At 42.2% G+C, this 144,179-nt stretch overlaps 1 protein-coding gene across 1 annotated transcript; it reads right to left on the bottom strand.

Annotated features, from left to right (window-relative positions):
- Positions 1 to 33,876: 33,876 nt before the first annotated feature.
- Positions 33,877 to 126,679, bottom strand: LOC126235082 (juvenile hormone esterase-like). The gene is made up of 10 exons (XM_049943815.1): positions 126,389 to 126,679; positions 98,435 to 98,572; positions 93,518 to 93,665; positions 88,212 to 88,397; positions 83,102 to 83,301; positions 81,698 to 81,866; positions 73,544 to 73,719; positions 60,031 to 60,178; positions 42,284 to 42,416; positions 33,877 to 34,254 (listed from the first exon to the last, which is right to left on the bottom strand). The coding sequence occupies exons 1-10, from the start codon at positions 126,677 to 126,679 to the stop codon at positions 34,086 to 34,088; spliced, it is 1,758 nt and encodes a 585-aa protein (XP_049799772.1). The 3' UTR covers positions 33,877 to 34,085.
- Between the last annotated feature and the right edge of the window lie 17,500 nt (positions 126,680 to 144,179).

Below are 144,179 nucleotides of genomic sequence, written 5' to 3'. Positions count from 1 at the left end.
TCTTGAACTTCAACTAATACCGGAATTACCGCCATAGAACATTCCATCTGTTCTTGTGCTTGAACTATCTGTGGGATTGACTCAACCTGCTCTTTAATAGTGTCAAGCTTAATAGCAACATACTCGGTTAGCTCTAGGCGTAACTTCTTCGCATTTTCATTACACTGTTGAGTGACTTGCTCCATTTGAGTAGCTAATTTTAATTCTGTCTTTTCATTCTGAATGTTCAATTCTTCCGCAGTTTTATTTAATTTATCATCAAGTTTCTGAAAACTCTCTACTAATTTATTATTTAGTTCCGCTTGATTAGCTTCTAATTGCTCATTCTACTCTGTTTGATTAGTTAGTAATTGCTCCTGGACTTTCACTTGATTGGCTGCTAATTGTTCATTCATTTCCCTTTTAGTCTCTATTTGCGCTTTAGTTAAGTCTGTTACATTTTTGGCCATTTCCCTTTTAGTCTCTATTTTCGCTGTAGTTAAGTCTGTTACATTTTTGGCTAACAGTGTTAACTGCTGCATGATTACGGCCAATGGGTTTATTTCGTCCTGCTCAGAAGACATCGAAATACTTAAGCTTTGTGATGGGGCCTGATTAATGCTGCCGCTAGGCACTACTTCAGTTAAGCTAGCGTCTAATGTTTCACTAACCTCAGAAACAGCTGAGGGCTATTATGATTCGCTCTGCTGTTACATTGCCATTTTATAAGCCGCCCTAGTAAAAACCATTAACACACAGAACAATAAATATATAAAGTTACTCACATCTGAGTTAATAATGTCACTGACCTAAATTTGCATAATATTCACTTATAATAAACACTTCCTATCTAATGTTCAACCTAACAGTCACTCAATCAGTCTGATTCAAAAAATATTCAAAGTCCTCCGATAGACATTTAAATAGTTATTCTAACTATACATATCAAATTTATATTGAGAATGTCTGTCACTACTCAAGTATTAAAATTTCTATCTACAAAAATTTAATTGTGTATTGTCTGGCCTGAACGACGTTCTCGCAGGTTGTGGCGAAATTGTGACTTCTGGAACAGGCCTCGTCTTCTTTTCTCTCGTGCACATGCAACATAAAATTCACACAATATTTAAGTAATGCTCAAAAATGTGTCCTGTCACAGTGAAGCCAAATTTAATATTTTTTGTGGGATCTGAAATTTAAAAACCTCTCTCACACCGACCTGATTTAGCTTCACTGATCAATACAGTAAAAAAAAAAAAATGCGTATATTAAGGGAATTTTCATTCACAAAGCAGCCTTATCTCATTCACACAGTTCAATACTGTTCTATCCTGGTTAAATTGAGCTTAACTTAAATTCCATACGGCAGTGAAGCAATTTCGAAGTCTCGGTGCGACGAAAATTGTCAGTCGATCTCCTGAAAACATTTGTAATAATTATTAACTTTCGGTGATCACATGGGGAAGACCGGAGATCTGCTGGTAAGACCGTGTTAGCCCATTTATTGAAAGTAATAAACTGGATATCTTGAGCGTAAAAAACGGCAGGTTCGTCCAGTGTAAATCAGACGTTCCCCACTGATCCCGTGCAACACAGCGTAGTAAGCAGACACTGTCAATAATAATCAGTTAAATAATACGCGAACACACTTACTTTAGTTTAGTTCATGTATTAAATTCCTTCTCATACAGAATCCATCAAGAATGCGACTACCTCAACAATACATACATATACATCTTCGTTCTTTCACGGCTAATCGGCAAGATCTGAATCATTCCTTTCATAAGAGAAAACATAGATAGCAGAGAAGCTATTCAATGGAGTAAATGCACGCTCCAAGGAATAATAGGGCTTGAAACTACTTTGCATTGATAATCATCGTATATTAAAGTTTAGGAATCGGTAAGATAAGAAGAGATATTTCGATATATAAATTATAAAATTTCTGAAAATATCGCGGAGAGACCGCTGCAAAAGAGACGTTACAACCTGGATTCTCTTGGGATGCAGTGCTCAAGAAAATGAAGTGCAGCATTGGATTATTGACTGGTGCCGACATACTTCTTTTCTTTGAGCGAGGAATCTGTGGGGGACTTTGCCAATGTGTTCGTAGGCAGCCATTCAAGTTACATAATGTACTTGGATGTAAATAACTTTTACAGGCACGCCATGCAACTATCACTGCCGATTAGTGAGTTTCGATGGGTGCTGCAGGTCCAGAGGTTGATGCAGGTCTTGAAAAGATAGCAGCAGGGCTTGCGTCAGGTCCAGATGTGGCAGAGGTCTACGTGCTGGTGCTCACTCCTATGGGCCTCGACACGTCGAAGGCTACTGCTGAACAAGAACGAGGGAATGTCACATACAGACCAAGACACAAAACAACCAATAATAATGCTAACTAGAGGCAAAGATGAATATAGGATACTTAATTTTCCGCTTCTTCCTGTTCTGTTGGACTGAGCTGGATCTCGACTGCTGCTGTTAATGTTTCGTGGATATTCTTCTACTGTTGCTGTCTGACTGAGTAAGATGGAGGCTGCAGAGCTGCTGAGCCTGTCTTATATCTACTCCATTTGTATCACCAGATACTGCCATGCTACTGGCTGAAGCCTATCATGTGATCATATTCAGCATTCCTATTGGTTCCTACACTTTTTTTCTGGACCGCCATCTTGGATTACATCACAGGAGGGGAGGGAGAGGGGATGGAAGAGGGAAGTGGGGAAGGGCCATTAGCATCCTCTGGTGATGGTGTTGTCAACTAAGCCAGTTGGTATCTGAACCCAAAGATGAACACCTAAAGTTCATTTCGGAACAGGGCGAAAATGACGTGGAGTGTTAGGAAATTTCAAAAAAGGTAGGCAGTTCCAAAATCTATCTGCATGAGCTCTGAAAGGCATCTTCACCCCATCCCACTGCATTGCTATTATTTATTGAAAAGTATTGAACCCACATTCATGTATTATGCTTTTGTTCCACTCATTGGGAAGGAGGCTATGGATACAGTCCTTAGCTATGTTCTTGCACGTAGAACACTTGTTATATTCGACCCTGCTCATCACCAGCATTTCTTCAATTGTACACATGGATTCTTGCACCAGAGTGAGTGAATGCCTTGCCTTTGTGCTTTGGAAGACTGATTCGACTTTTATCGAATGATCTGCTATTCCAGCACACACATTTATCAGCATGAATTGCAAAGTGTAACGTAGCCCTATCCTGCTACACCTTCATTATTTAATGTAGAATATTCGTCTTCTTCATACAGTCATCAAATATCATCGCATTCCAAGTATTGTGCAGGAGGCAATGGACACAAACCTTAGCTGCATGATCACAGCTAATATACCTGTTAATGTGCAGCACAAACATCTGATCTATTGAATACATAGTACATAGTAAACAATTATGTACATACTCCCAGGAAGCTCGACACAGACTGAGTTCTTATCCCACCAATTTCCCAATTTCCAGATAGGGGGGGGGAAGGGAGAAGGAAGTGGGGGATTGCCAAGAGCGCCCTCTGATAGTGGTGTTGTGAACTAGTTCAGTTGGCCTTTGGACCTGATGGTGAGCACACAAAATTAGATATTCCTGCCAAATAAATTTGAATTTACCGCCATTTTTTAGTTTCCCATCATTTCTAGGGGTGGGAGTGGTTGGATTTAGGTTAGGGGAGGTAGCCAAATTGACCTATTCTCCCACCACAATTCGAATTTCCCACCATGACGTCAGTGCGAAGTTGCCACATCTATGGCCGCCATCTTGGATCTGTCATCTTGAAAAAAATTGGCAGCAATGCAGAGCCGAGTGATAACCCCATTACCCCACTACTATCAGTGATGCAAATGTCCATAACAGGACAAGGTGGTGTCGAGGGCATAAAACCTGGATTAAGGTGCACAGGACAGAAGTCATTTGATCGGATGAATCTCGTTCCATACAGTTTCTAACCTCTAGCCCGATTTACATTCCAAGATTGAAACATTGTGGCAGTTTGGTTATTTGGGCAGCCTTACCTTGGTATTCAAATGGTTCAAATGGCTCTGAGCACTATGGGACTCAACTGCTGTGGTCATCAGTCCCCTAGAACTTAGAACTACTTAAACCTTAACTAACCTAAGGACATCACACACAGCCATGCCCGAGGCAGGATTCGAACCTGCGACCGTAGCAGTCGTACGGTTCCGGACTGCGCGCCTAGAACCGCGAGACCACCGCGGCCGGCCACCTTGGTATTCCATGGGGTCCAAGGTTACTCTGCGAGTTCGCATTACTGCCAAGGATTATACGACCATTTTTATTGATCAGATCCATCTGTTGGTACAGTGTTTGTTCGCTAATGATGATGCTGTGTTCCAAGATGACATGGCCCCTGTTCACACAGCTCGTATCATCGAGGCCTGGTTTTGTGACCAAGAGAATGAATTGTGGCATTTCCCCTGGCCAACACTGTCACCATATCTCAATGTTAGTGAGTCTTTGTGGTCTACTTTGCAGCGATGGGTGCGTAATCTCTATCCCCCTCCATTATCTTTCCGTGAACTTATAATAGCCCTTTACACTTCAAGTTAATTAAAATTTAAATGAACCGTGTACCTTAAGTTCCCTGTTGTGCGAGGGAGACATATAGTCGGAAGAATAAATGAAATCTCCGAAATGTAAGAATTGCTATAACCGGATCGCCAATGCTCTGTGGGTTTAGCAATGACGATAAGAAAATGAATTTCTGTTAAAGTAAACTGAAAATAAAGAATGAAATGGAATCACAGTAATTGCCAAAACTTGGAAAAGCTGTTATGAATTTAGTTAATGAGCAAAGAAAATTAACGGTCGCCAACTCACTAAGGGAGTAAAATTGTTGTTTCTGTAATTGATGATTTGTATTACTGATAAACTCACGTAAGAATACTTGGTCTGTTAGGCTAAAATAGTACGTAATTGTTAAATATTACGTTAGCACAGTTTCAAATGGATATGCCACATTGGCCAAATACTTTTCTGTTAAACAGCTAACCATGGAAATAATTTACTAATGAACGGAAAACAACAAAATTGCATCAACTACGAATGGCTAGCTAAAATGCAAAAATCGTGACGTCACTCTCTGTAATGATTACTGTCGTTAGATTTGCGGAAAAAGCATTTAAACTTATTCATGTTCAATAATCACTGTCACACAATTCACAGTTAAGTAATCTGCAGAGATAATTTCCAATTTGAAAAGTATTTCAAAATTCTAGAAGTGATCCTACTGACTTGCTGATCACTACACTCGATGCTGCGGCAACGTTTGTGCACACATGAGCAGTCACTCCGACAACGCTTATGATTTCGTTTGCTGCTACTTTTGGTCCGCCCTGAACCCGAAGCGCAATGTTTCAACATTGTTGATTGTGCCCCCTGTTTTTTATGTATACTTGACTTGAGTATACTTGTTTTGAGCTACGTCGTTATTGTCGTGGCGGCAATAGTACCATTGATGTTGGCGGGACCTCGTGAAGCTATCCGCAGTAGTACACCCCTTTACTGTTGCGGATAACCGTTTTCTATTCTATCATTGTCGGAGGTCGACAGTTATGACCCCACTTCCGCGACCAATACCTCGTCCGCCTCTTATCCCTCTATCTACTTGCGCGGATCTCAGGTTGCAATTGTTATCAAAATTAATATTTGATGGTGGTCGCCATTATAATTGTTTTATTTTAGCTACAGCGCGTGTTTCCGTAAGAGGCGGCCGTGGTGGCCGAGCGGCTCTAGGCGCTTCAGTCCGGAACCGCGCGACTGCTACGGTCGCAGGTTCGAATCCTGCCTCGGGCATGGATGTGTGTGATGTCCTTCGGTTAGTTAGGTTTAAGTAGTTCTAAGTCTATGGGACTGATGACCTCAGATGTTAAGTCCCATCGTGCTCAGAGCCATTTGAACCATTTTTTTCTTTCCGTAAGAGCGTGCAATAATGTAACAGGACACAGGGAATGCTCCAGTGAACCAGTGAACAGTCTGAGGTGGGGTACCTGGGGTCGGAGAAGGCAACCTAAGGAGATAGGGAAGTAAGCTTGTCTACCGCTTTGTCCAGCTTTACTATTTTCCAGCTTATTTACAACTAGCATGCGTACAAGTTTACATGTACTGTGCTGTTTATTTACATGGACATTCTTTACTTCCTGCAAGGAAACAAGGAAGATGAGCCTGATTACTAGGAAGTCTTGACGAAGGGTTTCGTTTACTTCACTTGTCCATAGGGTGGCTGTGTTGTATCGCATTTACATTGTCGCATGACAGAACATGCTATGAATCAATGACAGACCCAGTCATTATTCAGTGCTATTCAGAGACGTACAGTAGAATACGATGGAGCAGTACCGGTACACTTTCGCAGAACTCACTGACATGCACCTTGTGTACGGGGAAGTATGTTGCAGTGCTCGCACTGCAGAAAGACTGTACAGGGAATGAATTCCTGACAGGCATCATCCGTCACGACCAGAGTTTGTCTCGATCGACGAACGCGGCAGACTAGTTCATTGGAAAGAAGACACGAAGGACCTGCCAACATGAGGACCACCCGCACACTCGATTTTGAAGAGGACCTGACCTGAATCCCCGTGATTATTTCCTATAGGGATATTTAAAGCCACTTGTGTATGAGACCCCCATTGGATACGGAGATGGAATTAGTTGCCGGAATTGTAGCTGCCTGTGATGTCATTCGAGACACACAAGGGATATTTGTCTTGGTGGATCAGAATCTTGTTCGCCGATGTAATGTTTGCATTGAGGTTGATGGCCGTCAGTTTCAGCACATTTTGTAATATTCAGTACAAATGGCACGTTGATTGTGTGGTATTTGCAGTTACCAGTAACTAATGTAAATAAAAAAGTACACAGTGATGTGATTTTATTCCTGTTATCTACTTAAGCTAGCTTCTCCGAACCCAGGTTGCATACCTCAAATTGTTCAGCGGGGAATCCTCTACGTCCTGTTAAATTTTTGCACGCTGTTACGGAAACACCCTTTAGTTTCCATCGTTAATGTTATGTATTACTGTAATATTCCTAATTCGGCTACTGTTATTGTGGTTGCAGTAACGATTGTCATCGTCACAGTACAATATGTCTAGTGGGCGACTGCACTAACGTCGATAAAAAGTATAATAACCGAAGTTCCTGTGATGACGGCTAAAAAATAATCGCGATTAAGCTGTCTCTGTGCTGCACCAACGTTAAACGCTGGTTATCAAAACGCGTTTAACTAACTGGGAATTTTACCACGGTTAATTAAGTATGCTAAAAGGGAAAGCGTTCATTATACATGCGAAGATAATGATAATCGCTGTTTATCTGTGGTAAGGAGGCTAAAATATTGTAACCTCGTTGGTCTTTTTTATTACCGCGCGCTCTTCAGGTTGTTTACGTGAATCGTGTATTGTGACTGTGTTGTGGGGACCCAAAAAGAGGCGCCCAATTTTCCTAAATTTGAACTTGGCATCCTTCTGGAGCTTACTGGCTGAAATGCAGCAACATTAGAGTGTAAAAGGTATGCCCGGACAAATATAACGACACAATTTAATTCCACTCGAGGTAAGATTAAATTTGATTACATTTGTAAATTGATAAATTTTTGTTACTAACGTAAATGAAAACAGTATTTCCTCACAGTGCTTAGATTAATATTGCAATAACAGTTCAAGATAAACAGAACACAAACATAGATTAAAACAGTGGTCGTCAAACTCTTTTGTTCAAGAGCCAATACTGATACTGCGGCAGGGCATCTCGGGTCGAATGTATACCGATCTCTTTATTAACTGGTAACCTACGTGAATCAGTGCGCTATTAGCGCCCAATAGTTTAGCTGCAGTAAGAGCGCTATGAGTTGGTCACCTGGGCGCCTGGTATTGATTGTAAAAGTCGGCTCCACTCAAAACACTTCGTGTTGACTGTTCTCTGTTTGAGATTGTTGTCACCTTCAACAAACCCAAAGTTGTGATACTGTAATTATTAATTGATTAATAACACTAATTTTATCTGTAGCTAAATGAATTATATAACATGACACACGATCAGAAATGTTTACTACACATTTTGAATGTCATTTTTCTTCTAGTTATCATATTGTATTACAACTGCCGTAATATAATATCATATTTCCAGAATGAGATTTTCACTCTGCAGCGGAGTGTGCGCTGATATGAAACTTCCTGGCAGATTAAAACTGTGTGCCCGACCGAGACTCGAACTCGGGACCTTTGCCTTTCGCGGGTAAGTGCTCTACCAACTGAGCTACCTTTGCCTTTCGCGGGCAAGTGCTCTACCAACTGAGCTACTGGAAGGTAGGAGACGAGATACTGGCAGAAGTAAAGCTGTGAGTACCGGGCGTGAGTCGTGCTTCGGTAGCTCAGTTGGTAGAGCACTTGCCCGCGAAAAGCAAAGGTCCCGAGTTCGAGTCTCGGTCGGGCACACAGTTTTAATCTGCCAGGAAGTTTCATATCAGCGCACACTCCGCTGCAGAGTGAAAATCTCATTCTGGAAACATCCCCCAGGCTGTGGCTAAGCCATGTCTCCGCTATATCCTTTCTTTCAGGAGTGCTAGTTCTGCATGGTTCGCAGGAGAGCTTCTGTAAAGTTTGGAAGGTAGGAGACGAGATACTGGCAGAAGTAAAGCTGTGAGTACCGGCCGTGAGTCGTGCTTCGTTAGCTCAGTTGGTAGAGCACTTGCCCGCGAAAGGCAAAGGTCCCGAGTTCGAGTCTCGGTCGGGCACACAGTTTTAATCTGCCAGGAAGTTTAATATCATATTCCTTGCTACAAATAAGTGCCGCACTTGAAGAGGACTATGTCTGTAAGGCGCGTTCACAAATCATGTTACTTACGTGACAAAATTTATACCATAACGGCTGATCCGTGCAAGTCACACACATCCATGAGCTTTCGGTACTGGGAGAGACACAACAAAATATTTCCCCCTCTCCCATTCTTTAACTTCATAGTGGTTGCGCTACTTACCCCTCTGCTGCTAAGGTAAGCGACCAACTTCACTTCACGACTGAATTCACCAACGTCAATTAAAATTAGGTATATCTCAAAATATTAATATCTAAGAATTTTTGTTTGTTATTGAGCAAGATAAGTACACACTTAAGAAGCTCTTAATCTTAGTTGACGTTTTTGGATTCGGCTGTTAGTTGCTAGATGCAAATTATTATGTAATGCGGATGAGAACGGCTGGCACCACGAATACTTCATTCGTGGTGCACGCAGAACGCGAGCCGCAGTTTGACGGCCACTGGGTTAAAGTGTACTTGCGGTGTGGGCGATATTTTCGTGTGTACTCATGTTGGCAAATTCCCCTTAATATATGTGGCTGTGTTTCACAAAGAATATCGACGTTAGCTCCCAGCAATCGACGGTCGTTGTCACACCACACCACGCAACTGCCGTAAACACCGTAAGTAAACTTCTTCTTAAAAATGATACTACTAACCACAAAATGTATTCATTTCATATAACGCCGGAACGCCTGAAAGTCTAAAAACATGCTATGAAAACATAAAAAGAAGGTTGAGGAAGGACTTAGGACAGAAGAGAAGTGTGTAAGACAGGAGTGGGGAAGGCACTAAGAAAAACAAAACAAACAAACAAACAAAAAGCTAAAAAAACCGAACAAGGTAAAACTGCTTGAGATAGTTGGGTCATCACTGCAACCCCTTGACAACCTATTCGATTCGGACTCACAGTACAATGTTATAATGAATGTGAATGTGAATATGGCTAGAGAATCAGCAGTTGACGATGCCGGCAGTACCTCCATTCACGGTACTGTAAATAATCCTCAAGGACCGGAAAACGTAATTGCACTTGAGATTATCATGTACACTCCTGAAGAACCCCTCCCCCAAGTTTCAACAAGTGCAGCAACAATGTCTACCTCAAGTCGGCGGAGAACGCCTCCTAAATCCAAGGCAACGTCCTTATCTTCAGTGGGCGTTGCGGAAAGTGAAGGACCTTAAGAAAATGAGATTAAAAGATTTAATAATATTGGCACTGAAAGAGAGAATAAAATACTGGAAGAGAAAAAGTGCAAACGGAAAGTGGCGTCAGCTAAAAATGACTTGCAATTTCGGCGGCCGAACACCCCGCATGGGGTCTCCCGGCCAACAATGCCGTACGATCATTTTTTCATTTCATTATTTTTTGTTACTTCACTATCATTTTCATTTTTAATTTAATAATTCAGTTATAAATCCTGTCATTATAAATACATTAACTGATTCTGAAAATTATACGTTTGCATTCAGCGGCTACTTCTATATTTTGTTACTTGTGAATGATAATAATTTAACATAAAAATATTTACGTATATTATACATGTTAAGTAATACTTCAAAAAAATGGTTCAAATGGCTCTGAGCACTATGGGACTCAACTGCTGTGGTCATAAGTCCCCTAGAACTTAGAACTACTTAAACCTAACTAACCTAAGGACAGCACACAACACCCAGCCATCACGAGGCAGAGAAAATCCCTGACCCCGCCGGGAATCGAACCCGGGAACCCGGGCGTGGGAAGCGAGAACGCTACCGCACGACCACGAGATGCGGGCTAAGTAATACTTCCCGCAGTGAAAATGTTATATTGTGCGACGAACTGCTCACCCTGGAAAGATGTTATCACGGTACATTTCTTGACAGATAGGTATTGGCTCGTTGTCGTCGATGTCGGGACCTCTATAATACGTAACAGCCTCAGCAGCCGCGCGGTTTCCAAATCTTTTCGTGCCTCTTCCTCGGTCGTACTACTTGCAGGATTATGGAAGACAGCCCTGCTCACTATAACTGCCATTGTCTTTTGTGCATTACACATCATTCGCAGGGATAAAATGGGGTATCTCCTCTTCCACAAACCATACTGACTCTGCACAGCGTGCCTTGTTCTAACATGAGACCTTTTGTATTGATGTTCTGCTTCACTACGTGCACTTGAAAGTGGTGTCAATAGGTATGATCTATATAAGTGGCCACTATCTCCTAGTAAGTGACGTGTTAGTATTTCATTATTTTCAAAATGGACTCTGCGGGTGCAGTTACAAAATATTGTGCTGTCGTGCACAGATCCAGGCCATCGAGGCACAATATCCTGTATTATTATATTGTGGTCACTGATGGTTTGGCAATTAAATGAAAAATATGATTTTCTATTGCTGAAAAGTTCTACATTATGTCACTCAAGAGACTGAATCTTTGTATGAGTACAATCTACAGCACTAGTAACATCAGGAAATCCAGCCATTATGCTGAAACCATCCATCACGGAGTGTAATTCTGCTCGAGAAGGAAACTTTATTTATTGAGGAGTCATCACTGATATTTCTCTGCGATGTGTTGCTATGTACATTAGCACTGTCACCAATTATATTAAATGCACCAGTTGCATAGACCATTAATGTCATTAGAAGCCTGAACGTGGGCGAGGCAGTGTTATTTCGATAAATAGTAAATTACAACCTGTCGTAGATTTGGCCTGATAACCACCAGAATGTTTCTTTTGAAAGAAGAAATCTCTCGCCATGCATTATGTCAGCTGCTTGCTTCAGTGAATGCAGACATATACATGTACCTGTAGAATTTTGATTTCGAACATGGTCAGAAAGAGTTGATTTCGGCCCAGCAGCAGTGGTGTAGATGTGCTTAAAAGTGGTGTAGTATACGAGTAATACTACTGGAGAATATAGATATTGAGACTAACCTTAAAACCTCTAATAATGTGCTTATTTCTATGACATATATTATAATATCAATTAAGTATTACTTAGACAAGCTACAAATGAACATTGTGAGCCGATTACTTCCTTATTAAACTACTGAAATATTTTCTTGTCATTACGATTTTTCCTTGCAAATAATAAGAAAATTGTTGTTCTTGCGAATGATGTATCGATACTATGATTGTTTAAACAAATGAGCTTGCTATAAGTTTATTAAGTATAATGGTACGAAATTGATGGTGATATTAAAATGTGAGGGAATCTACGTAAAACTATATTTATTATGTATGTTTTCTATCCTGTTACGAGAAAAACGAAATGGGAGGAGAGAGAGGAAAAAGACTGGCTCTAGGATGGCAGATTGAGAAATACCAAGCCTCACGGATGTTCCTTTGGAGCTATACCATAACTAAATCAAAGCGAGTCGTCTGACAGTACCAGCAACTAGTAATATGCAGAGATCACAGGTAACTCATGAGCAGTGTGAATATATTTGTAGGGAATTTCCTAACGGTGAAGAAGAACACGTGCACGACTCAGGAATGTGACGCGTAGCTAGGCTGTCGTCTAAACGTTATTTATGCCAAGCGATCCCAAATTTAGTGAATGGATGTCCACATGATATAACCTGGTGAGCAGTGACATTCACTACATCAGTTAGTGACACCACTATTCTTGATCTTCAAGAATCATTCACTCATTACCATGCTTTCTTCATTTCATCCACAGTGACTAACCTGATGTGATATCCAAAGTAGTCAACTCCACCATATTTGAAGAAATAATTTGTGAAGTGCCATTGTTAGTGGATCCAAAAAGATTTGCCTTTGCCTTTCTTGCCTACTAATTAATTTGAAGCACTGTCCGTAAGATCTCTACAATGATATATCCCTCTTGAAAAATAATTCAATATTCTCACTATTACAGCACTTAGCGTATAAAATATTTTGTTCACGACTAACTATCCTATGCAAGGATATAACAAAACGCTATTTACTCTTTCTGATAACAATTTAAATTCTGTATGCACTCGAACGTGATGTTCTTCTTAACAGATGATTAGGGTTGATCTTTGTTTACAGTCGTCTATTTTGTAAAGTATCTTACTGTTTTCCTCTGACCTCTGTTTGGAGGAAAGTTTATGAGCACTTTCTTATCAATATTGAGATTTAAAAATTTTAAGTGCCATTTTTAAGCATGTTAACTTATTAATAACAATTTAAAGTTTATAGTTTCGTGCTCTACTAAAGTTTTATTGTTAATATGTTTGTTTGCATGGCCAAATTCCGTAGCAGCTGTTGAAATCAATTATAATTAGTCTTTTTGTCTTAAGATGGATGAACCAATAATAACTGATTGTATTATTAATACTAGCAAACCCGACAGTGCACCACAATTGTTAAACACGTATGGGAATTGAATATACGTCCTAATCTCCTCCTTCTGCATCTCCCTGTCCCTCACCCACTGTCAATCTCCTCCTCCTCCCTATATCTTTCAACCTCCACCTCCTCACGCTCTCTGTCCATTTCCTCCCTTTCCCTCTCCATGTCCATTTCCTCCCTTTCCCTCTCCATGTCCATTTCCTCCGTCCCCCCACCGGTCCATCTTCTCTTTCATGCTATCTCTGATGCTGAGCCTTGTTTATTGTTATTGCCAACGAAACATTGACTGGGATGTGTAGTCACTTAAAATGAATGTGTGAACCGGTTGCGATCAATGGTGTAAAGAATATGACGGACCTCTCCTATTGCTGGATCTGTCAGCTGAGCGAGGTGGCTTAGTGGTTAGCACGATGTACTCGCATTCGGTAAAACGACAGTTCAGAATACTGTACAGCCATCCTGATTTAGGTTTTCCATGATTTACCTAAATCACTCCAGGCAAATGCCTGGTTAGTTCCTTTGAAATAGCACGGCCTATTTTCTTCCCCACCCTTGAAACATTCCGAGCTTGTGCTTCGTCCCTAATGACCTCAATGTCGACAGTACGTCAAACCCTACTCTTGCTTACTTGATCCGTGAGGATAGAATCGTCAATGAAAGTAATTTGCATAGTTTTAATCTGCAAACGGGTGGGATTACTAAGTTTCAGACGATTCAGATTCCGTGATAGTATTCCAATCGTAAACCGATAAGCCATAAATACAACTTTCTCTTTTTTTGTTGAAACTGACTGTGAGTAAGGAAACGAAACATTCATAATTGTGTATACTGTTCTTGTTTAAAATATATACAAGGAGAAATACTATATATAGGAGAAAAAATTGTCTAATGAAGGGAACGACGTGACCCACCAAACCACTCTGAAGGATCTATGCCGAATCGCCGTTGAAGAGTGGGCCAATCTGGACCAACAGCGCCTTGATGTACTTGTGGATAGTACGCCACGACGAATACAGGCATGCATCAATGCAAAAGGGCATGCTACTGGGTATTAGAGGTACCGGTGTGTACAGCAATCTGGATTACCACCCTTGAAGGTCTCGCTGTATGGTGGTACAACATGCAATGCGTGGTTTTCATAAGCAATAAAAAGGGCGGAAATGATGTTTATGTTGATATGTACTCCAGTTTTCTGTACAGATTCCGGAACTCCTGGAACTGAGGTGATGAAAAACTTTTTTTTGAATTGTGTACATAAATTTATACACTATACATAGTAAAAAAAAATGAAATGAAATGATCGTATGGGACTGATGGCCGGGAGTCTCCACTGAGTTGCATTTCATTTTAATTGACCCCACATTGGCTGACTTGCTTGTCGACAATGATAAACAGATGGTGAGGACAACACAACACTCAGTCCAGAGCGCATAGAATCTCCGACCTGGTCGAGAGTCGAAGCTGGGATAAGGATGGTTAAAATCCACACCGGTATTTTAGCTATGAATAACCGATATTTTTAGTTATTTATTTGGTCTCGCTTATAATAGATGTTTTTTTTTTTTTAAATTTTTGGCTGAGAACCGGGTAAAACAACCAAAATATCAGTTAACCATAGGAGCAGTGCTAAAATTTTTGATTTTTAAATAAACATTTTTTAAAAACGAATAATTTTTTTTCGTAAAATTTCCATTTCTTTGAAATATTGTGTTACTAAAGAAAACAGGAAAACGATCAGTGCTTCTGTAATAACATTTCCGACAGAAACGAGCAAGAAACTCATAGCATCAGAATAAGTACGGCATTGCTGAGACAGTAATGTACCTATTACCAGCGTGACCTCAACGGTGGTACAAGTGTACATGCAGTCTGCGAGACTATCCCCATACTGATCTATGTGGTAGTTTCTCACTATCGTCATCGGACATTACTTGCATTACCATCCCTGGTTTGGAAGAATTTTACAAAGTGCGATATCAGTGAAGTACAGTCCTCCATTTGCTGTAAAAGAATAAGAACGTGAGGGGCCACAACGAACTTGCGATATCATATAAGGAGAAAACTTCAAACTTAACGCTTCATCCGTAGTTTACAACAAAACTAGAAAGTATATGATGTGTTGCGTGTATTTACGTAATATGCTTTATCTGTTTGTAGCTGTTGAAACCAGACAAATTAATATGAAAACCAGAGTTTTTCAACCTCAGTTTTCACCCCTTAGCTCTGACTATATGTAACGCCCAAATAGTGTTATGATGTTCTATTAAAACATAATTTTTGAGGAGAGTATCAAAAAATTAGAATTAGTAGAAGAACGGTAATGATTCAATGTAGTATTCAACCAATTACCATTTTTCGATAAAGAGGCGAACAGAGCACGGTCAAGTTTTCTTTTATTTGCCGCTAGAATTTAATATTTTGATTCCAAGTATCTTCGAAACCGCCGGAGTAAACATTTTTCAATCTTTGTTCGAAGTGTACATTTATTACAGGAAATAATAGGAATAAAAAACAGAAAATCGATTATGTCAGAAAACGGTTATTTTGAGCAGTTTTAACACTCAGGTTAAACTGGCGGTGGGGGAAAAAAAACGCCATCTATAACCCGGGCCCGCTGCACAGCAGTCAAATGCGCTGACCACTCAGCTAAGGGTCTCTCCGTCCGAACATTTATTAGTCATGTAGAATGTTGTAGTAAATCGGTGGACAAGTTTCGAGAGTTTTTCTAAAAAAAATTCGCCTTTATATATCAAATATATTTTTATATACCACATGTATTTTTGTTGCGGAATCCATTTGTTACCCGAAAAGTGAGAAAAGGTTGTAGCTGCCACGGCAGACGACTTCTGTTGAATTGCCTGTTAAAATAATTCTGTTCAAATAAACATATCTTTCCTGTCCAAAAAACAGCGAGAATTACTGCAAGTACCCGATAGTTCGTTTTCTTCAAATTGCTTATTTCTTAACTGTATACGTCCTTAAGGGTTTCATTTACTTTCTCTACCAGAAGTTTTATATCTTTGGCTTTGATTACAGCGTTACTGTTCCAGCAGGGGAAAATCTTCCCCATATCTAGCAGTGTATGGGAAGAAGTAACCTGAAAATAACAAAGATCCTAAGATGTCCGAACGGATATCCGTATACATGTATTTTGTACCCGCTGAATGTTCCACAAAAATATTTCCTGGAGATGTGTTCTATCTTTACCCTACTGTCCCTGTATTCCAGATGTGATCGAAACTAGAAGCTTGCTACTCTCTTATTCCTAATCGTTATTGCTTCTTTTTGTTCAGTAGTGTCAAAAAAGTTGGATATTCCTAAAAATATGGCGATGGTAATCATTCCTAGTGCATGAAGCAGTATTTACTCTGGCTGCTTTCATATTTCTGCAAATAAAACGGTGCTTTTCTGAACAACTTATATGTAAAGGTAATTCTTTGGTCTGTCTTTCATAATTAAGTCTATTAACTTCTTTCTTTAGTAGAGAGACGATTCTGGCTTGTTATAGATACATTGGAAATTTATTTATGCTGAACTATGAATTGTTTCAGAACAGACTGCCACGCCATCTGTAACTGATGACTTCATTTTATTTTCTTTGTTTTTGCTGATTTCCTTATTTCATTACCTGTATCGAATTTTAATTTATACATATCATCCTATTGTGCCAATTAAAAACTGGAGTTACACATAAAGTTCCTGTGCCATGTTTTTGTTGACTGCACGTTTTGATCAACAATTACTAAGCTGTATTTATTCCAATGGAACTGATCGCAGCGACTTTCTCCTTCTGATATCGACTAAGCATACTTTTTGGTGTACTGAAATCTATCTTTTGTGGCCTTATTATAGAAATTTCTATACCGATGGAAACATTGTACAGACGGGGGTAATTGTTGTCTGGGTTCACCATAAAAAAAGTCAAGGTTTTCTCACTCATAACAAGTTTCTGATCATTATGTATGCAGTATCTTGTTTTCACTCGTCTGTTACAATCTTTATTTTTAATTAATTTTGATTAAAAATCATCAGCAACCCCGGTCAAAGACTTCCGGCATAAGTCACCCTAATTCAGCCAACGGCTTTGTCAAAGTAGGGCGGAGGAGCGGTCACAGGTTCAGGGAACTCTCTTGCCCTTGGGATGGGAAACTGCCCCTAAAGGCAGAAGAATCAGCAATGACCAACGGCTTGAGGAGGCAAAGTAAATCACTGCATTAAAGACACATGACGTATATCCACAGTACATGTGGCCTGTAATTGCAAAAGTGTCATGATGATCTCTCCACTGGCAAAAGATTCCGGAATTCTCCCCCATTCGGATCACCGGGCGGGGTCTGCCAAGAGGGAGGTGACCGTGAGAAAAATATTGAATAATCAACGAAAGGACAACGTTCTACGAGTAGAGTCGTTGAACTTCAGAAGTCTGAATGTAATAGGGAAGATAGACAATCTGAAAAGAGAAATGCAAAGGCTCAGTCCTGATATTATGAGCGTCAGTGTAGTGGAATGGAAAGAAGACAAGGATTTCTGGCCAGATGAGTGTAGGGTAACAACAACTGCAGCAGAAATGCTACAACGGGAGTAGGATTCGTTGTGAATAGAAAAGTAGGGCCAGAGAGTGATTTACTACGAGTAGTTCAGTGATACGGTTTTCAGAATCGACAGCAAACCAACACAGACAACGATAGTTCATGTATACATGCCGACGTCACAAGCGCAAGATGAAGAGATAGAGAAAGTATATGAGGATATTGAACGGCTAATTTAGTACTTAAAGGGAGATGAAAATCTAATAATCATAGGGGATTGGAATGCGCTTGTATGGAAAGGAGTAGAAGAAAAGGCTACTGGACAGTATTGATTTGGTACTAGAAATGAGAGAGGAGAAAGATTAATTGAGTTCTGCAGCAAATTTCAGCTAGTAACAGCGAATACTCTCTTCAAGAATCACAAGAGGAAGAGGCATACCTGTAAAAACCCTGGCGATACGGGAAGATTTCTGTTACATTACACCAAGGTCGGCTAAAAATGCCGAAATCAGATGCTGGATTGTAAGACGTACCCAGGAGCAGATATAGATTCAGATCACAATTTAGTAATGATGAAGAGCAGGCTGAAATTGAGGCAAATCAGGAAGAATCAAAGTGCGAAGAAGTGAGATACGAAAGTACTAAGGAATTAAGAGATACACTTGAAGTTCTCTGAGGCTATAGATACAGCAATAAGAAGTAGCTCAGTAGGCAGTTCAGTTGAAGAGGAACAGGCATCTCTAAAAAGGACAGATTCAGAAGTTGGAAAGAAAAACATAGAAAAATAAGTTCACTGTGAAGAAACCATAGGTAATAAAAGAAATACTTTAGTTGATCTATGAAAGAAGGGTTCACAAAAATGTTTGAGGAAATTTAGGAATACAGAAATACAAATCATTTAGGAATGAAATAAATAGGAAGTCTATGGAAGCTAAGGCACCGACGACTCATGCTGGTGTGTAGAATGTGTGAGTCTGGCGACATACCACCTGAATTTCGGAAAAACATTATAAACACAATTCTGATGATTGCAAGAACCGACAAGTGCGAGAATTTTCCCACAATCAGCTTAACAGGTCTTGCATCCCAGCTGCTGACAAGTACAATATACAGAAGAATGGAACAGAAAACTGAGGATGTGTTAGACGACCATCAGTTTAGGAAAGATAAGGGCACAAGAGAGGCAATTCTGACTTTTCGGTTGATAATGGAAGCAAGATTTAAGAGAAATCATGGCACGTTCATAGTATTTGTTGACCTGGAAAGAGCATTCGACATTGTAAAATGGTGCAAGATATTCGAAATTTAGAAAAAGGGGTAAGCTATACTGAGAGACGGATAATATACAATATGTACAAGAGCCAAGAGGGAATGATAAGAGTGGTCGACCAGGAACGATGTGCTTGGATTAAAAACAATGTAAGACAGGAATGTAGTCTTTCGCCTCTACTGTTGAATCTGTACACTGGAGAAGCAATGAGGGAAATAAAACAAAGGTACAAGAGTGGAATTAAAATTCAAGGTGAAAGGATATTAATGAAAAGATTGGCTGATGACATCCTCAGTGAATGTGAAGAATTATAGCATCTGCTGAATGGAATGAACAGGTTAATGAGTACAGAATATGGGTTGAGAGTAAATTGAAGAAAGACGAAAGTAATGAGAAGTAACAGAAATGAGAACAGCGAGACGCTTAACATCAGGATTGGTGGTCAAGAAGTAGATGAAGTTAAGAAATTCTATTACCTAGACAGAAAAATAACCCATGACGGACGGAGTAAAGAGGACATAAAGAGCAGACTAGTACTGGCAAAAATTGCATTCATGGCAAAGAGAAGTCCACTAGCATCAAACACAGGCCTTAGTTTCGGAAGAAATTACTGAGAATGTACGCTTGGAGCACAGCATGGACAGCGGTAAAATCGGAAAAGAAGAGAATCGAAGCATCTGAAATGTTGTGCTACAGAGGAATGTTGAAAGTTAGGTGGACTGATAAGATAAGGAATGATGAGGTCCTCTGGAGAATCGGCGAGGAAAGGAATATGTGGATAACGCTAAAAAAAGATGGGACAGAGTGGTAGAATATCTGTTAAGACAACACGTAATGAGTTCCTTGGCACCAGGGGGAGTTGTACAGGATAAAAACTGTAGAGGAAGACAGATGCTGGAGCACATCGAGCAAATAATTGAGGACACAGATTGCAATGCAAGTGCTACTCTGAGATGAAGAGGCTGGCACGGGAGAGGAATGTGTGGCGGGCTGCATCCAACCAAAAGATCTGTGACCTGTGACTAAAAAAAAAAAAAAAAAAAAATTCTTTAATATCTCTTTTTGTTTGTTTATTTACAACCTTCTCCATTACGCATTATTTGCCTTACGAAATGTATGTATTTGAAAAAAAAATGGTTCAAGTGGCTCTGAGCACTATGGGACTTAACATCTGAGGTCATCGTCCCCTAGAACTTAGAACTACTTAAACCTAACTAAGGACATCACACACATCCATGCCCGAGGCAGGATTCGAACCTGCGACCGTAGCGGTCGCGCGGTTCCAGACTGAAGCGCCTAGAACAGCTCTGCCACTACGGGCGGCTGTATTGATCTGAGTGTGTGTGTGTGTGTGTGTGTGTGTGTGTGTGCGTGTGCGTGCGTGTGTAGTGTAATGTTTGTGTTTGATAATGATGTGAGAAGGGAGAGAGTGAAACCCGGTATCGGTACATAGCCTATTCATCGCGAATAGGATCAAGGGCGCCGCCAAGCTTAACGTCCCCATCCGACGGACGGATCACCATTCACAGTGTCACATGCCCTTAATTCATGAGACATTGCAGAGAGGATCAGTATTTAAACCAGGACATTGGCACAAAGTCTGGTGATAAGTAACTTTAAGCCACCACCTCTCCTCGACATGCTGGCCAAACATTTGCAGTGAAAATTTTTTCCATCCCCTGGTTCCAGCGCCACGACACAAGCGTGCGTTAGCGACCTCGGTTACGGAGGCGGGTTTTGAATTCCAACTATTTTAGAGGTATTTAATTAATTTTCAATTTCACTTTACGTTACATTTTATAGAAACAATAACTTATATTAAAACAAGAAGTTTATGAAACAGAGTTGTGTAATTTTAATTATTATGACACACAAATGTTTGGAATTATTTGGTATTATTACCAGATACCTACTCCTTCTTCCACATCAAAATTATATAGGACCAACTGACATCGATCAACAAGATGAACTTCAGCGTATTTTCATATCATATTTTCATATCTTGACATACAGTTTAAGTAAAATCGTCCCTCGGACAATCTGACTTTTTTACGTTGAACAGTCATATTCTCGTAGCAGTCAAGCATTTCATGAAGTGTTTCACGAATATAAGTCTACTGTCATGTGGTTTATCTGCGCACATAAACAAAACTTTTGCATCGCCCCTTTATTTCAAAAGTCATGACACAGAAGACAAAAATTGACAATGAGGTATGCTTATATATTCATTTCCAATCTGTCCAAATCACCAAATAAAAAAAAAAGAAATTGTAACGATAAAATCGTCTGTTTCCCACGGGGGTTTTCCATAGAACCTCTGAGCGACGTCAATACGTGTTGAAGGTCCCCTTGCTCGGATGCAGGCTTGAATACGTCGTGGGATATCATCGATGAGATCATCGACCCAGCCTTTGTCGAAACTGTACCGCTCTTCAGTAGCGATTCTGCGTAAGACGCGCAGCGTACCTGATCGTCGTCGTTTCAATCGATCCCTGACATGTGCGATTGGGTTCATGTTTGAGGAATAGACGGATACTCCGTTCTGGCTGGTGATCCCAGAATTCTAAAGAAACGTGTTCACGAGAACAGAACGGTGAGCACGCCAGTTTTCATTCATCAAGATGAAATTCTCACCAAAATTTTGACGGTACAGTCCCACTGTTGGTTGCAGAATCTCTTCTCTGTACCGTAGAACCTTGAGACTACCCTCAGCAGCTTGTTACACATATGGGACACAGTTCTGGATGCGTCTGATATTACAGCATAGACTCCAATCACGTTCAGGACGAAGGATCTATGGTAACTCTTCGCTCTGATGCTGGACACCGCTCTAAATGTAACGTGTATCCAAACAACAGTAAACAATCAATGTTAATACAACCAAAGAGTTTTCTGGCCTAAACATTCATATACCGTATATGTACTGTGAAATTTTCCATCTCGAAGTAGCAGCGTGATGTTTAATGTGCCTTTGATCAGTAAGTAGCGCTTCACATGTATTACTAAAATTAGAACGGAATCGTAGATGGAGAACTGTTTTCTACTGAGCATCACATTGCTCATTATGTTCGCTTTAAAACAGCTGACTGGATGTAGTGCAAGTTCTGTTGGTAATTTGTCAGCATCGGTTGTGGCTGTCTTTTCCCCGTATTGCCACAATGTATCAACATGGACTACATGAACAGAAAATTAAGAACTTTCATCCTGTACATGCTTGCTTAGTTAGTCTGTGTTCCAAGGGTCACCATCGTGCTGTGTTGTAACAATGGGAAACAAGTCAATTTGAAGGCTATTAGAGGAATTCGTGTTCAATTTTGATTGCATGCAGATAGTTCACACAACACGAAAAGTTGTTCAATTTAGTAAATATGTCTTCTTTATTACTAAATAAGGAGAAACTCCTTAATAAAAAGGGTGCTGTGGAACGGAACAGAGGTCCAGAAGCAACACCAGTACCTTACTTTTAAATTTAGATTTGACATCTGTTATATATTTTATGCCATTGAGCAACTGTTCAAAAATGTTTGAGGTGGCATTGTTCTTAATTAAAGACAATTGAAATTAATTTAATGGATATTATTTTCTCTTATAATATTGTAGCCTAATAACTAACCTCTACATTTTTAAAAAGTTAACAACCTTTTATATATAAAACTTCTTGGGGGATTATAAGCTCTGAAACATTGCGACCGAAATACTTAACTGCTGAAACAGTTCTTTACGGAATGACTATAGGCGAACGCTATGTATTATTGTTATTATTATTCTGACTTCTGTGAAATGAGACCAGTTTGTCTTAAATACACTTTTCCGAAAATGCAATTCCATAGCACGTTGTTAAATACGAACTAAATATCTGAATGCTGATTTGTTCTTCTCCAGGGTTTACGATGATATGATTTTCAAACAAGACTGAAATGATTCGTTTTTAAGGCCCTTAAATTGTTGCTTCTCTTAGATCAAATTCTCAACACTATACAACATAAAAATATTTAAGTTTCGTCTTTTTATAAACTAGTCCTCATGGTTTAATTTTATAATAAGTGTTGTAACTCTTCATTTGCAGAACTGAATATATTATAAGGTACTTGACATCCAAACTGGGAGAGAGTGAGTGCAATGCTGCCTCAGAAAGATTCTTACTTTTTTAATCGCATTTTATTCATTTAAACCCATTCGTTTCCATTAATTTTCGAATGTAGGATGATAATCTCATCGTTTAGCGCCCCTAAACTACAAACACACACAATTTATTTATTTCTATTTGTCTGTTGGAATTAATAGTAATATTTCTTATGCACCAAAGGAACTAGTTCTGCTTGCTGTGTATTAAATGGAATGTTCCTCACCTTTATGTAACTAACTACAGGACGTTATATTCTCAAACATTTTAGAAAAATATTCCAGTAATTCAACAAGTAAGTAATTATGAGGGCTATTCGGAAAGTAAGTTCCGATCGGTAATGAAAATCGCTGTGAAAACCAAAAATGTTTTATTTGCAATAGATAGCTCAGTCTTACAGTTACTTGTTTACATAGTCGCTAGACATTTGTCATAGTGTTGTATCAACTTTCCAATACCCTCGTCATAGAAGGCAGCCGCCTGTGCTTTCCGCCAGTTGTATACGCTTTTCTACAGCCTATTGTCTGTGTTAAAAAGATGTCTTCATAGCCAGTGGCTCATGTGAGCAAAGATGAAACTCCGGACGAGCCAGTTACAGGCTGTGTTGTAAGTGATCAAACACTTCCGATCGAAAATGTTGCAGGAGTATCTTCATTGCCCCTGCAGAATGCGGTAGGGAATTGTCCTGAAGAACGAAACGCGTGACAGTTATGTTATGTGGGCTGCAAGACATCAGGCGAAATCCCTCACCAGGTCATCATAATTGGCGGGAGACACTATTTTCTAGGCATCTTTAAGCTCCCACTGTGCGCTCAGAATTGGAAAAAAAAGCCACGTGCCGCTATCGACGACCATGCTAGACACACTCCACAACGCACCTGTGCAAAACTTCATCGGATTTTCACAGTGGTTTCCATTCCGCGACCGATCGGAATTTACTTTCCGAATAGCCCTCGTATTAACTCCTACGCTATAGTTCTTATAATACAGTTTAACTTTAATAGTAGTATATTTTTAACTATTTATAACTTTTTTTCGAAACTACCCTGAATTAGTGATGCACTACATATTTCAGAAAGGACTTATGAGAGAATAGCTCTTTAGTATTTTACTGGAAAACCCATTAACTCCTTATGAGCTATTATTTTAAGAGAATTTATAATTTTCTTACAATGAGAAGGGGAAGTGGATCAGAATTTCAGATTACTTAATTTTATACAAGTTTTTTCCCTCCATGTTTTTTTGTTGAACTACTTGATTCTGTTGGCCCTACTACATTTAAGAAAAGTTTTAATGGGTACTGTTTGTAAGTTCCATTTAAGCCCTTCGTGCTGGTAGTATAAGAGATCGTTATACTGATGATCAGAGTTTGTGGCAACACAAGCAAAAGCTACGGGAAATTATTCGCTCACACAATGGCCATTTGGATCTGAAAATGCATTTAAACTGTATTTTATTTTAATAGTCACACTTCTTTAGTCTTCTATTTGGCTTCCTATGAAAACGAGAGAATGAAAGTGAGATGTTTTGGGTTGCAGAAAAGATAGGACTAACCAGAAATGAGTAAAGGGTGGTGGTTTTGCGAAGGGAAATCTGTGAGCAAGTTTGAGCAGAGAGGTATGGAGAGGTTTTCACAATGCATCGATAGTTCAGAGGGCGTCAGGAAGCAAAGCCAATGGAGGACTTCTTCCCCTCTGTGCTTCAAACTGTAAGACGCTGGCCCTGGGGTGCGCCATTTTTAGTCACTGAGTAACTGGAGGACCGAGAGTGCGGATGACTCTGCGTCGGGTGTACTGTTATGGTAAGATAAGTAGGTGAAAATATGATATATTACCTTGGATCACGTTCGAAACGTATTATTTAAGTCAACATGGATAGGGAAATGCTCGATGACGTGTTAATTTTTGTGTTACGACAGTTTAGACGATTGTAATACTGTAGCCACGGCGGTGTGGTTCTAGCTCTCAGCGTGGTGATTTTGTGTTTGGAAATCAGTAGTTAAAAAATTTTCAGTTAAGGGAGTCTGTAAAGTGATTCATTCCTAGGTAAGGTTTTAAAAATTTTGCTAGGTTTTGATGATCTCTTCCTTGTGCGATAGTGCTGAGTGCACTTCGGGCTGAACACATAAACGAGCATTAAGCTACAAATTTTCAGTGTCACAGGTTATTATCGACTGCTAATAACTGTATACGTTCGACAGTTAATTCTAATAGTTTAACGGCATCAATTTTAAAATTTAGGGGGTTTTCTTTGTGACTCTGTGATGAATAGTGGTTTGCACCCCTGGTGGTAACGGAGGTTAACTTGAGAAACCGCTGAACTTATGTAAGGGCATTTTTTGGAACGGATATAGACTTGAGACATTTTTGCGGTATTATTTTGCGAATTTAGGATCGTTTCTTTGTACTTAGTTTGCAACCATGTGTTTCGCGACAAGTTTGGGAGCCAGTAATCACTAGTGTGTGTTGTTTATTAATGTTCAGTCATTGCTGAAGAAAACAGTAGCCCAGTGAATGTAATTTTATTGATAGTTGATGATTATTTTTCATATTTTCCTTGTGATAGGTGATGGTATCACATGGTCTGCCCCGTGTATCTACGTACGCTCTGTGAACTGCACAGAGGTTCAGCATGCAATATTAGTTCAGTGAATATCAGAATCGTTATGCTTTGGCTAGCAGTCATTATTATGTGGTGAATTTTGCTTGGATTCCGAGTGCTTGAATTTCAGTTTAATTTCAAAATCGTGGAGGTAGTTCACATAAGACAGATTTTTGTAATGCTTGTGTCAATGAAATTCGGTAGATCACCACAGTAAATTTTCTAAGAACAGAGTACATTAAGCGCCATTCTGACGGATTAAATTAGCTATTTTTAACATGACTCACTAGAGTGATCGTACAGCCAATTCATGTTTGAAGACTTTCTCTCAAGTAATTACTAAACTTAAATTCCATTCAGTTCCTTACTTATTCAGTCAAGAATAGCTTTCCATTGACTTTAATCATTCAAGTAGCACGATAGAAATTTAAGTGCAGTTACGTTGTAATGAGATCTGACAGTCAGAGCCGTACTCTCAGATACTCCGTTTCCCCACTTCCAGTGACATTCAGATCGCAGTAGTTAATAGAGAGAGTATCTTGGATGACAGGGTTAACTGTGTGTTGTGAGACGAGATTATTTCTGTTATACGAAACCTTCCCGCTACCTAGTAGTGTGACAATCTTATAGTAGCCCTAGGACTCCAAGATTAATCCAACTGAGTTTGCAGAAGTAAGAGTTCAACTTTGAAGGGGGTAAAATTATTGACAATTTGAGAAATAAATTCTATGTTGCTCTTGATGAAGGAAGCCTTTATTCATTACGATTCAAAGTAAATTACAGTAATTGATTGTATCTGATTCAGAAAGGTAATTAAATAACTAAGAAAATTAAGGTCAGAATAATAAAGAATCACAACAGTTTATGGACAAAGGCAAATCTCTACTCCCCCCCGCCCTCTATATTGATTGTGCTGGCTGATGACAGTGTCAGAGAGCGTTATCCGTTGTGTATTATTTCAATTAATCTGACTGATTGAAGTTAAAAATGGTTCAAATGGCTCTGAGCACTATGCGACTTAACTTCTGAGGTCATCAGTGGCCTAGAACTTAGAACTAATTAAACCTAGCTAACCTAAGGACATCAAACACATCCATGCCCGAGGCAGGATTCGAACCTGCGACCGTAGCGGTCGCTCGGCTCCAAACTGCAGCGCCTAAAACCGCAAGGCCACTCCGGCCGGCGATTGAAGTTAATTAGTACTATTCATTTAATTAATCAGGCCATAATTGGAAAGATACGTCCTGTGGTCACTAGCTGTAGCATGCAGTGAGAGGCACTTCAAGCTATAACCATCAAAAACTATTAACAAATGAGACAGACAAGCGCCCGTAGTAAATATGCGTCAAACACAGACTCAGTAGTAACAGATAATAAAATCAAATAAGAAAGTAGCAGTGAGTTTCCAAAATTATTAAAAATATCTGCGCTCCCTTAATGATCCCTTACGATTCTTTCAGTTCAAATAAAAACACTTTTAACATGTTTCTGGTATACTCTGTTTACACTTAACTCTATCATCTGAATTATTAATTCCTGATACAACATGCACATGTCTAGAATTTTTGTAACACATCTAAATATATTCAAGTAAGTTTTGCCAGATCCTTTAAATGTTCACATGTTATAAACTTCTCTTTCCGATTTGAAAGACGCTCTGATTCTACTAATTACTGGCATTTTGTTACCCTCAAATTTCCTCACACTGCGTCTCTTATGGACAGAAGCCATTTTCTTCCAGAGTTATTAATGATGTCTTTATACCGTGCACCAATAAGTTGTGCGTACTAACCCTTCTTTACCTGCTACAGCTAAGTCAATGATATTGTTCGCTGTTTCAACGAACGATTCTGTGTTAGCTTACCCATGTACTGAATACATTCAGATAGTTTCATATTGATCCATAATAATTTGTTATTGAGCAAGGTGAAGCACTAAAGAAGGCGGTGGACTCTTATTAGGCCGTGCTGGTGCTGGTAGACGGTAGACAAGCGTCTAACTCGTCACCTGAAAAATGACTAGTCATAAGATAAAATGCCAAAACGTTGAGACTGTAGGGATCAGTTTCCATCAGTGAAGATGTTACGTGTTGTAGGTGAAACACAACACACTTACCAAAACAGGCGTATTCTTACGTTGTCCTGATATACAGGGTGTTCGGAAATTCCCGTTACAGACTTCTAGGATTTGTAGAGGGCTGTGAGTACATAATATTTTGGATAGAAACCCATGACCGGAAACGTACAGTTTCAATTTAGGTGTTTAACTCATCCACTTCTGCTTGAGGAATTGAATTAGGCACGACGGAGTACAATTATCAGGCAATTCGAAACGAAATTTAAGGAAACATCTATTTATCACGTGAGAACACTTTTTTTATTAACTCTTAAATGTTACATGTCTGCAAAAGAAAAAAAAATGGCTCTGAGCACTATGGAACTTAACTTCTGGGGTCATCAGTCCCCTAGAACTTAGAACTACTTAAACCCAACTAACCTAAGGACATCACACACATCCATGCCCGAGGCAGGATTCGAACCTGCAACCGTAGCAGTCGCGCGGTTCCGGACTGAAGCGCCTAGAACCGCTTGGCCACAACGGCCGGCTTACATGTTTGAATTATTATAAAACAAAAAATAACCCACCATACTGTACGTACAGTACAGTACTAATACATTACAACAACAGCTTGATGTGGCGACCACCAATGGTGTTACAGACATTGTACCTGGTACAGCCTCTCCATCCCACCTGGTGTCTCTTCAGTTTATAGTGTAGTGGCCAGAACTCGCGCCACCAGATCTTCCTCTGTCTCTACAGGAGTCTCGTAAACTAAACTTTGCATACGACCCCTCAAGAAGTAGTCCATAAGAATTAAACCCGGCGATCGCGGCTGATCCATCTTTCGCCACATCGTCGGCTATGTCTCCGAACCGCACGTGAGAAGTGAGGCAGTGCACCATCATGCTGAAACCACATTTCCTGAGTGTCACAGCTTTCAGGAAGGGGTCCAATACGTTTTGCAGCAAGAACAAGTATGCAGGATCAATTAGCTTGAGTGTAAGGAGGTATGGTCCTGTCACAAGACCGACCAGTAGCAAGGCAGATGTTAAATGACATCAGGTGATGATCTGACGTACTACGCATCATCCTGTCTACCCTATTGCACACCAGGACAGGCAACTCCGAGACTTTCCTCTTTCCCTCAGCAGACGTGGATGCGTTACACATCTGAAGTGAAACCGTCGCAGAACGGTAACAGTACGTTTACGGAAATGGGTTCCTATTCAAAATATTATGTACTCATTCGCCCCTGTTTCCAAACACCCTGTAGAACAACCCTTGTCGTTACACGCGCGTCTGTTAAAACACAGGCGCCACGCCATTGGTTCGGCAGCTATGTGCACATGAGTTTTTCTATTGGAAAGGCCTGAATGTAATAAATGTCGTTACTTTAGCTAACATGAGCCAGACACAGATCGAATCCACGTGGCAATATAACGACCGTCCTTCTGGTACAACGGCCAGTCTGAGAGGAGTTTTTAGACTTTTTCGACGGACGTTAAGGCAAATACTGGTCTGGTCTATGATCTCTGCCTCAGAAAAGACGATACACAAACAGTGAAAAGGTGATAAGACACCGATCAAAATTTATACGATTGACAGACTGATGGCACAGACCACTTCCTTTCCTTACGTTACGTTGACCACTGTGGCCTGAGAAAGAGTATCCGGCCACAGTGTTGAGATAAAAGTCCCAGATCAGGAAACCAGCGCATCCCGCACGATGGGTTGAACTCTAGGAGAGGAAGAGCCAATATCTATGCGGCTAACATCGTACACAATGCACAGTCCCTCTTGCGGGCTGCCTACGTAACGGCATTCAGGGGCAACAAAAATTGGTTTTTCTATATTTCGTATATTATTGAACGAATTTAAAAATTTAAAATGCTCCCATAATCAACTCGTTAACGGGTACAATCCTATGTTAAAATTGTAATATATTAAGGCAAGTATTGCAGTTAGTGACTATGTATATATCTTGAGGGAGAGTAACTCACAGCGCGCAAATTACCCAGGTTATATTAATGCAGTGCCTGAGAATGAGAGCACGTAGTATCTTCGAACAAACTTTATACATCATTTCAAACATTTACGAAACCTTTCCTCGTTGGCGTTCCCCTCAAAATGATGAAAGAAAAATAGTTTCTTGCTTACTACATTTTCACTGTTCATGCAGCAAAACTTCAGCATCATTACATCTTTACCCCTAACTCTATTCGCAACACATTTTCTAGACTGTATCCACTTGTAAAACTGAATTTACCTGCAAAATTATATCGATGTACAATACATAGTTCAGGAGATATGACAAAATAAAGACTGAGAAACGTGAAACACTACTTTTGCTTAAAAAGGAGCAAAAGTTATCCAGGCTATATTGATCCAGTGTTTGATAATGACTGCACTTAGCGACCTCCAGCAAACTTTAAAATTAATTTGAAACATTTCCTGAATTTTTTTTCCTTAACTATTTAACGTCAGATATGTAAGACATTACTAGTTTGTAAAGTAATCAGAAGTTTGAAACTTTTTCACAGAAGGGAGTGGGGTTATGCTGGTATAGTACTAATACATAAAATTGACACAGCAGCACACTGCCGTAGTGGCGTGCCTTGAACGTAAACATCAGGTTACCCAAACTAGGATTTAACAACTGTTGAACATCCGCGGCGAGTCACAGTTTCTGTAGCAGTGGGGGGAAGGGAGATCGGGGCTCAACGTTGCAATATACGCAGGGCTGGGCCCCTGCTACGCCTGTTGTGGCAAAACGTGTGCGCCCTGCGGATTGCCGCTCGTCACTCCGCAGGCGCTCCTCCTTCGCAGACCAACAGTTATGCCTCTCACCAATATTTCCTGTGTTTGTTTTCGGTGCTTATTGTAAATATTCTGTTCATAGGCCCAATGCTAACAAGCACCACCAGGGAACGCTACCATTGCACAGTCAGCGCTTGTAGCAACAACGAGGGCGCTGCTATCACGAACTATTTTACGACCGTGGACCACGCGAGCATCGCAGAACTCGGGAGTATTCCTCCGCTACGGTGTACTTAAGCCGCAGCCCACATTCCAGTGGCCTTTGTATGCGACACTCATTTTCCGTTATCTGTATTTACATTTTAATTAATCACCGAGTTAATCTTTTAAATTTTAACTTATGCTAATGACGATCTGTCTTTTCATTGCATAAAACGTTTCTTTTGTCATCCACCATGTCCAACTTTATATTTTTAAGATTTTCCTCTCATGTGGATGAAGAGCGGAAAATTGTGTCCTCTGACATCCCACCCCCAGCCCATATGGAGGGGAAGAGGGCGATGACGATATAACAATAAATAACTCCAGCGACCAGTTGCAGTCGCAGCTTCGCTCCAGGCTACTCGCGCCGGTCGCTTACGGTGTCACATCTGTTGGAGTACAGTCGACTCTGCACCTCACCGCACCACTACGCTGCGTCGCCCAGAAGCCATCAATACTCTTCACGGGCCCCAGTGCTACGATGTAGTTGTGCAGCAGGGATTACGTCACAATCTACGTCGCGACTCAGACCACGGAAAGCTTTTGGTATTGCTACGTTCACGCTGATTAAGGACGATCATTTCTGTTATTCTCTTATGTGAAACTTTACTTTTCGGTGGTGAGACTGCAATAAACATTGTCAAACTAACCCTGGAATCATCAGCCATCGCGTGCAACACAGACTGACATAATGCAGCAGGGCATACAGACGTGCATAACAAACATCCCATGGACACATGGACGACAGATCATTAGAGATAGAGTTGGGATTTGAAGCAGGATGGGAAAGGACACTAGATGTCTCAACAACCATTCCTGCATTTGCTTTAAGCATTTCAGGGAAATCACGGAAAACCATCCATTAGAAAGGCCTAATGAGGAATTGAAACCTAGTTCTCCTGCATGTCAGTGCAGAGTTTTGCACTACGCCACGTCAGGCGGTACTTATAGTCTGCGATAAACATCTATCAAATATTTAACCATACAGTTCATACCAGAAGAAAATGTAGTAAGATAGGAACGATCTCTCCAATTCTGTGGCGCTTAAGAGCTTATGTTATCACTGCTAGCATCATAACTGTAGCTACGTGGGTGTGCGGAGTTTAGTCCACAGTAGGTCTTAAGATATATTCTGTCATTTAGTGCCTTATTCACATTTGGCTACATTTAATATATGTATAAGACGCCAACTTGCAACGTAGTTTGGAGGGCACAAATTGTAAGTCCCCCTACAACTGAAGAGCTAAGGGGATTGAAAAATCGGAAGAAGACAATAGCATACCATCTCCAGTATTAAAGCACTGTGATGTTCAGACCCACCACCAGGTTGGAGACATTTTTACATTTTACAATTTTGTATTTTATGATAAAAAACTGGCTGTTCTACCAAATGTTACATTGGACAGTAGCAATTTATGATGCCTTTGTCTCTCATGCCTTCAGCAAATTGTAGTCTCAGAGATACTGACCATTTTGCATCTATGCTTTCAGTAAGTAGCTACTTTCATAAAGTTGAAATTACTACACATATCATTGAAACATTGTGACATTGTTCCAGAAACACTGCCATTCTACTTAATGATTTATTTCCACTTAATCTTTTTGATCTGTGTCTTATCAGATTAAATGCTATAGTTTCAATACAACCCTTTTAAATAGCAGCAGGATAGCTTAGCGAGGAAGTCCCAGTCATTTTACCTTATAAAAATAATTTACGCTGCTCTCAACGTACCCTTTTGAAACCACACATGAAGTCATTTACTCAAAGTATCAAATGGCAGTTGCTCACATGAATCGTTTCACACATGCAGGATTTCTCTCGCCGTAGCAAATCATATTTCTTACAACCGAGAGAAGCCTTATGAAAATAAGTAACGTCGGCCAATAGGAAGGCTGCACAAGAACTTTCAACCCTGCTGCAAGTAAATATCCAGCTTAAATGTTTCAATGATATACTGCTGTGTTGTATCTGTGGAAGGCCATACCTCCATTAGTCTCCGGCTTTGACAGATCATTTTATGTAACTGTACATGTCATTTCAAGCTTAGTGCAGCAACGTTTCGCAGGCTAATTCCTGAGGAAAATCAAGAGTTCATAGGAAATGAGGAAGAAGCTCAGTGAGAGATGGGTTTGGGGAGAGAGAGAGGAGAAACCTGTCATCTTTAAGGAACCACTCCAGTACTCGCCTGAAGTAACTTCGCATTTTACTATTGTATTTACAAAGAGGAAAACAAAATTTTCTAATTTTTAAACGTTTCTTTGTGTCACTGAAGATAAGCTTCATTTGGTGTAGCATCCACAAAGAAGAAAAAGCTCTCCCATAGTAATGTAGTCTTGCAACATTTAGTGTATTGGAGGTGCAGACAAGCTCAACAAATACCTCTGCCTAATAATGTCGCACATATCAGTTTTCTTCCCTTAGTTCGCATTATGCAATAACATTTCGCCTATCATCATTTGAGTACAGCAGGTAAAATGCTTTACTTTTTTCTGAAACGAGATTTTGGTTGCCGAATCCTTCTACCTCACTGACAAATTTCTTATGAGAAACAATTTATGTATCAATATTAAAAATAACTCAAAATGTGCGTACCACGAAATACCCAACCGTTTCGTATCTTAAGATAACACGAGCGTACATTCAATTTTGTTTTGAGGATGCTCCCCTACAATGAAGAAGGAATTGTCGCATGGTGTACCGCATGTATATACATTTTTGTGTTAGGTTTTGCATTAATTTCAAAATGAAAATAAGTCTATATTTTTGACGTATTTCACATCCTTGATGATCATTTCACTAGAAAACCGTGGAAAGAACATCAGCATATTACATCACACAAGCGACGTTTCGACCCCTCTACTGGCATCTTCTTTGGCATCTTGTGCTGTCCTGAGCTCAATCTACAGTGGACATCACAAGATACTGAAGAAGATGCCAGCACAGGGGCCGAAGCGTCGATTGTTACCCGAACGCTCCCTTATACCATAGAAAGTTCCTCATAGTAGACAACAAAGCGAATTAACTAATCCTTCTGATATAATAAGGTGGTTCATTGGTCATGAAATGAGTTTTACGTACAATTAAGTATGGCCAGCAACAGCTGGATGCAGTCTTTAATTCCAACAAATGACAATCAGGTACAGAAAACCGTATCATGCGTTGAAAAAATTACTACTAGTTAATTAATGAAATAACAGCAAAATGTTGTTCTTGCACGTGAAATCGTGGTTCGTTTAGGTCACTGACGTTGTTTTCTCTTATTAAAAACTATCGGCAGACCAAAACCCACAGCATCACAGGGAATGCGGCTGTGCACGCACATTAACAGCGCCGGTAGTTATTTTCGGCGGCAGCGCCTACTTGCTGAGGCGCTCGTACAGCCTGTCCCAGAAGGCCATGCGCTCGCCGAAGAGCTCCTTGGCCACGCTGAGGCCGCTGTTGTCGATGCGCAGGTAGGACGGCGCGCGCTCGCTGAAAGCCGGCCACGTCACGCCCAGCTCGCCTCCTTTGTCTGGCGTTGGGTTTCTGTAAAAAGATTAGCACGCTACCTATTACAGAATCCACAAGCTCCTCCAGTGTTCTTGACAGCAAGAACATTTTGATGCAAAAGAAAGCATCTGAAAGTCAGGATTTATTTAGCGTGACACAACGGGGGATGCAAGGGGGAGCGAGGGGGGCGTCACAATGCCAATGGCCCAACCTTCTAATCCCCACCCCTATCCCCAAAAATCAAATATTTTTCATAATCAATTGCAAATTTCACAGCTGACTTTCGTCAAGTAAAGTAACCTAAAAACTAAGTTTCGAAAAACGCAAGAAATTCTAGAAATTACGAGATACGTTTAACATAATATAGTTTTCAGTTGCTTGGGCATGATCAATGCATAGGCTTGTGGCCTGACTGACTGCAGACAACATACCAGACACCTAAAGATGCACATTCACAATCTGGCCATACGTGGTGTCAAAACAAAATCCTACATAATTTGTGAATCCACAGGTAGAACTACAGCCCTACCACTTCTCCACCAGCCTTCTAATCAATCCATGGATCCGTGCCTGTCGTGAGAGCAGGTCGTAAGTAAGGTCAACCAGAGCAAGTCGCAATCAATACCTTCCCTGCGCGATAACAATGTGCATGTTACTGACGACAGCGCCGCTAAAGAAGTGTTACTAGACACGGTTTTCCGGAATTCCTTCACAAAATAAGTCAAAGTAAATATTCCAGAATTCCAATAAAGAACGACTGCCAATATGAATAACTTAGAAACAGATATCTTCGGTGTAGAGAAACTCCTTAAAACACTTAAAAAGGCGAGGTGCCTGCTGCCATATTACTAACGTCAACTTGTAGTAGGATTTTGGAAAATATACTGTGCTCCAATATTATGAATCATCTCGAAGAAACGCTTTATTGACAAATAGCCAACACCGATACAGAATATATCGTTCTTGTGAAACACAACTAGTTCTTTATTCTCACTAAATAATGAGTGCTATCGACAGGGGACGTCAAATTGTTTCCGTAGTTTTAGATTTCCAGAAGCCTTTTTGTCAAAAGTCATAAACGACTTCTAATCAAACTGCGTGCCTATTGAGTATCGTCTCAGTTGTGTGACTGGATTCGTGATTTCCTGTAAGAAAGGTGACTATTCGTAATAAATGACGGAAAGTCATCGAGTACAACAGAAGTAATATCTGGCGTTCCCCACATAAATGTTATAGGCCCTCAGCTCTAATTGATCAACACTTAGGAGACAATCTGAGTAGTCCTCTCAGACTGTTTGCAAATGATGCAGCCATCTATCGTCTTCTAAAATCATCAGATGATCAAATCGAATTGGAAAATGATTTAGACAAGCTGTCTATGAGATGCAAAAAGTGGCAGTTTACTCTAAATATAGAAAAGTGTGAAGTCATTCACTTGAATACTAAAATGAATCCGCTAAATTTCGGTTACACGATAAACCACACAAATCAAAACGCTGTAAGATAAAATAATTACTTAGCGATTACAATTACGTATAACTTAAATTAGAACGATGCCATAGATACTGTTGTGGAGAATGCAAACCAAAGACTGCGATTTATTGGTAGAACATTTAGACAATATAACAAGTCTACCAAAGAGAATTGGTGTGACAGTCATTAAAGCAAAGGCATTTTTCGCTGCGCCAAGAACTCCTTATAAAATTTCAGTTACAAACTTTCTCCTCAGAGTGTGAAAATATTTTCTTGGCGCACACCTACACACGGGAAAATTATCATCATAACAAATTAAGAGAAATCAGAACTCGCAAGGAAAGATTTAAGTCTTCGTTATCCAGGGCGTTGTTGAGAGTGGTGGTGGTTAGTGTTTAACGTCCCGTCGACAACGAGGTCATTAGAGACGGAGCGCAAGCTCGGGTTAGGGAAGGAGTGGGAAGGAAATCGGCCGTGCCCTTTCAAAGGAGCCATCCTGGCATTTGCCTGAAACGATTTAGGGAAATCACGGAAAAGCTAAATCAGGAGGGCTGGAGACGGGGTTGAACCGTCGTCCTCCCGAATGTGAGTCCAGTGTGCTAACCACTGCGCCACCTCGCTCGGTGGCGTTGTTGAGAGTGGAATGGTAGAGAAGTAGCTTGAAAGTGGTTAGGTAAACCCTCTGCCAGGTACTTAATCGTGAACTACGCAGTAATCATATAGATGCAGACGTAGATTAAGGTAACATGCATTCATTTACTCTCAATTACAGTACTACTCACTAAGTGAATCCCTCCGTAGGAACTTCACTGTACTTTCGCGAACAGTACATTTCTACCATGTTTTGAGCAAAATTGTGTACCCTGTTTACACAATTCATGTGTTTGGTCACCCATTACACCATTAGGTACAGGACAGAAATAGGATCTGGTCGCTAGCATCGACGACTGCTCAGGTTCAAAATGGTTGAAATGGCTCTGAGCACTATGGGACTCAACTTCTGAGGTCATTAGTCCCCTAGAACTTGGAACCAGTTAAACCTAACTAACCTAAGGACATCACACACATCCATGCCCGAGGCAGGATTCGAACCTGCGACCGTAGCGGTCTCGTGGTTCCAGACTGCAGCGCCTAGAACCGCACGGCCACTTCGGCCGGCGACTGCTCAAGAAAATTGTGGATGTAAGCGTAGAAAAAATGCAAAAGCATCGTTGACTGGCTACGGATAAAAATGTGTCTGCAAGTGAAAAAGACGGAGCTTATTGTGATAACATAGTTTTCAAAATTACCCAAATTCTGAACTTTGTAAATTCATGCTTGATAGGCAAAGTACAGCAACTCAGAAGTGTCGTCTGAACTTGCAGAATAGTGCGATTTACATATGAGTACATTTGTTCCAGATTGAAAATAGCTTTGGCATGATGAAGAGTGAACAGTGAGTAAAAGAAGGTGTAACGGGGCACCCTCTAACACTACCTTTTTTTATGGAAGTAACCGATACCAGGATTAATCCCGAATCTGGTATAGGTGAACATTGTCGGCTGTTTCCCTGCAAGAATTTCGTTTTATTTTGTACATGATGTGTTATACTTCAGGCTAAAACGTATAAAAAGAAATTAATTTGTTATTAATCTGTACGTACAGCTAAAATTACTTTTCATTTAGAAACATTTGAAATTACGAAATTTGTGGCATACTTAAAATTCATATTATTAATTGCACAATCTCATGTTAATTATTACATTTATTTCTGGTTTCATTAACAAAATAATGATGTGACCTAGTAAAGATTCTTCTTATGTCAAGAAAGTATGTAAACTCTTTTGCTTTGTAAACTCTTTGGAATATTGTGAGTACCGCAGAATGTTGGGAGCATTGGGCATGCCTCTGATGGAAACGCACGTATCATTTGTTCACAACAATGTAATTGATGGTTTTATGAAAGTGGAGATTGTAAAGTCAGTGTGATATGTAATAATGGGATGAAACAAAAGAAAATCATAGCAACAGGTAGATCTTCATCAGTTATTTAGTCATCAGGAACACACAACATAAAGTCAAAATTTCAGCTTAAGAATGTACCCCTAGACGCAAGAAGTGGAACCAACAACAAGAAGAGAAAATGAAGATAAGTTGAAAGTTTCTCTTGTGTGCATCTTACCCCTCTCAAAGTATTTGAAACTAATGAAGACACAAAGAAAAATTTAATATTTATGTGTGGGAGAATAAGATTAAAAAGGGCATTCAAGATAGAATGAGGCATGTAGGAGAAAATGTTACGGTATAGATATGCATGGGTGCTCATTCTGTCTGTGCTACAGGGTATAGTTATATGTATCGTTTCCAACAAACGAAAATAGTTCTGTATAACATCCACAAAAGCGTCGAGCATTCGGGAACTGTGGAAGGTTTCCCTATTATGGAGGACAACGACTACGGCGAACGCTATAAATTATCCATCTACAGCTCCTGTACCAAACTCAGTAAATTACAAACACTTCTACAGTCCTTAGGCGCCGAAATTTTAAGCATGAGCTAGACAGGCGTTTGCGGGAAGGATCGCATAACTAGGAAGGGGAAATACAGAGAAATATTTTTTCAAGGATGGAATGATATTGGTCATAATGTGACACAGTGCGTTTACCGTGTTGGAGAAATAAAAAGAAATAGTATAGAGTTCATAAAAAAGTCATTGTTTCTTTTAAGAATATTTATGAATTTGTAGGGATATTTCCACTCAAGTAAAAAGTATCAATTTATTACAGCCCTTCTGTTTTTTACATTATAGTTCATGGAGAATTTTATTTCTGCCTGAATATATTTTACGTATCAAATTCTGTGCTTAATATGTCATAAAATACTGAATGCAGACATTCTTGTTACTTGTGAAGGCCAAATACTTTGGAATAGAGACATAGCAATAACAAGGAATGAAATACGGGACTCCATTGAAAGATGGGTTGGATCTACTCAGCTATAATATGTACACTGCCCTTTATTCACAAAATTTATTTCCCATCAGAAGCTGTCTTCTTGGTAATCGTGTAGGGTGACAATTATTGAACCATATGAAATAAAATTATTATAACTTCTCAACGGTTTGCCTTAGGACGTTCAAACGACATGGTTGGCCATGGGGCATGATGGGAATTAGTACGCGCATGCGCACGCGCCTTGTCGTTCTCATTTGAATGGGTTCGTCAACAAGTAAAACTGGCGCATTTGGGAGACTGATAATCCGCATTTCGCGATCGAGAAATCTCTTGACCCTCAACGGGTGACTATGTGGCGTGCAATTTCCCGTCACGGAATAATCGATGCGATATTCCTTGATGGCACGATGACTACAGAACGGTACGTGAAGGTTTTGGAAGATGATTTCATCCCCATTATCCAAAGTGACCCTGATTTCGACAAGATGTAGTTCACGTAAGACGGAGCTCGACCCCATCGAAGCAGGAGAGTGTTTGATGTCCTGGAGGAGCACTTTGGGGACCGCATTCTGGCTTTGGGGTATCCAGAGGCCACTGGCATAGGTCTCGATTGGTCACCATAGTCTCCGGGTCTGAACAAGTGCAACTCCTTTTTGTGGGGCTATATTAAAGACAAGGTGTACAGTAATAACCCAAAAACCATTGATGAGCTGAAAAAAGCCATTCAGGAGGTCATCGACGGCATAGTTGGTCCCAAACTTCTGCGGGTCATGCAGAATTTCGCTATGAGTCTGCGGCACATCATTGCCAACGATGGCAGGCATATCCAACGTGTCATAACCTAAATCCGGATATCTGTAGTGACTTTTACATGCTGAATAAAGTGTTTGCACTCTGTAGTTTGTAACTATTTTACTTTTTCTTCATATAGTTCAATAATTGTTACCCTGTGTATTATTATATGACCCATTTCGGAATTTCTAGACTCTATCAATAGGCCTGTCAGCAGATGTTTTCATTGTGTCTGCAATACAAAAGGTTTTCCTGTGCAAGCTATCAACTGATTACGTACTGCTTGCCGGTAGCATACGTTCAGAAAGCTCCAGGAAAGTGACTTCCGGGAACGTATTTCCATGTTTAGACACGCCATCCGCTTATCACGTACTTTTAAATATGAGCCGGAGGTTTTGTACAAAATGTGTCCCTTAAGGTAACTTTTCAACTATGACCCAGTTTTTAATGGTTATTAATATTATAGCACCCACGGTTAAGAGCTCCGTTCACTGCTTTTTATTTGTGAAAGATTTTTACATTTTCCGCTATTTTTCCAGCATCTCTGGAACTATTAATTAAGACCAGAAAATGTATTATTTTACTAACTGTTCAAATCATATTTTTAATTTTCCATGACGTTAATGAAATGAACCTGCATTAAATCATGTGATGCTGAAGAAATTAGATTAGGAAATATGACACTAAAAGTAGTAGATGAGTTTCTTTATTTGGACATCGAAATAACTGATGATGATCGAAGCAGAGAGAACTTAAATTTCAGACTGGCTACAGTAAGAAAAGCATTACTGGAAAAGAGGAATTTGTTAACATATAATATAAATTTAAGCGTTATGAAGTCTTTTCTAAATGTCCTTGTTTGGAAAGTAGGCTGGTATGGCAGTGAAACGTGGACGATAAGTGGTTCAGATAAGATGAGAGTAGAAGTTTTTGAAATGTGGTGCTACAGAAGATTGCTAAAAATTAGATGGATAGATCGAATGAATAATGAGGAGGTACTGAATCGAATTGGGGAAAAATAGAAATCTATAGCATAAGCTGACTGAAAGAAGAGGTCAGTTGATAAGGTATGTCCTGAGGCTAGAAAGAATCACAATGAAGGGAATTGTGGGGGTAAATTTGTACAGGGAGACCAAGAGATGAATGCGGTAATCGGTTCAAACGCATGTAGAGTGCAGTAGTTACCCAGAGATGAAGAGGTTTCACACAATAGAGCTTAGAATTCAAGACACGAGTTACAATGTCAAGGAGTCGCTGAGATTTCTAGGCCACACATGAGACGATAAATGTATTTGGATGTCACACGTGAGGTATATGAAGACACTAACGTTTTAAAGTACGTTAGCCACAAGAGATGAGTAGAAAGTTGAACATGCCTATTGTCGTTTTATCGAACCTTTGTACGATCCAAGTCTCTGTGTACTCGGTCATCCTGTCTGAAGATCCTTGGTGAAATCCAATGCGAGGAATCAGGTCAACCATGGGAGCTTTGAGGACAAGACCTATACTCAGCCTCTGTGCTTAGGCTAGGGAGCCACCACTTTTCCTCGGACAGCACATACCCTTGGTAAGACAAGTATACAAACTTTTTCCTTTCTCTCTCTCTCTCTCTCTCTCTCTCTCTCTCTCTCCCTCCCTCCCTCTAACACACACACACACACACACACACACATAGTGATTTTGGCCGGAGATATTTGTTACAAAGTGTCTGCCAGTAATAGAAACTCAACAATAAACTGTTTAGACTGCACATAAACACGGGGATACATAGTGCAAATGTCACTTATTAAAAATGTGAATACTTGTGCCGGCCGCGGTGGTCTCGCGGTTCTAGGCGCTCAGTCCGGAGCCGCGCGACTGCTACGGTCGCAGGTTCGAATCCTGCCTCGGGCATGGATGTGTGTGATGTCCTTAGGTTAGTTAGGTTTAAGTAGTTCTACGTTCTAGGGGACTGATGACCACAGCTGTTAAGTCCCATAGTGCTCAGAGCCATTTGAACCATTTTTTTTGAATACTTGTACGAAATTTATACCGTGTGAATAAAATCTTAGCACAGAAACAATGTAGGTTGCGCTATGTTCTGCCGAAACGTCGGGTACTACCAATTTTTTTTTCTCCCCAATCAGATATCTGTCTCCTCTATGGAATACAATTGGCCAACAAGAAAAATTTATATGGGTAAAGCGCCACATAGGAATGATGTTCAGTTAACATTTGACAGACCAGCAGAAGCAATGACCTTTCCACAAAAACGTGTTTTCAAACTATCACGAACTGAAATTAACAACATCTTTAAAAAACGAGATTTTTTAGATATGGAGAGCAGGTGGAATCAAACTAAGATTGTAGGAGGTAAAAGTTACTCAAAAGTACAAGCAGATATTCCCCGAAAACCTTGATTTACTTCGTTTAAAGGAAGAAGAAGACAAATACCATCGCTAAAAAGGATAAAATTCAACCATAGTTCAGCTTCTAGCCATATATGAATCAAGTTTATTTGGTCCCAATATTGTGAGGGTTCTTGGATATCAATCGGAATTTTAAGCTATTCGCTTTTCCTGCACGCTGTATGACAACTACAAACAAATCTATTGCTCATTATAGTAACACCTGATAATTAACTACAAACTGCTGTCCACTATTAGCTATTCACTAACATTATGAGTGTACATAAAATATTATCCAAATTTTTGTGTTAATTTGATATATTTGTTCAAACAAAACTGTAGTATAAGCATGAAATTAAAACGTAATTTGTGTTAAGAACTCTTGTAATATGTAGATGGATATATGGTCAATATGACCAAATACCAAAATAAATAAATAATGAGATAAATAGATACTTGTATCAAGAGCAACATAGGTACCCTGTTTTGGCGAAGTTGGTCCACAGCTTTGTCAGGTTGGCAATGGTTTTGCTTTCTGCTGATGTGGGCTCAGCGGCGACGTCGAACACAGAGGAGCGGAACAGGTAGAACACGTCGTCCCCGTGGCACGCACCTGCACCACAGTCACCAAGTTGTATACATCCGATTGTTTCAAGGAAGTAAACAAAAATATTCCATACCTTTGCAATATGTACCCGTAAAAGATTACACAAATAAGACACAGTACAAATTGCTAAAGAATCAAATATTATTTCTGCAATATTACTGGTGAACTGTTGAGAAAGAAGCCGAAGATATTGGCGAAGAAATTAAAAGTAACAAATTTATACATGATAGTTTTTGTGGAAGGCAATTTAAAAATCAAAACGTCATTTTAGTCAACACAGGAAGCTATTAAACAGGACTCTGAGGCGGTCGAGAATGTGGAAGCAGTACTTCATAGTACCAGATTGCTCATCAAGATATCTGTAGTCGTTTCGTCAAATAATATGAATTAGAAATTGTCGGTTGTTTGTTATACACACTTTCCCTCATGCATTGTGACAATTCTGCAGATTTTCTTCTCAAGTTCAACGACTTGTGGACATTCACATTTGTTAATTTTATTGTCCAGCATCTTCGACATAATAGACATGAAGACATAAAGCTGCAGCGAATTCGCCTTGAGGCTTAGCGCCGTTGTAATGGTACTTTGACTACCGCGCCTCCGCCAATACAAAGATATAATTCACGATCGCGCACGCAGAAGAGCGCTGCGCCAGCGACCGATTTTTATAAATAATTTTGTTCTTTTTTTTTACTTTTGCGTGGGTTTTGTTTTTAACTGCTAATTGATTACTCTCTCTCTCTTGTCTTCATAAGAAAGACGTGTATTTTTCGGCGCTGTGTTGAATGTGGTTTTGGGTGGAAATTAAAATTATATTACAAAGCGAGGTTGTTTCAATAGTGATTCGAGGTGGTTATCGCCAAATTTGTGAATTGATCATGACAGTGACAACTTGAAGTTTTCAACAGACGGAGAAAAGTGAAAGACGGGTCGTCCTACAAGGGAATGAGGACGACAGCCATGAAGACTATATTGTAATTTGTACTGCGTTTCTGACAAGATTGTAAGGTAAATTTCCACTAGTTTCTGATGCTATTTCCGTACAGTCGCTTTTTGTAGTGTTGCCGACCCGGTCTGCCATGCACGGTCAAATTACAGCACTATCTCAATCAATAATATGAAGTCCGCCTTATCCGTAACTGAAACCACCAAAATTCAAAACCCAATCAGATTTTCTATTTTATATTTTCACGGCAGAACCCAGAGTAAAGGAAACACTACAATTGGCGTCCTGGTGACAGGACTTACAATCTCCGGATTTGAAACACGTGCAATTATTATAAATTTTGGACATTTTATCTAATTTTAATCACTTAATAGCATCAGAAAATGAATTTGGACTAAGTCTCATTCACTTAAATTGTAACGTTACGTGCATGAAATTTACAACAATATTGTTTTCCCTGTTATTAATTCGTGTTAATTTTCATTTTCATGCTGAGGAAATTAATTTGTTAAAAAAAAAAGGAAAAGGATAACGTTCCATAAAATAATTTGCACGGACGCGAAAGAAAAATTTTGGATTCAAAACTGTATATCTGACGCTACATTTGCAACATAAGACTGAAGAACAAAAAAAATTGGTGAGTACAGAAATTTACTTTTTTTCCAGTTTCAAACAGCCATCTGTACTTCCTTTATTCCGATTCATTTATTTCGACATTATTTTTCCTAATTGTAGTTAAAATTGATTTACTATTATTGCAAATGATAAGTGAAGAGCATATTCACATTCATTTATTTGTGAGAGGAAAATTTCAGTACCAGTTTAATAATTCAATTTCTAATTAAAAATCATATAGAAATATCCATTTCCATAAGAGAAATTTCAGATTTCAACATATCATATTTTAAATTTTTATTTTGCCATTGGAAAATTTTATTTGCAATTAATTACGAAAATCGCAAGATCGACTCTAGACGCTTAGAAATTGTTTCCGCGGACGAGCTTAGTGAAAGTGACACATTGCAAAACATGTCCGACAATCAAATGAATATTGAACTTAATAGTGAGGATGTTCAAGACATAATTTTACCGGATCGATTAAGACAACAACCCCTATATTTAAACAGATATACAGGCGAATGGAGAGTGAGTACTACGCGACAAAACGCGACATTGACAACGTCAACTTCAGAACCAGACATCAATCAGACACAAAAAAATGACGATACTAAGACACAGGACTCTGACATGATCAACCAGATTCTGAAGTTACTTTGTGACCAAAACAGAAAATTTGACGCTTTAGGCGACAATTTAAAAGGTGACATTGGGAAATTTGACACTAAATTCGATGAACTGACACGGGACATAAAACAAAATTTTGAAAAACAATCGAGACGAATTGCCGACTTGGCAGAAACCACCAGTAGTCTTGGAAGGAAATTTATTGACTTATCAGACAAGATTACGAGACAAGAAAATGTATTTATGGAATTCAGTGACGAGACAAAAACTGACTTACAACGATGTAATGAGAAATTGTTAACAGTAGTTTTTGAACAACAGAAAACCAGTACCCAAGTTGACGAATTACGACGGTCACACAATTCCGTAAAAACAAACCAAGAACACTTAGACCTGACGATTACAGACCTTTCAGACAGATTAAATGATGTCATATTGGAGCAGAAATCCTTACAGGAGAAGTTAGAAAAACTGGAAAACAGAGCAGATGTAGCATCTTTAAAGAATGACACAACTGTAGCAGAGAAACTTGTACATGAATGCAAATTATGTGATGATTATTTAGATGAGAAGTTTGAGACAATGACACAGATCATTTTAGATAAGACAAAGGAACAAGTAAAGGGAGAAACAGATAATATTCAGAAAGAGGTACGTAAATTTAAATAAAATGTAATACCAAGTTTGTCAGTGATACCAAAGCCCATAACAGGCAACCAAAACACAAATGAGAATCCGAATAATGCTAGACCCAGCACACAGCCGAAAATAGGATTACCAATGAGTGATACAAATCCCAATGAACCATTTTCAATGCTACCAGAAGATCAAAATTACTATCAGACATCACCACATACTATGCACAGTTTGACACAAAATGCAGGATCCATAATACCATCGGGAGTAGCTGATGGAACATTAGTACGACATGGATACTTTCAGACATTTTCATGTGATGAGAAAGACAAAGTGCATCCGACTGTTTTCATCCGCTCTTTTGACGGTATTTTCCCGAGACATTGGTTAGAAGCTGATAAAATTCGATATGTTACAAATTTGTTACGTGGAAGAGCAGCTAAGTGGGGAGCAGCAATGAAAAGACGATGTTTAACATTTGAACAGTTTGAACAAGCATTTCTTGAGGAATTCTGGTCGATCACAGAACAGCAAAGTTTAAAACGAGAAGTATACAATTCTGAAATTTACAACCCGAAGAAATAGACTTTACGTCAATACTTTTAACGTTACCTAGACAAATCATTATATTGGACAAAACCAGCAGATTTACCAGGTGTAATTAGAACACTTAAAAGCCACCTACCATTTCCTTACCGTGATAAATTAATAGGAGTGTCCGAGGACAACATAAAGAATTTTTTCAGATAGGTTGATGAGATAGATGTTGTTTACAGAGATGAGATCAGGAATTTCAATCAATTGTATCCGATCCATCCAAGAAATTCGCGTAAGCACAACAACAGAAATGACAGAGGCTATTGGTTCAAAATGGTTCAAATGGCTCTGAGCACTATGGGACTCAACTGCTGAGGTCATTAGTCCCCTAGAACTTAGAACTAGTTAAACCTAACTAACCTAAGGACATCACAAACAACCATGCCCGAGGCAGGATTCGAACCTGCGACCGTAGCGGTCTTGCGGTTCCAGAGGCTATTGGAATCCGCCTCCGATACCACAACAAAACACTCAAATAAACAATTCGCACTACACTGGGAAAAATCCATTCAATATTAGGAGAAACAACTCGCAGTATTGGCAGGGAAACGGTAATTGTTACAATAATGGTTATCCGAACAGTAATTACAATCAGAACAATAACAGTTATATTCAAAATAACAACAACAGATGAAGGAACCGAAATCATAGAGATCAAAGAAGAGAGGATAACAGGTACAATCCAGGATATTTTCAGAGAAACAACATCCAAACATGTATTGCAGGAATAACAGTAATGACAATACCAGTTACAGTCATGGGCGAAATAATGTATGGGGAAATCACAATGAACCACCGCCACGACACATGCAATACAGCAACCCTCAATTCCTACCTAACGGAACTCCCAATGCGACGCGAGTTAATGTCAACAACCAAACAGCTGATACTTGGGTGACACACGACAGAAATGTAAATATTATTGAGTTGGGCAATGACCCCAACCCGCAGCAACAACCGAATTTGCCGGAAAACGAACGACGACCGAGCTAAGCGCTCGAGTTACGGTCGATAGGGAGCAGAGCGCAACGGAACCGACGATTTGTTTTCTCCGTTATGATGACAGTAAGAAAACAGAAAAATAATTATATCAGGATGTAGATTTTAATAGTACCAGTAAAATAAAGAAGATTATTCAGGCTATAACACGAGTTATGAAGTGGAAGTAATGTTAGATACAGGAGCAGCAGCAAGTGTCATTTAAATGTCTTTATATAATGAACTCAAACAAATAATGAACATGCAAACATTGCCAGTACAGAATTGTCACATTATAAGTGCCACCGGTAACAAATCAAAGAACGTGAACTTTCAAGCTCTCATTAACTTCACAGTTTCAAATATACCACTCAATTACAGTTTCCTGGTAGTAGATAAATTAGTTATGATCAAAATATCCACGGGTGTGCTGCCGGTCTATAGTGTCCAACGGACACTATAGACCGGCAGCACACCCGTGGATATTTTGATTATCAAATACGCCGGGAGAAACTCAAGAATCACAAATTAGTTATGCATTGCATATTAGGAATTGACTTTTTGAATGAATATCAAGCAATCATAGATTCAGGAAAAGGGAAATGTCATTTAACCGTAAACCTACAACAACTGACAATAAAGTTAACACAGGGTAAAAACTTAAATAGTAAACAAGGTAAGTTTGAACAGTTACATTTTGTGTATCCACCAGCAACAAACATATGTGATTTAACTTTTAATGAAGCTGTATCTCAGGGAATTAAACCTAATGATTTATATGAGAAATGCACAGAATCTGAATATCTGACGAAAGAACAACAACTTGAATTACTTGAAGTTTTGCAGCACGTTGCTGAGGTATTTATGGAGAAACGTGGAATTATTAGAGGCTATACTTATGAGATGGATGTTAAACCACACAAAACATATTGTAGAACATATTATAATATTTCTTGGTCAAAGAAACCCGCAGTTTTGAAAGAGATTGAAAGAATGCAAGCTGGGGGTATCATTGAAAGGTCACATTCACCATATTGCAGTCCGATCCTAGCAGTTAATAAAGAAGATGGTAGTGTAAGGTTAGTGCTGGACGCACGAGAAATTAACAAAGTCATAATTCCAATCAACACACGACTTATAAATTTGGAAGAACAACTTTTAAAATTTCATAATGTACAGTATTTCACCAATATCGACCTCCGCTCATCGTTTTGGCAGGTGAACCTCCATAAAAACAGTCGTAAATACACTGCATTTCTATGTGAGGGACGTAGTTATCAATTTTGTGTTCTACCCTTTGGTGTATGAGAGAGTTCTGGAGTATTTATTGAAGCCTTAGACGCTGCTCTTGGACCACAATTGCTATTGCAAATCACAGTTTATGTTGATGACATTGTCATTTCCACCACTACTTAGGAAGAACATGTTAATCTTTTGAAGCAACTTCTGACTAAATTTTCTGACGCAGGTGTCACTATCAATTTATCAAAGACGAAATTATGGAGGAGAGAAATCAAATTCCTTGGTCACATCATATCAACTGAAGGTATTTATCCAGACTCAAGAAAAATTGATGCAATTAAGAATTTTCCATCCCCACAGAATCGTAAACAACTCAAAGCCTTTCTTGGTCTAGCTTCATTCTTCAGGAAATTTGTACCCTACCATCTTCTTAACAGTCCACATCTTCTATCTTTACTCAAAAGAAATAATATTTGGAAATGGACACAGAGTTCTGTCAGACAGATTTTGAAGCGATTAAGAATGCTTTAGTAAATGCACCGTTGTTATGTCATCCTGACATGACGTCAGACTTTTGCCTAGTAACAGATGCAAGTTCCTATGGGCTATTTATTCCAAATTCATGTAGAAAATGAACAAACAGTCATCAAACTTATCAGTTTTGCTAGCCGCACGCTCACTGAATGCGAAAAGTCATATTCAGTGACCGAGCGCGAAACACTTGCCATAGTATGGGCATTTCACAATTTTCGCTACTTTCTATGGGGAAAACGTACTAAGCTTTATACTGATCATCAAGCTCTTTCTTTCCTTCTATCATGCAAGTTATTACATTCACGTCTTGCACGCTGGTGTGCATCACTACAAGAATAAGGTTTTGATATTATATACATAGAAGGAGAATCCAACATTATAGCCGATGCTCTATCTCGTTTGCCACAAGGCCTACAAGAATTTTCAGATGTGACAGAACAAACATCAGATTTCAAAATTTCACTCATGTATGATGGTACATTTGCACCTTACTACAAAAACATATGCAGGAAGTTAGACATATTGCAGGACAATGATCCCAGGTGGATCCAGATAAAGAATAAATTACGTGCAGGAACAGACCCACATCTTGAAAAATATTACACATTACACAAAGAAGTACTATTTCACCGACGAAACCCTGAATCACAGCTTTGGTGTGTTTGCTTACCAGAAGCTCATGTTGATGATTTTATTTTATTTACACACAGAACTTGGGGACACTATGGCGTAACCAAATCTACAGATAAGATTATACAATATTGCTACTTTCCAAATTTAAGGCGAAGAGTATTGAGGAATATTAGGAAATGCATCATATGTCAGAAAGCCAAATATTCTAATCGCACAAGCACGAATGAATTGCATCCAGTCATACCTAAGAGGCCATTACAGCTAATTTCTTTAGATATTGCAGGACCCTGTCCACAAGCACGTGGAGGGATGAAATACATCCTTGCTGTGTTAGATGTTTTCACAAAGTATTTAGAATTATATGCTTTACGTTCAGTTTCTACCACTGCTATTACCAGACGTCTATTAACAGATTATTTTGTAAGAATAGGAAAACCTGAAGTTATAATCACGGATAATGCAGCATATTTTACCAGTTTAAAATGGAAGACTTTTATTGAAGAACAGAATGTTAAACATATTTTAATTTCAAGATTTCACGCGGCAGGAAACCCGGTAGAAGGAACATTTCGAGAATTTGGACAGTTTATGAGAACACACACACCAGAGAAGCACACAAAATGGGTAGAATACCTGGCACCATTTGAACAAATAGTGAACAATTTAACTCACATTTCTACTGGATACACACCAACCGAATTAATTATGGATGAAACAGAAAGAAATGAATGGACAGACCCTCTACCTAAATTTACAGCATCAACAAATCCTGTTAGTTTAGACAAAAAGGTAAGACAAGCTTACACAACATTATGTGACAATGCTAAGGAAAGAAAGCAGAAATATGACAGAGGTGTCAGGAAAGCACAAACATTTCAAGTTGATGAGTTAGTTTTACTAAGAACACATCCTAAACCCACAAAACTGAAACATTTCAACAGGAAATGGCGGGTCTTATACTCTGGACCATACCAAATTGCAAATATTCCACACCCTGGCTGTAATTCATTAGAGTATCCATTAACACATAAACCCAGAGGTCTACACCCACACAGACATTTGACAAAATACATACAGTAAAATGTTAGCTAACGAGAAGAAGATAATTAATATGATATACAGTTATGATGAGCCTTCATTGAAGTTATACAGATACTTACAATCTAATGAATGCAGGTAAGTCTAAAAAGCGATGTGTACCATCCAATAGCTAATAAGATATTTGGTTATAAGAGGAGTTGCTATTGAGGCATATACACATTAGAGGAGGTATATACACATTAGAGGAGGCAGAGAACTGAACAGAATTATTTTCTTTAGTAGGCATGTGATAATAGTAATGTTGATATGAGTGATGTGAGTGGCTGAATGAGATGAGTGAATGTAATTTTAGTTTAATAAGAGGATAAATAGTAATACGGAGAGAGGTAAATGGAATATAAGATGAGAAAAGGGTATTATTATTATTATTGTTGAATTAAAAAGTAAGTGGTGATGAATAAGAGGAAAATATATATATAATGCTGAGGAATAAGTATATGTTATTTTGTGAAGAATTAATACTGGATAGGTGAGAATGTTATGAGTAATTGAGAATATGTTGAGAGGAAAGAAACTAGATTTGAACGCTATATCACATGTACTCATGGAATACAGAATGAAAGTAGTGAAAGAATATTATTTATTGAAAGACTGGTATGGCTGAGATAATAACTTATGTGATGTCTTATATATTCTTATAACTAAAGGTGAAAGTATAGATTTATGTGGAAAGAATTATTTACAGCAGCCACCGTTGAAAATATACCAGAAGATTTAAATCTATAACACTTTAACACTATTCTAATGGGAACTTGTAATGAAATTTTTGGAGTTATGTAGGCTTGACACTTCAGATTGGAAGAATTATTTAAGATGTAGATGTAGATGTAGATGTAGAATTATTTAAGAGGACATATTTAGCAGTCATCTAATGGCATAATTAAAGCTCATCTACTGTACTGAACTAATGCACCATTAAACAGAAAGGAGAATAAGGAGAAAACAAAACATCAGTCCTCTGTTGCGGCTCATACTCTCATCCCTCCCTTAGAAAAATTTATACATGTTGATGAAATATTAGACATTATATCATTTGTGATTATCTGACAGTATGGAGAGACATACACACATATTTATTTATGAATAGAATTTTACAGGTTGTTGTTGTTGTGGTCTTCAGTCCTGAGACTGGTTTGATGCAGCTCTCCATGCTACTCTATCCTGTGCAAGCTTCTTCATCTCCCAGTACCTACTGCAACCTACATCCTTCTGAACCTGCTTAGTATATTCATCTCTTGGTCTCCCTCTACGATTTTTACCCTCCACACTGCCCTCCAGTACTAAATTTGTGATCCCTTGATGCCTCAAAACATGTCCTACCAACCGATCCCTTCTTCTAGTCAAGTTGTGCCACAAACTTCTCTTCTCCCCAATCCTATTCAATACCTCCTCATTAGTTACGTGATCTACCCACCTTATCTTCAGCATTCTTCTGTAGCACCACATTTCGAAAGCTTCTATTCTCTTCTTGTCCAAACTAGTTATCGTCCATGTTTCACTTCCATACATGGCTACACTCCATACAAATACTTTCAGAAACGACTTCCTGACACTTAAATCTATACTCGATGTTAACAAATTTCTCTTCTTCAGAAACGCTTTCCTTGCCATTGCCAGTCTACATTTTATATCCTCTCTACTTCGACCATCATCAGTTATTTTACTCCCCAAATACCAAAACTCCTTTACTACTTTAAGTGTCTCATTTCCTAATCTAATTCCCTCAGCATCACCCAACTTAATTTGACTACATTCCATTATCCTCGTTTTCCTTTGTTGATGTTCATCTTATATCCTCCTTTCAAGACACTGTCCATTCCGTTCAACTGCTCTTCCAAGTCCTTTGCTGTCTCTGACAGAATTACAATGTCATCGGCGAACCTCAACGTTTTTATTTCTTCTCCATGAATTTTAATACCTACTCCGAATTTTTCTTTTGTTTCCTTTACTGCTTGCTCAATATACAGATTGAATAACATCAGGGAGAGGCTACAACCCTGTCTCACTCCTTTCCCAACCACTGCTTCCCTTTCATGCCCCTCGACTCTTATAACTGCCATCTGGAGTCTGTACAAATTGTAAATAGCCTTTCGCTCCCTGTATTTTACCCCTGCCTCCTTCAGAATTTGAAAGAGAGTATTCCAGTTAACATTGTCAAAAGCTTTCTCTAAGTCTACAAATGCTAGAAACGAAGGTTTGCCTTTTCTTAATCTTTCTTCTAAGATAAGTCGTAAGGTTAGTATTGCCTCATGTGTTCCAACATTTCTACGGAATCCAAACTGATCTTCTCCGAGGTCCGCTTCTACCAGTTTTTCCATTCGTCTGTAAAGAATTCGCGTTAGTATTTTGCAGCTGTGACTTATTAAACTGATAGTTCGGTAATTTTCACATCTGTCAACACTTTAAGTGTTGGGATTGGAATTATTATATTGTTCTTGAAGTCTGAGGGTATTTCGCCTGTCACATACATCGTGCTCACCAGATGGTAGAGTTTTGTCATGACTGGCTCTCCCGAGGCCATCAGTAGTTCTAATGGAATGTTGTCTACTACCGGGGCCTTGTTTCGACTCAGGTCTTTCAGTGCTCTGTCAAACTCTTCACGCAGTATCTTATCTCCCATTTCGTCTTCATCTACATCCTCTTCCATTTCCATAATATTGTCCTCAAGTACATCCCCTTGTATAAACCCTCTATATACTCCTTCCACTTTTCTGCCTTCCCTTCTTTGCTTAGAACTGGGTTGCCATCTGAGCTCTTGATATTCATAAAAGTGGTTCTCTTCTCTCCAAAGGTCTCTTTAATTTTCCTGTAGGCAGTATCTATCTTACCCCTAGTGAGACAAGCCTCTACCTCCTTACATTTGTCCTCTAGCCATCCCTGCTTAGCCATTTTGCACTTCCTGTCGATCTCATTTTTGAGACGTTTGTATTCCTTTTTGCCTACTTCATTTACTGCATTTTTATATTTTCTCCTTTCATCAATTAAATTCAATATTTCTTCTGTTACCCAAGGATTTCTATTAGCCCTCGTCTTTTTACCTACTTGATCGTCTGCTGCCTTCACTACTTCATCCCTCAGAGCTACCCATTCTTCTTCTACTGTATTTCTTTCCCCCATTCCTGTCAATTGTTCCCTTATGCTCTCCCTGAAACTCTCTACAACCTCTGGTTCTTTGGTCCCATCTCCTTAAATTCCCACCTTTTTGCAGTTTATTCAGTTTCAATCAGCAGTTCATAACCAATAGATTGTGGTCAGAATCCACATCTGCCCCAGGAAATGTCTTACAATTTAAAACCTGGTTCCTAAATCTCTGTCTTACCATTATATAATCTATCTGATACCTTTTAGTATCTCCAGGATTCTTCCAGGTATACAACCTTCTTTTATTATTCTTGAACCAAGTGTTAGCTATGATTAAGTTATGCTCTGTGCAAAATTCTACAAGGCGGCTTCCTCTTTCATTCCTTCCCCCCAATCCATATTCACCTACTATGTTTCCTTCTCTCCCTTTTCCTACTGACGAATTCCAGTCACCCATGACTATTAAATTTTCGTCTCACTTCACTACCTGAATAATTTCTTTTATCTCGTCATACATTTCATCTATTTCTTCATCATCTGCAGAGCTAGTTGGCATATAAACTTGTACTACTGTAGTAGGCATGGGCTTTGTGTCTATCTTGGCCACAATAATGCGTTCACTATGCTGTTTGTAGTAGCTAACCCGCACTCCTATTTTTTTATTCATTATTAAACCTACTCCTGCATTACCCCTATTTGATTTTGTATTTATAACCCTGTAATACTGATGAAAAGGCAAACCTACGTTTCTAGCATTTGTAGACTTAGAAAAAGCTTTTGACAATGTTGACTGGAATACTCTCTTTCACATTCTAAAGGTGGCACGGGTAAAATACAGGGAGCGAAAGGCTATTTACGAGGGCAGTTCAATAAGTAATGCAACACATTTTTTTTCTCGGCCAATTTTGGTTGAAAAAACCGGAAATTTCTTGTGGAATATTTTCAAACATTCCCGCTTCGTCTCGTATAGTTTCATTGACTTCCGACAGGTGGCAGCGCTGTACGGAGCTGTTAAAATGGCGTCTGTAACGGATGTGCGTTGCAAACAACGGGCAGTGATCGAGTTTCTTTTGGCGGAAAACCAGGGCATCTCAGATATTCATAGGCGCTTGCAGAATGTCTACGGTGATCTGGCAGTGGACAAAAGCACGGTGAGTCGTTGGGCAAAGCGTGTGTCATCATCGCCGCAAGGTCAAGCAAGACTGTCTGATCTCCCGCGTGCAGGCTGGCCGTGCACAGCTGTGACTCCTGCAATGGCGGAGCGTGCGAACACACTCGTTCGAGATGATCGACGGATCACCATCAAACAACTCAGTGCTCAACTTGACATCTCTGTTGGTAGTGCTGTCACAATTGTTCACCAGTTGGGATATTCAAAGGTTTGTTCCCGCTGGGTCCTTCGTTGTCTAACCGAACACCATAAAGAGCAAAGGAGAACCATCTGTGCGGAATTGCTTGCTCGTCATGTGGCTGAGGGTGACAATTTCTAGTCAAAGATTGTTACAGGCGATGAAACATGGGTTCATCACTTCGAACCTGAAACAAAACGGCAATCAATGGAGTGGCGCCACACCCACTCCCCTACCAAGAAAAAGATTAAAGCCATACCCTCAGCCGGTAAAGTCATGGTTACAGTCTTCTGGGACGCTGAAGGGGTTATTCTGTTCGATGTCCTTCCCCATGGTCAAACGATCAACTCTGAAGTGTATTGTGCTACTCCTCAGAAATTGAAGAAACGACTTCAGCGTGTTCGTAGGCACAAAAATCAGAACGAACTTCTCCTTCTTCATGACAACGCAAGACCTCACACAAGCCTTCGCACCCGAGAGGAGCTCACAAAACTTCAGTGGACTGTTCTTCCTCATGCACCCTACAGCACCGTCGGATTTCCATATGTTTGGCCCAATGAAGGACGCAATCCGTGGGAGGCACTACGCGTATGATGAAGAAGTTATTGATGCAGTACGACGTTGGCTCCGACATCGACCAGTGGAATGGTACCGTGCAGGCATACAGGCCCTCATTTGAAGGTGGCGTAAGGCCGTAGCATTGAATGGAGATTACGTTGAAAAATAGTGTTGTGTAGCTAAAAGATTGGGGAATAACCTGGTGTATTTCAATGCTGAATAAAACAACCCCTGTTTCAGAAAAAAAATGTGTTGCATTACTTATTGAACTGCCCTCGTACAATTTGTACAGAAAGCAGATGGCAGTTATAAGAGTCGAGGGACATGAAAGGGAAGCAGTGGTTGGGAAAGGAGTGAGACAGGGTTGTAGCCTCTCCCCGATGTTATTCAATCTGTATATTGAGCAAGCAGTAAAGGAAACAAAAGAAAAATTCGGAGTAGGTATTAAAATCCATGGAGAAGAAATAAAAACGTTGAGGTTCGCCGATGACATTGTAATTCTGTCAGAGACAGCAAAGGACTTGGAAGAGCAGTTGAACGGAATGGACAGTGTCTTGAAAGGAGGATATAAGATGAACATCAACAAAAGCAAAACGAGGATAATGGAATGTAGTCAAATTAAATCGGGTGATGCTGAGGGGATTAGATTAGGAAATGTGACACTTAAAGTAGTAAAGGAGTTTTGCTATTTAGGGAGCAGAATAACTGATGATGGTCGAAGTAGAAAGGATATAAAATGTAGACTGGCAATGGCAAGGAAAGCGTTTCTGAAGAAGGGAAATTTGTTAACATCGAGTATAGATTTAAGTGTCAGGAAGTCGTTTCTGAAGTATTTGTATGGAGTGTAGCCATGTATGGAAGTGAAACATGGACGATAACTAGTGTGGACAAGAAGAGAATAGAAGCTTTCGAAATGTGGTGCTACAGAAGAATGCTGAAGATAAGGTGGGTAGATCACGTAACTAATGAGGAGGTATTGAATAGGATTGGGGAGAAGAGAAGTTTGTGGTACAACTTGACTAGAAGAAGGGATCGGTTGGTAGGACATGTTTTGAGGCATCAAGGGATCACAAATTTAGCATTGGAAGGCAGCGTGGAGGGTAAAAATCGTAGAGGGAGACCAAGAGATCAATACACTAAGCAGATTCAGAAAGATGTAGGTTGCAGTAGGTACTGGGAGATGAAGAAGCTTGCACAGGATAGAGTAGCATGGAGAGCTGCATCAAACCAGTCTCAGGACTGAAGACCACAACAACAACATATGTCAGTGACACAGTTATGCCCCGCAATCCCATCTCCACAAATCCAAACTAACTGCGAATTTAGTTCCGTTGCTTTAGACAGTTACTTGTTTACACTGAGGTACGATTTATTATTTTATTAACCAGTATAGCGGTCTGCGGTGGCTAATTGCAAAGCACAGTACAACTAAAACCTACAGTATTGAGCCGCAAGTAAATAAGTATAAGCTTCAGAATTGCATCACTAGCAGTAAATAACCTACGTGTACTTTACTAAATAATGTCTATAAACAAATAAGAAGGGACACAAGAACGGAAACACAAAATTTGAACAGCTATTGCTTGGTTACAGCGAGGTAAATATTTTTCTAACTTCTTTGCATTTCTTCGCCCCCTGAATACTTCGTCGACTAATCCGAAAGGATAGGAGCGCTACTTCAGTTGAACTGGCAAAAGCATGCAGGTGGTAACCAGCTCATCAGTTGTTAGGAAAAGACACTGTGCAATGGGTATGAAGGCTAAAGCTGTCAATAAGCCATTTTTATTTGCTTCAGAGAGGAAAAGGAGACAGGCATAGGCCAGACTTCACATGAACTGAACATAAGAACAGTGGAGAATTGTGATATTTTCAGATGATAGCCGATTTTTCATGATGAGTGACAGACCACAGCCCGTCAGGAGTGAAGCCAGTGACAGGATGGATCCTGACTGCGTTGTGCGAACCATGAAGGATGCTCCATCTGTAATGGTGTGAGGAGCAATGACATACCAAGACGTTGGAACGTTGTACTTTGTTCAAAGAACATCAAACAGTGATCAATACGAAATTGTGATTCGGCGCCCTCTGATGTTCACTGCACACGACGCTTTCCCGGATGCGCAGTGGATTTTCCAACAGAATCTGGCTCCATGCCACACATCAAAAAAGGTAAGTACTGCTTATTTTATCTGTGTAATACAATTTCCAAGGTTACCACTTTTTCAAGGCCGGGAAGTTCGCCAAACCTTATTCCAATTAAGAATTTGTGGCGACAGACTGGGAAAGGGATTCAGTATAAAAAGCCTGCAACAAAACAGGAGCTGTTGGAGATGATTGTGAAAGCTTGGCAGCACGAAATTGACCATCAGAAAATTGATAGGCTCTTTGCCTGACAGAGTGAAGGCTGTTGTAAGGGGCAAGGGGGTCCAATAAAATACTGAGATCTTCTGAAGTATGAGTGCTAAATAATGCACTTGTGATAGACAGTATTTTATTATGTGACCAAATTAAATGGAAATTTCATTAAAATATTTAATATTAGTTTTAACTTCTATATCATCAGTGACATGAAATGTCATTGTACAGATATGTACGTACTGTTAGATATTTCCTTGAATTAAAAAATTAGAACCAATCATGTCCTTCATTATGATGTCCTTCTCGCTTGTAGACTATCAATGTTTCATAAATATTTGAAATTTCAAAGACGAATGGGTTTTTAGATCTGTACCAAAATTCTTAAAATTCTATAGGGACGTGCAGTTCTTTAGAACGGTAGTGTAACAGCAAAACTAAAAATAAGAATATATTTATCTAACAGAAATGAGTAAAATGTGTAAGAAAATGCGCAATGCCACGAATAAGTTTTGTTATTTAAAATAAAACAATATCAACTTCTAAATTACATTGTAACCTACTATATTACGTTAATATGCACTTAAACATACCAGAAATTATTCTGAAGCACAGTGAACAATCATGAACTTTTCCAAATTCTCTGCAGTCATAGAATGTTGCAGATCACGAAGAACGTTTTTGTAGGTGGAAAATGATGTCTCCCCATTACAGAATGCTGACAGTGCAAATTTTGAGACAGTAAATATTCCTGGTCTGGAGAGCTATCTGCTGGAGCGTCTTCTTCTTCTCCCCCCCCCCCCCCCACACACACACACACACCACCCCCACCCCTCCCCCCATCCACTGAAGATACTATAGATAGTAGTACAAGTCAAGTAACCTGAATTTCTTGCCAAAACAGCGTCTAACTTACTAACTACCCTCCGCCCAATACTATTTCTAATTTCAGTCAGCTTGCATTTGAGATTCTTAACAATTCCTAACGATTTCTGCAAAGACAACGCGAGATATTCTAATTGTTTAATGCTGTTGGAAAGGAAGCCGAAACTGTTATGGATGTACGCCAGAGAATTTTCGAATTCAGGACCAGTGAAAGCGTTTTGTGCCTCTCGCACTGATATCAGAGTTTGTCTCGGAAATGAATCAGTCGCAAATTTCATGGTTGGAAAGTGTTGAGCATACAAACCAACAGCTTCATTGTATCCACCTAAATGACACGTAGGCTTAGGAGGCAACGTTAGGTTTGACATAAGCGACACACGATGCGCGGCTTTGAAAGAAACCTGAGCATCCGAATACAAAACAATACTATTTCTTCTTTATTTCCTCAGACCACAGCACTTTTAAGACATCATTCACGAAACAAGTTACTTTTGAATTATTTGAGCGTGTCGATACTTGGCAGGGTAAGTCGAGTTTGGCGTCAGTGGGATTACCAAGGACACAGCCGCATACGTCTGTTGTTTCACCGACGGATGTCCATATGTGATGGTTCCTTATACAGCGCTGCTCAGAGCCTCCTGGCAACAAAAATCTAAACACTTGTTCGTTTGTGTCAATTCATCAGGAATTTGTTGTCTACAGTATTTTTGCAGAAAATACACTTCCACTGACCATTAAACTCCATAGACATAAACATTATTGAGCATGTCTGGGATGCTTTGCAACGTGCTGTTCATAAGAGATCTCCACCCCCTCGTAGTCTTAAGGATTTATGGACAGTCCTGCAGGATTCATGGTGTCAGTTCCCTCCAGCACTTCAGACTTAGTGGAGTCCGTGCCACGTCGTACTGCGGCACTTCTGCGTGCTCGCTGGGGCCCTACACAATATCAGGCAGCTGTGCCAGTTTCTTTGGCTCTTCAGTGTATAATCGGCCAGGCTCTAATTATAAGTGTTCCTGCTTACTTCGCTGAAGTGCGAGTGTGGTGGAAAGTAGAAAGACGTTCTGCACCATTAAAGCTTTGAGTCGTGCTGTATGGTGTACACGCTAGGTCAGTCAGAGAGAGTTAAGGATTCAGATTCTTTTCCCAGTCCGCCATACAATTTGACTTTTTCTCAAAGTTTTGGTTCAAAAATGGCTCTGAGCACTATGTGACTTAACTTCTGAGGTCATCAGTCCCCTAGAGCTTAGAACTACTTAAACCTAACTAACCTAAGGACATCACACACATCCATGCCGGAGGCAGGATTCGAACCTGCGACCGTAGCGGTCGCGCGGCTCCAGACTGTAGCGCCTAGGACCGCTCGGCCACTCCGGCCGGCCACAAAGTTTTATTTAGTTTCTATATTCCTCACACACTACGGGAAAAGTGACAGCATAGACACTGTAATTCCCGAAATGCGACACAAAGATTGGATTACCTGCTAACTTTTCTGCCTTTGCTATCCTCTTCATGTGGTTCAGCTCTCCGTCAGCGGAGAAGAGATAAAGGTACACGTTTTGCGTCTGCTTCGAGTGAATCCTGGCCGTCTTTATGACGGGATAGTTGAAAGCCAAATCGCCACGGATCTGAAAATAAAATATGTCGTGAGAAAAAGTTAACCATCTTGCCAACAGAAATTCCAATGTATCTTATATCGAAATTAATGAAACATACCACTGATGCTTACTGATCTGGCATAAACCTCCGTGAGTTAATGTTATGCACTCATTAACAGCCACTGGTGGTTTACTAATTTAATCAGAATCGTCACAACCCGGAGGTGCACCGCATTCCTGTCCTAACTCCAGGGTAAGGGCTGGCCCCACTATCCGTCACTAAGCTACTTAGCAGTTTGTAACCAAAGCAGTTGTAAATTACTAATTTTATTTCACGTATAAAAATGAGCAATAGACCGGTCTTATACGAGCGACAAACTTCTAAACACTTGTGACTCACGTATTGAGTTCGACCCTCCATTAAGATGAATTGAAATGAGTGACTTTGTCCATGGCTTTGTCAGCACTGAAACTCAGTAGATTTTTCTGGAAATAATTTTGATGTTTTAAAACACATCGACTAGTAATGGGAAATGCTGTTTCGAGCACAGACAATAGGGTTCCGTCTACGTTAATGTCACAAGCGTCAAGGTCAAGTGTTGCTCCAGATCACACTCCCTCTGCCACTCCTCATTCCCACCTAACCCTCTCTTGCTGTACGTGATAGTAAAGTTCCCTCAGCTATGTCAGTGTTCCAGCAGCGAGGGTTTATAATTTTTACGTTATGACAGCTAGTATATTCGATCTGTTTATTGCTCACCTAGCATTCCCAATAATTTCTAAGTGATATGACATCTCACGTTTACGTTTTCTGAGAAGCTTCTCTAGGGCATACAGTAATTATGAATTTATGTAGCTTCTTCCTTAATGATCGAAGATTGCAAAGATTGCACATTCTTCATGCACTGTGGGGTGAAAATTGTCTTATGCTTGCAAAAGTTAAGTGGTATTTGTGGACGGTCTTATTCTACACGGGACTCAAATTCAGTGCTGTGATTGTACCATATCAGTTTTTGCACAGTAAAGAGAAACTTTTAAGAGTTCTACTAAGTTGCACCATAGCTTCCGTTATAAAATTCTTGGGGTATGGCTCTGAGCACTATGGGACTTAACTTCTGAGGTCATCAGTCCCCTAGAACTTAGAACTACTTAAACCTAACTAACCTAAGGACATCACATACTGTAAGTAGGCTGTTTAGGTTTTTATATTGGTAACGCCACGTTGCGCTCTGTATGAAAATCACTGGCTGTGCTGTGAGCAGTCTGTGGCTGGTTTGCATTGTTGTTGGCCATTGTAGTGTTGGGCAGTTGGCTGTTAACAGCGCGTAGCGTTGCGCAGTTGGAGGTGAGCCGCCAGCAGTGGTGGATGTGGGGAGAGAAATGGCGGAGTTTTGAAATTTGTAAGACTGGATGTCATGAACTGCTATATATATTATGACTTTTGAACACTATTAAGGTAAATACAGTGTTTGTTCTCTATCAAAATCTTTCATTTGGTAACTATGCCTATCAGTAGTTAGTGCTTTCAGTAGTTTGAATCTTTTATTTAGACGGAAGTAGTGGCGCTCGCTGTATTGCAGTAGTTCGAGTAACGAAGATTTTTGATGAGGTAAGTGATTTGTGAAAGGTATAGGTTAATGTTAGTCAGGGCCATTCTTTTGTAGGTATTTTTGAAAGTCAGATTGCGTTACGCTAAAAATATTGTGTGTCAGTTTAGTGTTGATCAGAATAGGTAAAGAGGGAAATGTCTGAGTGCGTTCAGTTCTGCTCAGCAGTTTGAAAATCAAATAATGTAAGAGGTTTATCAGCACAGTAATTAATTAATTTTTCTAAGAGGACGTTTCATAGTACATCCATGCCCGAGGCAGGATTCGAACCTGCGACCGTAGCGGTTGCGCGGTTCCAGAGTGTAGCGCCTAGAACCGCTCGGCCACCGCCGCTGGTCTTGGGTCTTGGGGTATCAGATTACTTTTTTTCTACCTCAATACCAGCAAGGAACAGTCCACACCTACACTCTCAGACAATAAAGGAAAGGGTCAGCACGAAGGAATTACCCGAAAGGCACGGAAATCGGCTGCAAAATTTGATGATTTATTCAAGAGAATAAACTGAAGAATTCAATAACGCTTTGGTAGACATATGGTCCTTATGCAAGCAGTTATTCGGCTTGCCATATCGTGCCAAATACTGTCCAGTTGGTGCGTTAGATCGTCAAAATCCCGAGATGGTTGGACGGCGTTGCCCATAGTGCTCCAAACATTCTCAACTCGGCAGAGATCTGGCGACCTTAATGGATAAGGTAGGGTTCAGCAAGAACGTGGACGGTCATTTTCTTGATGAAATGTAAGCCCAAGATGGCTTGCCAGGAAGGGCAACAAAACGGGGCGTAGCATATCGTACGTACCACGGTGCTTGCTGTAAGGATTCTGTGGGTCACAATCTGAGGGTCATGCTATGCAAAGAAATAGCGTCCCAGACCATCGTTCCTGATCATCGGGCCGTAGGCGGGTGACAGTCATACTGGTATCCCACCTCAATCCAGGGGGTCTTCAGACACGCCTTCGGACTGGAATATCATTGGATGGACTAGAACTGTCTTCCGTGATGAGCCCCGCTTCGAACGGAGCGCTAATGACTAACATTTGGGGCATTACGGGCAGGGTCCTGCAACCATCTTTGAATTTTGACGGTCTAATGCGCCAGTTGAATGATTTTCCACGATCTTTCTGGGGAGAACATCGACCACCTCTATCGATCAATGGCAAGCCGAATAACTGCTGGCATAAGGATCATAAGTGGACCAACGCGTTTCTGACTTCCTCATTTTATGAATCGCTTGCTCTAGAACAAATTATCCAATTTTTCTTAAATTGTAATCATTTGTTTGTTTGTGCATGTACATCACATCTACCGATTTCCGTACCCATCGAATAATTCCATGTTGGTGCGTATTTCTTTTTTTTTTTTTTTTTTGTCTTAGAGTGTGATCGAAATACGTTAAGTGAAGAAGGCTTTTATGATAACTACTCGCATCAGCTACAGTCAGTTATTTAGTTATTCAGTTTATATGCTGTTTACGATGACTGGTGGTTTCATCAAAACTTACCAAACGATATTATTTTGCCATTTCTTGTGAAGAACTATTGTATCATGTCATGAAGGTCTTATTTACAGACACTATGCAACTGTGTAGTAGTTGCCCTTTCAATACTGGGAATTCTCGTGTGGTTTACTATTACATGGTGGACAAACGTGTATCATTTCATAAATTGTGTTCTGCTAGGAGACTGCTCTATTCTCGGCTGTCGTCTATTGCCTAGCCACCAACCACCGCAAGTCTCAGCCCTTTCAGTACGCTAGTTCAAAAATGTGTGTGAAATCTTATGGGACTTAACTGTTAAGGTCATCAGTCCCTAAGCTTACACACTACTTAACCTAAAGTATCCAAAGGACAAACACACACACCCATGCCCGAGGGAGGACTCGAACCTCCGCCAGGACCAGCCGCACAGTCCATGACTGTCCAGTACGCTAAGAACTTAACGGCAGGAGATCACAACCCAAGCAACCGCCACAGTACAAGGCGGCGCTACGTTCGCCGTATGCAGGGCTATCGTCAACACTAGCTCACCTCGGCTAGTCACGTGCCACCAGCAAGCTTTCCTGGCTTTCTCTTTAGGTAGTTGACGACGGAAGTTCACAGTTCACGGCTCTCTGAACTTAACGCCAATCGCAAAAACAGTCTTTCAATCAGAGTTCTATTTTCTGAGCGTACAATACACTCCGGCCTTCACACTGGCCACACTCACGACCCACCATTGCCAATGAAAACGCTCACCGCGTCCAAACTGCCAAGTCACCGCAAGCATATCAAACATGGACTACGTCCATATAGGAATATTTCCTGGCTACGTCATTGATACCGTGTTTGGACAGACCAGTACACCTTGTATCTTGTGAGAAACTGTTACGGTTGTTGAGTCACTCTCATATCAGATCTGGACGATGTTTTAGTTGTTACTACATTTCTGAAGCTGCTATATGTTGAACTTACTTGAGGTATTGTGTTAATGAAGTTCCATTTTTCTGTGGATACCTGAGTACATCTATTTCTTTCATTTTGTTGCGAGTGTTAAGGGGGTTTTGAAAAGTTAGGTGCTTGTACTGTTAAGTGAGAATTGATCTGATGCATTTCGCTTGTCATTGATTGAGGAATATTTGATGTGAATGAAGACCTGACGCTATTTTTTTCATTTTTTGCACTTTGTGGAGTGAATAAATGTGGATTCACGCATACTCATGGCTAATCCGATGCCAGAACTGCCATTAACTCAGCTTTTACAGTTGCAATGGCAACATATACAACAGTTGCTCCGGGGCATTTCCCAACTGATTTAGCTACACTGTATCGTGGCAGCACCACTGCAAGCATCAGGTGTGTTGGCACAGCTCCTGCCACAAGTACAGCTCTTTCGGCGCAATTCCGATCTCCTTCGATGGCAGCTCGCCTGTCCCGATGCTGCCTCGTCCATCCACGGACGACGCAGCATCTGTCTTCTTAGGAGTGCAACGATGCCTGAGATTTGTAGCCTGTAACATTTCCTCAAGGCCTTTGCATTCGACATGGTTGTATCCTGCCCTACGCGGTCTTTGTGTCTCTGGAACCTCAGTACTTACTCGCCTCCAGCACCGCTTCAGGCCTTTGCACCACTACCGACCCCGCTGATAACCCGCCTTCAGTGGACCTTTCCCTTCATTTCCTGTACACCGGCACTCGTCCGGTCAGTGAACTCTCCAGTCCGGCCAATGGTGGCATCGCTTTTCTCTCTTTTGACTCCTCTAACGGCGACTTGGCCCTGGCTCTTAGGGCACCCTTGGCTGCACCTGCCTTTCCACACGTCGCCCTAGCTCAGCTCACATCCTTGATGCCTCATTCCTCTGCTGGGCCTCTTCCTTTCCAAATGTGGGTTCCGATCACCGCATTCTCTTGTTTTCTTCTCTGATAGGTGACTTCACAGCGCATTGTGCGCTTTTTACAGATCCGCGCTCTGTGTCGGTCCAGCCTGTATACTGTTCCTGGACGGTTCTGGTCGTCATTGTATCCTGCAGTCTCTCGGGCCTTCTATTTTGTGCAGAGTGCTTGCTATTTATCGTCTGGTCACCTTTCACAGGACACCAGCAGGTCTCCACGTCTCTTCTCCTGCTTGGCCACGTCAGGACATACCGCCTTTGGTGATATCTGGTCGCCCTTTTCTCGGTTACGACTTTGCACATTTCTCATTTTCCAGGTTCGCTCCTCCCTGTTCTCATCTGAGTGGACCTCTCTCTCTTCAAGGCTACCTCTGTGCAGTGGGCATCTAGCACCAATTCTGGATCCAGGTCTCTGCCGCCACCACGGCCAATTCTTGGATCTGCCGTCCCACTCCAGGAGACCTCCTCACTTGACGAGATGCTCTTCTCCACGATGGCCCCGACACCTCTCCACTGGGGAAGAATGAATGCGTAATCCTCAGCTGTCGTTTACGTTACACAAGTTGGCTCCAGCATCTCCTCCGCAGGAAAGAGGAATGCTGTCGCTTACAGCCTAATACTAACGACACAGTGGTGCAGCCTTTCGAATCCTTCCAGTATGCCAGTAACCCAACTACAGGAGATCACACCTCAGCAGCCGTCTGGTACCAGGTTGTGTAACGTTTGCCATATGCAACATTGCTACCATTGGCACTAGTTTGCCTCCGTGAGTCATGTTCCACCACTAAGCTTTCCCGGTATTCCTCTGCCGGACAGCTTAGTAGGACCCTGCCTGGCTGTTCTCCAGGCAGTCAACATTGGAAATTCATAAAGAACGGTTATCTGGACTTAGTGACGACCGTACAAGTGGTCCCTCAACCAGAGTTCCACTCTGGACTTTACGCCAGTCATATCCATGACCAACAGTCGGAATCTACTACCTCACGTATCATGTCCAAATCACCGAGTCATTGCGAGTGTATCAGACAGGCACTATGTCAGTGATCCCCTGTTCGGACAGGCAAGTATACTGAACACAGTGGCCGTAGTTAGCATAAACAATGTAACCCATACCTTCTAAGAAACTGGTATGATTTATTGTGTTATTCTCGTATTAGATTTGGACGATCGTTTAGGTGCGTTATTTCTTTAACTTCTTCATGTTGAACTTGCTTGATGTATTGTGTTAATAAGGTTTCAGTGTTCTGTGGCTACCTGAGCTGATTCATTCATTAGCAGTGTGCAACAGAAACAATGGAATTTAATAGAGACTATCACAGTTTTGCTATTTGAAGAGTTGTGAAGTGGGATTTTGTGAACCTTGAAAGCTTAAAAATAATATAGGTTCATGTATACGTGACGTTGAGGTGGACTTGTAGCCTAATTCCTCTTCAAGTTACAGAAATATCTAGATATGATTCACCACAGTTGCGACATGTCTGCATATCGAACGAAGGTTATTTCGTTCTAGTGCTGTGTTCCAAAACGTCATTATGCTCAGCTCTCATTTGGCACATGGTTCAGTGCCTTGGTAGTGACATCACTGACTGTTTTGACACAACCCAAGCGATCAGCTTGTGTCACTAAGCACAGAATTTTCTAACTTATACAATGACGTAAAATCAAACATCTTTTTCCTGTTATCCTTACGCTGTGATTGGTGACCCTGTGGAATGCTCTTACAAAAAATTAGGAAAAGTTGTTTTCGTAGTGTTGGGAGCTTCAGTCCTAGAAACCAACATGAAAAACATTCTGCAATACACGTTTTAAATGTGCCTTCGAGTAGGTGACAATCTCTTTCGCAAGCATAATTAAAAAAAAAACACAGAATATAGTATATAGCTAAGTCTGTCATCGGATCTATTTTTAAAATGAAAATAACTATTAATTCAATATTAACTTAGTGAGACTGTAACTAACTTCAAAAAACACAAAGAAACAAGAGGCTCAAAACTTCGCATAGTGTGTCGTAGCCGCAAGTGTGTTGTGTCATAGCTTGTGGTGGCCATCTGTCAATACCCGATATGTACTCTCTAAGACAAAAAAATAAAATAAAAAATAAACGACGCACCACGAAGGGATTATCCGAATGGGAGGGAAATCGGTAGATGTGATGTACATGACAGTCAAACAAATGATGACAGTTTCAGAAAAAGTAGATCTTCACGGTAAATGATAACAGCCAAACAGGATAAAGATTTATTAAAATCCTTGACCACGGTTTCGGTATATCTAAATATACCTTCATCAGAAGCAAAATACATTAAAATCACATCCTGCAGCGGAGATACATAAAAAAATCGTGCCAAAGGTGTCGTCAGTAGTTAAAACATCATCTCCATTTATACAACATAATTATGAAGATAAGGTCGATGCGAACACGGCGTAGCATCAGTACCTCGCCAAGAGTGGCAGGATGTTTATAGTGCCGATAACACAGATGAATAATGTAATGCTTTATATTGGAACAAATAAGCCCTCGGTCACAAATATTAAGTCAAAATTGACCTGGTTTCGACGCTACTATGCGCGTCGTCTTCAGAATTAGCCCAACTGTTCTAAAACATATTAGGTACATAGTACATTAATAAAATTAAAGTTTGTACTGACTGAAAAAGATGCAGTACTTACAAGTCACATATTAAAAAAGATCTAAGCCGGAAAGGCGACGTCATGAACAGTTGTGAGATGGCGAGCCGCTAAGGGCTGCTCGTACTGTGAACAAGGGTTGCAACAAGTCTCTGACACGGTCACTGAACCTTAGCATCTATGTTGAATGTAATGCTTTCCTTAACACATTTCTCATACTCTTTGAAAGTGCCTTCCCGTTAGAAAGTTCAAAACAGGGTACTAGCAGTAAAAGGCAGCCTGGATGGCTGACTACTGGGATCAGGATATCATGTACAACAATGTGGAAATTATATAAAAATCTTAGACGTAATCACAATCGACCTACAGCAGCCCATTACAAACAGTAAGGTGCTTAAAAAAGTTATTAGGAAGGCAAAATGTATGTGGTATGCAAATAGAATAACTAATTCACAGGATAAAGTTAAAACCATATGGTCAGTCATGAAGGAAATGTCTGGTCAGCAGCACAAGATCGATGATATAAAGTCAGAACTCAGTAAAAATATTTCTGTTACTGTTAAGTCAGAAATATTTACAGTATTTAACAATCACTTTCTGAAAATTGCTGATTAATTTAATAAAAACTTAGTTTCTATAGCTCTCTTGGAAAATGACTTTCCGAGACTGAAGTCTGAAATACTCCTCTGTGATACTGACAAGGGGGATATTGAGTCAATAATTAAATCACTGAAGACTATTGACTCTCATGGATATGATGGAGTACCTAGCAGAATATTAAAGTACTGCACTGCACAAGTTATTCCTGTACTTAACCATATTTGCATTTTTTCCTTTAAGAATCGTCACTTTCCTGAACGACTACAGTACTCCGCAGTAAAGCCGCTTCATAAAAAGGGAGAAAGGAATAATGTGGACAATTTGAGACCTATTTTTATGCCGGCAGTGTTGCTAAAGTTATTGAAAAGGCTTTGTATGTAAAGATAATTGATCAGTTTATTTCACATAATTTGCTATCAAATGTACAGTCAGGTTTTAGAAATGGTTTAACAACTGAAAATGCTATCTTCTCTTTTCTCTCTGAGGTACTGGGTGGATTAAACAAAAGGTCTGTAACGCTAGGCGTCTTTTTTTATTTAATTAAGGCATTTCATTGTGTTAACTACAAAATATTGTAAAGTTGGACCATTATGGAATACAGGGAGTAGCTCACAACTGGTTCACCTCTTACTATAACAACTGACAGCAGAATGTCATTATCCACAGTGCTGAGAATGGCTATGATTTTGGGTCTGAGTGAGGTACAGTCAAGTGGGGAGTTCCCCCGGGGTTCAGTGTTGGGGCCACTCCTTAGCAGCTTTCACTCAGTTAATACTGGGCAGAAATCCTACCTGCATTTGGATCGCACTTCCTTGACGCTCTTGCAGGAAGGTGTGCAGTATGCTGTTGCATCCATTTTCAATAAGTTACCATAAGAATTAAAAAAATCTTGTCAGCAGTCCATGCGCTTTCAAATCGAAGCTGAAGAGTTTCTTCATGGATCACTCCTTCTATTCTGTCGAGGAGTTCCTTGAAAAATTAAGCTGATTCCTGTGTTACATTGTTGATTGCTTTTACATAAAATTATGGTTCGTCTTTTTTGGGGTTCATTAACATATTATTTTATTTGTTATTAGGTTTATGTCGTAATTTCATGTACTGACACGTTCCATGATCTTGGAGATTTGCTCCTCAATTTGGTGCTACGGATCTAGAAGTGCAAAATAAAAATAAATTAAAAAATCCCGAGCTGGTTGAAGGGTCCTGTCCATAATGCTCCAAACGTTCTCAATTGAGGGCGATCTGACGACATTACTGGCCAAAGTACGTTCGGCAAGCACGAAGACAAGCATTAGAAACACTCGCCGTGTACAGGTGGCGTAAACTTCCTGAGATGCAAGTGCAGAAGGCTTGCCGTGAAAGAGAACAAAACTGGGCGTAGAGTACCGTCGACATACTGATATGTTGTAAGGATGCTGTCGATGAAAACCACATGTGTCCTGCTGCGAAATGAAATGGTTTCCCAAACCTCAGTGCTGGATGTCGGGTCTCATGACGGGTGACATTCACGTTGGTATCCCACAGCTATCTGGTGCGCCTCCAGACATGTCGTCGCTGGTCACTGGAGCTCAGTCTAAACGGACTCATCACTGAAGACAATTCTATTCCAATTACATTCCAGGCCGAAGACATGTCTGCAGACGCCCTGGACAGAGGTAGGATACCAACCTGACTGTCACCCAATATACACTACTGGCCATTAAAATTGCTACATCAAGAAGAAATGCAGATGATAAACGGGTATTCATTGGACAAATATATTATACTAGAACTGACATGTGATTACATTTTTTACGCAATTTAGGTGCATAGATCCTGAGAAATCAGTACCCAGAACAACCACCTCTAGCCATAACGGCCTTGATACGCCTGGACATTAAGTCAAACAGAGATTGGATGGCGTGTACAGGTACAGCTGCCCATGCAGCTTCAACACGATACCACAGTTCATCAAGAGTAGTGACTGGCGTATTGTGACGAACCAGTTGCTCGGCCACCATTGACCAGACGTTTTCAGTTGGTGAGAGATATGGAGAATGTGGTGGCCAGGGCAGCAGTCGAACATTTTCTGTATCCAGAAAGTCCTGTTCAGGACCTGCAACATGCGGTCGTGCATTATCCTGCTGAAATGGAGGGTTTCGCAGGGATCGAATGAAGAGTAGAGCCACGGGTCGTAACAATCTGAAATGTAACTTCCACTGTTCAAAGTGCCAAAAATGCGAACAAGAGGTGACGGAGACGTGTAACCAATGGTACCCCATACCATCACATCGGGTGATACGCCAGTATGGCGATGACGAATACACGCTTCCAATGTGCGTTCACCGCGATGTCGCCAAACACGGATGCAACCATCACGATGCTGTAAACAGAACCTGGATTCATCCGAAAAAATGACGTTTTGCCATTCGTGCACCCAGGTTCGTCGTTGAGTACACCATTGCCGGCACTCCTGTCTGTGATGCAGCGTCAAGGGTAACCGCAGCCATGGTCTCCGAGCTGATAGTCCGTGCTGCTCCAAACGTCGTCGAACTGTTCGTGCAGATCCCTGTTGACTCAGGGATCGAGACGTGGCTGCACGATCCGTTACAGCCATGCGGATAAGATGCCTGTCATCTCGACTGCTAGTGATACGAGGCCGTTGGGATCGAGCACGGCGTTCCGTAACACCCTCGTGAACCCATCGATTCCATATTCTGCTAACAGTCATTGGATCTCGACCAACGGGAGCAGCAATGTCGCGATACGATAAACCGCAGTCGCGATAGGCTACAATCCGACCTTTATCAAAGTCGAAAACCTAATGTTACGCATTTCTCCTCCTTACACGAGGCATCACAACAACGTTTCACCAGGCAACGCCGGCCAACTGCTGTTTGTGTATGAGAAATCGGTTGGAAACTTCCCTCATGTCAGCATATTGTAGGTATCGCCACCGGCGCCAACCTTGTGTGAATGCTCTGAAAAGCTAATCATTTGCATATCACAGTATCTTCTTCCTGTCGGTTAAATTTCGCGTCTGTAGCACGCCATCTTCGTGTTGTAGAAATTTTAATGGCCAGTAGTGTACGTTCCTACCAACAGGAGTGATGGACTAAAGTGCCATTTCATTTCGTAGCGGTACCCCTTTGGTTTGTCACCCGTGGAACGTTTATAGCACAACGGTCCGTCGACGATATTCTTTCAGGGAGATAATGCTCGCCTGCACACGGCGAGAGTTCCTACTGCTCGTCTTCGTGCTTACCAAACCCTACCGTGGCCAGCTAAGTCGCTGGGCCTCTCCCCAACAGAGAACATTTGTAACATTATAGGCGGGCCCTCCGACCACCTCACGATTTTGACGATCTAACGCACAAATTGGACAGAATTTGGCACGATATCCCTCGGTAGGATATCCAAAAACTCTCTCAATCGATCGCAAGCCGAATAACTGCTTGTATAAGATCCAGAGGTGGACCAATGGGTTATTGACTTGCTGAGTTTGTGAAACTCTTTCCTTTGAATAAATCATACAGTTATTCTAAAATTGTAATCATCATTTTTTAGATGTACATGTACATCAAATCTGCCGATTTTCGTTCCATTCGGATAACTTCTTCGTGGTATATCGCTTTTTTGGCATAGAGAAGGGAATCGGTAGACATGAACACATGCCAGCATGTATGTTAACCGGGGACCTAGAAACGACGGAGAGGCTCCGTCCCCGCCGCAGCCGCAGTGGTCCACAACCCCACGACGACAACCGCAGTCCACTTCACCCCTCCGCCGCCCCACACCGAACCGAGGGTTATTGTGCGGTTCGGCCCCCTGTGGACCCCTCAGGGAACGTCTCACACCAGACGAGTGTAGCCCCTATGTTTGCGCGGTAGAGTAATGGTGGTGTACGCGTACGTGGAGAACTTGTTTGCGCAGCAATCGCTGACATAGTGTAACTGAGGCGGAATAAGGGGAACCAGCCCGCATTCTCCGAGGCAGATGGAAAACCGCCTAAAAACCATCCACAGACTGGCCGGCTCACCGGACCTCGACATAAATCCGCCAGGCGGATTCGTGCCAGGGACCAGGCGCTCCTTCCCACTCCGGAAAGCCGTGCATTCGACCGCACGGCCAACCGGGCGGGCCACAGGTGATTAGAATAGGTGCATTTCTTATTTCGGCATTTGTGCGCGTTCTCAGCCGTCGGGACAGAAGGAGGGAGTTAACATACAGAGAAGATCACTAAACCGTGTAAGATCTGCTCATGCCGTCTCTTTGTTCCCCAAACAAGAAAAATAAAATGGAGACAGAGTAGGAAGAAGGTAATCAGAGGACGCTCAGCAGTTAGTATTACTCCTCATAGTTTCTATTTCTGAATGAAATTACTCTCTTCTCACAGCTTCTGTTTCTAAATGAAATGGACTATTTCATTAGTCTGAACTGTACCTATCAGCCATTTTGTAATTTTTTACGATTCGATCCTTTATCAAAGGACGAATTCCACAAAATATGATTACGAAATCAAATATAAATCACATAATACACATGAATAACTTTTGTTGGACGAGAGCATGTATATATTCAAGATTATGGTTTTAGAAGGTATTAATCCAGCTGAATTCGCAACTCCAGCATTGGATACACGATAATCCCGTCCCTTTTGCGGAGATTAAGCACGGCCATTGCCGCTCTAAAGATAGGAGTGTTTGTGGGAACTTAAGGCGGAAGATGTGTGTTCAAGTAAGTTTGTACACACAACAGGTGGTCTCCACTGTAAGTACCGGAGACACGGTAGCATTTTCAGGAGGAGGAGGCCAGAATCGTGGAAGGTGAAGATGCGCAATGAAGGAGGGACATTTTGAGTGAGTGACGAACTAATTTCAGAAAATTAAGACAGATTACTTGAAACCGAACGTGGTGATGCAGTGGAAAACACCAAAGCGTTTGTTAGGAGGAGCCGAATTCAAATCTCAGTAATATCACGTAGACTAAAATGTTGCTCTTGTATAGCTTCACGTGAAAGTTGCTTAGTTCCTTCAATCTAATCTCTTCCAGTTCCTTCCCATTCCATCCTACATTTTAAAAATGTTGTGTTTAATCTAGCTACCAGTAGGTTTTGAAATACTAGTAATAAAAGACGGTTCAACAGATGAGGCCAGTTTTATTTAAATAAAAAGAAGAAATACTGAATCAGCATGTTTTTAGCGAAACGATACTCACGTTAACATAGGGCCCCAAATTATCAGAAGATACGGGCTCGTCACCGTAGTAGAAATTCTTCATCTCACGACAGAGGGCAATGCGGTCCTCCTTGCGGCCATTGAAGTCTTGGGGCACCAGCCGCTGGAAGCTCATGTCGAGGTTCGCCGTAGCGTTGATGACATTACGGACGTTCTCTGTGAATGAAGTGTTCCTATAATTATTTCCATTGATTTAGAAAGATTGCATTTAATGTAGTACGTAGTACACGACTGATGCAAAATGAGTGACGGAGGTAATGTCCATCAGTCCATAGGTCACCTGATTCGTGCTTCAGCAGCGAAAACGATACAGAGCTGATAGGACAATACATGCATTGCCTCTCCGACTAGAAGTGGCTATATCAAGATAACTGCCATCTTCTTCCCAGCCCACCTGCAAGAAAATGTCACCTCTACCCTGAAATCGAATCGAAATATTTCAAACTATTTTGAAGCCATTTTGACGATTTTTCGACCCCGACTGCCTCAAAAAATATGTAAAGGTTTAACTACCGCTACCAGTCACAAAATTTGTTAACTAATGTATTATTTATTTATTGTTTGACATGTTTCCAGGGTATACCTCATTATCAGGCTTCATGGCATTACAAAAACAATTTTACAATAGGATCATGCAGATATTCAACAGTCTTTGCACAAATGCTGTGGTTATCTTTGTTCTTATGGCGTGGCAGTCTCGTTGTGATGACCTGAGGTGTTTCCATTTCTGTGGCTCTCTTGGCTTTCTTGATCACTGTTCACAAATTTTCACACATGTACCATTAACTTGGAAACACGATCAAAAAAACAAATATGTGATTTGTCTACCAATGGAGTTAGATAAGCACACCTGTAACGCTTTCGTACTTACTGAATGTATCTTTAATAAGATGCGCCCCTCTTCTTTGTATCTTCTCTACATCATCTATAATTCCTATCTGGTACAAATCCCAGACTGACAAGCAATATTCGATTATTAGTCTAACGAAGATCTTGCAAGCTGCCTCCTTTGTGCGTGGACAACACTTCCTAAGGACTCTTCAAGTTATGGTCAGTATGGCTTCTGCTTTTCTACGATTAGTATTATATTGTCGTCCCATCTTAAATTTCTCCGTCGAACACCCCCCCAGATAGTTAATGGATGTGACTACTTCCAGCAATTCTTCAGATATTACGAAACCATATAATAATGTGTCTTTTTGCCTATTAATGTGCAAATCCGTTACTTTTGTTTCTGTTGAGGGTCAATTGCAAATCCTTGCACTTAAGGTCGTTCCTCCACAGGTCTTCCACCACTTCCCAACAACGTTTTAGTGTCGCTACTTCTCTGTGTACAACAGCGACATAACGCAAACAGCCTCATGGTGCTACTGACATTATCTATTGGGTCATAATATTTAAAGGGGAAACGGTGGTAGCAAAAATCTAAGAGGTCTTGACAGATTTACTTCAGATTTTTACACGATATTCTAATATTCGGCCGGACGTAGACTACTTATTTCCAAACAACAATGCAATTTTACCCGAAAAAACCGACTGCGAGAAAGAAAATGCTGTACCACGGATGTGACAATGTGCGGCAGTGCGCGTGTTCAAGAGTCTGCCAGTACAGTCCTTTCAACGTCTTTGCGACACTCTCCCGCGGGTCAAACAAACCTGTGACCATTCACGCAACCCTTCTCTACATACGTTCTATATCTCCCTTAGTCCTGTTCTAGGATGGGTGCACGTGTGATTTGTAAGCAATCTGCTGTGTAGACTGAGTGTACTTCCCCAGTATTCTACCCACAAATCGAAATATGCCACCTGCTTTACCCACTACTAACCCTACGTGACCAATGTGTCTCATATCTCTACAAATGTTACGCCCAAACAATTGTATGAGTTGACCGATTCCAACTGTGACTCAATGACAATATAGTCGTAAGACACTGTTATTTTTCTTCGCTCCGCAAAGCGCAAAACTTTACGTTTCTAGACATTTAACGAAAGCTGCCAATCTTTGCACCACTTTCAAATTTTATCAAGATTTGATTGGATGTTTAAGCAGCTTCATTCAGAAAGTATTTTAAAAAGTCTGAGGTCACCAGAAATAATGTTCGCGACGTCATTGACATGTAACACGAACGGAAAGGGCCGCATAACACTTCCCTGGGGCACACCCGTATTTGATTTTACGTCTGTCGATGACTCTAGTAAGATAAGCATAATTTGATGCGTCCTCCCCGTCAGTCCAATCACAAATTTCATGTGATAACCCACACGACAGTACTTTTGATAATAGGCGTAGACGTGGTACTGAGTCAAATGCTTTTCAGAACTCAAGAAATACTGCACCTATCTGACTGCCTTGATCCAAAGCTTTCAGTAAGTCAAGTGAAAAAAGTTTGAGTTGGCTTTCACTTGATCGATGTTTTCGGAATCCATGCTGGCTTCCATGAAGAAAGTCATTCTGTTCGAACTACCTCGTAATATTTGAGCTCAGAATATAATCTAAGATTCTGAAACAAATTGATTTCAAGGACCCTGGAGAGTAATTTTGCGGATCACTTTTGACTACTCTTACCGTAAACGGGTGTATACTACACTTCCTTTCAAAGACTGGGCGCGGTTTTTTCCTCGAGGCACCTACGACCGATTATAGTTAAAAAAGGGGGGTAAGTATCTCAGCTATAAATTCAGTACAGAATCTGATCGGGATTCCATCGGGCCCTGGAGCTTTGTTCAATTTTAACGATTTCAGATGTTTCCCAACACCACAGACGTTAACACTTATTTCATTCCTCCTTTCAGTGGTACGAGGTTTAAATTGGGGCAATTGTCCTGGGTTTTACTTTGTAAACGAACATTTGAAAATAGAGTTAAGCATTTCAGCTTTTGCTCTGCTACCCTAAATTTCATTTCCTGTCTCATTCCCTAGACTAAATTTGGTGCCACTAACAGCCTTTACGTATGACCAGAATTTCTTTAAGTATTGTGAGAGGTCATCTCTAACATCCTGCTACAGTAGTCTTCGAAGGTTTCACGCGTTGCTCTCTTGTCACCTAAAAGCGATTCATTCAGCATCTCGCTATTGACAGCTACGCTTTGCTATGCAGTAATTTCCGTTTCTTTACAATAACTCTATACGATGGAGGGTCCCTCCGATTATAAACTGCTCTACTGGGCACATATCTATCCAGTGCATGATCCACTATTCTTTGAAACTAGAGTCATAGTCATTGTACATGTCATATCCTGTGCTTAAAGGTTAAATTTCCTCCTTGTAATATGATACTACTGTACTTTATGAAGTTTATTGACTAAATATCTCTTTCTACTTGCTTTGTTTGACCTTTGCTCTTTGGTATTGCCACAGTCGCCTCATAGTCATTGATACCAGTTTTGATGTTGGCATTGACAATGACATCAGATCTATTTGTTGCCATTAGACCTAATATTTCCATCATGAGTGGGTTTCCGAGTTCTGTGCTCTAAGGAGTTTTCAGAGAAAGTATTTAGTAATATTTCACAGTATGTCTTGTTACATACATCACTAGAAAAACTTTAATTTTCCCAACTCAGTGTTGGTTCATTTAAGTTTCAGTTGACGACTGGGGAACCTATGTACGAGTACAATCGAACTGAGGATTTCTCTAAAGTTTTCGGCCATATCAGGAAGTGAGTCTGGCGGATGATACAAGGACCTAACTGCAACTCTGTGCCCTCTCCTGATACAATCTCGCATGTAGTTTCAACTTTTGTCGCTACGGATTTGAGTGTTTTGTCTGCTGCGACAGAGACATGACATCAGTTTCCCATTCGCCTAACCTTTCGCTAAACACTTAAATTTTCTCCAAAAATCTCATGTGCTATCAACTACAGGTTTTAACCAGATTTCTGTAACTAGTATCATGTGAGCTTCACTGCTTTTCAGGAGCGCTTCAAACTCTGGCAATTTGTTGCGCAACCTTCGGTACTTTACCTTTAGGATTTTAGTATTCTCACCTGTGGGATGCATTTCGTTCGATCTTACACTGATACTTCTGGGTTTCCCACAGCTATCGTTATCTAGACGGGATGGAGAATCACCTAATCTGAAAAAAACTTGTGTGGAAATTGGAGATTTGTGGTAAGGTCGTATGGGACCAAACTGCTGAGGTCATCGGTCCCTAAGCTTACACACTATTTAATCTAACTTAAACGAACTTACGCTAACGACGACACATACACCCATGCCCGAGGGAGGACTCGAATCTCCGACGTGGGGGAGTCGCCTAAGACCGCACGACTACCCCGCGCGGCAAACCCATGTGTGCACCCCCACACACAGTCAGCTACCTGGGTGCACATTGACCAATTTAGGGCGACCCTACAGTTTCCAGTCCTACGGCGCAAGTCCAGGAGGTCGCAGCCTAGCTTCTCACAGAACCTTCGAAGTCTCTGGGTCAATCCTTCCACTTGACTCAGAACCAGTCAGCTTAGTACTGTAAGATACACCTCTCTTCCGAAAGCTTTTTGCTTACCATGTTTGAGTTATGGTAGTATGGACCAAAACAAGACTTAATGAACTTACCCTTTGAGATTTCTCAGCCAGCAATACCATACCACATTTACATTTAATTATTTCATAAACTGCAAGCCCCTCAAAAGATGCATAATGAGTGATTCATAGTTACCTGCTCTCTCCTCAGACAACTTTCTGTATACTTAACAATGCCACATTTTGTGTTGAAATTACATCCAAGTTAACTTCACTGTTTATTACCATTTATCGCAGCAAACTGTACCACAGACGTTACTGAAAACTGGAAGAAGACAGTATGAACACCCTCTTTTACCACTCAAGCCACAAACGTAAATTAGACTTTAACTTCCCGTTGACGACGTGGTTATTAGAGACTAAGCATATCTACACCTAAAAGAACCCATTTAACATGGATGAGGAAGGGAAAAAGCCTGTTTAGTTGACGAGGATCGTATCGGCAGCTTTTGCCTTAACTGCGTAGTCACACACATTGGACTACACGGCTTTCAGACCAGTTTGTTATGGAAAGAAAATGAAGGCACTTATACAATTTCTCTGATGCGGTCCATTCGCCACAGAATTCCGGATCATAGTTCAAGTTAGAGAGACAGCCTCCGTATTAAACTTCTCAGTGCTTAGTAGTGAAAGTATTGATAGTACACTCCTGGAAATTGAAATAAGAACACCGTGAATTCATTGTCCCAGGAAGGGGAAACTTTATTGACACATTCCTGGGGTCAGATACATCACATGATCACACTGACAGAACCACAGGCACATAGACACAGGCAACAGAGCATGCACAATGTCGGCACTAGTACAGTGTATATCCACCTTTCGCAGCAATGCAGGCTGCTATTCTCCCATGGAGACGATCGTAGAGATGCTGGATGTAGTCCTGTGGAACGGCTTGCCATGCCATTTCCACCTGGCGCCTCAGTTGGACCAGCGTTCGTGCTGGACGTGCAGACCGCGTGAGACGACGCTTCATCCAGTCCCAAACATGCTCAATGGGGGACAGATCCGGAGATCTTGCTGGCCAGGGTAGTTGACTTACACCTTCTAGAGCACGTTGGGTGGCACGGGATACATGCGGACGTGCATTGTCCTGTTGGAACAGCAAGTTCCCTTGCCGGTCTAGGAATGGTAGAACGATGGGTTCGATGACGGTTTGGATGTACCGTGCACTATTCAGTGTCCCCTCGACGATCACCAGTGGTGTACGGCCAGTGTAGGAGATCGCTCCCCACACCATGATGCCGGATGTTGGCCCTGTGTGCCTCGGTCGTATGCAGTCCTGATTGTGGCGCTCACCTGCACGGCGCCAAACACGCATACGACCATCATTGGCACCAAGGCAGAAGCGACTCTCATCGCTGAAGACGACACGTCTCCATTCGTCCCTCCATTCACGCCTGTCGCGACACCACTGGAGGCGGGCTGCACGATGTTGGGGCGTGAGCGGAAGACGGCCTAACGGTGTGCGGGACCGTAGCCCAGCTTCATGGAGACGGTTGCGAATGGTCCTCGCCGATACCCCAGGAGCAACAGTGTCCCTAATTTGCTGGGAAGTGGCGGTGCGGTCCCCTACGGCACTGCGTAGGATCCTACGGTCTTGGCGTGCATCCATGCGTCGCTGCGGTCCGGTCCCAGGTCGACGGGCACGTGCACCTTCCGCCGACCACTGGCGACAACATCGATGTACTGTGGAGACCTCACGCCCCACGTGTTGAGCAATTCGGCGGTACGTCCACCCGGCCTCCCGCATGCCCACTATACGCCCTTGCTCAAAGTCCGTCAACTGCACATACGGTTCACGTCCACGCTGTCGCGGCATGCTACCAGTGTTAAAGACTGCGATGGAGCTCCGTATGCCACGGCAAACTGGCTGACACTGACGGCGGCGGTGCACAAATGCTGCGCAGCTAGCGCCATTCGACGGCCAACACCGCGGTTCCTGGTGTGTCCGCTGTGCCGTGCGTGTGATCATTGCTTGTACAGCCCTCTCGCAGTGTCCGGAGCAAGTATGGTGGGTCTGACACACCGGTGTTAATGTGTTCTTTTTTCCATTTCCAGGAGTGTATAAAGGCAGCCTGTTACGTCACCGCTGTAAACACTATCGATAAAACTGCTGAAGTAGTCACATGAGAGTAATTAAACGATACGTCAATCATTCTTGGCTGCAAAAATTAACACTCTAATGGATAACACTGGTTATAAATGTACTCGATATGTTCCATTAACTTATAACAGTTGCTACATTAAAAAATTTCCCACAGGCGGTACATTTTTCTAAAACATTGTGTTACAAGAAAATGGTTTCACTTCGTAAAGATCTCTCGATAACATTACAGCTTGCTATAATGAGAGGCTAATATGTAGAAAGGCGCTTTGCTACACTTCGGAAAAGGTGAAATTTGATTACAAGCTTAAGGGATTACCACGGGAAATAGCAACTTCCTTGGAATAATCGTAGACTGGTATGTTATAGCAAGGTGCATAAGACTGCGGATAATAACATGGACAGCGTTTGATTGCAGTTTCAGCCGCTACAGTCTGAAGCCGAGCGACCGCTACGGTCGCAGGTTCGAATCCTGCCTCAGGCAGGGATGTGTGTGATGTCCTTAGGTTAGTTAGGTTTAAGTAATTCTAAGTTCTAGGCGACTGATGACCTCAGACGTTAAGTCGCATAGTGCTCAGAGCCATTTGAACCATTTTTTGCAGTTTCAGTGCTCCACTGCCCGCCCACAGATAGCTTCTCTCACTGTTGAAACAGTTCAGAGCGCTTCATTTCGAGCCATTGACTAGAGAAATCTGTTCGAGAGTACTGTTGAAGCAAATGGGAGCATGACGTCTCTCTTTAATCTCAACATGCCTCCTATGTGTTAGAGCGCTTTACGAAAGAGATTAATTCACGTTTTGGGTTTCAAATAGGCAATGTAGCACTGAAGATGAACCTGCCCTTTGAAACTTCCGTTCGAGGATAAACTAGGCGATTAAAAGGCCGACCACGAATTTTATTTTTAGGTTTGCAAGCTTATGTTTCACTTTTGTTGCTAATACGGAAGAAAAGTCTAAACGAAGATGCTATTATCCAAATATCTTGCTTTAAAATACTTGTATAGTGAAGTAGTTAAAAAGCTGTAAAGCTGGAAGTAGTGAAATAGAGGTTAGAATAATCCAGTTCCCAGTTCAATACAAAAAATAACAAACGGTAAATGACCAGTCTGAGTCCGACCCCCATCGCACATGGCAGTTTTTCTCTGCATGTCCATCTTTTCAGAGATGGTTGCTGGACTCAGCTGTTCGATACAAGATGTCTAATGAAACGTCTTTCAGTCGTCTAGTTTCGAAACTTATTTTATTTGGCTTCCAGTTCGGGCGATTTTCTGCCGACGGCAGATGACGGTTGAAGTGATCGCTATAGCAAGCAGAAATCTACTAATACGAGTACTTCTGGGCTCTGTTTCGACCATGACCGAGGTGGAATCTTCCTACAAGTCGATCAGGGGCCTGAAGATGGCGAAGTAAATCGCCAAATAAAATAAGTTTCGAAACTAGTCGGCTCACTGGACATGCTGTCAGTTACTCCACTGCCTGCCGGACAGCTCATACGCGGGCACTTACTGACGAGGAAGACGGCGCCTTCTAGGGCGGTGACGCCGGTGAGTAGCGGCACGCGGTGGGCCCTGCCGGCGCGCAGCAGCTCGGCGGGCGGCCTCGTCAGGAAGGCGCCCCCCTCCGCGTCGGCTGGCTCCACCGTCATCACGAACGGGATTACCGTGCGCTCCTTGTCCTGCACGTGCGGCACACGCAGCTGTTACATTGATCCCAGGATACGCGAAAACATACTCTAGCACTTCTAAAGTAACTGCATAACCACTAGAAATTTCACACAACTTCTCCAAAAGGCCGGCCGGGGTGGCCGTGTGGTTCTAGACGCTACAGTCTGGAACCGCGCAACCGCTACGGTCGCAGGTTCGAATCCTGCTTCGGGCATGGATGTGTGTGATGTCCTTAGGTTAGTTAGGTTTAAGTAGTTCTAAGTTCTAGGGGAATGATGACCTCAGAAGTTAAGTCCCATAGCGCTCAGAGCCACTTCAACCACTTTTTTCTCCAAAAGCGTGATGCAGAAAACTACGAGATGGTAGCCAAAAGTTACTCGAATATACACTGAAGAGCTAAAGAAATTGGTACACCTACTTAATATCGTGCAGGGCTCCGGCAAACACGCAGAAATTCCACAACAAGACGTGCCATGGACCCGACTAATGTCCGAAGTAGTGCTGGAGGGAACTGAAACACTGAATCCTGCAGGGCTGCACAGAAATCCGTAAGAGTACGAGGGGGTGGATATCTCTTATGAACAGCACGTTGCAAGGCATCCTAGATATGCTCATTAATACTCATTTCTGGGAAATTTGGTGGCCAGCGGAAGTATTTAAACTCAGAAGTGTGTTCCTGAAGCCACTCTGTAGCGATTCTCGACGCCTGTGGTGTCGCATTGTCCTAATGAAATAGTCCAAGTCAGTCGGAATGCACGATGGACATTCAAAAAATAGTTCAAATGGCTCTGAGCTCTATGGGACTTAACTCCTGAGGTCATCAGTCCCCTAGAACTTAGAACTACTTAAACCTAACTAACCTGAGGACATCACACACATCCATGCATACAACGTTTTGTGTAGTGCTGCAAGTCGAGAGAGCGTAATATATTTATCAGTTCATGTTCAGTTTTTCTCCAGTTTTTGTTAATCACAATATCGTAATCTCTCGTGCACATCACTCAACCGTCAAGTTTTCCTTCTTCACTCTTAATGTAACATGTAGTCACTCTGATGTAGTTTATTTTACAAAATGAATCACTGCGCGGATCAGCTGATAACGTTCCCCCTACATATCTGAAAACATTCCTCAACTCTCTAGAAACAGCTTCACTTAAGCGATTGGCTGTTTCCTTCAATTTTTTGCAAATGGCGGTTGTATGAAGTAGCAGTTTCTTGGGGGGAGGGAATGAGGGCGTGTACTCACCTCTGGCGCGAGCGCGTGGCGCATGTCCTCAACGAAGGCCTTGGCGGGAAACTCCATCAGGTACATGAGCACCTCCTCGGAACTGCGCGTGCGCAGTCCCAAGTGCTCGGTCAGCACGAACGTACGTTCCGGCACGGCGGTCGAGAAGGCGGCGGGCACCAGCGCACTGCCGCTCATGGCGATGACGCGCTGGAACAGGCCTGCAGCCGCCGCTGCTCAGCAAAACGTTCTCTACCCTCTTGTGAGAGCAGAGATCTTCATACTTATCGTAAAATTATATTACAGTATAGAAATGCGGACGTTTCTATGGTGCTACAGTCATGGACTGTGCGGCTGGCCCCGGCGCAGGTTCGAGTCCTCCCTTGGGCATGGGTGTGTATGTTTGTACTTAGGATGGTTTAGGTTAAGTAGTGTGTAAGCCTAGGGACTGATGACCTAAGCAGTTAAGTCCCATAAGATTTCACACACAGTTGAACAGTTTCTATGCTGGTGGAAGGGGGCGGGGAGGGGGGGCTGCTGTTCAGAAGCTGTGAGTCGCTCACTCACTCTCGAGGCAGAAATAACACTGTAGTTCATGAGATAGCTGCAAACTTTTCATCAGTAAATACACTCTTTGGGATTCTGAAGGTGGGAGGTGTAAAATACGGAAAAACTTTGCTTTTTGCCAATGACACGGTAATTCTGCCAGACAGCAAAGGACTTGGAAGAGCAATTGAAGAGAATGGAGAGTGTCTTGAAAGGAGGATATAAGATGAAAATCAACAAAAGCAAGACAAGGGTAGTGGCATGTATTCGCATTAAAACAGATGGTGCTGAGGGAAATAGAATTGCAAATGAGACACTAAGTGTAGTTGATGAGTTTTATTATTTGGGCAGTAAAACGACTGATGGGGACGGAAGTAGAGAGGATAGAAAATGTAGGGTAACAATGACATGATAGGGGTTAGTGAAGAGGAGAAATTTTTTAACATCAAATATAAATTCGAGCGTTAGGAAACCTTTTGTGAAAGTATTTGTCTGGAGTGTAAGTATGTAAGGAAGTAAAACGTTGACGATAAGCAGTTCAGACGAGAAGAGAATACAAGTCTTTCAAACGTGGTGCTACAGAAGAACGGTGAAAGCTGAATGGTTCAAATGGTTCAAATGGCTCTGAGCACTATGGGACTTAACTTCTGTGGTCATCAGTCCCCTAGAACTTAGAACTACTTAAACCTAACTAACCTAAGGACTTCACACACATCCATGCCCGAGGCAGGATTCGAACCTGCGACCGTAGCAGTCGCGCGGTTCCGGACTGAGCGCCTAGAACCGCTAGACCACCGAGGCCGGCGAAAGCTGAATGTATAGATAACGTAGCTAATGTGGATGTACTGAATGTAATAAAAAAAAAGAAATTTGTGAAGTAACATGATTAAATGAAGGACTCGGTTGATAGTGAGTATTCTGAGACATCAAGGAATCATCAATTTAGTATTGGAGGGAAGAATGTGTGTGCGTGTGTGTGTGTGGGGGGGGGGAGGGGGGGGGGCGAGGATAAAAACTGTAGAGAGACACCAAAGGTTAGAATAGTAAACAAGTTCAAATGCATGCAGGTTTGCAGGTTGTAGTAGTTACTCCAGTTAGAGTAGCATGGAGAGCTGCAGGTACATTTCTGCAAACCATCACAAGAAGTGGGAACCTGGATTCCCACTTCAGTGCGCTACAGTCACTGTGAAGAAATTCTTCTACCTTGGAAACAAAATAAAGCTCAGCAGAAGAAGCAAGAAGATAACAAGAAACATACCAGCACAGGCAAAGACAGCACTTCTCGCCAAAAGATATCAAGCGTATGGCACTGGACCATTTGAGAAAGAAATTTCTGACAGTAGACTACCGCGGCGCAGCAGTGGATCACACACTCAAGGAAAAGCAGAAGTGAGAATCGACGCGAGGAAAACTAGACAAGAGGGAAAAAATGAAATGATCGTCTGGCGTTGATGGCCGGGAGACTCCACCCAAGGACGTTCGGCCACTGGACTCAAGTCTTATTTCAGGTAACGCTCCATTGGGCGACTTGCGCGGCGGTGATGAGGATGACAGCACAACACCCACGCCACGAGCGGGTGGCTTTAGGCAAAATTTCTCGCTACATCCACACACTTGGCGGAAGACATTATTGTTGTAGGCATCTCTATGTGCTCACTACGCGCTCAGAATTGAAAACAGTGACGTCACGCGATCGATGGGCATGCTAGAGACACTGTCCAACACATCTGTGCAGAGCTTCATCACATTTTCATAGTGGTTTCCATATCGCGCCAAATCGGACCTTACTTTCCGAATACCCCCAGTATTCAGGAAAACCTTCACACAGAATAATGTCACTCTCCACCTGTGCCTTATACCTGCGGCAAAGCTTTTGTATGATGAGTTTCATACATGTTTAGAATTCCATGATAAACAGAACAGCACACCTTGACTTCCAAATAAAAATCACTATGCTTGGACACCTGCCTGGAAAAAGATAAACTCGGGTGACGGGGCTTGGCATTAAACAGATTTGTCGCTAGCATCTCCGTGTACATGTTAGAGTTCATTCTAACATTCAGCCAGGCAATGCACGATTTACCTATAGTGCAGAAGGCTTCCCAAATCATAGCACTGACACCACAAAATTTTTGCTCTTTCTTACCTGCTGCTCTTTTCCCAGGTTACGCCAATAATATTGGAATGCATCCGGCAAATCTGAATTAAACTTCTATTTATCACTGAAGACCATCTTATCCCATTCTGAAGGCCATGACATACGTTTTGCAGCAAACTCCAATGAAGCCTGTTTATGTCTGGTGTTGGCGCAGATTTCTGCAGTAGTTTCTCGAACGCAAAATGTTTGTCATGTAACAAAATTTGTCGTTTACATCTGGCAGTCAGTGGCAACTGTAAATAAGCAACAAGTCGAGAGGAATGGTGGTTTGTGGCCCTTGTTTTGTGCAAGAGCAACCATTTCGATGTCCCAGATAATTTTCTACTTTGCCCATATTTTCCATTCTGTCCATATGGTGCAACCAATCTAACGAAATTAGCAATCACTCTACTCGAACGGTTCAACTTCTTGACGATTTGATGATTAGAGTGTCCCATTTTTTTCTTTTTCATCACATGATAACTGTTTTGCGCGTGGCATTGTCACAATCGTGGTTTATGTGTAGCACACGCGCTGTCACTACAGGTGCCTGTTTCCCATCTGCAGTAACGGCACGTGCCTACACACTAAAACCGCACAAAGGTGACTGCCTTTATACTGAGTTCCACCCTCTGCTACCCGAATCGTTAATGTCTTGTTGTATACTGCACTACTGACATCAAATCAAGCACCGTTTGACTGCAATTGTCGGTATACCGGATCCCGTACTAATGTGCATACACTGTGTCCAACTATTCCAGTCGACAGTGTTAATTTTCCTACAAATATCCATGCCTTTATGTTGATTTCCACTACTATACGAGCCTATCACAAAACGACAAACGGCAGAAATTCACACGAAGGTCAATGGTTTCGCGACATAACGGACGTTCAAGTCAGTGTGAAGCGCGAGTTGAACAACATCCGAAAGAAGGTCCGTCCTGGCAGTTTCACTTGGTTCTATGAACGTTCTCCCATGTTTTGCACAAGTGACAGGAGACATGAATCCTTAAAACTACTATCTTAAGGTTTGTCTATTTTTTTATTAACCCAGTCTTAAAACTCTTTCTACTGTGTTTGAAATATTTAACAGGATATCCTTTAACCCGTTACTATGGGCATATGTAAAGCGCATGACAAATATCATTCGACACTTACGGCGCTAATTTCGGCCCAGCGCAGTGTTACAGCAAATGTCCTTTCAGCTAATGATAGTTGTTTTTGGTCGTTCGTTATCCACAGTATCAGTCTACTTCGCATATTTTCATACGCTTATGTCGTATGGTATTATTTTTTGGGGTAATTCTTCTGATTCAAAAAGGGTATTTTTGGCTCAAAAACGGGCTGTTCGAGCTATATGTGGTGTAAGTTCGAGAACCTCTTGTCGACCCCTATTCAATAGTCTGGGAATTCTGACATTGTCCTCACAGTATATATTTTCTTTAATGTCGTTTGTTGTTAGCAATATTAGCCTATTCCCAAGAGTTAACAGCTTTCACTCAGTTAATACTAGGCAGAAATCCAATCTGCATGTGGAATGCACTTCCTTGACTCTTGTGCAGAAAGGAGTGCAGTATTCTGCTGCATCCATCTTCAATAAGCTACCACAAGAACTCAAAAATCTTAGCAGTAGCCCAAACTCTTTTAAGTCCAAACTGAAGAGTTTCCTCATGGCTCACTCCTTCTATTCTGTCAAGGAGATCCTGGAAGAGCTAAAAAATTAAGCAAATTCCAGTGTTACATTGTTGATTTTCTTTATTTATTTTTACGACTTGTCACATGAATATGTTTTTTTATATTTCATTTTATCTGTTTCTAATATCGTGTTATAATTTCATGTATTGACTCGTTCCATGACCATGGAGACTTCTCCTTAATTTGGTCCCACGGAACAATAAATAAATAAAGAATTTGTTTTACGTGGAAAAACAAGGAAGATTGGGTTTAAAGTCCCGTCGACATCGAAGTCAGAGGAACACAAACTCGAATTGTGTCAAGGATAGGGAAGCAAATCGGCCATGTCCTTGCAAAGGAACCATTGCGACATTTGCCTGGAGCGATCCAGAAAAATCACGGAAAATCTGGATGACAGGAGGCGGGTCTGAGCCGTCGTCCTGCCGAATGCCAGTCCAGTGGCCTAACCACTGCGCTACCTCGCTCGGTTTTTACGCGGAAATGGGCCTCTGTAATTATTTCGGCAAACACTGCATCTGCGAAACATATGTACGCTGTCAGCGTCACTATAAGAAAAGGTTGTGAAACACGAAGAATGAACAAAACAAACTCACACATGAGGCCTGCCACGTAAGAAATTTCAAGTCTTATATAATATAACTAAAAAGTCTGTTTTAGAATGTACTAAAATATGATGCCCCGGTATTTAAAAATGTATCGTGCGTTACCCAGCTCTTTACAGAGACCGTGTAGTGCCGTGTTGCCCGTACTTACCTCTAGACATGGGTGACAACATATGAGCATGGCAAGACCACGCTCCCGCGTCTTGGCCGAAGATGGTGACGTTCTTGGGGTCACCGCCGAAGTTGGCGATGTGGTCCTTGACCCAGCGGAGAACCATCACCTGGTCCTTGAGGCCCATGTTACCAGGTACCACGTTGTCTCCCGTACTCATGAAACCTGCCAACATTTCAGGTTACCGTTGTTAATGGTACACGAACATTTCACTACCTGTAGTTTACTTGGATGTAGTATACGCCAAACGATAAAAGAAAAAGTGATTCACCGCCGAACACAGTCGGATGTCAACGTAACTTCATTCACAAACACACGATTTGTTAATGATTGAAGTTGTAGTTCCCTGTGGCACGTACAACGGTTATCAGACAATCTGAAATGGGCTTCATTGTTGGTCGCCATTTGGCCGGTTGGTAGATTCGTGCAGTCTCCAGATTTGTAGTGCACGCGGATGTGACGGTGACTCGATGTTGCCAAGCACTGAAACCTGAGGGCAGGCATACCCGTCGTCAAGGTTCTGGTCGACCTCGTATCGTAACTCCTTTTCGTCTGCCCCTGCTATCAGAGAACAAATAATGGGCTCCCTCGACATTCTGAATCATTCCACACCGTTGGTTGGACACTAGCAGTAGTCGTAACGCGACAACGCAAACAGCTGCGTTTGGATTGGTGCCGTAACCGGGAAGAATGGAGTGTTGAAATGTCGTCACAGTGCTTTCAGCGATGAATCACAGGTGACGATCGGTGACCTGGGGAAAGGTCCCACTCTTCCAATGTTTTTGAGAGACGCAGCTGTGTTACTGCTGGTGTCACGGTGAGGGGATCCATCGGGTATGTCTTCAAGCCACAGCTGATAGAGGGAACTCTGACAGCACAAAGGTATGTCTCACACATCCTGCGTCATCACACTTTACCTCTCATGCGACGTAATCATGGGGCCATTTTCCAACAGGACAATGCTCTTCCATACATGGCACATGTCTGTATGAGCTGTCTGCGTGATGATGAGGTACTCCCATAACCACAGACCCATCCAGAGTGAACAACTGTGGAACCAACCCGGACGTCAACTCCGTCCCAACGCCGATATGCAGGATATCAAGGACCAGCCGTGGGCCAGCTTGCGTCAAGAGTGGATGCAACGGCTTTCTGGCATCTTTCCACACAAATCAGTGCATGCATCCAGAAAAGAAGGGGTATAACATCATGATGATAAGTGAGCCCATACTGCTGGGTTCATCATAAATTTGGCTCCGTTTTGTAATCACTCCAATAACATGACATACCCTCTCAACCCATGAATGTTCATGTCGTTTCCTCCTCCGTTTCTCAGTCCTTTACCTTTTTTATCGGACATTGTAATTAAGAGAAGTAGCCTTCTCTCAAGATACTTGGTTAACATCCGTCCCAACGTTAACGAACACTATTGCTCATAAGCAAAGCCAATAAACAAAGAATGTAAACAGCAGTGATGTGTGCACACAAGTGCTTTCAGATGCGAAAATCGTCAAACATCTGCTAATTTTAACCGTCAGGATGATTAAAAAATGAAAGCTTACGCTGAATAAGCAGCTTATACAACACACCCGATCATAGTCTGTCCATTACGTAACTAATTTCATGTTACGAAAATAAACGGCAATTTTTTTTCTAAAGACCAAAAAGTAGCTATACAACCAGGCACTGACTGCAACATCTCCACTGAACTGCAGCAGAAATACGAGGGCTCCCCACATTTGCTGCTCAAGAATAAGTTACTTTCTCCGCCTGGAACGCGCAGAGCGTCTCGAGTGCGGCACAAGTGGTGTGTGCGGCGGGCGCTGTGAGAGAGCTGCTAATGTTGTGGAGGCATGATCGGAGGATTCACAAATGCTCCGGTCCGTTTAGCAATCGTATGCCGGTTTTAATCGATCTATACGACTTAGGAGCACCATTGGGCACTTTATTGGATTAATGAATGACTGGGTGGCTCAGTGGTACAGGCTGAAAGGAACGCCCTAAGGAGCAATATACACACATGTCAAAAAAAAGCTTTGCATCACCTCGATTCCCAGAACTCCTGAAGATAGCCGTTGACTGTGGACATTGTATCACAGACACAGTCCCTTTGACTGTTCAGAGATGTTACTAAACCCTAGGCGCTACAGTCTGGAACCGCGCGAGCGCTACGGTCGCAGGTTCGAATCCTGCCTCGGACATGGATGTGTGTGTTGTCCTTAGGTTAGTTAGGTTTAAGTAGTTCTAAATTCTCGGGGACTGATGACCTCAGAAGTTAAGTCCCATAGTGCCAAGAGCGATTTGAACCAAACCCGCCCAAAGATGTGCCGGCCGGAGTGTCCGAGTGGTTCTAGGCGCTACAGTCTGGAGCCGCGCGACCGCTACGGTCGCAGGCTCGAATCCTGCTTCGGGCATGGATGTGTGTGATGTCCTTAGGTTAGTTAGGTTTAAGTAGTTCTAAGTTCTAGGGGACTGATGACCTCAGAAGTTAAGTCCCATAGTACTCAGAGCCATTTTGAACCGCCCAAGACTGCTACGGTCGCAGGTTCGAATCCTGCCTCGGGCATGGATGTGTGTGATGTCGTTAGGTTAGTTAGGTTTAACTAGTTCTAAGTTCTAGGGGACTGATGACCTAAGATGTTAAGTCCCATAGTGCTCAGAACCATTTGAACCATTTGAACCGCCCAAAGATGTAAACAACCATGCATGAGCAGCACCTATGGTGCACGGCTCATGATGTCTGTGGTTCAACCATGCCTAGACGGTCAATACCACAGTTAAATTGCGTCCGTATTGTTATTTTGTTCCTGGAAGGGCTCTCAACAAGGGAAGTGTCCAGGCGTCTAGGAGTGAACCAAACCGATGTTGTTCCGTTATGGTGGAGATACAGAGAGACAGGAACTGTCGATGACATGCCTCGCTCAGGCCGTCCAAGGACTACTACTGCAGTGGATGATCGCTACCTACAGATTATGGCACGGAGTAACTCTGACAGCAACGCCACCATGTTGTATAATGCTTTTTGTGCAGCCACAGGACGTCATGTTACTACTCAAACTGTGCGCAGTAGGCTGCGTGATACGCAACTTCACTCCCGACGTCCATAGCGAGGTCCATCTTTGCAACCACGGCACCATGTAGCGCGGTACAGATAGGCCCAACAACATGCCTAATGGACTGCTCAATATTGGCATCACGTTCTCTTCACCACATATATCTTCAACCAGACAATCGTCGGAGACGTGTTTGGAGGCAACCCGGTCAGGCTGAACGCCTTAGACACACTGTCCAGCGAGTGCAGCCAGATCGAGTTTCCCTGCTGTTTTGAGGTGGCATTGGCCGAAGTGGCCGTGCGGTTAAAGGCGCTGCAGTCTGGAACCGCAAGACCGCTACGGTCGCAGGTTCGAATCCTGCCTCGGGCATGGATGTTTGTGATGTCCTTAGGTTAGTTAGGTTTAACTAGTTCTAAGTTCTAGGGGACTAATGACCTCAGCAGTTGAGTCCCATAGTGCTCAGAGCCATTTGAACCACCATTTTGAGGCGGCATTATGTCGGGCCGACGTACACCGCTGGTGGTCATGGAAGGCGCCGATAAAGGCTGTACGATAGATGAATGCCATCCTCCGACCGATAAGCAACCATATCGGCAGCATATTGGCAAGGCATTCGTCTTCATGGACGACTATTACTCCCCCATCGTGTACATCTTGTGAACGACTTCCTTCAGGATAACGACATCGCTCGACTAGAGTGGCCAGCATGTTGTCCAGGCATGAACCCTATAGAACATGCATGGGATACATTGAAAAGGCTGTTTATGGTCGACGTGACCCACCAACCACTCTGAGGGAACTACGCTGAATCGCCGTTGAGGAGTGGGCAATCTAGACCAACAGTACTTTGATGAAATTGTGGATAGTATGCCACGACGAATACAGGCATGCATCAACGCAAGAGGACGTGCTACTGGGTATTAGAGGTACTGGTGTCTACAGCAGTCTGGACTGCTGTAGGTCTCGCTGTATGGTGGAACAACATACAGTGTGTGGTTTTCATGAGCAATAAAAAGGGCGGAAATGATATTTATGTTGAGCTCTATTCCAATTTTCTGTACAGGTTCCGGAACTCTCGGAACCGAGTCGATGCAAAACTTTTTTTGATGTGTATATATAGACTCTTTTTACCGACGTGCATACGCAATCTGTGATATCTTCTCGTCAGATCTCGACTGCAGTGTGTGAGTATTGCGGAAGAATTGGCTCCGTCGTACATAATGAAGTGGTAGTGTGCAGTGGAGGTATATGGGCGTATATCAAGCGGAAACTATAGTTCGAGACACAAACGAGGGCAGCCGAGTTTGGGCTTGTTCTGCGCACCTGTGTCACGTACTTTCCGACAGCCAATGAGCGTTCAGTATGTTAAATGTGGTGGTAGTTAGTTGTTTAGAGAATTTCGATACCATTTGTTACGAGTTGTCATCCCTGGTTGTGGTGGTGAGTGATAAAACTAGCGATAAAGCTAGTGAGAGACACAATTTGCACCCTATACGCTTTCTTCAAGCGGAAATAAAGCGCATGCGCGTACAGCAATTGTCGCTTAGAATACTCAACGTTGCAATCCTCGTCCGTGCGTCGACATGAGCGAACCGCCATCGTTCGTGGATCGGACTTTAGCACTCCTTGACCGGATAACCAGTTGTCATTTAACCACTCGAGAGCAGCTTCGACCAGACAAACTCAGATTTCCACCGGGGAAAACAAGACTGTCATATGAATAATTGGACATACAGCAACGTATATAATACAAAATAGATTACAAAGCCAAAGGTCTCGTGTTCGATCCCCGGTCAATCTTAGGCGTTTTAGTTGTGACTTTTCACTTTATTCACCACAGTGATTGTTGATGTGAAAAATCCTGAGCAGCAGCGTGGTTCAGAATCCACGTGAAACTATACTTCCTCCTGTAACTGGGTGGGTAAGTCAGTTCAAAGGTCGAAGGAAGGGAACGGCATACCACTCCAACAAACCATGTTTCGTAAAAACACTGTGGTGTTCAAAATAATCTTCGAATTGATGAATGTTTTACTTGTTTTGAGATAATATCGTACGGGTCTCCTCTCTTACCTCAGTGACAAGCACGTACACACGCACAAACTCACTCACACACACGCACACAAACACACACACACACACACACACACACACGCACACACACATCAAATGAACGCGAAATTTAGCAGAAGTACAGCACGCTGGAAAATCACAGAGACGTTCTTGCCTACGTACCAAGAACGCCGAGGCGGTAGTTGAAGGTGACGACGACGACGCCGTGCTCCACCAGGTACTCTGGACCGTGGATGTCTGCGTTGCCACTGCCGCTGAAGAAGCCGCCGCCGTGGATCCACACCATCACGGGCATCGAACCCTTGGGAGGCTGGCGTGCACAGTTACAGTATTATCGTACAGAAAGTAATAAACGATCGTGTCTGCGACAAGCAATATTTGAAAAGTATTACATGAAGTTCATAACAAAACGTCTTCTCTCGGTATTTTTATAACCTGTCCAAGGCAGTTAGAAACTCCCGATATTTAGCTATTAACAGTGTAAACTGATACGAGTGAAAGTGTAAGAGATGCCAAAACGTTCCAGTAAACATGGTCATACACTAGCCCTGTGTGAGATAAATGAGAATGTACGGTTAAGAGTCGGTACTATCTCAAATGGCTCTGAGCACTATGGGACTCAACTGCTGAGGTCATTAGTCCCCTAGAACTTAGAACTAGTTAAACCTAACTAACCTAAGGACATCACAAACATCCATGCCCGAGGCAGGATTCGAACCTGCGACCGTAGCGGTCTTGCGGTTCCAGACTGCAGCGCCTTTAACCGCACGGCCACTTCGGCCGGCGTACTATCTCAAGTACGAAATATTTTGCTAGTTAGTACAAACGTATTTCAGATCTAAACTTCTCGTTCAAGTCCCATCTAATTGGCCTCAAATTTCACCTATGGTCCGTTCTTGGTTAGTGAGATACACGCATGTTGGGACACCCGTACGTTTTACTGTTGACGTGGGACGACATCTGACGGACTAGTGCGCTGCAAAACGGATATGCAGCGGCTGTAAGGTGACCGACCAGCTCACCTGACCTCACTCCTCTGATCTTAAAAGTGAGGTGTACAGCACCTTCCCTGATACGCTTCAAGAACTTCAGCAGCGCACTGTACAGTCTTTTCAAGTTTTACAAGATGACCAAGGGCTGTCTGAAAGAATTCATTACTTACTGTAGAGATGAATGGAGTACAGTATCCAAATGCAGGAACGCCTCTTTCTACTGGTATGAGTGTACAGTACATTGTAACATATAATGTGCTCACGTAGTACTGTATTTCTTGTTGAGGTGGGACACGGGTGAAAATCCCAATTGATCGAAAAGTTTAGATTTCAAATTTTCGCCCAACTCGCGTGCGTAATTCTCGTTCTTATATTGTACTTCACTTCGGCGCACACACAAACTTGACTCTAACTTTCCTTGTGGATTAACGATGTGGCTTGTAGGGATTCTTTCCAGTCGAATTATTGATGTTACATCCGTTTATTATGTTCAACATGCTGCCATTTCATTTTACACTTATTGCCGCCGCTTCATAGTTATTCCTTATTTATGCACGTGGTGTATTTGGACAGTAAATTTTGGTGCGGTAAGTAAAGTTTCTGATTGAGTCGAAACAGGATTTCGGTCCTCATCATCGTTTGTGTTCGCCATTCCTTCCGAAAGGTAATCATCACGTTCTTAACTCTGAGGGCTGCTTTAGAAGTATTTGCAAAATTAATCCTGTTACTGAGATCGTATTAGATCATTCATGGTTGATGGCTTCAGCGGTCAGGATTTCATTTTCTCTTGCATTCGCATTTTAATGGAACCGGCGGTCTACGCGGGAGAAAAAATACTAAGGCCTCTACGGTGCTACAAGCTGTTCTCAGATATGGATCATGCCTACAATGGTGGTGGTGGTTAGTGTTTAACGTCCCGTCGACAACGAGGTCATTAGAGACGGAGCGCAAGCTCAGGTTAGGGAAGGATTGGAAAGGAAATCGGCCGTGCCCTTTCAAAGGAACCATCCCGGCATTTGCCTGAAACGATTTAGGGAAATCACGGAAAACCTAAATCAGGATGGCTGGAGACGGGATTGAACCGTCGTCCTCCCGAATGCGAGTCCAGTGTTCATGCCTACAAAAGCAAAGTGATGTTTTAACAGTCCTTAGTGTTGCTGATTACTCTTTAGTACAAATACCTGTGTTGCTTACTAGAAATATTACATCTTGCCACGAGCTCAGTTCCTCCCAAAATTTCACAACTAACTCTAGACAAAATTTCTCTTCTTGTGAACAACTTCTTGGTGCAGCACTATGAATAGCATATTTAGTGCGATTGTAGTGCCATTTTCTCCAGTGTGCACAAACTTTTTGAGCTAAGCTGGCTTCAATATATATATGAGGGGTAATAAAATGAAAACTAGACAGATGGAAAGAAGTAAGTAAATTGTTTATTATTTCAAAAGCAATCATCATAACTGTTAATATATTTATCCCACTGTGGACAAGAAAGTCAATGCCTTCGAGGAAAAATGTTTACGGCTGCCTACGAAACCACGGTTGTACCCAGATGTGTGCCCCTTCGTCCGACGCAAATCAACGGCTACGAAGGTCTTTCTGCAGGGTTCCAAAAACATGTAAATCGCCTTGGAATCGACAGGCACTATATGAAGGATGTGTTATCAAAACAACCTTCGCTACACGTGGACGGCCATTATCCTGCAACACAGTGATGCCCTCCGTTAGCATTCCTGGGCGTCTGTACTTGATGGCTCGCTTCAGTTTTAGCAAAGTGTACATGTACCGCTGTGCGTTAATTGTGGCGCCGTGTTCCAGAAAGTCAGTCAGCAGTCGAAGAAAAAGATCATCGAAAACATACGACACCAATTTGTCTTATTAATGGGAATGGAAATTTATGGCCCCTTGGCCCTCTTGTAGAAGGAAGCTATTTCGTCGTATCGATCATTACAATTTTCGTCCCCAGCAATTTCTGTATAAAAATTTGCGTTGCTAGCCTGCGACGTGGCAGCATGAACTCTCTTGAGGAGTAAAGTTCCCGGTAATATTTTCCTAAAACAGTTTTTCTCTCTGGACAGGATTGTAAACGTAGTCACTTCTCAAAGAACGGAACCTGCTTTCTCTCCACTTGTGAGTTGAATTGATAAACTTTTGGACTCCGACCAAAGTATGACCATCCTCGTGGATTGCGCTTTGCATACATTTTAAAACGGCTTCACACCGAAAGCTATTTAGTAAAGGAAAGAGAATAAAGAGAACTCTTCATACATACACTGAAAGTCAGTGAGATACAATGTTATCCATCTGTTAAATGTTATCAAATAAGCATTTTAAAGTAATTCGGACGCTTTCACAGTATAGGTAATACTTACGTATTTCTCACCCTTCACTGTCATTCCGTCGCTGCTTTCATGAAAATTGTTGAGGCTTTGTGTCGACTTGTTGATATATTGGCTCAACTTGGTAGCGGAGAACAAAAGGAGAACAACAGCAGTAAATGTAAATGTCGTGTGACTAGGTCCTCCCGTCGGGTAGACCGTTCGCCGGGTGCAAGTCTGGATTTGACGCCACTTCGGCGACTTGCGCGTCGAAGGGGATGAAACGATGACGATTAGAACAACACAAAAAATGGCTCTGAGCACTATGCGACTTAACTTATAAGGTCGTCAGTCGCCTAGAACTTAGAACTAATTAAACCTAACTAACCTAAGGACCTCACACACGTCCATGACCGAGGCAGGATTCGAACCTGCGACCGTAGCGGACACGCGGTTCCAGACTGAGGCGCCTAGAACCGCACGAGAACAACACAACACCCAGTCCTTGAGCGGAGAAAATCTCCCACCGAGCCGGGAATCGGACCTGGGCCTTTTTTTCCCTTTTTTTCGTTGCATTTGTTCGGTGTGGATGTCCCAGGACACCCGTTCAAGTTCAGTGTTGAGCCGTTGACTCAGTTTTTTTTTATTACAGATGGCAGCTAACCCTCTGACCGAACACGCTGAGCTACCGTGCGGGCGATGTTGGCTCAACGGGTCCCTTAGGATTAACAGTCTGTCGCGCTGACTGCTCAGCTAGCGGAGGCGGACACAACAGCGGTAGATCACTGAAAGACGTTCAAACGCGGGAGGTATATACAGGTTGTCCCTTTCTCTTGGTGCATCGGCCGGTGTTTGCAAAACACTGCTCGCTGCGTCTGTCATGCCACGTCCTATGACGACAAAAGCGTCCGTTTGTTTCTCGTTAGAAGCAAAATGATTTTAAAAGCGTCGTTTTGCGTGTCCGTTTGACAGAGCGGTCCCACACTAGTCTAGTGCGAAATTCCTTCTATCAGTGTGTATTAACAGAGACAGTAAGTCGCGAAGAATATCGAATACCCCGGCAGCGACTCAGACGCGCTGCGGCAGCATTCAGCACGGGGCAGAACTCTACTCATTGTCAGTCGGTGCTGGAGTACGGGTTATTCTTTGTGGTTTATTGTCCCTGTTACCACACACCGATAAAACTAATATCGCACAAAAGTGGGACCGCTCTATCAAATTCTTTGTGGTTTACTGTCCTCGTTAATACTCGTCGATCAAACGAATGTCGCACTAGGCTACTTTGGAACAGCTCTATCGAATGGACACGTAAAATAGCGCTTTAAAACTTATTTTGTTCATAACGGGAAACAAACCAACTCATTTCGTCATAAGGTCGTCGCATGAAAGACGCGGCGAGCAATATTTGCATGGGCTGACTGCACCTACACTGCGCAAGAACGAAACCGCTAATATCTGCCGAAACACCAAAGAAAATGCGGCTGACGACTTTTGGGAAGGACACCCGGTATACTTTCTGGCTCTGAGCTCGACTCCAGTCCACCACGACCACTGAGGGGCGAATCTTCGACGACGACGCCGACCATTCGTGCTGGCGAAACATCAGAAAAATCACTGAACAAATGTCGGACGAAGATCCGGAGATCAAAGGCAACAGCTTACACCGTTTCTTGTATCGTCAACTTGCCTTCCCCTCCCTCCTCCAACCTCATGGTGTTTCTTCCCCCGAGAAATTTGACACCCCACCCTGAGAGGCGTGCGGCCCTTACGTTTGGCGTGTAGACGTTGAGGTAGAGGCAGTCCTCGTCGCCCTCCAGCCTGCCGGTGTAGAGGTTCACCTGCGGCGCCACTGGGCCCTCCTCCGTCGCGTTCCGGATGCTCGTCCACTTCTCGGCAGGCTGCGGCGGCTGAAACACCAGCGCAACCACTCACTCAGCTACAACCTGTGCCTGCTATACGATGTTAACACAAACAACAACAGGGTTGCAGTATGCAGTTTGTTCTCTTGAAGTGATCTGATCTCTAACAACATTTTCTGCCTCCCTACAGGTATCTTTATTATAGCACCTCTTTACCAACTCAGGGAAACGAGAAACCAGTATTATAGGCGAACATGCAAAAGACATTAATTACATTCTTTGAACCCACTTCTTTCTGTCGACCACATAAACCGATGCCGTTTCTTTGTTTCGCATGTGGGGTGTACTCATAAAGATTTCCTCATCACCTCGAAAATATAAAATATTCTACTTGGGGCATCGGAAAAGAATGTGTATCTGCGCATGTCGATATTCGTTTCTCATTTATCAGCTCATTGTGTACTTCAAAGTCACACCAAAGACATTTTAAGGTTAGAGTGACTTGTTTAGTCGTAAATAATTAAACTTTTTTTGTAATTTATGTTGACTTTCTCAACCGAATACCAGAAAGGTACATATCCGGGCGACATTGTATGCTTTTTGAGTTTCACCAGAATAGTAACGCAACAGTTGCTACCATAACATTTGCGTTGATTATCCAAGTCCATTACACGTTCTTAAATGCCAAAGATGGTTTACTAAGTTTAGATCCACCAGTTCTGATCGTTTTGACTCGTATTGATCAGTACAACCAACAACTTTAGACAATGACATGTTAAGGGCGAAAGCGGAAGAAAATCCGTATCAGACAATCGAGGGACTGTCGAACACTCTTAACCAACCTTGGTCGACCATCCAAGAGCATTTGCAGCAGATTGGTAAAGACAAACAAAGCCAACCGATCCACCACATAAAACGTATTGCTTCTGCAGCACAATACAGAAGCGTTTTTTGTTCGCTTCGTCACTGGAGATGAAAAATGGATCATCTATGATAATCCAAAACGCAAATGGCAGTGGCTCCCTTCAAACGAATTTTCACGGAGTACAGCTGAGAGAGGTTTCCACCCCATAAAGGCGTTTTTGTGTTTGGTGGAGTATTCGCGGGAGCGTTCATTCTGAAGTGCTAAAACCTGGACGAACTGAGAATGCAGAACCTTACCGTGAACAACTTGATCAATTAAATGAATCTTTAATTGAAACGACACCAGAAACTGTCATCTGAAAAGGTGTTACTCTGTAACACGATAACACAATACCGCACTGTGCAAGATGAACCCCGGAAAAAATTAATGAACTAGAGGTGTAAGGTATTGGCTCAACCACCATATTCATTCGATATTCCATGATCGGGTTTCCATTTATTCCGATCTCTACAACATTTTAGAAGTGACAAAAAATGTCCAAAATGCCATCTCCAGATATTTTTCTCCAAAACCAAATTTTTGTTGATCCGGTATTGATAATTTGCAGAAGGTTGATGATAACGAGGGTGATTACGTCAGTGGTTAAAACTAAACACTTTTTATCAATGTATCTGTTTAAATTTAATGTGGAGGATGTGTACCTACGAACAGATGTTTCCTGGTCGGTATTTCAATCTAGTGACTGATTCTAGAATCATATGAAGGAATGCATGATAAAAGTTTCCCTAAGCAGTTTCCGACATTTTATTTTTTATTTGTTGTGTGACCTGAGTTCTCTGCAACCTTTGTAAATATTTAAGTGATGAATAAAATATTAAAGCTATTTGAAGAATATTGTTTATTCTTCAGCAAGAGAGTTTTACGGTGAATAAAATTGAGTACACTTTTACAACTAGTTACGTGGACAGTTAAGCCGTACTTAGTTGATCGTGCATAATTTTTTACCTTGGAACGGAAGACCTTCTGCCGATGAAGGCGTGATACTTGCTAAAAAACTGAGTTTCTTTAGTCGATTAACAATTTTCCTTGCCTGGAAATTGGAAATTTTTGTTAGTTGCCAATAATTTCTACTTCAAAATGTTTTTAACTTGTAACTTATTTTTTATAGTACTTCTTAGTTTGATTGTACTTACTGATTATTGTTACGTAGTAGAACAACGATGTAACAGATAGATTATTAAGTATAATAGTGACAGGAGTTTATGGACTGCAGGACTTTTAAATTTGAACAGCAAATTTTATCTTAGTTGCATGACTATGTTGAACTTCGCAGCGGTTTTTCACATTCGGGAAAACTTTACTTCTCCGGAGTATCTTTTTTATCTCCGCAAGAGACGACAGCACACGTCAAGTAAGTGCTAGAATTTCAAAACGAAATAAGAAAATATGTTAAAGATCTGTTACAGGACTAGCGGCTAAAGTCTGAAAAGTGTTCAAAGGTACAATATTCACCCCTCATAACTTTTTGTTCGTTTCCAGGTACCTGTTTGAAGTCCCTGGGCCACCATACCATTGGCTCTCCGCTGGAGGACCTAAACAAAAGTGGCAGAGCCCATTGATAACGTGGAGTGCAGTGCGGTAATTCGTGTTCTGTGTTTGAAGGGGAACAACGCTGCAACAGTCCACATGCAACTGATACAGGAACAAACGAACATCATTTGACCCAGTGGTAAGGTGGAGCAGACGCTTCTAGTGAGGTCAAACAAGTGAGAATGACAAAGGAATAAGTGGCGGACCATTTCTCTGTCAAGTATCGGGAATCACGAGAAAAGTGTGAGTCCTGTTGCTCAAGGATCGCCTCATCACGGGAGATACGACTGTGAAAATCAGTAATGTATCAGTTTTCACCTTATTGTACGACATCCTTTTACTTACAAAGATCGCCACCAGTTGGGTTTCGGGAGGTCCGTTACGAGGAACGGAAGCGGGTGCGGAAATTTTGCAGCTCTCTCAGTCCGGTCCTGACGACTTGTATAGCCACGTAATCACGATGGGCAAGTGCTGGGTTTACTACCATGACCCAGAAACAAAGTGGCTAAGCAAACAGTAGAAAATGCGTATTTATCACCGACGAAAAAGGCAAAGACCCAACCATTATTGGACAGAGTGACGCTGGGTGTTCCTTGGGACTGAAATGGAATGGTGCTAACAGATTACGTTCGTAAGTGGCAAACCGACATAGGACCGTACCACCGAAATCTCCTGATGAGATTACGGAAGGAGATTACGGAAGGTAGTCAAGACGAAACGACGCGGAAAGCTGTCTGTTATGCTCCACGGTTATGTCCCAACTAATCCAGCACATGACATAGTCAAACATGCTGCTTCTCTGGGATATCAAATTTTATTTCAAATGCCTCCTTTCCCCCTTGGATACTTCTTATATTGCAGCCAAGGACTACTTCCTCCTGCCTTCAGTAAAGGAACCATTGCACGGCAAACATTTTCAGAGTAACTACGAGATGATTTTTGAGGTGGAATGTTTCGTGAACAACCAAAATCAGTGTTCGAAAACCAAGGTTTCCACCAAGACATTTATTTTGGGAAAAATGTGATGAGTAAATACAGTCAAAGACAAAAAAGCCGACGCACCACGAAGGAATTATCCGAATGGGACGGAAATCGGTAGGTGTGATTTGCATGCACAGACAAACAAATGATAACAGTTTCAGAAAAATTTGATGTACAAATTGGGCAAGTCAATAACGCGTTGGTCCACCTCTATCTCTTATGCAAGCAGTTATTAGACTTGGCGTTGATTGGTACAGCGTTGTTGGATGTCCTTCTGATGTATATCGTTCCAAATTCTGTCCAATTGAAGCATTAGGTCGTCAAAATCCCGAGCTGGTTGCCTGGCACTGCCCATAATGCTACAAACGTTCTCACTTGAGGAGAGGTCCGACGACCTTGATGTCTAATGGGGGAGAAAAGCAGTAAAAACCCTCGTCGTGTGCGGGCGAGCGTTATCTTGCTGAAAAGTAAGCCCAGAATGGCTTGCCATGAAGGCAACAAAACGTGGCGTAGAATATCGTCGACATACCACTGTATTGCAAGGGTGCCGCGGATGATATCCCAAGGGGTGCTGCTATGAAATGAAATGGCAGCCCACATTATCACTACTCGATGTCGGGTCGGTATCTCACCGCCGTGCGGGATATCTCAAGACACGTCTTCGCTCGTTGTCGGGTCTCAGTTCGAAACAGGACTGATGACTAAATACAATTCTACTCCAATCAGTGTGATTCCAGGCCGAAGACGAGTCTGGAGAAGCTCCAGACAGTGGGAAGATACAAAAGTCAACCCCCCAGACAGTGGTTGAATACCAAGCTGACTGTCATCTGCCATATGCCGTGACAACCAGGAGTGGTAGTCTGGGGTACTGCTGCATTTCATAGCAGGAACCCTTTCACCCGCCGCACCCTTAAAATATAGCTGCATGTCGACGATATTCTACGCCCGTGTTGTTGTCCTTCATGAAAAGCAATACCGAGCTTACATTTCAGCAAGATAATGGCCCCCCTTCCCCCCCCCCCCCTCCCCCTCCTCGTCCCCCGACACACACACACGGCGAGAGCTTCAACTGCTTAACTTTTCGTTTGCCAAACCCTACGTTGGTCAGCAAGGTCGTCGTATCTCTCGCCAACTGAGAACCTTTGGACCATTGTGGGCAGAGATCTCCAACCAGATAGGGGTTTTGACGATCTAACGAGCAGCTGGATAGACTTTGGCTTAAAATCTCTCACGAGGACATCCAACAACTCTGTCAACCAGTACCAAGCCAAATAAGTACTTTCATAAGTCCCACAGCTGGATCAACGCGGTATTGCCTTGCTCAATTTGTGAAGCCCCTTCTCTTGAATAAATCACACAATTTTTCTGAAATTGTGATTATTTGTTTGTCTGTATACGTACATCACATGTACCGATTTCCGTCCCATTTGGATAATTCTTTCGTGGTGATATTTTTTAGGATTTAATTAAAATTTAATGACTACCCTTGTAGTCAATCATAAACGAAGAACATGATTAAAGTTGCTCGGTGTTACTGAAGCAGGACTAATGATCGTTCCTGTAAGTTTTATTACAGTTTTCACGTTTGCCGAAAATAAAAAAAGCATGTTATCTTGAGCGCCAGTACGCGCAGCGCTACTATCAGAATCTTATTTCAAAGTCACCCTGGAATTTGTACTGGCTATTCAGAACATTGCAACCACTCCACTCCAGTGATAGCGAACACGCCTATGTGTAGTGGAATGCACGTGACGCAATACGAAAGAAACTTTACACATGCCACCAATGTAAATAAAACTACTCATGAGCAACGAGTGTGAAAAACTACTGATTAGATGAATAAGAAGAGGAACACGTTTTAATAACTCGAAAACTGGAAGTCTCACGGGCTGATGAGGATCGACGGGTGCCGACGTGATGTCATCACTACTATTCGTCGGAAGAAAACGGAAGTTATGAAACGTACTAGCAGACGAAGGTCGCCGAATGTCGTTGGTTTAACCGCAAAGACTTTGGACTAGTCGCCTTGGTTTTTGACTAGTCGCCTTGGTAAGTGGAGTAGTTACATGTGACACAACTAGAAGTGGTGTATGAGGTTGTTATAGGCACATTTGTTTCGAGCATTCAGTTGACAGCCAATGATCGGGAATGGATAAAAGTAAGCCGGCCGGTGTGGCCGTGCGGTTCTAGGCGCTTCAGTCTGGAACCGCGTGACCACTACGGTCGCAGGTTCGAATCCTGCCTTGGGCATGGATGTTTGTGATATCCTTAGGTTAGTTAGGTTTAAGTAGTTCTAAGTTGTAGGGGACTGATGACCACAGATGTTAAGTCCCATAGTGCTCAGAGCCATTTGAACCATTTGAAACATAAAAGTAACAGATGACTCAAGAACTGATTTGATGGCCAAAAACATCGTCAGTTACAGTGGCAGTGGGTATGGAACATTTCAATGCGTGGAAGCGAGTTGCCTGATTAGATTAATCACACTTCCTGTTAAGATTACGTTAGTTGTCGTATTAGAATACGCTTTTTTTCCACGAGAATGCCTATTTTACACAATGCGCCACATACACTGGTCTCACGTTCAGGATGATGGTGATGCATATCCCCGTACAGTCATCCAAAGTCAGCATTTCCCGTGTTTCCCAAATCTTTAAGGCAAACAATGGAATGATTCCTTTGAGAGGGAACATGTCTGAATTCCTTTCACACTTTCAGGGTATATTCTGTATCTATGATCTCATTGTCGACGTACAATAAACCAACTTTCTCCTTCCTGCACTAATAGAAAATTCGATTTTCCTTTTATATGCTCATGCGATCGCATACCCGACTTAAATTTATTGACGCATAATGAGATTTTACTGCCTCATGACAGCAAAAAGACCAATATGACATGAACAAAACTATTCGTTTTATTTTGCAACAGTTACACTCCTTGGAGCAACAGACGATTTTTTTTAAAGATTCTAGACCTGATTTCATTAGAGAGATCCTTGAACGAATGAACCAGCTAGAAAGACGGCTTTTGAGGGTTTTCTCGGGGCAAAACGTCAAGCTGCTGAAAATAAATCTCGTTGTGAAAATGTCATTTACATTTCTAGACATCAAAATTGCAAAGTCAGGAAGGCGGCATGCAACAAAAGTCAAATAGGCATGAAGTCTCCAACTTGCTTGGAGATGCAGACGATTAGCAAAAAAAATGGTTCAAATGGCTCTGAGCACTATGAGACTTAACATCTGAGGTCATCAGTCCCCTAGAACTTAGAACTACTTAAACCTAACTAACCTAAGGACATCACACACATCCATGCCCGACGCAGGATTCGAACTTGCGACCGTAGCAGTCTCGCGGTTCCGGACTGAAGCGCCTAGAACCGCACGGCCACCGCGGCCGGCAGATAATTAGCATTTCAAGGCAACTGCACGGATTACGAGGGCGTACTGAAATGTAATGCCTTCGAATTTTTTATGTGATAACTCTTCAAGCTTTCTAAATAAAACAAACGTTATTAACATTCTACATATTTATTCTTGATATCTACATATTTATTTCTCAGCGTAGACATCCTGGCAATGAACACATTTCTCCCAACGACAGACTAATTTGTTGAGACCGCCGCTGTAGAACTCCTGACTTTGTTGAGGTAGCCACACCCTCGCCTCTGTTTGCAAAGCTTGGTTGTTATCAAAGTGAAGTCTTGGAATGTATTGTTTAAGTTTTGGAAACGGATGAAAATCTGATGGTGCCGAGTCTATACGGAGGATAGTCGATGATAGTGAACCCAAGGCGATAGATTGTTGCAGATGTCACAGTGGTCGTGTGCGGTCTGGCATTGTCATGCTGAAGGAAAGCGTGCTCCATGTGTGGACCAACTCTTGGAATTCGAAGCTCTATTACAGCACTCTGTTTCTCACGCATCGACATATTTATGTTACACACCGCCACGTTATGCCGCTACAACTCGGAGCCCTCTAGTGGCAGAGGACTGCGAATACGTAGACATGAAGAATGAGAAGTGTGGGATATTAATAACATTTATTTTATTTAAAGTGTTTAAGAATTTTCACATAAAAAATTCGGAGACATTACTTTTCAGCATGCCCTCGTATAACAGTCAGTAGCAGGGCCATCTACATTCTGTGTATAAGGAAAGGTTCCTGAGCGGGTCTCTCATTAAGAAATCGCTTTTGATTGCTCGTTGTTTGTGAGGAGAACCTGTTACGCCTCGTCTAAAGAGGGAATCGCCTGCGACTATGTATCGATAGCGGAAGGATGACGGTCTATCGAGACTACGGTTTATCGTCCCGCGATATTTCTATTCGCATTGGTCTCGCTCGCAAATCGGTGGGTTCAGTACACCCACACTCGAGGTCAAGCAAGATATCAACCACCCCATGCATCCACCAGCCCAGGAGAGTGAGACGTTGTTCGTGCGGCAGAATTCTACTGCCACGTCACATATCAGTAGTCAGGGCCAGCGAGATTTACAGGCTCTGTGGCGTGCGTCACAGCACCTGATATTACAGGTCTTACGAATTGCAGCGAACGTCTCATGCGGGAACGAGTTTCTATTTGAGACCTAATTAATACTTCATAGCTGCTCATGATAGTACATGACAATGTTAATTACTTAGCGGGTACCTTTCCACGAGATACTGATTTTCCGCCTGGTCCTAGTCTTTAATGGGTACCTTTCCATTGAGACTGTGATTTCCCTCCTGGCTCTGGATGCAGCCGAGCGTTCGCGATGTGTGTCGGACAAGGCAACTAGTGTGACGTAACAAGTTTTTTGTGGGACCTGTATTTTTCGTAGGTCCCGCCATGAGCCCTGGAAAGAGCTTATCTGCAGCAAAAAACGTATCCACAGAACAGTTTGACGACGTCTTGAGCATTCTTGAGCATCAGCTGTCAGTAAGATGGCCATTTCTGCGGCTTTCCTTGGTGCGGCAGGAATGAGAGGCCAGCCGAGAGTCGTACGCTGGACGCCAACATTAGACCCAGGAGTGGCGCCAGCACGTCCTCTTCTCAGACGAGTGCAAGTTGTAAAAGACCTTGTAAAAATGACTAGACACCCCGAGGGCGCTGCAGGTGCAGGCTGGTTTGAACCTTCTGCTGGACGCCATTGTAGCGGTAAGAGTCTGGAAGTTGAATGTACGTTTGCTTGCAAGGACATAAATAGAAAATTATGTAGTTATTGGTACACATATACAGTATTCGTTTGTCGTAAGTGTACTGCTTACACATTCCAGTGTGCGTGAAGAAGAATGGTGAAAAAGCAGTGCAGAGTTTAACTGCAAGAATGAATTTGGGAAAGGAAACAATGTGCGGGTTGTGCTGAAAAGTGAAAACTCTTAGTTACGTTACACACCGCCATGTTACACGGTGCAAATTTGTAGATACGAACAATAAAAATGTAGAATGTTAATAGCGTTTGATTTATTTAAAAATCCTTAAGAGTTTTCATATAAAAAACTCGGAGGCAGTGCTTTTCTGGACGCCCTCGTAATATCCCACAAGTACGTGAATATGTACATGTGTTTTTTATCGGAGACTTTCAGCCATAGCATTATATTTTCAACGGGGGTATGTCACTGAATTTACATTCTTTTTTTTCACAGTAGATGTTATTTATGGGAGTACTGGTCGACATGAGGGTCAGAACTTTTCATTTTGTGGTACTGAAAAGTAGCTCAAATGTAGGTGACAACGTCACACAGTGAGGTATGAGCATTCACCAGTATGCAGCGTATGGCACAGACCGGCAGTAACGCAGTGTGCCAGATATAGAAAAAAAAATCATTTGTTGCCAAGTACATTTCACTTCATAAATTTGTAGCACTAGTCGATGAAATTCTACAATTCTTGGTTATGCTGACGTAAGAAGCTGGAATTGGTTGGAACCAAGAGTTATGGCAAATTTCTTATATTACGTGAAAAAAAGATCGGTAAGCAGTGAGTGGTTGCTTTTTGTTCATAAATTAAATTATTAAGTTGTAGTTATAGACTTAAATGAGACATTATGTTACTGACAAAACTGAAACGAAGATGTGTTATAACCAAGGGTGGGTAAGTTTTCTACCACAAAGACCGAAGAGGTGTCTTTCAAATTGTCACTGTTCACAGTAGAGCACTTACAGGATTGTGGAGCCTTTTTTGCCGCGCGGGATTACCCGAGCGGTCTCAGGTGCTGCAGTCATGGACTGTGCGGCTGGTCCCGCCGGAGGTTCGAGTCCTCCCTCGGGCATGGGTGTGTGTGTTTGTCTTTAGGATAATTTAGGTTAAGTAATGTGTAAGCTTAGGGACTGATGACCTTAGCAGTTAAGTCCCATAAGATTTCACACACATTTGAACATCTTTGGGGCCTTTTCCCGGGTACAGTTCGCGATGGTCGTATCCATACGCGGAGTCTCCGAGGAGAACGGATTTTGCCAGACTGTATTCGTTATCATCGTTATTGGTCCAGCACCTAGCGTGATGGTACGGGGTGCCATTGACTGTACAACACGGCCATCTCTGCTTCGCATAGACGGTCATTTGGACAGCAGGCGTTACATTTCTGATGGGTCAAGGGCAGAGGCTGTGCCCCATCTGTGAGGCGTCCGTGACCATATCTTTCAATAGAACAAAGCAAGACCATGTGTTTCCCGTGCTGTTCTGATCTGCCTCGATACAGATTCTGACCAGTCACGGCACAATGGGTGTTTCACGCCTTTCCCTGGGCAGCAGTTTCTCCAGTTATCTCACCCAGTGAAAACGCGTAGTCAGCTGCTGCAGAGTGAAAAGCGCGCTTGCAGCCAATACGAGTTTTGAACTTTGGTAGAGAGTCGAAGGAGCATGGAATGACGTACCGCACCTGTCATCCAACATCAGTTCAAATCGATGAAAACCGAGTTGGGGCCATTCTAGCTGACAAACTTGGTAGTCATATGCACTAACTTTCTCTCCCCGTGTACATCCAGATCACTTACAAACCTAATAACGTTTTCTTCGTAACCTACTGTATACGTACAAAAAAAACAATTTTTTTATTCTTTACCCTTCGTGGTGTTGCAGCTTTTAGTGGCCATCAGTCTATGTTGATCTGTAAAAGTTAAATTACACTGTAGGAAATACTGCAACTGGCCACAAGCATTTTACTGCACCATTACTAGTTTAATTTCTTGACAAGTTTTACATTTATTTGCTAGAATATAACAGAGTTTATATGATTACATAGTTTTCAAAAGATGTTACATTTGTGTCCTAAGATATAACAAAGTTTTTGTAATTACGTAGTTTATTATTATTATTTATTATTTAAATTTCATGGCCTTCATTGGACCACTCTAGCCAACTTAATACGAGAATTTTTCAGTTTCCTGCCGGCCGCGGTGGTCTCGCGGTTCTAGGCGCGCAGTCCGGAACCGCGCGACTGCTACGGTCGCAGGTTCGAATCCTGCCTCAGGCATGGATGTGTGTGATGTCCTTAGGTTAGTTAGGTTTAAGTAGTTCTAAGTTCTAGGGGACTGATAACCACAGCAGTTGAGTCCCATAGTGCTCAGAGCCATTTGAACCATTTTTTTCAGTTTCCTTTCAGCCCAATACTTCTTCATTCTCTCGGATCTCATCCTTTCTTCATCAGAAATCATCCTTCCTATTGTCTGTTTGTTGATTCTCGTTTGCAGTCTGGTTTGTTTGTCTGTGAGTTTCCTCATTTTGTCAGTTTTGTTTCTTAGGTCTTCCAATGTAATCTGTAGCTCATCCATATCTTCCTTGATTTCTGTAATCCACTCAATGTTGCACTTACTATTCCACAATTTTTGTATTATTCTCCTCATGATCTTGTTGTCTCGTGTTCTGATTAGATGTCCGAAAAATGAAATGCGTTTCTTCCTGATTGTACTCATTACCGGTTCTATTACCTTGTAGACTGTTTCATTTGTAGCTACTCTCCAGTATCCATCTTTCTTGTGCGATTTGTCGATGCACTTTCCGATGATTCTTCTCTCTATTTAGATTATTTTGTCTATTTTATCAGTGTTAGTTGTTTTGAAGATGGTTTTACTTGCGTATGTTATTTCTGGTTGAGTGACTGTTTTGTAGTGTTTTAATTTTGTTGCTATTGACAGGCTCTTTTTGTTGTAGTTGTTCTTGGTGATACACTCCTGGAAATTGAAATAAGAACACCGTGAATTCATTGTCCCAGGAAGGGGATACTTTATTGACACATTCCTGGGGTCAGATACATCACATGATCTCACCGACAGAACCACAGGCACATAGACACAGGCAACAGAGCATGCACAATGTCGGCATTAGTACAGTGTATATCCACCTTTCGCAGCAATGCAGGCTGCTATTCTCCCATGGAGACGATCATAGAGATGCTGGATGTAGTCCTGTGGAACGGCTTGCCATGCCATTTCCACCTGGCGCCTCAGTTGGACCAGCGTTCGTGCTGAACGTGCAGACCGCGTGAGACGACGCTTCATCCAGTCCCAAACATGTTCAATGGGGGACAGATCCGGAGATCTTGCTGGCCAGGGTAGTTGACTTACACCTTCTAGAGCACGTTGGGTGGCACGGGATACATGCGGACGTGCATTGTCCTGTTGGAACAGCAAGTTCCCTTGCCGGTCTAGGAATGGTAGAACGATGGGTTCGATGACGGTTTGGATGTACCGTGCACTATTCAGTGTCCCCTCGACGATCACCAGTGGTGTACGGCCAGTGTAGGAGATCGCTCCCCACACCATGATGCCGGGTGTTGGCCCTGTGTGCCTCGGTCGTATGCAGTCCTGATTGTGGCGCTCACCTGCACGGCGCCAAACACGCATACGACCATCATTGGCACCAAGGCAGAAGCGTCTCTCATCGCTGAAGACGACACGTCTCCATTCGTCCCTCCATTCACGCCTGTCGCGACACCACTGGAGGCGGGCTGCACGATGTTGGGGCGTGAGCGGAAGACGGCCTAACGGTGTGCGGGACCGTAGCCCAGCTTCATGGAGACGGTTGCGAATGGTCCTCGCCGATACCCCAGGAGCAACAGTGTCCCTAATTTGCTGGGAAGTGGCGGTGCGGTCCCCTACGGCACTGCGTAGGATCCTACGGTCTTGGCGTGCATCCGTGCGTCGCTGCGGTCCGGTCCCAGGTCGACGGGCACGTGCACCTTCCGCCGACCACTGGCGACAACATCGATGTACTGTGGAGACCTCACGCCCCACGTGTTGAGCAATTCGGCGGTACGTCCACCCGGCCTCCCGCATGCCCACTATACGCCCTCGCTCAAAGTCCGTCAACTGCACATACGGTTCACGTCCACGCTGTCGCGGCATGCTACCAGTGTTAAAGACTGCGATGGAGCTCCGTATGCCACGGCAAACTGGCTGACACTGACGGCGGCGGTGCACAAATGCTGCGCAGCTAGCGCCATTCGACGGCCAACACCGCGGTTCCTGGTGTGTCCGCTGTGCCGTGCGTGTGATCATTGCTTGTACAGCCCTCTCGCAGTGTCCGGAGCAAGTATGGTAGGTCTGACACACCGGTGTCAATGTGTTCTTTTTTCCATTTCCAGGAGTGTATATTGTGCTGTAGATAATTTGCTTACTCTGTTATGCCATGTTAGCTTTTCATTGAGATTGTATGTTATGATTTCTCCCAGATATTTAAATTTATCTACAATTTTGATTTCTTGGTTTCCTATGGCAATTTTGTTTATGAGTGGTGGGTCAGTTAACATGATGACTGTTTTTTCAAAGGATATTCCAAGACCAACTTTCTGTGCCATTTCCTGTAGTGAGATAACTTGTTGTTTGGTTTCCTGAATGCTGTTGGACAAGAAAGCAAGGTCATCAGCAAATCCTAGACAATTTAAACTTATTTGTCTTTGGGTCTTCCAATTTGGATGTTCTTTGGGTTAGTCTTGTACCATTCCCTCATTATGTATTCTAAAGCACAGTTGAACAGCAGGGGTGCCAAGCAATCTCCTTGTCTTGAACCTGTTTTTATAATGTATGGCTCACAGAGTTCCCCCCTGAACTTGACTTTTGATAGGGTGTTGGTTAAGCAATTTGATTAATTTTGTATGGAGCCTGAAGTTTCTTAAGATTTTTAACATTGAATGTCTGTGGATACTTACTTCAAAAAAGATTTCACATTTAAATAAGCTCTGTACATTGTACTTACCTCATGAAAAGCTCTCCTTTACGTATTATATGAGAGAAAATTTTGATTCTCTTTTTCGATTTATGCTAATACATGAGATAAACCAAATACAAGATGGCCCATACATTTGTTTACATCGGCTGCTAGTTTCATGGGCCAAAGAACATGATATTGGACAGATATCTTATACTTCTGGAGCTACTGCAAAGATACTTACCCGTAGTACACATCATTTTCGAACTATATACTCAATTATTCAGGTTTGAAAGCTGCTGGTAATGGCCAATGAAGAATACGGTATTTGCTCTTTCAATTAATATTTCTAAGCTTTCAAATTATAAAAGTAGTATGAAATTTTGGAGGGAAATATGGTTGCTTAATTCTAGTTGATCATTGAAGATACAGTCAGGTTTAGTATGAATGTAGTTGTATATTTCTAACGCTTCTAAGAAATTCCTTTGTACTCCTGTTTCCTCTAAAATATGTTCAAATGGTTCAAATGGCTCTGAGCACTATGGGACTTAACTTCTGAGGTCATCAGTCCCCCAGAACTTAGAACTACTTAAACCTAACTAACCTAAGGACATAACACACATCCATGCCCGAGGCAGGGTTCGAACCTGCGACCGTAGCGGTCGTGCGGTTCCAGACTGTAGCGCCTAGAACCGCTCGGCCACTCCAACAGGCCCTCTAAAATATGTAAAGGAGAGCTTGTCGTGCAGTAATTATAATGTATAGAGCTAGTATAGAAAGTAAGACTTTTTGTAAACTACGTAATCAACAAACATTTTTATAAATCTTGCCAAGAAGTCAACGCTACTCTCTGATGATGGGATCAGGCCCGAAACTAGTAATGGTACAATAAAATCATTTCTATAAAACTTGTAGATGGCTGCAGTATTTCCTACAATGTAATTTACGAAAACATCTGCGGTGTTCTCCAGCCACAATGGATATAATAATATAAAATTTAAGTTCAAGTAACCTAAAGTACAAGATTCCACGAATAAAAGATAGCTCAGCGATCAGTCGTACTGATAAGCTGCCTGTGGCGTTTTTAACTCTGATCTGCAGGTCCACGCCGGTATCGCTTTATCGCCGGCAGCGTTGTCCTTTCAGCGCCTCAGTTTTATCTTATCTGGAGACTGCCAGTTGACAAAATATTTACAACCGTAAAGCTGATCCGCAGAAAGTGGCAACAGCTGTCATCTGCTTAATCTGGTCGGTATTTAAGAGGCATCTCTCAAGCAGATAATACTTACTGGACCAAACAGATAAGTGTTTCCTGTGGCCACTACTGATGCGTAGCTCTGTAAAACGAATCGCAAAAGATATTGTATGTCAGTATTGTAGAATTCACCATAGGTAGAGATCTTCATTCAAATTTAAACCATTTTGAAAGTGCTATGCAAAACTGATAGAAACTAATAAGAGCTCAGTATACTGGGTTAGCGGAGAGGAGGTTTCACTAGCTATCATATTCGTTGACACAACTACGGTTGCTCGCCTTAGTTTGGGTTCGCTGAATTTCCCTTTTCTGCTTGCAGGGGCACTCAGTATTACTATGCGGTATCTCCCTTCTGGCATTACATGAAAAACATTTTGTGCTGGTATATCATGTTGATGATGGAAATTGCTCTGTCAAACGAGGCATTAAGATCTGCGGTGCCCTTGGCGGTAAGTAGCCTGTGTGCTTGCCCTTCGTTTCATCCAGAGCAACACATCACACAACAGAAGTAAACATTTGTGACTTCGTAAGAGGATGCAGGAATTTAACGCCACAGACAACACCATTAATATCTTGCCCAAAGCTTATTTCTTTCATTTACATCAACTTTTAAGTAATACATTTTTAGAACCTGCTCACTGCTGCTCGAACTGCTCGGAACAGACACCAGATTTATTACCGCAATTAACGGTAGTCGCTTCGACTGGTCTTCAAGAAATCATTCTGCTCTGAATCTAAAGCTTTTTAACTGAAGAAAAAGATGTTCGATGATACATTTTCTACTGCTTCAGTCATTAACTAGCACTAAACGTTTCGACAGCATGCTGTCATTATTGGGAATATTAGATTACATTACATTAATCAGATTAACGTTTTGTGTATGTATCTGTAATGCACCTGCATACTGCCGAAACGTGTCGTGCTAATTAAATATTAGTGAAAAATGACTGAATCAGAAGAAATTATTTCTTAAATTTACAATACAGTTGTATACCTCAAACATTTCCATATTACAAGGATAAATTTAACCTTAAATAAGTATGATTGTTGGTCTTTGGTGATATTACACTTTACATACACTGGAGTGGTAGCAACTGGCGAAAGGTGTATTGCCTAATCGTAGATGTAAACGGAGATATAGTTGACACAGCAAATTTACGACTTAGCAAACAAAACAAAAGTTTCATTTAAGTGATGGACTGACTTCTCTCCATAGATGTGGATTTTGTGAGTATTAACCTTGCTATTGATTTCTTCAGCAGGAAGAATTTCCTAGAAAAAGGATTTGGCCATATTTTCGGACACAGGAACACTGACAATATTTTGTGAAATTGGAAATCGACAACATGCCATGTTCTATACTCCGAGAGCATTCTGCTTCTGGCAGTAAGCATCCGATAGTTAGTGGTTTGGGTCCTGGTTCTCGCTACTGCCAAGAAAGGGGAAATTTGACATTAATACGTATTCGCTCTTTTATGCAAACAATAAGCTGCACGACAGCGTTTAACACAGGGGTCCCAGTACAGTACACCAAGTTCTTCTGTTACAGAGTATGCATAGTGAGAATGTTAATACTGCAGGGGCGATTAACTGAAGCAGCCCTCCACAGTACTGTTTCTGCGAACGCTTGTCTACTTTATGGGAGAAAGACACAACGAAGCATTTTTGTTAGACTAGGAGTCAAATGAATTGGTATCTCGTATGCAGGGCCTGTCTGTTGAGACCGTTTCATCAGCAGCAGGACGGAGTGCCAGAGAAGAACATCTGGTCTTACCTGGTATCCAGCTTTAAAATATCAAAAATAATCAGTCCAAAGTAACATCCTCTGAAAACTCCTTCCCAATTGTGTTAAGTGTTTCAACCCTTGCTACGACAGAATATGCGAACCTCTGCAGTGCAAAAAAATGGTTCAAATGGCTCTGAGCACTATGGGACTCAACTGCTGAGGTCATTAGTCCCCTAGAACTTAGAACTAGTTAAACCTAACTAACCTAAGGACATCACACACATCCATGCCCGAGGCAGGATTCGAACCTGCGACCGTAGCGGTCTCGCGGTTCCAGACTGCAGCGCCTAGAACCGCACGGCCACTTCGGCCGGCCCCTCTGCAGTGCAGCTCGGCTCCTTTGAATCCAGTAGATAGTGTCCTTCATGAAACTTTCAGGAGTGTTTTAAATCAACGCGCATGTCAAAAGTCCTGTCTGGCTGGTATCGCGCTCCTCGACATACGATGTGGTTGGAAAGTAGGAGAGTGCAGAGATAGATCCCAACAGGATTCATCCACTGTTTGGATATCAATCTTCATCTGCAGCATTCAAGTCCAAGTAAAACTCCTCTGCATATCGGGTAGCTTGAACAAATGAGCGACAGCAACAGCAAGTTGAAAACCCGTAGCTAGAGCAACGAAATACCTCGCATAGTGGGTGGGACCTTCAGATATCACCTAGAATGTTTAATGTCGAGGGCACTGAATCGCACATGTGTCCAATATACGTTTTAGAACTGACTCAAACTTTTGAAATGGAACTTCTGTCGCTCGTTCTGAAGAACATTAAATGAGCTGTGTTTGGTGTACGAGATTAATTTCTTTTTCTGTCCATTTTATTTAATTTATTTATTTTCTCGGGACTGATGGAGTCAAAGCGGCGCGATTTTTGAGCGAGACTCTAATTATATGTATCACCGATTATGGCTAAAAACAATCATGTAAACTATAACTCTACGATAGATATATGTAACACATAAAGCCAAAGGCTCTACACCACTATTAGAAATTCCTGTCCAGAATAAAAGGAATATGTACACCGATACGTTTCAATTTAAGTTTCAATTCATATTTATTAGTCATATATCCAAGTTCTGGCTGCAGAATAATGCACACTTGTTGTGCAAGAGATAAAGAAGCGATACTGAGGTACAGATATGTTTCTTCTCAAGTGTATTCTGAGTGAAAACAACAGTTCGTATTGAGTGAAGTTAGATCGTAAACGATAAACTTCATCAGGGACACGCAGAGTTAGAATTTGGAAACGCTTGTATAAGCGTGCACAAGAAATATGTGAGGTGATACTCACTTAAAAATGTGACATGGTACACAACAGAGAGACAATAAACGAAGTGTTCAAGCATTAGTTTCTGAGTTTTAGTAGCTATAGCGATTATTCTTATACTGAATACAAATGAATTCAGTTTCGCCACAAAATTCTCGATATAATACCCTCAAGGAAATTTTTCATTTGTCATCGGTACTAAGATAAATAATATTCGCTTTCGCTGACAGTAAGTGTATTGAAGCAATAAACTGCCCCACTTTTAGCAGAGTTCTTTCCACTAACTATGTACAGTGAGCTTTATTGCAGTTGAGGGACAAACTATAAACTGCAACCCAAGAGCTGTTACTCACTGGCGTATTCGTAATTTTTTTTTTTTTCGCTGAACGACTCGTCTTTCGCAATCATGCATGTGTTATCTGCAAAAACAATCGCTTTATTAATCATCTTGTCATGTTTAGTGGCAATTCATTAATGTATATTTAAGAATTAACCGTAATGTCCCCTTCATAGCTTAGAGGTCAGTGCGTTTGACTGCCAAGTGGAGGACCGGGGTTCAGTTCCTGGTACTAGTAGGAAATTTTCCTTGGCGCACGTTCAGCCTTGTAAAGCCAACTGAGTAGCTACTTAAGTTGGGAACAGTGGCTAAAAATGTCTGGAAAATGGACACCGGCCGGGAAAGTGATGTGCTGATACCATCGCCCTTAATACCACAGGCGAATCATGCGATATAGCAGAAGATACTACGGGCATGATCGGCATCGCGTGGTCCTCTGGGCATGATCTGGAGTTCAATTCCTGATTTATATCATCCAAAACGCTATGACCACTGCTCACGGAGAGGGTAAATGTCGCCTGGTGATGATGTGGGCGTGTGACGTCGTTAGGAAAGCATATAAGCCCAGCACAAACGAATGTGAAATCATTCTAGTGTCGACATGGGACACGAATGCGGAAATCCAGTGACATAATCGACTTTGACAAAGAGCAGATTGCTTTGCCCCGGTGGCTGAGAGCAAGCATGTCGGAAACGGCGTAGATAGCCTCGAAAATAGTGGTTTAAGGACGCTGAAACCACGAGTCGGTGGCCAGATGTTTGTTGTTCAAACACGTTATCAGAATGTCGTGGTCTGAGGTTCGTCAGCTCAGTAAAACAGGATAGATAGCGATCTATGGTAAGTCTGACAGAAACGTACACCGCTAGTGCAGGTACATTTCTGAGCATACCGTTCGGCGCACAGTATTGAACTTGGAGCTCTACGGCAGACGATGTCTACGTGTCGGCGTATTGACCCCACGACATCGTCAGTAACCACTGCATTAGGCGTGCAGTCTTCTAAATGGGACCGTACGTCAATGGAAACGTGTCCCATGGCCGGATGAATCGCCTGTGGTCGATGGTGGTGTCTGGAATAGGTCAACATCCAGGCGAAAGGCTGCTGGTATCATGAACCGTGCCCTTTGGGGCAATATTATGCTACGGGACCTGTGGTAGTAACCGCGAAAGCGTAATGATAGCTGTGTACTACATGAACGTTATTGTGGATTACCGGCACTCCTTGAAGCTTGATGGCTTCCCCAGCGAAGCTGGCATAGTCTAGCAGGAGAACTGACCATACTACGAGGTCAGAATCGATCTACAGTGGTTTCAGGAGCGTGATACTGAGTACACGTTAACGTCTTGGGCACTAAATTCGCCCATTTCAGCCCTATGGAACATACCCGGGACACTATCGCGCATCAGGTTCGCACCCATATACCGCTGGCCCGAATTTGCGGGAATCGTGTGACATGTTCGTAGTCATTTTGTACCAGATACTACGAAAACTATGAAGGGCTTGTAGAATTCATGGCACTCAGGGTCGCTGATGTATTACATTCTAAATGTGGACGTATCCGCAATTAAGCAGTTGGTCATTACACCGCGTTTCTCTCCTAAGAGTGATCACGCACATTTTCTCAGGTGTTTCAGTAAATATTTGGAGTTTCGTTTATGTATTGTGTAACCGGAGTCAATCCAAACAAATACACTTCATCACGTACTTCATACGACGCCCATAGTCGACGAAAAGCGAATACATATAAAGAAAGATTCTTTATCATTTAGCTAAAATATTGCAGGTCAGCAACTGGAAGCAGTTAATTCCATAAATTATCTGGGAGTAGGCATTAGGAGTGATTTAAAATGGAATGATCATATAAAGAGGATCGTCGGTAAAGCAGATGCCAGACTGAGATTCATTGGACGAATTCTAAGGAAATGCAATCCGAAAACAAAGGAAGTTGGTTACAGTACACTTGTTCGCCCACTGCTTGAATATTGCTCACCAGTGTGGGATCCGTACCAGATAGGGTTGATAGAAGAGATAGAGAAGATCCAACGGAGAGCAGCGCAGTTCGCTACAGGATCATTTAGTAATCGCGAAATCGTTACGGAGATGATAAACTCCAGTGGAAGGCTCTGCAGGAGAGACGCTCAGTAGCTCGGTATGGGCTTTTGTTGATGTTTCGAGAACATACCTTCACCGAGGAGTCAAGCAGTATATTGCTCCCTCCTACATATATCTCGCGAAGCGACCATGAGGATAAAATCAGAGAGATTAGAGCCCACACAGAGGCATACCGAAAATCTTTCTTTCCACGAACAATACGAGACTGGAATAGAAGGGAGAACCGATAGAGGTACTCGAAGTACCCTCCGCCACACACAGTCAGGTGGCTTGCGGAGTATGGATGGAGATGTAGATGTAGAAAGCGTCGGATTGTTTCCCTTTATAAACAAAATGACTTTTAAATTTGAATTTTACGTGCACATGCGATAGAGCACCCCTAGATTAGTCTAGAGGGATATTTGTTTTATTGATGTGTGTTAACAGGAACAGTAAAACTGGAAGAATAAACAAGTCCAGCAGCGACTCAGTAGCGCCGCATGCTTGGCAGTGGCTGCCATCGCAGGCCAGGGCACTCCTGTCGCTGCTGAAGTGCTGGGGTACCACCTAATGTCGTGTCGGCCATCCTTTTGCCCGGCGTAGTGCAGCAATCCGACGTGGCATGGAGTCAACAAGTCGTTGGAAGTTCCTACAGAAATATTGAGACATACTCCCTCTACAGCCGTCCATAATTGCTAAAGTGTTGTCAGTATAGGATGCTGTGCACGAACTGACCTCTCTATTATGGCCCACAAGTGTTCGATGGTATTCATATAGGGCGATCTGGCTGGCCATTCGCTCGAACTGTCCGTAATGTTCTTCAAACCAATAGCGAAAAATTGTGGCCTGGTCGAACGACATCATTGTTTCAGAACGTGAAGTCCATGAATGGCTACAAATGTTCTCCGAGTAGCCGAACGTAACCTTCTCCAGTCAACAATCGGTTCAGTTGGAGTAGGCGACCCAGCCCATTGCATGTAAACACAGCGCACGCCGTTATGGTGTCATCATCAACTTTCACAGCGGTTTGTTGACAACTTAGCTCCATGGCTTCGTGGTTTTTGTACAACACTGGACCCTAGTAACAGCTCTTACCAGATGAAATTGGGACTCATCTGACTGGGTCACGTTTTTCAGTCCAACTGATGTAGTCACAAGCCCAGCAGAGGGGCGGCACCCGAAGTCGATGTTGTTATCCTGAAGGAAGTCATTCACAAGATGTGCACGACGGGGGCGCAAATTGTCGTCCATGAAGACGAATGCCTCGCCAATATGCTGTCGATATGGTCGCACTATCAAAAATGGTTCAAATGGCTCTGAGAACTATGGGACGTAACATCTTAGGTCATCAGTCCCCTAGAACTTAGAACTACTTAAACCTAAATAACCTAAGGACATCACACACATCCATGCCCGAGGCAGGATTCGAACCTGCGACCGTAGCAGTCCCACGGTTCCGGACTGCAGCGCCTAGAACCGCAAGACCACCGCGGCCGGCTGTTGCACTATCGGTCGGAGGATGCCATTCACGTATCGTACAGCCGACACGGCGCCTTCCATGACCACCAGCAGTGTACGTCGACCCCATATGATGCCACCCCAAAACAGCAGGGCATCTCCGAGTTGGTGCACTCGCTGGACAATGTGTCCAAGGCGTTCAGTCTGTCTGGATTGTCTCCAAACACGTCTCCAACTATTGGATGGTTGAAGGCACAGGCGACACTCATCGGTGAAGAGAAAGTGATGCCAATCCTGAGCGGTCCATTCGACATGTTGTTGGGCCCATCTGTACCGCGCTGCATGGTGTCGTGGTTGCAAAGATGGACCTCGCCATCGAAGTCAGGAGTGAAGTTGCGCATCATGCAGCCTATTGCGCACAGTTTGAGTCGTAATACGACGTCCTGTGGCTGCACGAAAAGCATTATTCAGCGTGTTGGCGTTGCTGTCAGGGTTCCTCCGAGCCAAAATCTTTAGGCAGCGGTAATCCACTGCAGTAGTAGCCCTTGGGTGGCCTGAGCGAGCCATGTCATCGACAGTTCCTGTCTCTCCGTATCCCCTCCATGTCCGAAAAACAGCACTTTGGTTCACTTTGAGACGCCTGGACACTTCCCTTCAAATGTTTCAAATGGCTCTGAGCACTATGGGACTTAACTTCTGAGGTCATCAGTCCCCTAGAACTTAGAACTACTTAAACCTATCTAACCTAAGGACATCACACACATCCATGCCCGAGGCAGGATTCGAACCTGCGACCGTAGCGGTCGCGTGGTTCCAGACTGTAGTGCCTAGAACCGCTCGGCCATTTCGGCCGGCGACACTTCCCTTGTTGAGAGCGCTTCCTATCACAGAGTAACAATGCGGACGCGATCGAACCTCGGTATTGACCATCTAGGCATGGTTGAACTGCAGACAGCACGAGCTGTGTGCATAGTTTTCACCAGCATGAACGTACGGCAGGGACTTAGGAAACCAATAATATGCGAAATTTTAAAACGTAAACAAATACTATTTTCAGCGCAAACTTGTGTATCCTTTAAATGGACATCCCCTATTATTTCGTATGCAATCAATAGCATGAAAAATCACAAAAACAATGGCGTTGGTTGAATCGCAATACGTCAATTACATCCCGAGAAATTGCGAAGCGAAGTTGACGCTTGAAGTAAATGAAGCGCACTGCTAGCGCACGTCCTGACACTCAAGCGTGCACTTCACACTGCCTGTGTCAGGGGCCCACACAATGGGAAAGTATTCACAATCCACAAAAATAAACAAGTAACGCGTTCAACGCAAAGTTACGTTTTTCAAATTGCAAATGCATGTTTATTTTAGCGAAATGACAACTAGAACTACAATTAGAGATAACACACTTGAATCCACTTTGCTGAACACATTTACTGGTGCCCTGTTGCCCACAGAAACTGTATTGTTGTGCATTACATCCAGAATAGAAAATACGCCCATATCTTAACCAATGAAACAGCGGCACGTCAACATATGTTCGAAATGCCGTCCGTTTGCATCAATAGACGTTTGCAGACGGGTAACGAGACAGTATTGCACAGATTGTAGAGTTACTACAGATATTGCCGCACACGACGCAGTAATACGATGTTGCATATCCTCTACTGTCGTTGGGAGTTCTTGATACACTCTGTCTCTCAGTGGGCCCCAGAGAAAGAAGTCCAATGGCGTCAAGTCGGGGGACCGTGCTGGCCATCGCACAGTACCTCCCCGCCCCATCCATCTATTTGGAAATGTCGCATCTAGAACGTTTCTGGCAATTTTTGCATTGTGTGCGAGGCATCAATCGTGTTGGAACCACAGAGTTTCCAATCCTAGATCCTGCACGAGGAGCGTTAGTGTGTGTTGAAGAAATGATGCATATCGCTGTCCTTTCAATGTTCCAGGGTAAAAATAGGGACCTACAATACAGTTAACAATGATACCGCACCAAACATTGACACTCCACTGTCGCTGAAGAGCAACTTGGCGAATCCAATGGGGATTTTGCACGGACCAGTAGTACATGTTTCGCAGATTCACATTACCATGATTTGTAAATGAAGCCTCGGTCGTAAACAACGTATTACTTAGGAATACTGGATTACCTTGCAACTGCTGATGTGCAAAACAACCGAATGCAATGCGAGATTCAAAGTCAGTCCCGTACAGTTCTTGGTGCAGTGAGATATGGAACGGATGAAACCGATGCCGATGCAAGATTCTGCACACACTACTGTTGCTTATTCCTACACCTCGTGCAATTTCTCGTACACTCATCTGAGGATTGCGTGCTACAGCAGCCAGAACAGCAATGTCGTTTCCATTGCCAGTCGTTGGCGTTGTACGTCGACCTTTTGTGGGAGCCCGGCTTCCTGTTTCCGTGAGTGTCACAGCTGCGGTTGCATTTCTGTGACATTCGCCATAAATTAAAACCATATCTAGTTTTTCTTCATTACTGAAGGCCGGCATATCGACCAGATGACGGCAAATGTAACAAGCCACAAGAAAACAGGTTTTAATGTTGCAACCTATGTGACTTACGTTACAGTATGGGAGCTGTTCAGAAGACCAGATTAGGAGACACTTGTACACTGAAGGTAGAGCGTGCCGTGGTGATATTGGTATGCTTACGGCAGGATACAGGCGCCAGTGCAGGCAACCCCTGCTCTGAGCACAGTACTACATGCGATGCATTACGTCAGAAACTGTGACGCCGTTGCTATCCTTTATAAGCCACATATTTCAGAACTTATGAGGTTTAGAAACGCATAACCAAGTGTGTTACCACTAATTGCACCTTTAGTTATCATTTCGCAACAATAAACATTATGCGCAGGACATCCATCATTCTCATACCGCATTATTTGACACATCATAAGAGGTGGGCCGGTTCAAGTAAAGTACAGTTCAAGAAGGGGCTAAACTATGCCCTATTAGGAATGCCATCAGTGAAATATGGGCCAATGATGTGTTGTAATACAATACCACACCATACATTAACACTCCACTGACGTATTACGTCAATCACATCACAATTATCGGCAGCATGAGGTGCACGTTTGAGCGTCAGGACGTGCGCTAGCTGTGCGCTTCATTTATTTCAAGCGTCAACTTCGCTTCGCAATTTCATAATTGACGTATTGTGATGCAAGCGACGCCATTATTTTTATGATTTTTCATGTTATTGATTGAATACGAAATAATAAGGGGTGTCCATTTAAAAATATAGAAGTTTGTATTGAAAATAGTATGTGTTTGCGTTTTAAAATATTGCATAATATTTGGTTTCCTAAGCCTCTGGCGTACGTTCATGCCGGTGAAAACCGTTTTTGAAAATCTATTGTTATTCCAGAGATATTTGAGATGGCAGAGTTAGGTGAGACCTCTAGATGTATATAATGTTTTTTGCAAGTATGATGCGAGCACTGTTTCCATCAATGCTTGGGAAGAAATAGTAATACCCCTGTTGGTAGACTGTGATCACCGCATTGCCCGCCGGCGCCTGGCTCGGACAATGTGGCAGATGGCGTAACAGTTTTAAATTAGAAACAACTTAGCTAGTAGCAGTCCTGGAAAGAAGAGTGAGGAAGTGTGGTAGTTCGTGTAACCAAAAAAAAAACTCGTTAATACCGCCATTTGTCGATTAGTAGTGTGCGCCTCTGCGTTCTCTTGTATGAAAAAACTGTAGGTACTATCGTTAGTTGGTTAGTTGTCATTTCTGGCAAAAAAAGGGTTGTGGTATTATTCACATACCTATCATAAGTTATGGTTTGGTGGAAAAAGATCTGTGTTGTATTAACTACATACCGCTTTTCTGTTTTTACATTAAGCAGGGGTTTCTGATTTTCAGAATCTCAGCGTCGATGCTTCTGTGAGTTCAAATATCCCCATAAATTCAGCCATGCTTCATCAGAAAACACGGTGTTTGGGAGGTCCATTTCTCCATCATGCACGAACTGCAATGGCTGCAATGGCGAGTTGCAGTACTGAGATCGAGTAACAGCACCTGGTCGGTCGATGCTTTGTAATTTTTCTGTTCGACTCTGCACGCGGCTCTGTGACCAGATGCTAGTGTGAAGTATTTAGGGCTGCAACTGCTTCTTCGGATTTGTTTCCAGAACCGCTTTAGTTTATCCTCGATTAAAACTGACAATCTGTCTGCCACATTACCGTACCAACGCACTTGCAAAACACCCCCTACATGCAGAGTCCGCCTCCGCTGCTGTGTGCCCAGCGCAGCCGACTGCCATGCGGAGGACCCCGAGCTCAATTCCCCGTACTGGCAGGGATTTCTTCTTCGTGAGAGCGCTGGAACGGGCAGCAGGCAGCCTCGTGAGGCCAACTATGGACCTACTTGAACGAGTGGAAGCGGTTCCAAGGTCAAGGAAGCCGACAACGACTGGCAGAGTGGTGTGCTGACCACATGTCTCTCCGTATCACGTCAGATCTACATCAATCTATATACTCCGCAAGCCACCGTACGGTGTGTAGCGGAGGGTATCCAGTACCGCAGCTAGTCATTTTCTTTACTGTTCCACTCGCAAACAGAGCGAGGGAAAACCGCCTGTCTCTGTGCGTCCGTACAAGCCGTCATTTCTCGTATCTTATCATCGTGATCCTTACGCGAAATCTATGTTGGCGGCAGTAGAACCGTTCTGCACTCAGCTTCAAATGCTGGTTCTCCAAACTGTCTCAATAGTATTCGTCGAAAAGAGCGTCGTCTTCCCTCCAAGGATTCCCATTTGAGTTCTCAAAGCATCTCCATAACATCTGCGTGTTCTGCGAACCACCTGGTAAACAAATTTAGCAACCCGCCTTTGAATTCCTTCGATGTCCTTCTTTAAGCAGACGTGGTATTGATGCCAAACGCTGGCAAGAGTAGCTCACACTAGTGTCCTACCTGTAGTCTCGTTCACAGATGAACGACGGTTCCCCACAATTCTCCGAAGAAACGAAAGTTGACCATTCGCCTTCCCTACTAATTGTAAGACTCTCACCTGCTCGTTCCATTCCTTATAGCAAAGCTTTGCAACGTTGTGCCCAAACATTTAAACGACGTGACTGCGTCCAGCGGGACACTACTTAAGCTGTACTCGAACATTGTAGGTTTGTTTATCCTACTCATGCTGACATTTTTCTACATTTTCTACATTTAGAGCCACCTGCCATTCATTACACCAAGTAAAAATTTTCTCTAAGTCATCTTGTATCATCCTACTCAACTTCGACACGTTGCCGTTAACCACATCATCATCAGCAAACAACCGCAGATTTCTGGCCACCGTGTCCACCAGATCATTTAAGTGTATAAAAAATAATAGCAGCCCCGTCATACTTCCCTGGGGCACTCCTCTCTGATGAACACGCACCGTCGACGACAACATACTTGTGTCTATTACTCGAGTAGTCTTCTAACGCCTCACATATCTGAGCACCTATTCCATATGCTCGTATCTTCGCTAATGTCTGCAGTGGGGCACCGTGTGAAATGCTTTTCGGAAGCTGTTGCGCTTCATCCATAATACGCCGTATATCATGTCAAGGAAAGGCGATGCTTTCTAAAACCGTGCTGCTAATGGGGTAGAAGTTTTTCCCTCTCGAGAAAATTTAGTGCATTAGAACTCAGAATGTGGCCAAGGATTCTGCAGCAAGCCGATGTTAGGAATAATGGTCTGTAATATTGCGAGTCTGTTCTTTTGGTCTTCTTACATACACGAGTCACCTGTCCCTTTTTCCAGTCGCCTGGGACTTCGAGCTTGATGGGAGGTTTGCGATAAATGTAAGCTAAGTAAGGGCCGGTGCCGTAGAGTACTCTTCGCTAAACCGAATTGGGATTCTATCCGGACCTGGCGACTGCTTTTCAACCCTGAGTTGTTTCTCTACGATGACGCCATTCTCAGAGGCAGACACGGTGGTGGGCTGGGCCCTATTGGCCCTTCTAGGACCAGAACGCGTAACTTTATATGTAGGGGAAATCAGTGACTCAAGAACAGAACCCTGTGGTACTTCGCGACTATTCAGCTCCCAGGTCAAAAGGTGGAACTGCGAGTGGGGACGATACAAACCTTGAAACGCAGTTCGCGGACGGGCGGCTTGGCGTACGGGATGCCCTGGAAGGCGCAGTAGACGGCGCCCGAGGGCGCCCTGGCGCGCCGCCCCCGCAGCACGCCCTGCGCCGTGGTCACGGTGAGCGCCGCCCCCGCGCCGCCCAGCGAGCTGGCGCTGGCGCTGCGGCTGAGCGGCGGCCGGTCGTCGCCGGAGGCGCCGGAGGCGGTGCTGGCGCTGCGCTCCAGCCGGCGCGCCGCTGCCTCGCCGTTCACCGCCGCCTCCGCGAAGCTCCTCCTGTTGCCGCTCATGCTGCTCTCCGCCGTCTGCTCGCTCCACTGGCGCCGCGGTGCACCACCTGCGGCTCCGCCTTATCTGCTGGCTGCCGCGCGGTGTCCGCTAAACGGACCGTGATCGCGACACGGCAGCGGGTGTGGCGTCTAACGGGCGCTTATCTTTAATTTATCGTACCTATCTTGTTTGCGCTCCATATTAATTCCTCTATCTATATCCGTTCACCCCTACACGCTTTCAACCTTCGAGTCAACAGCGTGATACTTGTAAACATGCACACTGTGATGACTAAGCCGTATTGTATGCATTACCTGTAACGCAGCCGCCCAAAAAATATGTGTACGCTTGGGAATTCCAAACTGAAACACTACCTAGCAGAATATCATCACCCGGCAGCCGTAAACTGTAACCTTTTACTGATATTGTTTATTCTTTTCTTTGGTAGTCAAACCTTACAGAGTGAAATGCTTTTGCTACACAAAGATAAAAAAAAACCTATCGTTTCCTTACTAAACACTGAACAACATGACTAAGGAATACCAAAATGGAAGTGTCTATTCTTTCGGGGGACAATGGGATGATATTCACTCGAAAACGACAGGAAATCTGTCATTTATGGAAACCGTGACAGGAAAATTCAAGCCCCGAAACTTTCTGTGTTCCGTCAAGCCTTTAAAACTCTGGGAATCATAAAGAGCTAAGAATGTAATGGTTTTTCTTATAAAGAAGTAACTTGCACATTTTTGTAAAAACCTGACTATTTAACTGAAGGAGCAATGTGAAGCATCGAAAATCAGAGCGTTTCTCGGTGGGGACAGTGTGGCCGAACAGACGTTGGAGAAGGCGTCTGGACCGTAAGAAGTCAGAAGGTCGCCAGACTGGTTGCAACGTCACTCTTACGAGGAGAACACTGCAAGTGCCGTCATCCAGTTGCTCAGCAACTTCGCCCAGAGAAAAAAGGGTCAAAATAAGCGAACAAGTGTCTCAACCATTTCTCAGAAAACGTTTTCGAGGTAGTTTATATGCCTTTTAGCGCGTAATAAATGTAATCGTAGCGGTGGCGCCTTGGGTAGCGTCGCTTCAGATTTTTTGGCCCCATGTTCGAAATCTAGTTATTATTTTCTTTTAATTTTTGTTTTTCATTTATCTATCTATGTCTGTAGAAGACTCCTTTATGAACTTTTTACTACAGACTTAGCAGTGAACACAACTTACATGGATGTCTCAGTCAACTCCCAATACCGTGACAAGAAGACATACACTACGTGATCAGAAGTATCCGGACACCCCCAAGAACATACCTTTTTCATATTAGGTGCATTGTGCTGCCACCTGTTGCCAGGTACTTAATATCAGCGACCTCAGTAGTCATTAGACATCGCGAGAGAGCAGAATGGGGCGCTCCGCGGAGCTCACGCACTTCAACCGTGGTCAGGTGATTGGGTGTCACTTGTGTCATACGTCTGTACGCGAGATTTCCACACCCATAATCATCCCTAGGTCCAATGTTTCCGATGTGATAGTGAAGTGGAAACGTAAAGGAACACGTAGAGTACAAAAGCGAACAGGCCGACCTCGTCTGTTGATTGACAGAGACCGCCGATAGTTGAAGAGGGCCGTAATGTGGAATAGGCAGACGTCTATCCAGACCATCACACAGAAATTCCAGGCAGCATCAGGATCCACTGCAAGTACTATGACAGTTAGGCGGGAGGTGAGAAAATTTGGATTTCATGGTCGAACCTTTGCTCATAAGCCACATATCACGGCGCTAAATGCCAAACAACGCCTTACTTGGTGTAAGGAGCGTAAACATTGGACGATTTAACAGTGGAAAAATGTTGTGTGGAGTGACGAATCACGGTACACAACCTGGCGATCCGATGAGAGGGTGTCGGTACGGCGAATGCCCGGTGAACGTCATCTGCCATCGTGTGTAGTGCCAACAGTAAAATTCGGAGGCGGTGGTGTTACAGTGTAGTCGTGTTTCTCATGGAGGGGGCTTGCACCCCTTGTTGTTTTGCGTGGTACTATCACAGCACAGGCCTGCATTGATGTTTTAAGCACCTTCTTGCTTCCCACTGTTTAAGAGCAATTCTGGGATGGCGACTGCTTCTTTCAACACGGTCGAGTACCGGTTCATAATGCACGGCCTGTGCCGGAGTGGTTACACGACAATAACATCCCTGTAATGGACTGGCCTGCTCAGAGTCCTGACCTGAATTCTATAAAACACCTTTGGGATGTTTTGGAACGCCGACTTCGTGCGAGGCATCGCCGACCGACATCGATACCTCTCCTCAGTGCAGCACTCCATGAAGAATGAGCTGCCATTCCCAAAAAACCTTCCAGCACCTGATTGAACGTATGCCTGCGAGAGTGGAAGTTGTCATCAAGGCTAATGGTGGGCCAACATCATATTGAATTCCGGCATAACCGATGGAGGACGCCACGAACTTGTAAGTCATTTTCAGCCGGGTGTCCAGATACTTTTGATCACAATAGTAAACAAGTAAGTGTACTGAAACTCCCTGTAGCACTATGACCACCTAGACCTAGACCACTATGACCTAGAACTTTGTTTACTGCCTTATGTTTTGTTTGCTTAATTAACCCTTTAATCATGTAAAACAGTTCTGGAACACATAACTGTTTACAACATAATTATTAACAGCCTTTTTGGTTTTGAGTACATATTAAATATTAACCTCAGTACACAATATTTGCTGCGTTTTATTCTCATGTTAATTAGGTTCGACTTCTTCGGCGAAGTAGAATCTTGTCTTCCTGTGTCGTCTTCAGGGTTCCTGTAGGAAGTGTTATACTCAGTGATCGGGTTAATCGGGAGCAATAGTATGAATGTACGAAATTTTACTTTGCAATTAGTCAGCGTTATACACCAGAGCAAAAAATGGGGGCTAGAATGGTCGCAATAGAGACGAAGTGAGAATGATCACTGACGTGCATTTTTTCAGGGACAGAGTGTACAGTTCTATAACCTCGAGTGGTAGCAGCGACTATGAAGCACCAGCTGTTTATGGAGTATCGTCAATAACTTTTTGCCGTCAAGGCTTTTTTTTTTTTTTAGCCATCAATCTTCCGACTGGTTTGATGCGCTCCACAACATATTCCTCTCTTGTGCCAACGTTTTCATCCCAGAGTAGCAAACACAACCTACGCGCTCTTAACTCTGACCATTGCCTTCTCGTGATGTGATTGTACGGTTTCTAAAAATTTCATACCGATAAAGACATCTTTGGAGGTGTCGAAACCTTGGTCAGTGTACCAAACAGTTATTGGTTGTGTTGTGTGATTCCTATGTTACAGATTTCTCTAAGTCTACAAATGCTATAAACGTACTTTTGCCTTTCCTTAACCTATCTTCTACGAGAAGTCGTAGGTTAATATTGCTTTGCGTGTTCCATCATTTCTCCAGAATCCCACCTAATCTTCCCCGAGGTCAGCTTCTACCAGTTTTTCCATTCTTCTGTAAAGAATTCGTATTAGTATTTTGCAACCACTACTTGTGAAATTGATAGTCTGGCAATTTTCACACCTTTTAGCAACTCTATGTACTCCTTCCACCCTGCTGCTTTCCGTTCTTGTGAGGTAAATGCGACTTTATTTTGTCTTCTTTATCTTATATTTTTCATATTGATATACCGGTCTAGTTGGATTTTGGCACTAATACACATTACTGAGCAGTAGCTGGTTGCCCAGATTGAAAACGAAGTGCGTTCAAAAAGCACTATCTTGAACCCCAGTGATTATTATGACATTATCGGAAATTTGGAACTAAAACTGGATCAGATGCAGATGTTGCTTACAGGAAGCCACATCTTAAACATGCCACTAAACTTCCCTCTGCATGGTACTTTCAGTTCAAGTCTTCAAAATAATATTAATTAAAAAGAAAACACTAATACTGTTTAATGGGGACAATGCTATGAAACAGGCATAGGATGTGGTAAAAGTATCTGCACGAAGGGTAAATCCGGATGGGAGTAAAATCAGCAGACATACGTAAAGGTATCATGGTGAAACCAGAAAAAAATCCAAGATATAACAATCCTTTTACAGAACGACTATGAACTTTTATTCTACAAGAGTGCCTTGAAACAGCAATCTGGGGATGAACTGGATGAAGATTCTGATGTCGGAGAGGTACTGATGAGGCTGAAGAGCAGATCAGTATTTCAGTACAACGAAAAACCTGCCAAAGTCATAAGTATCACTTTTTTATTTACTCGATAAATACTTTCAGGCCGGGATTCATTTTCAAACTATTGTTACAGGTAGCCAAACGATATTTCCGAAAATGCGTAAACTGTGTCAAAAAATTATACGTATTGTAAAATGCAAACGAACAGTTACAGCGCAATAGTTACCTGTAAGTACTGTAACTGTTCGTCTGCGCATCATAATACACTGAAGACCCAAAGAAACTGGTACACCTACCCAATATCGTGTAGGTCCACCGCGAGCGCGCAGAAGTGCCGCAACACAACGTAGCATGGACTCGAGTAATGTCTGAGGTAGTGCTGGAGGGAATTGGCACCATGAATCCAGCAGGGCTGACCACAAATTCGTAATAGTACGAGAGGGTGGAGATTTCTGAACAGCACGTTGCAAGGCATCCCAGATATGCTCAATAATGTTCATGTCCGGAGGGTTGGTGACCAACGGAAGTGTTTAAACTCAAAAGAGTGTTCCTGGAGCCACTCTGTGTCAGTTCTGGACGTGTGGGTTCAAAATGGATCAAATGGCTCTGAGCACTAAGGGACTTAACATCTGAGGCCATCAGCCCCTAGAACTTAGAACTGCTTAAACCTAACTAACCTAAGGACATCACACACATCCATGCCCGACGCAGGATTCGTACCTTCGACCATAGCGGTCGCGCGGTTCCAGACTGAAGTTCCTAGAACCACTCGGCCACAGTGGCCGGCCTGAACGTGTGGGGTGTCGCATAGTCCTGCTGGAATTGCCCAAGTCCGTCGGAATGTACAATGGACATGGATAGATGTAGTTGATCAGACAGGATGCATACGTACGTGTCACATGTCAGAGTCATATCTAGACGTATCAGGGGTCCCATATCACCCCAACTGCACGCGCCCCACACCATTACAGAGCCTCCACCAGCTTCAACAGACCTCTGCTGGCATGCAGGGTCCATGGATTCACACCCATACACGTCCATCCGCTCTACACAATTTAAAACGAGATTCGTTCGACCAGGCAACATGTTTCCAGTCATCAGCAGTCCAACGTTGGTGTTGTCGGGCCCAGTCGAGGCGTAATGCTTTGTGTCGTGCCGTCATCGAGGGTACACAAGTGAGCTTTAGGCTCCGAAAGCCCATACCGATGATGTTTCGTTGAATGGTTCGCATGATGGCCCAGCATTGAAATCTCCAGCAATTTGCGGAAGAGTTGCACTTCTGTCACGTTGAAGGATTCTCTTCAGTCGTCGGTGCTCCCGTTGTTGCACTATCTTTTGCCGGCCGCAGTGATGTCAGAGATTTGATGTTTTACCCGATTTCTGATATTCACTATACACTCGTGAAATGGCCGTTCGGGAAAATCCTCACTTGATCGCTCGTGCGCGGACTTAACCCCACGTCCAAACTCACTTAAATCTTGATAACCTGCCATTGCACTCGTTGTACTCGTAGCAGCAGTAACCGATCTAACTAGTGTGCCAGACACTTGTTGTCTTATATAGGAGTTTCCGACCACAGTGCCGTATTCTGCCTGTTTATATATCTCTGTATTTGAATATGCATGCCTACATCAGTTTCTTTTGCGCTTCAGTGTATATATATACATTTTTGACATGGTTTTTGCATTTTCGGAAATACCATTTTGACTATCTAGTACAACAATTTAAAGAAAAGGGTCCCAGCCCAAAACTAGTCATCGAGAAAATAAAAAAAGTGATATTTCCGACCTTGACTGGTTTTTCGTTGTACTGATTAACCGACGTTGCTGGCCTACAATTATTCCAGCGTGCTGGAAGCTCATAGATCAGTATTTGATGTAAAGCGTAGTGCTGTGCTATTTTAACTAATGTAGATGGCAATTGTTCAAAAAAATTAGTAGGTATGTACGACGATAGCCTTTCTATTGGTAACTAATAATTTTGCAACAGGCATAAATATTAAGAAACGTCTGTGTTATGTTTCATTAGTGCCCTTCATTTTAAAGTCAAAACATTTTCAGAACCCATTGTGTCCCGAATACAGTTTCAAAAGCAGTTATGTTCAAAGTAAAATATTTGTTTTAAATCAAAATATTGTGGTGTGACAAGCCAAGTAACAATTGAGTGATAGTCTTTCCTTGTTTCTGAAAACTTTATTTCACAAAGATAAATGATTTTGGAAAAGGTCGACTCATATCTTGCATACTTTTGTTGTTATTTAATGAGCAGGTTACTTTTTTGCCAGTAAGTTTATTTAAATGTTGATTGCAAGTGCTATTAAAAAACGGTGCTGATTTAAAAGTGGTCAATAGCGTATGTCAGTGGACACCACAATTGAAAAGAAAAACAAAAGCTGCTTTTGTCAAGAAGGCATAAATAATTGGGAAAACAATATATAATGACAATTCGTTGTCATTTCACGTGGGATCACTTGTGCAAGAATAATAGCATACTAATTTACAAACAAACCTTTATTTGTAATTTATTGTTTGTTTTATTTCAATATTGTTACAGTATATCAGTTGAGTGTGGTAGAGGTCCAGGTTGAATCCAATCATGACCGTAGAACTTAAGAACAATGTACAGGGCTAATACAAATGATTGAAGCGATTTCATAAATTCACTGTAGCTTCATTCATTGACATATGGTCACGACACACTACAGATACGTAGAAAAACTCATAAAGTTTTGTTCGGCTGAAGCCACACTTCAGGTTTCTGCCGCCAGAGCGCTCGAGAGCGCAGTGAGACAAAATGGCGACAGGATCTGAGAAAGCGTATGTCGTGCTTGAAATGCACTCACATCAGTCAGTCATAACAGTGCAACGACACTTCAGAACGAAGTTCAACAAAGATCCACCAACTGCTAACTCCATTCGGCGATGGTATGCGCAGTTTAAAGCTTCTGGATGCCTCTGTAAGGGGAAATCAACGGGTCGGCCTGCAGTGAGCGAAGAAACGGTTGAACGCGTGCGGGCAAGTTTCACGCGTAGCCCGCGGAAGTCGACGAATAAAGCAAGCAGGAAGCTAAACGTACCACAGCAGACGGTTTGGAAAATCTTACGGAAAAGGCTAAAGCAGAAGCCTTACCGTTTACAATTGCTACAAGCCCTGACACCCGATGACAAAGTCAAACGCTTTGAATTTTCAGCGCGGTTGCAACAGCTCATGGAAGAGGATGCGTTCAGTGCGAAACTTGTTTTCAGTGATGAAGCAACATTTTTTCTTAATGGTGAAGTGAACATACACAATGTGCGAATCTGGGCGGTAGAGAATCCTCACGCATTCGTGCAGCAAATTCGCAATTCACCAAAAGTTAACGTGTTTTGTGCAATGTCACGGTTTAAACTTTACGGACCCTTTTTCTTCTGCGAAAAAAACGTTACATGACACGTGTATCTGGACATGCTGGAAAATTGGCTCATGCCACAACTGGAGACCGACAGCGCCGACTTCATCTTTCAACAGGATGGTGCTCCACCGCACTTCCATCATGATGTTCGGCATTTCTTAAACAGGAGATTGGAAAACCGATGGATTGGTCGTGGTGGAGATCATGATCAGCAATTCATGTCATGGCCTCCACGCTCTCCCGACTTAACCCCATGCGATTTCTTTCTGTGGGGTTATGTGAAAGATTCAGTGTTTAAACCTCCCCTACCAAGAAACGTGCCAGAACTGCGAGCTCACATCAACGATGCTTTCGAACTCATTGATGGGGACATGCTGCGCCGAGTGTGGGAGGAACTTGATTATCGGCTTGATGTCTGCCGAATCACTAAAGGGGTACATATCGAACATTTGTGAATGCCTAAAAAAACTTTTTGAGTTTTTGTATGTGTGTGCAAAGCATTGTGAAAATATCTCAAATAATAAAGTTATTGTAGAGCTGTGAAATCGCTTCAATCATTTGTAATAACCTTGTATATTTGGTAAGGATAGCCATTAGCCAATGGAAGAGCGTACAGTAATGGAACACTATGGGAATCAAGTGGAGACTAGGACTCTTCGAATGAGGAGCTCAAGGGGACGATTCTGGGCACTTGGATGTTCGTTCTGGAAGAAGGCATACCTGCCTCTTGTGTAAGGTGATATTTGATTGAGTTGGTGATAGATTCGGGGCGATGATTGGCCGCTACCATACTTTAACTTCTGAGAGGACTTTGCATTTCTGGAGGTCTAAATGTGTTTTAGTGTTGAACGAGCTTTTTCCGCTTGCATTACAGAACTCCGCTTGTATTATGGGACTGAGGATAGTCAGAGTATGAGTTTCTACTTGTCATCTCACTTGTGTTAATTTGTAAATTATCATGTTTGAACTCTGAACTGTTTTGAGCTGGTGAATATTTCGTTTATTTGATTACGAAATGAGCTTAGTTTTTGCGTATCTTTGATAGCTATTTAGTTTGGGGATTTTGCTAGCATATTCGTAACGCTCTCAACGTAACTTTACTGTAATTGATAAGCGTAATATCTGTCTGTATTTTAAGTGAACGTCGTAAGCCCATTTCCCTTTTATTTGCGATGTCCTTTCTTGAATAAACATTATTCAACATAATTCTCTGTCGTCTACATCAATCACAGACGCCAGAATAGAACCGTTGTTATTAAATTATTCGCGTAACTTTTATTTTGTCTTTTTATATATTTTATTAACTCTCAGTTCTAGCCAATGCATAAACTATTTGACTTCAGTATCACAGCTACAGGTTACTTTTTGCAGCGAATTAGCGGCGGGGCATGAAAGCAGACTTGTGCGGCTCGACACTATGACTACATCCGACTATTCTTTTTGAACAGACCAATGCATAGCCAAAGTAACCATAGGTAAACAGCCATCTGGTTTGCTCGTATGGGACGCTGTTCGGAATAACAACAACACTATCAGTAGCCGTTAGGTACTGTCACACAGTTCACCTAATTTTCGACGTTCTTGTGTGGCACCACGTCTCAAATGCTTCTATTCTCTTCTGTTTCGGTTTTCCCACAGTCCATATTTCACTACCATATAACACTGTGTTCCAAACGTATTGTCTCGGAAACTTCTTCCTCAAATTAAGGCTTAGTTTGATACTAACAGATTTCTCTTGGCTAGGAATGCCCTTTTTTGCCAGTGCTAGTCTGCCCTCCTCGCTCCGTCCTTCACTGGTTATTTTGCTGCCTAGTAAGCAGATTTCCTTATCTTCATTTACTACGTGATCACTGATTCTGATGTTAAGTTTCTCACTGTTCTCATTTCTGCTACTCCTCATTACTTCCACCTTTCTTCGATTTGCTCTCAGTCCATATTCTGCACTGAGTAGACTGTTAATTTCATTCAGCAGTTCATCTAATTGTTCTTTACTTTCACTGAGGATAGCATTGTCATCAGCGAATCTTATCATTGATATTCCTTCACCTTTAATTGTAATTCCACTCTTGAATCTTTCACATGGAATTTTAATTCCGCTATGGAATCTTTAGTTTATTGTCCTCATTGCTCCTTCAATGCATTGAATTGTAGGGGCGAAGGACTACACCACTGCCTCACACGTTGTTTAATCCACTCTTATTGTTCCCTCTTGGTTCTTGTACATATTGTATATTCCTCCTTTTTCTTATAACTTCCCCTATTTTTCTCAGAACCTCGATGATCTTGCACCATTCTACTCTGTCGAACGCTTTTTCAAGTCAACAAATGCTATTAACATTTCTTGATTTTTTTTCTGTCGAGCTTTCATTATCAACTGCAACTCGGAACTGCCTCTCTGGCGCCTTTACCTTTCCTGAAGCCAAACTGATCGTCACGTGACATATCTTCAATTTTCTTTTCCAGTCTTTTGTATATTATTTTTGTCAGCAACTTGGATGTATGAGCTGTTACGCTCACTGTGCAGTAACTCTTGTACCTGTCGGCTCTTTATAGCCTCGGAATTGTGTGGTGGATGTTTAACCGAGTCAGATGCGATATCGCCAATCTCATACATTCTACACACCACCATTATGTTACTGAATCTAGGACCTTTGCGATAAGACATTTAACCAACATTTTATCAATACATAAGCTTTCGGGCGTACCACTGAGTCATGTTTTGTACATCGCATAATATTTCTTTGAGGCAAATGCTTGATGGTGTCGACGATGTCGAGTTGTTCCTCCATTTTTTTCTCTATAGTTACTTCATCCTCTTCGCTCTACAGGAGTCAGGGTGGGGGGACGGGGCTGTCAACGGTGGCAATTCACCACCCTTCAGTCAAACGATTTTAAAACAGCAAAAAAAATTTTAAATCGCGTTCAATTTTTTTCCAAAAATGACACAAAGATGACGAGTTGTTTGAAAGATAAAATGTTAATTGCTTAAAAAATTTTACTCAGGAAAGGACTGAAGTGCTGAATTTATGCAGACTGCCAGAGGTAAGGGTATTTCGGGCTCGCAGGTTTTTGAGCGTGTGTAGTTTGGGTTTTATCTTGGTGGATATTTCGTGAAGGGTTTGGGAGGGTAGTGAGGGAGAGATTCCAAACCAACCCTCAGGATGAGGTAGAGGGGAGTGGTGAGGACAGGAACCCTAAGAAAGGAGGAGAGGCGCGTTCTTTTGGATCTGATAAGACTGGGATAAATCTGGCGAGATGTCTGTGTCAAGTAAGGGGAGGTGATTAAAAGTTTTTCGGGAGAAGATGTGGAGAATTTGACTTTAAGGAATGTTGTGAGATTTATAAAATGTAATACGGCGGCAGATCGGAGAGCAATATGTTGATCAGATCCGTCGGATAAACTTCAAGTCACTTTTTCGCTTGGTAAAGCCAAAAAATTCACAATGTGAGTAGCTAGTTCGAACTCTCATTGTTCAGATGCTTAGCGAGATAAACAGAACCAAGCGCTAGTGTAACGGGATGCAAGGGTTTATTTCACCATGTAAAGGGAAATGTCCCTCCCTGAAAAGGAGATGTGGGGCTATATGATTCCAGATGGAGTAACTTCCAGGTCGATCATTCGAATATTCCATTCGTGATAATTTCCTATAATGTGAAACGAATCAGTGCACTAAAAAATGTCCTGACTTAAAACTTGTCCACGAGTTGGCAGTTTGAGTGATTGGTTATTACCCGAAATAGAGGAAGAGCATCACACTGTTTTTGAGCACAGTAGAGTGCACCAGAGTCGTAGGAATCACATTAAGGTTTGGTCGATAGAAAGTCAAGCAGAAAGAAAAGAGGCCTGCAGCTAGATTAGAGCCACAGGAGGGATGTAGGTCAAATGCTACAGGAAAACATAAGTGTAGAACATCAAGCTCAAACATCGTAGAACCTGGTGCCAAGTTCATTCAAGTGACAGAGAACATAGGAGCTATGTGCAGAGATTTTGATGAAGAAAATCGGGTACTGTTAGTAGGAGAAACAGGATATTGCCTGGTTAGGAACTTAGAGCGTAGTATTAAAGCTGACCTGACGGAAACAAAAATAAGAACAGCAACAGCACACATTCATGCGGCGTTCTTGGAGGCTCTTTATCGCCATGATCTGTCGTGCGTTAACACATCATTCAGCCACATAGACAAAGAGCTGAGTGGACTAATTTTGACAGCAACAAAATCTCGCATCTGTGATGTGACTGTTACTGCGATTTGGAGATAGAGATACGCAAATCATAGCCTGCATCTTTGTGGAAGGGGAGAGAACAGACTAGCTGATCATCTGACAGGAAGTGTCTAGGGGGGGGGGGGACCGCAAGTAAACAAAGCTTTTTAGCTAAGGGTCAGATTGTAGACACACAGTGTCGAAATAAGTTAGAGGAGACCAGACCATAATATGTTTAACATTTTCCACAAAAGTAAAATTAGTTTCTTTCATTAGAACATTAGGGGCTGAAAAACAAGGTATATCAGGTTCTAGGTAGTCTAGAAAATGTGTAATATTATGAAGTGGTAGATGTTCTGTGCCTCTCTGAACAGGATTGAAACACAGGGATAGAGAAATGAAATATATGGAATTATAGACGAGCAACATTTGCGTGATAACATGGAATAAGGAGTTGCAGCATGTGTAAAAGTTGGACACATAGCCAAAAATATAAAACAAGCAGATTTTCTGTAGATCAGAACCTAGAAGGATGTGGTTGTCAGTTGTTACTGCAGTACACTTCTTTTGTGATTGTAAGATTCTACAAACGTCTTCTATGAAACTTCCAGCTATTTATAAGAAATCTAGAGGTATTCTTGATCAATTTGTCCGAAAAGAAGAAACAGTTAGTAATTTGTCGAGATTGCAATGTAGATTTCTTAAACTATTCTAATAGGAAAAAATAACCGGAATCATTACGTGTCTGTAAATACATAAAACTGTAACCAGTCACTATTTTGAAATAGTTATTTACTATTCCATGAACCTGTTTACTATATGAGTATATTATATATTAATATATTTCGACAACGTCTTCGCTTATAGAAGTTTTATCATGCCCAATATAGTAATACTTGAAAATGGCCAAAGTTCTTCATTATGATTATGCAGTAGAATAAACGATCTATACAGTCAAATGTCAGAATTCTCATTTAAGAAGTATTACATGCCTGTGGTCCTAAACCATGGTAAAATGATCATTATTTGTCTGTTTCAATCTGATTTCAGTGGTAGATCTTCGACCTCGCCTGCAGAATGATAACAGCAATTCTATAGTGCTCAGACTGAAATTATTAATATGTGCGAAATTGTGTAATTGACCAGATCATGATTCACAATTAATGCAAATAAGTAAAGCAGCACCTTATCGTCTGAGGCTTGTTCATACAAAGCAGGGTGGCTTATTTATGAGAACAGGATACAATGTTTTATGAATAAGTTAAAACAGATGGTAAGGGATGACATATATGTAAGAATGAGGAATTCAATATATTCCATAACAAATTTGTGTCAATATTTGAAAGTGACTTTCCTAAAAGATTATCCAAAAAGACCACAAAAATAAATAAAAAACAAGTGAGCCATGGACAACTAAAGAGATGTTTCTTGTTTGAGGAAAAGGCGGCAAATTTATATAGGGAGCGGGATAAGTCAAGATCTGACGTTACTTGCATTCTACAAAAAGTACTTTAATAGTTTAAGAAGGGTCATTAAAATGTCCAGAAAATGCATGTCCTGGCAGAAATTAATAATACAGATAATGAGATCAAAACTAAATGGGATATAGTGAAAGGGAGAGAGATCAGTCAGTCACTGTACAAGACATCACAACAATTAACTTCATGATAGTTTTCTGACTGATAATTCAGAAGTTGCAAGTATTTTTAACAGCAGTAAAATAGGCATACATCGTTCAGTTGAAGAAGCAAGAATCTTTGTTAAAATGTCATTCCACAAAAATTTAAGCAATTGGAAGTAGCACCAACATCATTCGCTAGTATTAATAGAATTATTAAAACCGAAAAAAAAACATTCGTTGATTTGATGTTAGTGGGATGATTCCGAGGAGTTAATTTAGTAAGTAATAATCCTAGTGATATATAGAACAAGTCATAGATAAAGAGAATTTTTTTCAGGCAGGTTGAAGTATGTAGCTGTTAAAGCAAGGTGAGAAGAAATGCTTACATAAATATTCTCCACTATCGTCACTGATGTTTCTTCCCAAAATATTCGAAAAAGAAATGTACTCAAGAGTAGCCCTAAATGATATCAATAGTAGTCTCAGATTTAAGTTGAAACAGTTTACTTAGCACATCACTGTTTGAATTCCAGAAGGGTTGCTGGATTGAGAATGTTATTTATACGTTCACTCACTAGATGTTACAAGCATTAAATAATAAAATATTGCCAGTTGGTATTTTTTGTGACATTTCTGATGTATTTGATTGTGTAGAACACGTTACTTTCTTAGAAATACTTCAGTTTTATGGAACTGATGGTTTCACAAACAACGAGTCTGAATACATACTTAACAAACAGAATGAAAAAAGTTGTGCTGGTTCTCTGAAAATAAACTCTATCTTATATTGAGAAAAGGCACTATATTCAATGCAGTACTACAAATAGTCATACCAACAAGTGATGTAGCACAAGAGCAGGAGCCAGTAAGCAGGGTAGAATGCTCCAAATTTTTAGATGCACATTTTGATGAAAAGTTGATCTTGAAGAAGCATAGGAAGAGATTACTGAGATGCTCAAACAATTAAGTTCACTTAGTTTTGCTATACATATGATTGCTAGTCTCAACATATTTTGCATATTTCGAATCAGTAATATCTCATGGATATAGGGTAAGTCACCACTTGGAAAGAAAGTTTTGATTACACAAAGTTAGCAGTAAGAGTAATATGCGGTGTTCACACACAGTCGTTATGTAGGCACCTCTTTCAGGGGTTAGGCATTTTAACTGCACCATAATATCTACTCGTATAATCGCTAGTAAAATTCGTCATAAATAGTCCATCACAATTTGAAAAAAATAGTCCACAACTACAACACTAGAGGAAAAAAATAATCTTTATTAGCTATTATTAAGGATGTCAATAGCCCAGAAATGAGTTTAATATACAGCAACAAAAATTTTTAATCATTTTCCCAAAAACATAAAATGTTTAACAGGTAGCGAAGCAAGATTAAATCAAACCTAAAATCATTTCTTCTGGACTACCCCTTCTGCTCCATGTACGAATTTCTGTTTGAAAATTGGTAGCCTGAAAAAAAAGTACTTTTCATCGGTAGATGCATGAAGAGGAGTAAAGAATTATATATTCACTAATTTTAATACTAACCACATAGACACATTCTGTAAACTGACTCATTGCACATCATCTCGATAAAAGAATCGTCGAAATGATTCTGGAACATATAAATAAGCACATTAATCTAAATACACTTTTTTTATTAATTTCGTCTAGACAGCATGTCATACATGGCGAAGTAAGGGTGCATGGGCATAATCTCATACGTGGAGTAGAAGTACACATCATTTAAAAATGATTTCAGTCTGTTCTCAGTACTGCTTCTATTGTCTACCAGTGCCATTAACTCGTAGAGGAAGTGGTGATACATTCTTATGACTGTACGCTTTGACCTCTTTTGAGCAATAGTAAGGTTAAATTCCGGATGACAGATGCTATTTTAATTTTCGCGTACTTCCATGCAGAGACTTGATTTTCATGAAACTACAATAACATCGAACTGAGGTAAAAATAAATTGAGAGTGCAGCTTGACTAAAAGAAGGGATAGGTTCATTTTACACATACCACTGCGACAATAAGCATTTAAGTAGCTGATGGAGTGAAATGTGGGAGCAAATTGTTGTATATCGCGACCAACGATTCACATAAGGTAAGCAATTGCAAGTCATATACTTTTGTTTACAACTTAAGTGCAGCTGCCTGCCCGGTTGGCCATGCTGTCTAACGCACGGCTTTCCGGGCGGAAAGGAGCGCCGGTCCCCGGCACGAATCCGCCCGACGGATTTGTGTCGAGGTGCGGTGATCCGGCCAGTCTGTGGATGGTTTTTAGGCGGTTTTCCATCTGCCTCGGCAAATGCGGGCTGGTTCCCCTTATTCCACCTCAGCTACACTATGTCGGCGATTGCTGCGCAAACAAGTTCTCCACGTACGCGTACACTACCATTACTCTACCACGCAAACATAGAGGTTACACTCGTCTGGTGAGAGACGTTCCCTGGGGATCCACCGGGGGCCGAACCGCACAATAACCCTGGGTTCGGTGTGGGGCGGCGGAGGGGTGAAGTGGACTGCGGTAATCGTCGTGGGGTTGTGGACCACTGCGGCTACGGCGGGGACGGAGCCTCTCCGTCGTTTCTAGGTCCCCGGTTGGCCTTAATTATCGTACAGCAATGAAAATTGGTAGATATTCTAATGCATTAATGCGGAACCGGTTTACAAGGGAAAAAATTGGTTCCAATTTTGGCCACCAGGCGCAAATCTGAAGCAGTGATTGTAAGAAAGTAGTATAGGAATGTTTCCATATGTAACGGATTAGGAACGGAGCTTGGGTAGAAAATATCAAACAGGTGAAAAAGGCATAATGTTGATTTTGCTTACACCATTTGTTCAACTGAGCACCGGAGGCGTCGACCAGATGCTGCATCCGTAAAATGAAGTGATCAACAGTTGCTCGCAGCAGTTTCGCTGCAATCTGAGCACAAGTTTCTGCATACTGGCCCGCAGATCGGGTAGTGTCTAAACGTGTCCCTCGTAAAATCGTAAACGCGTTCTTTGATATATCCCCAGAGACAAACGTCACATGGGTTCAGACCAGGTGATCTTGCAGGCACTAACGTGCAAAACCAGTGTAGATCAGACGTTCGTGGAAATTTGCAAAGCGGCTCTTTCACTGGGCGAGCGACGTAAGGTGCTTCCTCATCTCGCATGAAAACAATGGTTTCCACACGGTTGCGTTCTTCCAAAGCAGGAATCACATGCTGTACATGGAGGTCTCCATAACACGGTGACGTCACAGTACACCGACAGGAAGAAGGGCACGAGAACAGAGGTGCTACCCAGTCACATATGGCGAGTGCAGTAGCTCTTCGTGCACAAACAACAGTTTAACGATACCCCAAATTCGGCACTTCTGGGTATTCGCTGCACCCTTGTGTGTAACATGTGCCTCATCACTCCACGTAATATTGCCCAGTCACACGCCATCAGTTTCGATCCGTGCGAGAAACGGAAGAGCAAATTCAGATCGTTGATGCGGATCATGAGATTTCAGTTCCTGCTCCGTCTGTATCTTGTACGGATACGAGTGTAAAATAGACCCCAAAACATCCCGTACTGTTCACCATGGGAGGGACAATTCTAGCGACACTGCACGAGCACTAGCACTACCCGGGGCTCGTGCTGCGTGGCCGGCTACAGACAGCAACTTCATCAATAACTTCCAAAGGGATACGACGCCGTCCTCTTCCAGGGGCCACAACAAGCTCATCCCTGTTTTCGACTTTCATTATCATCTCCTTTAAACCAGTTAATGACATTGGGTCTCTCCTTTCAGTCGGCGAAGTTCTTTCAGTCCAGCTCTCCAGTCGGTTAGACCGTCAGCGAGAGCGCACCGCTAGTTCCTGCTAGTAGTGAGGCGAGACACCGCTCTTTTGTTACATATTATTACCAGCTTCACGGGAGCGACTGCAATAATGGAGAGGAACAGTGATTGCTGTGTACAGATGCGAGCTGAGTTGGCGACCCTTCGCTCACAGTTCCAGGCTGTGCTGGCTTCTGTCACACAGCTTGACGCTGCTGCCAAGGGGCGTCACTGTGGGGGATCAAATGTGGGGATGCGAGGGACGTCGAGCATGTCCCACGTGTCCACCGATCGGTCCACTGCTGTGGCCGCACCGCGTAC

This window comes from Schistocerca nitens, chromosome 2 (assembly GCF_023898315.1).
Source record: "Schistocerca nitens isolate TAMUIC-IGC-003100 chromosome 2, iqSchNite1.1, whole genome shotgun sequence".
Classification (NCBI taxonomy): Eukaryota; Metazoa; Arthropoda; class Insecta; order Orthoptera; family Acrididae; genus Schistocerca; species Schistocerca nitens.
Note: the sequence above shows the minus strand (reverse complement) of the source record. Positions and strands in the feature narration are given on the sequence as shown.

Excerpts from the sequence above, each read along its gene's own strand:
- LOC126235082 (XM_049943815.1), bottom strand. The coding sequence starts at position 126,679 with ATGAGCGGCAACAGGAGGAGCTTCGCGGAGGCGGCGGTGAACGGCGAG. Across the intron at positions 88,398-93,517 it reads CTACCGCCTCGGCGTTCTTG|GTTTCATGAGTACGGGAGAC; the intron begins GTACGTAGGCAA and ends AAATGTTGGCAG. Across the intron at positions 83,302-88,211 it reads GTTGTCACCCATGTCTAGAG|GCCTGTTCCAGCGCGTCATC; the intron begins GTAAGTACGGGC and ends CGGCGGCTGCAG.